Source organism: Biomphalaria glabrata, chromosome 17 (assembly GCF_947242115.1).
Source record: "Biomphalaria glabrata chromosome 17, xgBioGlab47.1, whole genome shotgun sequence".
Lineage (NCBI taxonomy): Eukaryota > Metazoa > Mollusca > Gastropoda > Planorbidae > Biomphalaria > Biomphalaria glabrata.
This window is the reverse complement of record NC_074727.1, coordinates 2698648-2829374: the sequence shown is the minus strand read 5'-3', so window position 1 is coordinate 2829374 and position 130727 is coordinate 2698648. Positions and strand designations below refer to the sequence as shown.

Genomic DNA, 130727 nt, shown 5'->3' with positions numbered 1-130727 from the left:
GCCTACGAGAAGAACAATACGATACGAATACAAAGTTAAAAGCTTCTTATGTCTGATAATGAGATGCATCTCGGGTAAACGCGAGTGCACCTTGTGCATATTTTCCACGTGTATTCTAAAGAGTTTAAGAGCTTTTGGCTTTGGGGTTAAGAGGTCAAGACAAATACCAAAGATATACTAAAGTCAGATAAGTTACTCATTCGCGGTGACTTCAATAGTCGGCTCTGGCACTCATAATAATAATACTAATTATATCTTTTTTTTTATGGCGCTACATTCATGCTTAAGACAGAGCGCTATGGTCCAATCTCATTTGTGGGCCAGTTGGGGAAGAGGGTGTATGCCTTTATTATATATTAGCCCCCCCCCTTTAGTCGTAGAACGACTATGGTTCATCTCGAACACGTTTTCATATGACTTACCTATATAGATCAAAGAGCTAGTAGAAAATAAAAAAAACAAGGCTAGACACGACTTAGAACTGGCTCAATACCTAATCCAAACTTCATCTAGTTATGAGCCCACCAACTATTTCGTTAGTATTTAATTTTAAATAGTGACGGTGGCCGAGTAAAATGCTGAATAATATTCACGAAAAATGTTCAACTTACTGCTTTTTTAATCTTCGAGTCCATATATTTCTTATCTTATCTTATCTCATTTAATAAGATTTAGGAAAAATGCAGCAATTCAATTGACTATGAGACCCTTCATATTTCTCCCCCCCCCCCTCCAACGCTGACCAAGTCATGTCCGCCGGTAGTTTTAGCCAGACTTTAGTCCCTTCAGCAAGGGCGTGTCTTTCTATTTCAAATGTGTGCTCAGCGCTGTATGTTACAGTCTGTCTGTCTGTCTGTCTGTTTTAGTCTCTGTTGTCGCCAGGCCTCCTGTAGAACAATAATAGGCTAAGTGATGCATGTAAAAAAAAAAAAAAAAAATGTAAAGTTCTCCTTTCAGACCACGCGATCTCTGGGGCAGACGATGTAAATGTCATCTGGTTCTGTGACCAACGTTAACGAGGATGCCATGTGGCCAGCACTACGAACAACCTTTCCCCCAACTTAACGTCAGGTACCCATTAGAGTTGGGTGGACTCAGAGGCGCCCTTAACATCCTGAAATCAATAATCTTCACCAGGATCTGAACCCGCGTCTTTCCGGGTTGGAAGCCAAGCGCTTAACCACTAAGCCACCGCGCTTCCCACTGAAGCATGAGTGCAACCGGAGGAGGCACCGTTGTTTCGCTGCCCCCCCCCCCCCCCCCCCGCCTTTTAATTTCGCAAAAGCTGGTCTTCGGTCATTTCACTTTTTCCCAATAAAAACTTAAAAACGAACTCGCATTTGTTGGAGTTTCATCGTTGACCCGGGGCGAATCGACCTGTCTGACCCTCTTAGTTTCTCTAAAATAAAACAAAAGGATGGATATCGCGTAATAGGATGCATGCTATCCATGGATATATGGTATCTATGATAGGAAAAAAAAAAGAAAACAAAAAGAAAAGTCTTTAAATGGTAAAAGCTTAATGCTGGTTTTCTTGTCAAATATTGATTTGAAACAAAAAATAAATCATAACTGCCTTGAGCAATGTTTCAGGGAAGGACATACAGTGCTGCTTCACTTTTCATGTTTCTCTTTCATATGTTAGGACATTGATGTCCAGGCTACGGCACGCGGGACATATCTGGCCCATGACCCGGTACTTTCCTGCCCATTTTGAATGCGTAATGAAGAGTCAGAGTTTGTTTTCTATTGGACTTGATGTTTCTTGAAGAAGCCCTTGACATGCGCATTAGAATTTCATTTGGTCCTCAGGACTTAGAAAAGTTGGTCAACATCGTCATCTCCAACATCACCCCCCCCCCCTCCTCATCATCCTGTTTCTCATGATCGTCAACATCCTCCTCCTCATCATCATCGTCATCATCCGCCTCCTAATTATAATCGTCATCCTCCTTCCCTTCCTCAGCATCATCATTATCATATTCATCATCAACTCCATCATCATCATCATCATCATTTGTCCTTTGACTTTCGTCGTAGAGGTGCTGTGACAGCGTAACCTAGTCCCTCCACTTGTCCCGGTCAGCAGGATATCAAGGAGAGGCCGGTCCATTCTTTTATGTTGTCCAGCTTTTCTTCGGACGACCTTTTCTTCGTGCTCCATCCACTGGACCTTGACGGATGACTTTTGACAGTGAGTCATGTGCTTACAATATGACCAAACCAGATCATCAGCTTTCGTCTCTTCACAGTGTTGAGGAGCTCCTCTTTTGTCAACCAGTGTGTTAACTTCATTTCAATACAGGTCATGGTAACTTGTTACAGACAGACAGACAGACAGACAGATAGACATACAGACAGAGTGAGTTGATATATGCTTTTAAAATTATTTTTTTTTAAATCACAAAGCTTATAATAAGTGTATCAATTAGTTTGGATCAGTATATTTGTAATAGATCTAGAGTCAATCTAGACTAACAATAATAAATATGTGCGCTTAGAAATATTTTTCTAAGAATTTTTTTTTGTTTTTAGCGTAATTTCATTCGTTTAGCTTTCTCAATACGCCATGATCATATCACTTGTCTGGACCAGTTTGAAATGGGTAGGGGGGAGAAATAACGGGGTTTCTGGATGATCGCTTTTTAAATGTATTTTTAAAAAATTCGAGCTGGTGGGCTAAAGCCGTCTGAGGCTTCTCAAAGTAACGCGGTAACCACTCTCCTAGCAAAGAGTCAATGAACATGGAAGATTGTATAGTTATCTACTGTTTCTATTTCATAGTTGTGTTCACTAAGCCTCAGACGACAACCTGTAAAGGGGATTAATTCAGCTTATACCACCGCTTTAGTCAAGTAGGCTACATTCTATTTTGTATTGATTCTTTTATTGACAGGTCAAAGAAATAATTTTGCAAAATTTCAGCTTGATCCGAGATTGTGCGTGGGAGAAATAACGTGTAGAAACTTTCTACCAGACAGATAAAGTGAGTTGGTATTGGGGCTTCACTCCTGATATTTCCTCGAGGTTGCCTCCTGAAGCCTTATTACCGCAAGGCATCTCCTAGATGAATTGCCTTACTAGGCTGACGAACTCCATCTGCCCTAGTTCCCGGTTTTGTGGCGCCAGGTATCCGCCTTCACCCCTACACCTGTTAGAAACAGCAGTTTCTCCGGGCTTAGTATCTAAGCCACACGGGCAGGCCGGGTGCTGGACTTAGCTGTCCGTGGCTATCTGAGACGCATGCCTTGAGGAGTATTTTATAGACAATGGGAGCTTATCCTCATTGACACCCCCTGGCCGTGACAACCTTTGAAACCAAGGGTTGATATAAGCTTTGTAAAAACAATTAACCAGTATGGGGATCGAACCAACGCTTTATGAGCGTGATACTTCGCTTCCAGCTTTGTGAAGTTCCAGACGTCCATCCACGATGATATCCAATCCAACATTTCCTATCCAACTTTTTTTTCGCACTCAAAAATATAAGAAAATAAAAAAAAATTTGGTTAAAATTTTCACCGACATGACCTTTTTTTTTTCGTGGTTCTGTACGGAGGCGCGGTGGCTAAGTGGTAAAGCGATTGGCTTCAGAATTAGGGGCCCTGGGTTCGAATCTCAGTGAAAACTTTGATTTTAAATTTCGTGATTTTGAGGGCGCCTCTAAGTCCACCCAGCTCTAATGGTACCTGACATTAGTTGGGTAAAGTAAAGGAGGTTGGTCGTAGTGCTGGCCACATGACACCCTCCTTAACCGTGGGCCACAGAAACAGATCTGAAAGGGGAACTTTTCTTACTTTTAGTCCAGTATTGAATATCTATATTAAGATAGGTGTTATCAGGGGCGTCACTAGGGTGGGTGTCACAGGTGCGCACCACAAACCCTCCGCATTCCTTAGTGACGCCACTGGGTGTTATAAAGCTCTCTTCATCAAAGCAGTGATGATTCGTCTGCCAGCTTCTGTGCAGGAGTTATCTGTTCTTGACCTGCTAGTTTACACGAACGGAAAAGATATTTTTTTTAGCGCGTTAAAGATACTACATAATTTATATAGACCAGTGCACTACGAGAAGAGAATGAGCGTGTTTCTATGGTAACAAAGGTGTGAGATATCACAGCTCTGCACAAACAAATGAATTTGATATGTCGACCACTTGACCAGAAGGAAATTCACTTCTGAGTGGACACACTTTGAAACTAGTTACAAGACATTCACTTCATTTCCTATCTCATTAGTCAAATATAATCTACTATTTAACTTACAGACTCTGTCTTTTAATTAGTACTTTATTGTGTTTGCAGCGGAGGCGGTAATAATCCTTGGGCACCTCTGAGTACACCCATCTCTAATGGGTACCTGATATTAGTTGGGGAAAAGTAAAGACGGTTGATCGTTGTGCTGGCCACATGACACCCTCGTTAACTTTGGCCACAAAAACAGATGATCTTTACATCATCTACCCTATAGATCGAGTGGTCTGAAAGGGGAACTTAACTTAACCTCGATAGCAGAGGTGGCGGACTCATTTTCATCATTATCCTCACCTGTCCCTAGAATTTCGTCGTAGGGGTGCTGTGACTGTTTGCGCAACCAAATCCCCCACTTTTCCCGGTCAGCAGCTGTTCTCAGTACCTTATAAAGAAAGAGGCCCGTCCATTGTTTTATGTTGTCCAGCCAGCTATTCTGTTCTTCGTGCTCCTTCCCCTGTACCTTGAAGAATGACTTTTGACAGTGAGTCGCGCCTCACACTATGACCTAACCGGCTCAACTTTCGTGTCGTCACAGTATTGAGGAGTTCCTCTTTTGCCAACAAGTGTGTTTTCTATTCGGGTCAAAGTAACGTACACACATCTGAGGCAGACCTTGGGATACACGATGTAAACTTAGATTTAATTGGATGGCTGCCTGGCTGTGTACTGCTGTCATGAGGAACCAATCTCTTTATCCGACACCCGCTACCCAACTCTCTCTTTCATCAACCTCTTTATCCGACACCCTACTTCCAACAACCTCTTTATTCGCCACCTAACTCTCTCTTCCACTAACCTCTTTACCTGTCATCCAACTCTCTCTTTCATCAACCTCTTTATCCGACACCCTACTTCCAACAACCTCTTTATTCGCCACCTAACTCTCTCATTCACCAACCTCTTTACCTGTCATCCAACTCTCTCTTCCAACAACCTCTTTATCCGACACCCTACTTCCAACAACCTCTTTATCCGCCACCCAACTCTCTCTTTCACCAACCTCTTTACCTGTCATCCAACTGTCATCCAACTCTCTCTTCCAACAACCTCTTTATCCGCCACCCTACTTCCAACAACCTCTTTATCCGCCACCCAACTCTCTCTTTCACCAACCTCTTTACCTGTCATACAACTGTCATCCAACTCTCTCTTCCAACAACCTCTTTATCCGACACCCTACTTCCAACAACCTCTTTATCCGCCACCCAACTTCCAACAACCTCTTTATCCGACACCCTACTTCCAACAACCTCTTTATCCGCCACCCAACTTCCAACAACCTCTTTATCCGACACACTACTTCCAACAACCTCTTTATCCGCCACCCAACTCTCTCTTCCACCAATCTCTTTACCAACCACCCAACCTCTTTTTCCTCCAAGATAACTCTCTCTTCTACAATATCTCTTTTCTCCTTTACATAACTTTACTTTCTCTTCCACTATCCTCTAAACACAACAATAAGAGTCATTAAAAAAACAGATTTAAGAGCAAAAATGTTAAAAAGTGTCACCATCCTAAAGGTTAAGTAGTAAATGAAACAAAAAGCTAATTAAATTGGACTCTATTTTCACTAATCAATGAAAGTATCATATTTTTACGAGGAGTCTCAAAATATTTGAATATATGGTCTCTCTCGTCTAGGAAGACATTCAATAATGATGTCTTAATCGACTCACTCTCGTTAGTTCTCTCACTCTCCATTATCGGATCAAGTTGATACTTAGCGCTAGTTTGCATTGTCAATCACATCACGATATTAATAAAATAAATTAGTTAATCAATTAGCCTTAGCTTAAATACATTATGCTTTGTATAGAAAATGTACTAGTCTTAAGAGAAGATGATACGTACAGAATTAGGTCACATGCTAAAAATTGTAAACTAACAATAGTCTATTAAATTGAAATCTTATATTTGTATAAGTACTTCAACAGCTCAGTAGCTAGCGTGTCGGCCTTTCACCATGGAAGTTCGAGAGCTCGAGTTCAATTTATACTGTAGGGACTATAGTAAAATAAAATGTAAAGAACCCCTTTCAGACCTTTCGATATATAGGGCAGATGATGATGACCTATCGATATATAGGGCAGATGATGTAGACCTTTCGATATAGAGGGCAGATGATGTAGACCTTTCGATATATAGGGCAGATGATGAAGACCTTTCGATACATAGGGAAGATGATGTAGACCTTTCGATATATAGGGCAGATGATGTAGACCTTTAGATATATAGGGCAGATGATGTAGACCTTTAGATACATGGGGCAGATGATGTAGACCTTTCGATACATAGGGCAGATGATGTAGACCTTTCGATATATATAGGGCAGATGATGTAGACCTTTCGATATATAGGGCAGATGATGTAGACCTTTCGATATATAGGGCAGATGATGTATACCTTTCGATAAATAGGGCAGATGATGTATACCTTTCGATAAATAGGGCAGATGATGTAGACCTTTAGATATATAGGGCAGATGATGTAGACATTTCGAGATATAGGGCAGATGATGTAGACCTTTAGATATATAGGGCGAATGATGTAGCATTAAGGGCATCTGTTTCTGTTACCCCTTTCAGACCTTTAGATATATAGGGCAGATGATGTAGCCTTAAGGGCATCTGTTTCTGTGACGCAAGGATAACGAGCTACCGACTCTCCATTTTCCAACTAATGTCAGGCACCCCATTACTGTTCTGTGGACTCAGGGGCGCCCTTAAAAATCCCGATATTCAAAGTACCACTCTACTAAAGGATTAGATCCCAAGACACCTTTGTTCAGAGGGTAAGCTTTACCACTCAGCCACCGCGCCATGGAGAGAATATGCTGACAGTAAAATACAGAACAAGTGAATTTGTCTTTTTTTATATATGATATCATAATGATATGGATGGCTTCAGACAGGAGTGGAGACCTTCGTTGCGCATGCCATCGACAACGCTCCCACATCAACACGACATAAAGCCAAGAATTTAATGCTTCTCTGGAATTTTACGTCTCGAGAGAAGATCTTTTCCCTTTGCAACTTTATTTGTGACTTGGCAGGCCTTGATACACAGCTGCGGTCATCTGTAATCACCAGGCGCCTGCATTTTCACCCTTCTTTCTACTACTGTTGTGTATGACATCTACAATCCAGGACCCTTCCTTTAAGCTCGCTCCCCATGTTGACCTATCAATTGACACTTTATCCCAATCGTTAGAGTCGATTTTGAAGAACTACATGTCGCCTTTGCATGCATCAGTATACATGTACATTAAAAGTGGACGACCAGCGGCTCTCCTTCCTTCTGTTAGATCAACACAGAGATTGAAAAAAAAAAAGGACTTCCGATGAATTACTGAAAGTAAACCAACAAAAAAAATACTTTTCTTAAAAAATAAAACTTATATTGAGTGAACGCATCAATTATTTTGATTCAATCATGTAATTAATTTTAAGTAGATCTAGTCTATCAGTAATAACTTTGTGCGATTAGAAATATTTTATTAATATTACTTTTGATTAACACTTATAGCCTACTTATAGCAGGGTCACTGAGCTAAGGTCCTAGTAGATCTAGTCTATCAATATTAACTTTGAGCGATTGGATATATTTTATTAGTATTACTTTTGATTAACGCTTATACTTATAGTATGGTCAGTGAGATAAGGTCCAATTATTTTAGTGGACCCGTGGAGGAAGGGGGTATCTGGTAGAAATGTAGGTGCTGCCTTTTCAAAATCAACAATAACAAAAATCTGAATTTGAAATCGAGCCTCCACAATAAAAGGCCGACTTGTTAGCCAATGAGCTATCTAAGTACTTACAGAAGTAAAAGGTTTACATTCCTAATTAATCTTAGGCTATATATAGTTTAAAAAATTGTAGCGAACGACCTGATTCTCTACTCAAGGCTTATCTGCACTTAACTTAGTAGGCTCTACTCTCTACTGTCTCTATAGAAAAAAAATAATGATTACTATTTGAATGTTTTTTTTTTCATTGACTCGTCTGTTGTTGACGTCAATGATTAATTGCGTAACTTTTCAACTTAATCCGAGGCTGGAAAGTGGGAGAAATAACGTGTACAAAGGTTCCACCCAGACAGACTGACAGACAGACAGAGTTGACCTATGCGTTACCGCCTGTTATTGGTGAAAGTAGATGAGCCGACAATAAAATCTATGTGTTCAATAATATGCACAATGCGCCAGTGATTCCTGAACCCTCACAACTGATTAGACTTGTGGAAAATGTGATTCGCAAACACTGTTACAGCCCAACGACTGTATCCCATGATGCCCGAGATACTCTCTAATTGGGTTAGTCTTTATTATTGGTTTCCCCAATTAATATGGTCTTGTATCCTCCCTCGGTCTGGTTGACTTCTATTGTGTATCTAGTAGAAACTCTCGAAACTTCAATAAGTTGCCCGCTACATTATGTTTTATCGTTTTTATTGATCACCAATAATGGAATCCATCGATATCTCCTCAGTCTTTGTTTTCAGGTGAGACGCAAGTAAAGTTTGGTCTGTTTGATTGGCCAATGTTTGTATATAAAAGTATAGACTAAAAAATGGCCGACTTTTTGTTTACTTTTCAAGGGGATATTGCCCTCGCTGTTTAGAATTCAAGGCAGAGGTAAAATTGTGTTTAGGAAAACATGCGCAGTGCTATGCTATTTATAGGAAGTAAATCACAGTGCTATGCTATTTATAGGAAGTAAATCCCAGTGCTATGCTATTTATAGGAAGTAAATCCCAGCGCTATGCTATTTATAGGAAGTAAATCGCAGTGCTATGCTATTTATAGGAAGTAAACCAATTAAGTAACACCATTACGAAACAGGAAAAAAAATACAAAGCTACTATGAACACACTCCTTATGCAAGTCTTGTCTGTCTGTTAGAAAGTGTGTACACGTTATTTCTCCCACACCCATTCTCACATCAAGTAGAAACTTCAGACAAGTATTCATTGACACAGACAAAACATGAATCAATAAAAAAAAAGTAACCAATTAGACAATTAATTACTAGTAATTAATTACTGTGTTTCATACCAACAAGGAAAACAAACACTTCAGTATGTCACAGATATGGTTAAATGTGTTTAGTTTCCACCCAGGCAGTGAACGACCACTCACACAAAAGTTGCAAGCTAACAAAAGAAAATGTTTCTAAAAAAAAAAAAAAAAAAAAAGCAAAATATTTTTTAAAAAACTTAAAAAAAAACAAAAAACAAAGCTTAGTATACACTTTTACCAGACAGACAGACAGAGTTATTAAAAGCTTTGTAAAAAAAAAGGCCACGGCTTTAAAAAACACATTTAACCGTTTAATCGCTTGGCTAAATTTTCTGAAATCTGCAATCGTATACTTCAACTAATCAACAAGAATCACCGTATTTTTTAAAAAAAAATTCTCCCACCTGAGCGCGCGTAGTTTAGAAACATTTCACGGAGATCTTCCTTTTGTTTACACCGTCGTGCTGAGATCATTGTCCTGAATTGTCCGGTGTTAATTAATCAATGTTGCATGTGAGAAAATTGTCCGTATGAGAAATGAGAAGAGAGCAATGTGTTTAGAAGGATTACAGCTATTACGAAAATGGAAAGGTTAATGGACTTAACCAGAAGGAATAGTTCAAAAACTTGACACTCAATGGTTTTAAATCTCGAATCCATCACTGAGTTATCGGCCGTGTTGCTTACAACAAAGGGAGATAAAAGACAAATTTTAAAACATTTCACGCACATCAATACCGGGGGAACCTTGCGATGTGTTTTCGCTCTGATAATTTTTAGGAACCATTTTGGAACCAAACTCTGTTGATTGACAGCAGAAGTGATGATTTAGAACTATCAGAAATTGATACTGTGTGTTAGCGTCATCATCGATGTGTACTAGCCGATTTTTTAAATTTCACAATTTCTTCTATTATCTTGCAAATTCTTAAAAAAAAACATGTGGTCTATAAGGCAGATGATGTTATGGTCACCTGTTTCTTTGGCCAACGGTTAAAGAGCAGGGTGTCATGTTGCAAGCACAACGACCAACAACCTTCACTTTCCCAGCTAAAGTCAGGTATCTGTAAGAGTTGGTTCGGTGCCCTAAACATCCCGAAATTCAAAATCCCAATCTTCACCGAGATTCAAACCCAGGATCCCTGGTTCGAAAGCCAAGAGCTTAACAACTCAGCCACCGCGCCACTGGACATAATAGCTGACGTGTTAAATCCATTTAAAAAAAAAAGAATTGATGTCTATAACTGACAGATGTTTGAAAGCATATGTTGTCCAATTGGGGCCCCTCCGTATCCCCCCTTCGTTGTGACGCCCATGTCTTAAGCCCAACAGAAAAACACGCACAAATACACAACGCACAAACACGCACTTGCTTAATTTCAGTAAAGATGAGCAATGCGACCTTTCCATTAGCGGCATTAACTGCTGATCTGTTCCCGGACAGAGGGGCGTGTTTCCGGAACCAGGCGTCAATTTTAAGACGTCAGGGTCTATCATCAGAGCAGCACTTCGATCAAATGATTTTTATTATTATTATTAGTATTATTATTTGAGAAACACTGCGCGTGAATTGTAAGGATTTTCATTGGTTGTCGTGAATGGGTCGTCGCACTGAAGGTTGACAAGACGCCCCATTGCGATTGATGGGATTACGTATTTTTCGCACCGATGTGTGAATTCAATATATGGCCATGATTTCAATCTAGTGAAGGGTCTCGGGAGATAAAGCAGTGGCGGCCTTAGCAGTGCGTGGAACCATAGGCTAGTGTCATTACATTGATATCAGAGTCAGGAATATCCACATTGGGCTGGTGGGGACAAAAGATTTTCTTTATCGTGGGTCATATTGAGGGTCATATTGAGGTCTACACCCAGATGTAGTTCATACATTGTGTTCCCAGTTGTAAGTCATATTGAAGTCTACAGTGTGTTCTCAGTTGTAAGTCATATTGAAGTCTACAGTGTGTTCCCAGTTGTAAGTCATATTGAAGTCTATAGTGTGTTCTCAGTTGTAAGTCATATTGAAGTCTATAGTGTGTTCCCAGTTGTAAGTCATATTGAAGTCTACAGTGTGTTCTCAGTTGTAAGTCATATTGAAGTCTACAGTGTGTTCCCAGTTGTAAGTCATATTGAAGTCTATAGTGTGTTCTCAGTTGTAAGTCATATTGAAGTCTATAGTGTGTTCTCAGTTGTAAGTCATATTGAAGTCTACAGTGTGTTCTCAGTTGTAAGTCATATTGAAGTCTACAGTGTGTTCTCAGTTGTAAGTCATATTGAAGTCTACAGTGTGTTCTCAGTTGTAAGTCATATTGAAGTCTACAGTGTGTTCTCAGTTGTAAGTCATATTGACGTCTACATGGTGTTCCCAGTTGTAAGTCATATTGAAGTCTACAGTATATTCTCAGTTGTAAGTCATATTGAAGTCTACATTGTGTTCCCAGTTGTAAGTCATATTGACGTCTACAGTGTGTTCTCATTTGTAAGTCATATTGAAGTCTACAGTGTGTTCTCAGTTGTGGGTCATATTGAAGTCTACAGTGTGTTCCCAGTTGTAAGTCATATTGAAGTCTACAGTGTGTTCCCAGTTGTAAGTCATATTGACGTCTACATGGTGTTCTTAGTTGTAAGTCATATTGAAGTCTACAGTGTGTTCCCAGTTGTAAGTCATATTGACGTCTACAGTGTGTTCTCAGTTGTAAGTCATATTGACGTCTACAGTGTGTTCTCAGTTGTAAGTCATATTGACGTCTACAGTGTGTTCTCAGTTGTAAGTCATATTGAAGTCTACAGTGTGTTCCCCGTTGTAAGTCATATTGAAGTCTACATTGTGTTCTCAGTTGTAAGTCATATTGACGTCTACAGTGTGTTCTCAGTTGTAAGTCATATTGAAGTCTACAGTGTGTTCTCAGTTGTAAGTCATATTGAAGTCTATAGTGTGTTCTCAGTTGTAAGTCATAATGACGTCTACAGTGTGTTCTCAGTTGTAAGTCATATTGAAGTATACGGTGTGTTCTCAGTTGTAAGTCATATTGAAGTTACAGTGTGTTCTCAGTTGTAAGTCATATTGAAGTCTACAGTGTGTTCTAAGTTGTAAGTCATATTGAAGTCTACAGTGTGTTCTCAGTTGTAAGTCATATTGAAGTCTACAGTGTGTTCCCAGTTGTAAGTCATATTGAAGTCTACAGTGTGATCTCAGTTGTTAGTCATATTGAAGTCTACATTGTGTTCCCAGTTGTAAGTCATATTGAAGTCTACAGTGTGTTCTCAGTTGTTGGTCATATTGAAGTCTACAGTGTGTTCTCAGTTGTAAGTCATATTGAAGTCTACAGTGTGTTCTAAGTTGTAAGTCATATTGAAGTCTACAGTGTGTTCTCAGTTGTAAGTCATATTGAAGTCTACAGTGTGTTCTAAGTTGTAAGTCATATTGAAGTCTACAGTGTGTTCTAAGTTGTAAGTCATATTGAAGTCTACACTGTGTTCTCAGTTGTAAGTCATATTGAAGTGTGTTCTCAGTTGTAAGTCATATTGAAGTCTACAAATACAATGTGTTCCCAGTTTTCGGTAATATTGACGTCTACACCCGGCAGTAAGTCATATTGAAGTCTACCGATGGAGTGTGTTCCCAGTTTTAAGTCATATTAAAGTCTAGAAATACAATGTGTTCCCAGTTGTATGTCATATTGAAGTCTACAAATACACTGTGTTCCTATTTTTAGGTAACACTGAAGTCTACATCTGGTTGGAGATGCAGAAGACGTATCCAGATGCAGTCTTTGTTTCTGTAGCTGGAGAGACTATTGAAATTGTGCAAACCTTTAAATACCTTGGTACTATCCTAGACAATAAACTAAATTTTACTGCAAATACTGATTATAGCAGCAAAAAATGGCAGCAAAGATTACGATTACTAAGAAAACTGTCCTCGTTTAATGTTAGCAAAAAGGCCTTGGCTATGTTTTATCACGCTCATATCTGCAATATTTTAAGTTTCAATATCACTGCCTGGTATGTCAATCTGAGCATTAAAAATAAGAATAAACTTTATAGAATCCTAAATGCTGCTGGTAAAATCATTGGCAAAAACAAACCCCATTTTGGCAGTTGTTTGAGACAAACATCTATAAAAAAAGCTAACAAGATCCTCGAAATAAAGAATCACCCTTTGTGTCAGGATTTTGTGATTTTACCATCACAAAAAAGATACAAGACACCGATAGCAAAGACAAACAGACACAAACACACTTTTGTTCCCCTAGCAATCAAATCATTAAATAAGAACAATCTGGTATAAACTTTGTCACATGTAAATTATGAATGTGTCTGGTGTGAATGTACATTTTGGTTTCTTATAGTTATAATGTTTTTATTTGGTGCACAAATTTTAAGACAAATTTCCATACGGACAATAAAGATTATTATTATTATTATTATTATTATTATTATTATCATGCCACTAGACTATCTGATAAAGCTGGCATCTCCACCAACCGACAAAACATTTAACGTTTTCATCCCCTTCCCCCTAGGTGTCGCCCAACGACCCCAGACATACGTCTGAAACTAGTAGACCCTAATGCCACTAAGCAAAGCCGTTCATCTAACGACCTTCAAATTCAAGCATTGGAGACAATTAATACCTTCAAGCTCAGTGCTATTTTGCATATACTGATGAATCGGCATCAATAGATTCTGGAAGAGCAGGCTATGGAGCCTACATCGACTTTCTTGGCTCTGACTCAGTCAAAATCTTTGTACCATGTGGTAGTGTTTGCTGTTTTGATGTGGAGGTCATGGCAGTCTGTGAAGCCTTAAAAATCATTGACTCTCATCTCGACGAGGGACATTTGAGGGCAACACAATTGTTGTGGTCACTGACTTAAACCCTGTACTACAGGCTTTGCAAAGCCCTGGACCATGGCCCCCAAATATCGACACTGTCATCATGGCTTCACACAATATAAGGCTGTAATTAAAAAAAAACAACAGAAAATGGAAAAGTGGTTTGAGTGCTAGGACAAGTCCCGAAAAGCCCGTGGAGTCATGAGGCGCCCATACCGCACTTCCCCGTGGTGGAGGCTGCCCAGGCCTGAGCAAGCTATTTATAGCACATTGGCAACAGATCACGTGTGGTGCTTCAACCGGCCCAGAAAACTAACGGACAGCACTGAACTCTTTTATATAGAAAGTAGCTTGACGCTTAAATTAGCAGATCTAGAATGTTTTTGAGACTTTGACCAGAAAATTCAAGGCGCTACGTATTTTTTGTGAGAGCCATTCTAACCCATTTACCCCCCCCCCCTTTCTAAAAACTTAATCCTTGCTACGTCATAACTTAAGAAACCACGTGACTAAACCATGTGGGAAGCGTGGTTACTAAGTACGCTTGAACTTGGCTTGTCTTGGCTACCTATGAAGGGGGCTTGAGGTTCGACACCCGACTCGAGCAGAGTTGTGTTTACTGAGCGCCTAAAGGCAGCACGGAAAACCTTCTGCAAGATACCCCCTCCCTCGCTTGTCATTAGATGAGATTGGGTCATAGTGCTCTAAGCATGCTATAAGCATGAAAGTAGCGCTGTATATCGCTTTGAATATATTTATTTATTTATGTCTTCAAAATCAAATAAAAATCAGTATTAACTCTTTGTCTCCTAGCTGATGATACCAACGTTGATTCCACCAGAATGTGGTAAATAATTACGGAGAGAAAGAGTTAACTAAGAGGTAGGCCTGTTATGAAAACAGTGAAGTTAGTAATTAATAATCTCCTTTTTATCCCCCTTCGTTCACCCACCTCTCATCTCTTCTGCAGCTGGAACATGAAAAATGGTAAAATAAAATTAGCAATACAGGGAAACTTTTTAATGTCTCGTTGGACAAGTTTTTTGTTGTTTTTTTTTTTTTTAAGTAAAAGAATAAGATGAAAATAATTATCAGGGGAAAGAATTGAGCCGCCGAGTTAAAAAAACAACAAAACAAATATTTGTAGAGTTGTTTCTCTTTAATTGAAAAAACATGGAAAAAACACGTTCACCCTAAAGAAATGGAGTTATTCTTCTCGTGAAAGAAAGTCCTACGTGTCAGTCTAGCCGTGCTTAAATTCTGCTACTTCGTTGGTTTTCATGGCTGATTCAGGCCACCCGTTCCGTATCGTCTTAGATCCAGACCCCCAACCCCCCACCGCGCAGTTTGGTCTATAGAGCGTGATCTGGTAACCAAATTCAGAGAAGTAAATAATAATAATAAAGCCTAGTTGAGGGATGTATTAATTTATTTTTTTAAATACCAAAGAAAATAAGTGGATCAGGCTTCAAACTAGAGTCCCCAGAGTTAAGTAGCCAAATACATCTAAGATGGTCAAGAATATGTTATTGGGCTGAGCATTGCATCTTAAAACCATATAAATATGATCTCTTGGCATACAAATGACTCTAATAGTCTACATTTGAGAACCAAAACACTCAGTAGTTCTATGAATCTGAATGACTTTCTTAACTATTAATTATTATTTTAGAACCACAATTTTTCAAACTGTATCCAACTATAAGATAATATAAGATAATTTGATGTGACATTAAATTTTATCTTTAATTTTTGCAGCTTTTTCATCTTGGTTTTTTATAGACAAGCTGTACTTTTGGAGGTCCTGAATTTTTCATTTGCTGTACATTACTGGACAGCATTGGATTTATTCTTGGTAGGACTCTTTGACCCCTGCTTTAGGGTGAGATTCGTTTCATATTGCATGGATTCGTTTGTATTAGTAGTTTTAAATTAGACGTTAGAATCTCTGTTATTTATTTCTATAGGGTTTCAGTGTTGCCGTTACATATTGATACTGTGGATTCTGGTATTACCCTGAACATTGTTGTCATCATTGGTCAGGCAGATTCTTGTATTGATGTTTATAGACAGTTTGAACAGTAGGCCTACCTGTTACAGAGATGAATCTTTGTCATGAGTTGGGAAACTGAAATGTTGTCAAGCAACATAATGCAAGGTGCCTATTTACTTAAAATACTATTTAAGTATTTACTTGGACTGAACTTATGATTTATTATCTTCATATGTATTTGTAATTATCTATTACTCACATTATTAATTGTTCATATCATTGTATTAAATTCATAATTTTAAATCATCTTGTTTATTAATTTATGCACAACTGGGTGTGTATGTTAGGCTGAACTTTGGGACTAGTATAATTATCAAGGAAAAAGAATACATAATTTTAACACACTTTACTATCCAGACCAGTAAATATCTATTAATAAATAGTCAAAGTCCCGAGGACTGATGTTTTTAAAAGTTTAATGAGAAACTGAATACAAACCAATTTTTAATCATGAACATTTTGTACAAATGTAGCCTAAATAAAAATAAAGATGGCATTGACTAATCCCACAACTTCTCTGTGAACGGAACAACTGAAACTATAAAATGATTAACATATAATCAATAGACATACATTGAATATACATAACCTAAAGAGGGCATTTATAAGCAGACGTGACATGCTAAAACACCTTCATCAAACTTACAAAGAAGTAGAGTACAAAATAAGTCCCATTACAGTGAGGCCCACTTGAGGGGCAGATAATTTCTTATATGTGCATCTCTGGCAGCATCACCTTAAAAAAGTAATTGTTGAGCCCCGACAGCACCCCCTCACAGGCCAGACATGGCCCACGGGCCATAGTTTGGACATCACTGGGCCATTACATTGAAGAGCTCAACCAGACAAGTGCCTGACAATACACAGGTAATCTGGGTATTGAGATGGCAAACACAATATACCTTTATCATTGGACAAAAAAGTTAGCTCCTAGTCATTCTATTAAGAAGCAATTTAAAAAGGATTTCAAATCAATTCAAATGCCTACAAGGTCACTTGACTTTAGTGCACTCTAAGAAATCCAATTTGTCAACTGTCAACTCATGAGTTCATAACAGTCAAGAAAAAGTCTTAACCTTAATTTAGTTGAATAATAATGCAAGGGAGACAATGCCCCTATCAAATCAGTAACTAAATTTGCAAGAACTAAGGAATGAAGACATTTTTAATTGATCAGATACAATAAACAGTTGAATAATAATTTATAATGACTGTTTAAAACATGACTATCTTAATAAAAGTATACAAGCAGTATCAAGTTGAAATGTAATCATTCAATGTCAATCCTAAGCTAATAGCATAGTTTATACTTTAATCTTATTTACTAATGTCTGGGTATATTGTGAAAAAACACAACCATTATAAAAAAAAAAAAACCAAGAAAGAGCAAAACAAAAAAACTTAAGAGTCCATTAAAACAGTTACATACACAGTTATGAACTGTCTATTATTTCAGTGCTCACACCAAAAGACTTTGATTATGGACTCAGAAACGGGTAAAACTAACACACATTGAAAACATATTCATCCATCTCTAAACAATAGCTAACTAACAAATGATCAACACAAGAAGCTGATCCAAACACTCATATACTTGGGTACAAGCTACACAACAGGTGCTCATCCTCTAGTCTATACATCTTTTAATTTCAGTTCTACACAACACATTGGCTAAAGTATTCTTTATTTTTTTCCAACACAGAAAAAGAGCAAGGGCTGCTTTGTAAATCTAAACATGTGTTAAGAGATTCCTTTATCTTAGAACAGCGGTTCTCAACCTTTTAAGCTCGGCGACTCCTTTTTATATTCCCCCACTCTGCCGCGACCCCCCCCCAACACACATACAGCAATAGAAGAGTGAACAATAACAATTCCTATTTTCGATGGTCTTAGGCGACCCTTGGCAAATCGTCAATCGACCCCCAAGGGGGTCGCGACCCACAGGTTGAGAACCCCTGTCTTAGAACAAAACTGTATTTAAAGTTTGTCTGGAAGAAATAAGCTCTAATAAATAAATAAATTATAGCCTTTATATAGCGCTACTCTCATGCTTTTAGCATGCTCAGAACGCTATGGTCCAATCTCATTTGTGGACCAGTGGGAGTAGGGAGTATCTGGGAGAAGGTTTTCTGTGCTGCCTTTAGGCGCTCAGTAAACACAATTCTGCTCGAGTCAGGTGTCAGACCTCATGTCCCTTTCATAGGTAGCCAAGCCAAGTTCAAGAGTACTTAGCCTCTCAACCATGCTTCCCATAATAAAGAAATTTATTTACATTACTGGGCTGGTAACAAAGCTGGTCTTTTTTCCCCCATATAAACTTGTGTTAGCTAAAAAACAGTTTTGAAATATTTATTTGGATAGCTTCGCACTAATATATATCAAAATCACACCACACACAAAGGGAACAATTTAAATAAAATGCAAAGAACATAAATGTGCGACAAACTGCAAAGACCATTATCAATTCTTTACAAATACTCATCTTTGGGGCATGTTTCAAAGACAGGAAATATCACAGACACAGAGACACAAAGAACAAGTAAGCTTGAAGTTGACCCCCCTTAAATTGAGGTCATGAAAGAATTTTGAACACCTCTGGGTAAATAAGTGTTACAGAATCAAATATTGCAGTGGACTAGCTATGTACACGCATGTCTATCTTCTATATACAGTAGCTCAGTATTTTACAGCGCAATGTTTTATAAATCACTATAAAACTCAACAACAAACTGTGACACTATCAAGCGACTGCAGTTTTGGTGGTAAAGAGAAACAGGTTTAACATAAGCCGTTCCATTAGAGACAAGGGTGAAAAAAGGATTGCAATTTTACAAATTTGTAATTATATATTCAACCTGACTTTCATATTTTTATAAGTGAGTTTATTTTGTAACAAAAAGTAGGTACCGGTATTAAAAGAAACAAAATAATTTAATATACTTTACCACTACATTTTATGGCCAAAACGTCCGAAGAGGAAAATTAGTAATCTGATTTCATTAGTCTGTTAGGTGCAGCATGTTTTATTGGACAGTTAGCATTTTCTAAATTTCTCTACACAATAAGAAATCAGAAAAAAAAAAAGGGTTAAAGTACTGTAGTGTCAGGGGATTGCAGATGCCCAGCCTGTGACTGCAGTGGTTGAGATGTAAAATGCCACAGAAGTAACCGCTATAATTATCTGCCTTTACATTAATTGATCGTTAAAGAACAAAGTTGTTCATTCACTACTGAATCAATTAAAACTTATTTGAATTGATAGACAAATTTTTTTCCGAATTTTTTGGTATACATTTCATTAATTCATCTAAATGAGGTGTACATCTTGATGATTTAAAAATTAAAAAATAAAAAAAAAATAAGCATAAAATAATGAAAAGAACAAAAACTAAAGCTAGGACTAATAAGACATTTAGATTTAAAAAAAACAAAAAAAAAAAGCCTAGTCTAAAAAAAAACAACAAACATACTATTTACAGTACACTTGTGATTTAACAAAAGTAGAAAATTAATTTAGTTTTAAAGTTGTAATTTGTAAGTACAAGCTTAGTTGCAAAGGAAAGAAGAGCACAATGGAACTCGTTCACCAAAAAAGAATGGTCATGTGATAATATTGATAAAACAACGAAAAAAAAACAACCTGTCACATGATAACCATTGTTGATTAAAATTAGATATTAATTTGTATAGAAGAAATAAAGAATCACGTGGCTAAATGTTGTTACGATTGGTGAAACTTTTAAAATCCCAAATAAACATATATTATCGATAGTTGTTTTAAGGATCTCTAAAAATATACAGATTACAGAACTAGTGGTGTACTATTATTTTTTTAAAGAATATTTAAAATACTAAGTACTGGTACCTACATTACTGTCAGCTTACATATAGCTCTGTTTAGAAGATTAGATTTTAATATTACTTTTTATTATTGAACATTGAGAAACAGTTTAGTTGTTCAAACCTAGAAATAAAAAAGATGGAATGATTTAAATCCAAAGCTCTTTTATCTTTCAATTATCATTTATATAAATTGGGACCTATAAAGAGACCAAAAATGATGTTTTTACAAGGCTTTTTATATAAAAACAGTTTTTGAATAAAAAAAAAGAAAATGTACTAATAGTAATCTAATAATTAACTTATTTAGCATAACAAATTTTCAAAGACTCATCATCATGACACTAAAAAACGGGAACAAAAATGAAATTCAAGAAAACACTGACACTCAAAACCCAAAAAATCTAACCTATATGAAAAAAAAAAAAAAAAAAAAAAGACATTTTATTAACCTAAACGCAATGCTAGTTTGTGTGTCTTCATCTCATGATTATACTGATGACTTTAAGTCCAGGAAAGAGGAGACTGTTTCAAAGAGAAGGACCATGCATAACATTGTGAACAAAGTCATCAAAGTACTAACTAGATTGCGCAAAAACTCATCAAAATTCATGATATGTATATTTACACTTGCCAAATTTTACACATGCTAGAGCCACATTTCTGTGAAGCATAAAAATGTATCAGTACCTTAGTTTCAGGTAAAGAAAATGACATGTCATGGTGTCTTACTTTGTGTTATACATTTCATCACATACAAAGTAATACAAATCTAATGTTGCAACAATTGTTAATTGAAAACAAAACAAACAAATATCTTTTATTCGAAGGCAACTAACAAGCCTAACTCCTTTAAGATGTCCAAAGCTCTTTAGACGAATATTATCATCAAGGTACCTGAGCATAGTGGCAAGCTGTAACCACAAAATGGCGGCAACTATTATCGATTAAAATTCCAAAATTGTACGAGATGAAATCTCTGGGAAGAATACTCAAGCTGCCAATGTATGTAATCCATGGGAAATGTGTGCATTTCAATGAAGCCAGGATAATGTTTCAAACTATCCAATTGACTATTTCAACAAGACAGTTAATACTTTTTATTGTCCATACTTCTTCCTTAGCAGGATACAACAGCTGAAAACAGATTTACATTACTCTCAAGTAAAAACCACTTAGGCTCATGCACAAGTAACTAGTCTTATTCTGAAGAATGATTATGAGCTAGATAAGAGCATACAATATGCTTAGTGTGGTGCGCTACAAGAAATGATGTTCAATCACAAATGTTCCAGACGGCAAGGAGTCCTCTTCAGGTTTTGTGATACGACCCCCTGGTTTATTTCCAGAGATCTTTGGGGCACTCAAGGATGACGGGAGAATGTTTTTTAGTGGGATGTTGTTACTGGAGTGCGATGTGTGCGGGCTGCTTTCTGTGGAATGAGTGTAGACGATAATTTTGCCTGACGACCCTCGAGTCAGAACAATAGAGGACGGACTATTCCCTGAAGGAATTGACAGAGGAATAGACAAAGTAGAAGACTGGGCTTTCCCTTTTGACATTTCTGTCTTACCAATCAGAGAAACTGGCCCTTTTTGAGCAGAGTTGGTCATTGAATTAGGTGTCACTTGAGTAGAGCTACTACTACTGCTACCTGAAGGGGCTGCTGAGGTGGTTGGTGTGGATTTTGGTGTGGCTGATGAGGTGCCCATAGAATCTCCTAGTTTCTTCAGTTTCATTAAGGACTTGGCCAGCTGCTCTGATACTGCAGGAGAGCTTTCTGTCGTATCTTTCATCTTGTGAATGACAGGATTAACTATGACATTCTGCGTCACTGGAGATTTGTCAACAATCCGAGATGACCCAGCTGTGGTTATGATATATTTCACAGACCCTTTTTGAGAAGAAGGGCTGGGTGTGATGTCCCCAGTGCCAGACTGACCCTTTATCACCACAGGCGTCACTGTTTTGGATGAAGTGCCGGAGTCAGTATCCAAGGAACTGTTTCCCTTAGCCACTTTGTCGTCATGAACATCCTCACTAGTTTTTCCTTTCCGAAGATAAATTTGTTTCACGGGTGTCACACTTTTCTTGTCAATAATTTGTCTAGCATCTGACGGGCTCAGAGTATCATCAAGCCTGGCTGGTCCAGATTTAGTTTCACCGACTCTTTTTATAGACGAGTTGGCAGACGAAGACTCGCTGGGAGGTAAAGATTTAGTTTCAGAGACTCTTCTCACTGAGGAGCTGGATGCTAGAGACTCTCTGGGAGGAACAGATTTAGTTTCAGAGACTCTTTTCACTGAGGAGCTGGTTGCTAAAGACTCTCTGGGAGGAACAGATTTAGTTTCAGAGACTCTTTTCACTGAGGAGCTGGTTGCTAAAGACTCACTGGGAGGAACAGATTTAGTTTCAGAGACTCTTTTCACTGAGGAGTTAGATGCTGGGGACTCACTGAGAGGTACAGATTTAGTTTCAGAGACTCTTTTCACTGAGGAGTTAGATGCTGGGGACTCACTGAGAGGTACAGATTTAGTTTCAGAGACTCTTTTCACTGAGGAGTTAGATGCTGGGGACTCACTGAGAGGTACAGATTTAGTTTCAGAGACTCTTTTCACTGAGGAGTTAGATGCTGGGGACTCACTGAGAGGTACAGATTTAGTTTCAGAGACTCTTTTCACTGAGGAGTTAGATGCTGGAGATCTATTTAGTTTAGTGTACTTTCCTTTCCTGGTTTGTAAAACTAACTCTTCACTTCTAGTGTTTTTAGCAATAAAACCTTGTTTGTACGGGCTGGTGTCAAAATTTCTTGGAGAGTTTCTTGTGGAAATGTTGAATGGCATTATTTTCTTTAGTTTTCCAGTTGGCGTAACTTTAAACCACATCTCCTTCTTTGTCCCAGGGGCGCTTGTGTCAGACTTCCTAGAAGTTCTGACAGATTTGCTCTCGGTGAACAGTTTTTTGGCATCTGCAGGTGGTGAGTTCTTTAAAGAAGCATCAGAAGAGTTGATGGGTGAATTTGAACTAGCTGATTTGTGAGATGATCTAGAATCCTCCTCCATCAAAGGAGTTTGTGGTTGGTTGTTCTTGCCATTGGATAAAGCTGTGACCGCAGCTCGTTCCGGCAATCGCGGTACCTTTCTCACATTAGGTCTAATATATATGTTGCCTTCTCTTTGAGACTCTTGTTGCTTTCCCTGAAGAGTTTTAGTTTTTTTCAGGCTTCTTGCTTGCAGCCCTTGCTTTACCAGATCAATAATCAAAGTGTTTAACGATCGTCTGCTAGTGAAGCTGCGAGACGCCATCTTGTTGTGGGTACGAAACAAATGGGTGGTACATTCTGATCGATCGTAACTTTCAAACTTGCACAGCTTACACTTGAACCTACTCCACTTCAAGTGCTGCCTGATGACATGTCTCCTCAGGTTGGAGATGCTTGCACATGACTCCCCACATTGCAAGCAACTCATTGTTTCAAGGTCGATGTACTTGCCAACTCTTGTCAGGTCATAACACTTCAGTTTCTGAACTTTTGATTTTCTCTCATTGAGAACATAGATTCTATTGGATACGACTCGACCTTTGCCTTTTACTGCATCCACTGAATCTTCATCTTCACTGTCACTACCAGATTTATCTTCCTTGCTTTTGTTTATGCTGGATGTTGAAGCTTTATCAGAAGGCGGCGCTTGCTTCATTTCAACAGATTTATCCCCCCTTGGCTTGGTTTCTGAGAGTCTGGCTCTTTTGCTGGGAATATCAGACTCTCTGTTGTGAATCTTTGCTAGCATCTCATGTGCATCTAAGTTTTTACTGGGAACTTTTCTTTTTCTCTTAGGTCTTTCAGACAATGCACTGATGGGCAATGCCGGAGAAGCTTTTGTCCCTCTGCCAGAGACTCTGTTGCCACTGCTCAAAGACAATGCCTCAAGCTCTTCTTTCTTTGCAGAACCGACGTCTGATATTTCTTTAAGCAATGGCTGCACATCACCACGGCTAGTTAGCGGTGTAACTGAGCTAGCAACCAAAGGAGGTGGTCCATGCGACTGTGCAGATTCCAATGGAGCATTATTTCTATTTCTTTTCTGTACAGAATTAACCGAAGATATTGACCGCCTCTTACCAGAACTCAAGTTGTTTCTTCTTCTAGTAGGTGATGAAATTCTCTGAATATGCAAATGTTTACTTGTTGACAGAGTGGGCGTGGTAAAGGGAGAAAGACCAGAGCCAATTGGAAATCTTGGAGAGAAATATGTTTTTTGTGGAAGCCCTTGCTTACGCTTCATCTCACTTTTGTAATCTTTTTTTTGTACTAGTAGCATTTCCTGCAGATCAAGTTTCGTAGTGAAATCAGTTGAAGAATCATTATCAGCATTTGTCTTAGTTTCTACTTCAGGACTATAACTATCCTCTAGGTTGTTCACTTCAGAGGCTGCAGAAGAATCCTCTCCATATGGCATTTTTAAAAGTTTTGGCAAGGGAACCTTAATAATTTGTTTAGCCTCAGAGTCATCAACATCTGGTCTCTTCTGAAGCTTTGGTAAAGGAAAAATGACCTGCTGAACGACTGTAATATTTTCATCTCTATTCTCAGGTCTTTTCTGAAGCTTAGGCAGCAATGGCATCAAATTGTCAGGGCTGCTCTTTGCACTGCCAACATCCTCACCTTTTTCTGATTCACTTTTTAGCGGTGACTTTGGCACTGAAGTTGGAATCACTGCATACTTCGAAGGCACAGTTCGCCTAGCCCGAGCAGGTCTGCCCTCATTGTTACTTTGGACGCTTTCTGCTGATGAGTCTCGTTTGCTTTTCTCTACGTCAGATTTTGGATTTCTTGACAATCGCGACACATCTCTTTCTGCACTGACAGATCTTTTAGTTCCATTATTTAAACTACAAGATTCTAAACTTTCATCAGAAAGGTCTCTGGCGTGGATTTTTTCTTCAAATGGGGCAGCTAAGAGCATTTCCTTTAAAATTTGAGAACCAGCCACATTAACAACCTGAGAAGATGCTGTATTTGAAGCGCCTATCCCTTTGCTTTTTGTGATGACACTTTGTGCATCCACTCTGGTGAGCCCAAATGTGGAATTCAAAAGTTTATTTTTCAGCGCTAACAATTTTGGATCAGCATCCTCTGCACTCTCTTTAACCTGATTCACTGCAGAAGTCACAGGTTTATCATTAGAATCACCGGAAGAGGATTTGTTATTTTGACAAAGTTTAATGTGTCTTTCATAGTTCCCTTGTCTTCTAAATGTCCGATTGCATTTGGAACAGCTCCTGGTGACTTTAGATTCATTAGATCCTTTGAGCAGAGATTCGTTTATGTTTGTCTGAGCACCTGAGGTTGAATCATCGTCAGAATCGCTTGAATCATTTAGCACAATAGTTTCCGCTCCAGGTTCCTTGTTATGGACTTTTGTTTTTTCATTTGCTTGCTGTTTCTCCAATGAGTTTATTTCTTCAGGTTTATTAGATTTGCCTCTTCTCCTTGAGGTTGGGTCTTCTCCATCTTCACCATCTATTTTCTGCTTAGCTAATCGTGTGCGAGAACTCTGTATCTCGAAGATATCTTTTTTAGTCTTTGGAGGAGGTGCTGGCATGACAACTGCCTTGTCTCTCAGCTGTGCCCGCATTGCATCAACCTCTTGAGCAGTTTTAGCATGGTTATTTAACAGGTGCCTAGTAATGCCAAAGAAATAGTAAAAATTGCTAGGGCAATATGGGCACTGATAAACTGTTCTTTTGGGAGAATGGTGAATCTTCATATGAAATCCTAAGCTCCTTGTGCTTGAGAATATTGAGCTACATTTGACACAGGTTAAAGAGTTCCCCCTTTTTCTATCTTTGGACGAATTTTTAACTAATAGTTTGGCAGCCTCAGTTGCTGATTGCTTTGAAACATCTTGCCAAACTTTTGTGTTTTTTCTGCGGGGTATAACAACACTTTGTTTGCCTTCGGCCTTTTCCTTTTCCACTCCGGCTTTTGTTTCTTCTTTAGCTAATAAAGAGAGAAAGTTTTGCCGTGCCAAAACACTTAAATCTTCATTATCTTTGGACTGCAACTTGTCTTTTACATTTGAAGAGCTCTCTGAGGTTTCCTTGCTGTTTTCATTTTCATCATTGCAGTTTGATGCTTTTGTTTTTTTCTTTGCAGCCGGCACAGAGTTTTCTTGTGATGTAATTTTAAGTTTGACAACTTTTTCTATGCTTTCTTGAGATTTCTGTTTCACTTTATGCTGAATTTCTTTCAACTGTTCCAATAAAAGTTTCTGGGGCTCAGTGGTGTGCTTCTGTTGTCTATTAGGCTTACGAAAGTGTTTTGGTGAGGACGCAGGTGAAGAACCAGTCATCCTTTTATTTCTGGCAGGCCCAAGTGCATCAGACTTCCCAGAATCATTTCCTGGAGTCACCGTAGTGAGGGCATTTTGCTGCTGTTGTCTTTCATGAATATTCACTGATGTGGTATTGACCTCAATAAATACAGCATTTTTATTGGTTGGAATTGGGGTGGTTCTTATGGTAGCAATCTTCATGGCTTCTTTCTGCTTTTGAAGCTTGTCAGCAGCTTCCGTATAGACTTTATATGCTTCAGATTTACCAAGTTCTCCCGACTGTATTCTTTGAATGGTATCATTCAATGAAGGTCTGGCATTTTTCTGTTTCCGGGCCAAAGGTTCAGACGGCTGATCTTCCTCCGGTGCCTGTGGTTGAATAACAACAACCTTTTCATCTGGAAGGTTGGCAATGGTAACATGTCTATCCTCAAGAGAGGACTTTGTGCAATAGACTCGCTTGTGGGAGATAAAGTTAGGCACATCTCTAAACAGAGCTCTGCAGACCTTGCACTCAAAGATAAGGTCACATTCATCCAGCAAGAGACATCTCAATTCAGGGCTTCCATAGTGAACACTTTTCAATACTTGCTCAATAGGCTTCCCACTAATCTGAATAGGACTTCGAAGCAATGAGATATCAGGCCCTGGTCCAGCTGTTGTAGTAGCTTCTTTACTTTTACTGGCCATATCTGTAAATGTTGAATGCACAAATAATTAGGCTATTGCAAAGATTAAAATGTGTATAAACATACAGTTTATGAAACTATCTTGTGGAACAAATGGTATCTTGGTGTCAAAATGAATCTTACGATAAATAACAAGCAGCACATAATGAAACAAACAACAACCAAAACACAGGAAAGGCTTCAGGAGTGAACCCTAGGAAAAATCAGGAACAGGTGACCCTTAGGCAGCTTGCAACAGACAGTGTTACACCCTGGCAATGCTTGTGATGCTGAAGATGTGAAATTTCATTTGATACCTGCTGTATCTTTGTATCTGAGTTGAACTTCGAAGGCTTTCTTCTCCTTTTCTGTGAGACGAACCATAGATCTAGATGTTCAATGACTGAAGGAGGCCAACTTAGTATTATTAAGTCTTTGATCTAGAAAGTGTTTAGTCCTAGAAAGATCTAGACTCTTATATAGACTCTAAATAATATTATTATTTATTAATATTAAACTAGATACTTTGATTCTAGATCTAGATTATAGACTCAAGATCTATAGTATTCTATATATCTAGTATCTCTCTAGATCTATTATCTCAATCTTTTCTCTAGATTTGTGAATTTGTCTAGCTAGATCTAGCAGCTAGTGTCTAGCAACCTTGAGTCTAGTATAATCTAGAAAATAATATTAATAGACTTAAGATCTAATCATCTAGATTAATTCTATCTAGACTACATCTAGATCTAGTCCCATATTTCTACTCTAAAATTAGAAGTAGTAGAAGAATACTCTTCGACTCTTGTCAAGATTAAGATTTAAATTATATTAATTTAATAGATTGACTAGATGAGGGACTAGATCTAGAACTAGATCTACATATTATAAGCTTGATAGTATAATATTATTCTAGACCTAGTGCTCCTCTTCTCAGTGATGTAATAATGACAAAATGTAGGAAAATGAAACTGTGACATAACCTTAAAAAGACGATAGAGTCAACTGACAGTACTGAATTAAATGACAATGACAACGGATGCTTAGTCTAAGACACAACTCTGCACAATATACAAGACCTAACATCTAAAGTTGTTAACGTAATTGGGCATAGATATAACCTAAACCAGCGATTTAATGACATCCAATGTACTTACTAGCTTTCTGTTTGCTTTAAACATATAAAACTTGCGACTTTTAAATAATGCTTTTATTTATACGCATGGTTCGATTTGGATGTCCATTCGCCTCCGCCAAAGTAGAGGATCATCCATGAAGAAAGAGAATTATGGGTACTGACAAAACATATCCGGGTAATTTAACTATGGCGATATTGCTAGCTATGTTTGGCGTCCCTCACAACCGAATTAAACTATAATTTTACATTTCAATTTTAATGCTTATTAAAATCGCCCAAAACTAATGCAATGGCAATGGTTTCTCAACACAGATCTCGATCTTTATTAACTCGGATTTCTAATCTAGATCTAACAGAAAGTAACTGTTCAAGTCACATTGGTCTTAAATTTATGAAACAGTTGAAGTTGAAACACACGCACAGCTCAAATGAATTTTCGCATAAAACGGTAAATAAAAATAAATAGATCTAGATTCTAGATATTCTAAGATATCTTGATCATTAGATCTATATTGATCTAGATCTAGATCCGTCTTGATAGTAGAATTCTTTTTTAAAAAAGTACTGTAGATAGAGCATATTATAAATATTGCATGGCATTATCATTATGCTATAATATGAATTATGATAAATTTATTTGAATTTAATTAGAGTTTAGAGTCTAAAAAGTTATAAGTATAATTATAATACTAGATCTAATAATAGTAAAATGTTAATAATTGTATTTATACTTATTTGAAACTTAATCTAGATTAGTTCTAGTCATTGTATATCTTAATACAGTCTATATCAAGTATTTGAAGTATAATTGAATCTTTGGCTGTCCATTTAGAGGTAAGCTTTGCCTTTTGTATAGATGTGATTATAAATCATAAATTTGATTAAATCAGATAAATATCTAATTATTTATTAACATATAGTTAGGTTGTAATTAGTATAGATGCAACTTACATGAATGCCAATTTTATACTTTGTTCTTTGGTGTGCCTTAATAAAAGATATTTGTTCTTTTTTGAGACAGCAGTATATATATAGGGCTAATATGTTAAGCTCATCTGTTTCTAGATCTTAAACCAACAGGTTGCTTTAACATCAAAAACTCTTCTGTTTCTAGCTCTTGAACCAACAGGTTGCTTTAACATCAAAAACTCTTCTGTTTCTAGCTCTTGAACCAACAGGTTGCTTTAACATCAAAAACTCTTCTGTTTCTAGCTCTTGAACCAACAGGTTGCTTTAACATCAAAAACTCTTCTGTTTCTAGCTCTTGAACCAACAGGCTGCCTTAACATCATATACATTAATGAAAAACTCTTCTGTTTCTAGATCTTATGGTGTAACTAATTTCTATAAATTTTCTTTGATGATGGGTAGATATCCAGACATTATATTGGTATAGACTAACAGTCTCATGTATCCATTCTTATAATTTTATAAGCTACAGATTTTAGTTTAAAAAAAATGATACAAATCTCTTTCTCAGTATAGTAATGTATGTTGATTAATGACTTAAATTCTGCCAAGTCATTGTTTTTTTCTGGCTGCATCAAGCAACCCATTCCATGCTCTAATAGCAAAGGAAAGAAGGAGCATTTTTATACAAATTTGTCCACATCATGTGAAATAAGAAATGTGCCTTTATCTTTGTGTTTTATTAGATTTTGTTTTTTGTATTTGAAGATTATGGTCCAGGGTTTTATATATTATTGCTACTTTACTTTTTAGTCTTCTATCCCGAAGGGTCTCTAATTTGATTTTACTAATAAAGGTGTTACTCTAATCATATTTGAATATTCGTTTGATATAAATCTCACATCTCTACTTTGTGTCTCTTCTAGTTTCTTAATGTTTTCTTGAGTTGAGGGGTCCCAAACAGAGGATGCATATTCTATTATTGGTCTAACAAGGTTAAATGACATTTTAGTTTTATGTTCATGTTTGATTTGTAGAAATTTCTTTAATATATGCTTTATTAGATTTTAAAAATAATTTCATCAATATGGGGATGTCATGATAATTTTTCATTTATTATAACACCTAGATATTTTGAGTTTTTAGTCTGTGTAAATGTGTACCATGAATAAGATAAGTGCTATTTATTTGTTTAAATTTTTATTGTTAACATTAACAAATGACATTTTTCTGGGTGGAAAGATATGCTCCAATTCGATTCCCATTTCTGTAATTCATCTAATTCTTTTCATAAAATTTCTATATTGTGTGTTGTTTTTATTGTTCTATATATTATGCAATCCTCTAAAAATAATCTGACTTTTGTTCCTGAGCTAATGGTAGATCATGTATGTAAATTAGAAATAGAAGTGGACCTAAGTCTGTACCTTGAGGTACAAATGAGTTTACTATTATTTGTGTTGTATTAGAGCCATTTATTATTGCAGTTTGTTCTCTCTCCCTATCAGGAAATCCTGAATCCATTAGTGCAATGAACCATCAATGCCAAAATATTTTAAGCAAGCTATGGTGGTTAACTTTGTCGAATGCCTTAGAAAAATCTAATAAAAATGGCATCTATAAGCTCATTATTATCTAATCCCTTTGAAAAATTATCAATTAGTCCTATTAATTGAGTTTCACATGACCTATATATCCCAAAGCCATGTTGGTATGGAAAAAGGACATAATGTTTGTCTAAGAGGTTTATAATGTTGCTACATATTATGTGTTATAGCATTTCACATGTGATGCTGCTGTGATATTTTACTGGTCTGTAGTTTCCTACAGATCAGATTTTTCAAGGATTTTGATATTAGCTACTTCAAATTTCCTCAGTCCTCTGCCTTAGTGATGCCTGAAAAAGTATTTTGAACACTGGTGCTAGCTCATTGCTTAGTTCTTTGAGTAATCAGGTCCAGATGCTTTATTCAGTTTAATCTTCTCTAATATGTATATATCTTCTCCTATGTTTTGACTTGGTTTTAATTAAGAAATATTTCTTTGTCTCATGGGTCTGAGAATGTTGATGCAAAGTATTTATTTTGAATGTTAGCTTTAGTTTAACTATCGTTCTGTGTTAATTGTGCTACTCCTGTGCTACTCCTGTTGTTTCCATTTTCTTAGATTTAATGTATGACCATAGGTTTTTATTGTTATCCTTAACTCATATTATATTGTTTATGTATTCTCTTCTGGTTCCTTTTTGGGTTAGGTGTTTAATTTAAATATACTTTTTATGTAGATTTTCCTTCTGTTTGCAAAGTTTCTTTAATTAGTTATTAAACCAGCATTTGTTTATTTTGTTGAAAGAGTATTTAGAGTAAATTCTTTCCTTTTGGTTTTATATTGATTACTGCTTTTATTTGATTATTTATTTTAACGATGTCATGGTCAGATATTCCATTGATAATTTCATAATTAGTTATGTGTATGTATTGTCTAGTCTAGCTGGTTTTTCAATAATTTGATCTAAACTTAAATTGTGTAATTTTGGGGAAAAAAAAGGTCTACAGTTTGATTTTTAGGTACAAATGCTTGAAAATTGCTAGTTTTTCTATTGTACGTATTACATTATGTAGCAGAGGCTATAGATCATGTGAAACACAACTAATAGGACTAATTGATGATTTTTCAAAAGGTTTAGATGATAGTGAACAAATAGATGCTATCTTACTACATTTTTCCAAGGCTTTTGACAAAGTTCACCACCATAGTTTGCTTAAAAAATTAAAATATTTTGGCATTGATGGTCCGTTGCATCAGTGGATTATAATAAATGAAAAACTGTCATGGAATCCCCATATTGATAATCAAACAAAGCATTAGGGTTTATTAAAAGAAATTTCTATAAATCAAATAATAACATAAAACTAAAATGTTATTTAACCTTGGTTAGGCCAATAATAGAATATGCATCCTCTGTTTTGGACCCCTCAACTCATGAAAACATAAAGAAACTGGAACAGACACAAAATAGAGCAGTGAGATTCATAACAAAGGAATATTCACATTTGACTAGAGTAACATCTTTAATAAAATCACAAAATTTAGAAAGCCTTCAGGATAGAAGACTTAAAAGTAAACTAGCAATTATACATAAAACACTGAACCATAATCTTAAAATACAAACACAAAGTTTAATAAAATACTCAGAAAGACACAAAGATGAAGGCACATTCCTCGTTCCATATGCTAGGACAAATTGGTACAAATGCTCCTTCTTCCCTAGCACCATAAGAGCATGGAATGGATTGCCTGAGCTAGCCAGGAAAACCAGTGACTTGGCAGAATTTAGATCATTGGTTAATATGCATGACTATATGCATAACGAGCAGGACATAATCCTCTTCTTTTTTGAACTAACGTCTGTATTATATAAGATAAGATAAGGCTAAAATAAATTAATTTTGTTTTTCTTGTAAAAATAAAATTTATAAAACAAAAAGACCTAGTCCAAATAAAAAATCTGGCAGGCAAGACTAAATCCTAAATTAAGCCACACAAATTAATTACCAAAAAAAAATTCTGATTAGAAATAGTTAATAGGTCTATTATTAATATTTTAAAAATAATTTAATCATAAATAATAATAATTTTATATTTTATTTTTATATACAGAAAGCGTCCTATGCAAATTAAGAGTACCTTTTTTTAATAAGCTGTATTTTAATAATATACAGTTACAGTAAATAACTGTAATAAACGGGGCAGACGAAACCACTAATTTGTCATATATTCTAAGGTCTATTGCTAATCCTGTTTCAATAATTTTTTTATTTTTTTATACAGAGAGTTTGTGCTAGAAGTAAAAGCTTAGTGCTACAGAGAAATTGTTCAATGTCAAAGCCAGTGATGACTGTAACATGGGAGCCTGTGGCACCATTAGGCCCCAATGCTGCTTTTCATGCTTGTGCTTTGGTAGGAAAAACACTGTACTTCCATGGCGGCATCCAAGATGCGTCTTCATCCAGCGTTCCGTCCAAACAGTTCTTTAAGCTCAATTTAGATACATTGCTATGGGAAAAGGTAGCAGCACCAGGTAGCCCTGCCCTTAGTCACCATGCAGCTGTTGTCTTGGAAAACAGGTATTTTACCCTCATCGGGGGATGGAACGGTAAGAAAAGACTCGCCAGCATTTACGTTTATGACACGGTTGAAAACAAGTGGATGGAAATGACCCACCAAGGGTTCCCCTCTGGAGCAGGCCTCAGCTCCCACACAGCTACCCTAACCACTAATGGGAAAGTGTTGGTGATTGGCCGAGAAGGGAGCCTCCGAACCCAGCGCAAGCATGGTAACATGTACATATTAAGTGGGAGCGTGGCAAGCAATCAGTTTATTTACACGTCTTACACGAATAATATCATATCCAGGTCAGGGCATACAGTGAATCTCATAGGGAACAATCTTTACATCCTAGGCGGACGCAGTGACATGCTGTTTGAAAAGTTTGTAGGTATCGACTACAAGAAAAACTCAAGCTGTATGCTGCTTGATAGTATCGGAAAAGAAATCAACTCTAGCCACCAGCAACACTTGGAGAAGCTCCCTTGCGGAAGGAAACATCACATCTCGGCTGCCACCAACGACTTCATCCTGATGCACGGAGGAGAAACCTTTGACGGCAAGGCACACGCCCCCGTGGGGGATTTGTTTTTAATAACACTGAAACCCATCACAAAGTTCTACCAGCTACACAGCTCCCAGCTGTGCAGGTCAGGGCATGCATGCATTGTTCTGCCAAACAGAATCTTTATCCATGGTGGCCGAAGTGGAAAAAATGTTATTAACTCTGGTCTCTATGAGCTGAAAATCACTACCAGCTAGCCTCAGCGTCAGTACTTTGAATCCCCCCTCCAGCTAATTAACTTTTATTACTTATTAGAATTTATTTTTCAAATCTTAATGCTGGGATTTTAATTGGCTTTTGAACAATTGTCATAAAAAAAAATATTTCTTTTACCTACCCCCCCCCCCCCTTTTCCAAATTAACTCTAGCTGGGGCGCCATGACTTTTTATTTTTACACCTGCCTAGTGTAAAGATAGGCCCATTCTTCAATGTTCATTTTTTTTTTCTTCTCCTTTTATTTTTAACCTCCTTTTTTTTTTAAAAAAATTTCTCAGTGCCTGAAAAAACTTTTTTAGAGCTGCTTTGGAAACTGGATAGATACTTAAACTTACTCCCCCCCCCAACTTTTTTTTTTTTTGGTTTCCTTCCCCCAGAGGTCCATTCTCTCTAAATCTGCACTGGGGACACACCTCCCCCCCCCCGCTCTTTTGGCTTTCCTTCTACCAGAGATCAGGTCCTCTTTAGAACTCCACTGACCTAGAAACATCCTTAAATCAAATGAGCTCAGCACAGTGGGCTCTACCGCACTTTGCGTTCAGAATACTTAGCTACATTTTAACATCGCCTTTGAGTTGTAATAGTCCCTTTGTCTTTCTTTCTTCTGGTGCTAGTCTGGACTCAAAATATGTCCCTAGTTTTCTTATTGTAAGGGAAGAGCTCTAACTAAAGTGATACCTTTTTTTTTCCCCTATTATTTATTATCTTTTTTTGTTCAAACTAAAGCAGAACCCATGGCATAGTGTACTTATAACATTTGGTTCCAAAGAATTAACAATTCCTATGGCACACACTTTTGTACTGCTGGAATAGAATTACTTTTCCCGGTATCCACCCAGAGACTCTCTCTATTTTTTTACCAAAATACCATATAAGCTATTCTCTGTATATATTTACAAGCATTGTCTAGCATTACTGAAATTTCACAAGTACCATTTCTGTATATTTATTTTTTACCAAAGCTATTCTCTGTGCATATTTACAAGTATTATTTGTCATTACTGAAATTTATAAAGTTCCATTTCTCTGCTGAGTACCCCAAATGGTTATATTGGTATTGATGAATATTATTTTTAATCCAAGAAAGGTTAGTAACTTTCTGAGCATAATGTGCAGTTCTTCCCAACATATGTGTATACATGTAATAAGGCTTTTTTTCAAGTCCAAGTCTAGCTATGGTCTACATATTTTGCCATATGTAACCCAGACAAAACTATGCAGTATTTTACATGGCTGCTTAGTCCTAGCTGTGGTCTACATATTTTGCCATATGTAACCCAGACAAAACTATGCAGTATTTTACATGGCTGCATAGTCCTAGCTATGGTCTACATATTTTGCCATATCCAAAGCCTTATGCATATACAATTAATAATAGCAGCATGTTCACTGTATTTTCTGCCAAACTCTAAACTCAACTCCAAAACTAACCCTTACCCCAAAAAGCAGCTGTTAAAACCTGCTACTGAGCAGTAAGCATGATGTTTATTCAAACTAAAGTGATGGTTGTAAAGCTTGAAGCTTCACTAATCCTGTAAACCTGGTTGTTTTAATAGATTAAAAAAACAAAAAGAAGACATAGTTGAGAATACAAGATCATATGCAAATATCTTTATTAGTTTGTGTTTGTTTTATATGACAATGACTTCTCAAGCTTGTATGCATTTAGTTTGTTGTGTGTGTGGCATACATAGGATGAGAGAGGATGGACAGTACAAGAACACACCGTTTGATGAGCAACACACCGTTTGATGAATCACACACCGTTTGATGGACAACACACCGTTTGATGGACAACACATTGTTTGATGAACAACACAGTTTGATGAACAACACACAGTTTGATGAGCAACACACCGTTTGATGGACAACACATTGTTTGATGGAAAACACACCATTTGATGAACAACACACCGTTTGATGAACAAAACACCATTTGCTAAACAACAAAATACTAGTTCTTGGAGGAGAGGTTAAAATGGAAAACAAAAGGGAGGGGGGAGGGAGAGACACAAACTGAAATAGCCAAGAAATCTTATTTCTCACTGCCGGTCGGTAGAACGACCCAGCGGAAGAATGGCTCGCACCAATCTGTGAAAAAGACGTGGGCGCCATTATAGATCCTCTAAGCCTGTCCAATCAACAAATATTAAACCTTTATTTCCTGACATTGACAGTGTCGAAAGATATATATTGTAGAGACTAGACTGAAAACTTGCCTCCAAGGATGGGGGCTCTGCACTAGCTAGGCACATCTGTCTAAACACTTAGCCATTGGTCCACACTTTAACCCAGAGAAATGAAAAACAGTCTCTCTGAATTCCAGGGGATTTACATTTCAGTTATCTAGCATATATAGGTTGGGAAGAACACTAACAAACAAGTGGAAAAAACAACAACACATTTTTTACCTCACAGAATAAAGAGGTTATCCTTTAAAATAATTTCATAAAAACTAAATAACAACTGCCCGTCTTAATTGGGACTACACTATTACATTAAGTTTCTAATATGACCTGTTCAATGTACAAAACTAGGAATCAAGATTTTTAAAATGGTTTGATATTAAAGAAAAAAATTATCCTCAAGTTTTTTTGAAAAAAGTTGATTTTAACAACATTGACAAATGGTACTATTTAAGAAGCTCATCTTACGGCATTAAAAAAAAAAATGCACAATAAAAAAAAAAGAGACTCAGTCAAGAAAAAATTAAAAAGCTTACATTTTGACATGACGAGTGAAAGGTGCAAGTTACTGATTGGATCACATTGTCTTGTACACACACAGTCTATGATCATGTGTACCGTACAGATTAATCAGTGTCCATACAGGGTAAGACTACAGCACTGCTAGATCCTTACAGTCCATTGAGATAATTTCACTACATATTAACACCCTGCCATATAGATAGAGTCATGCAGGCCTATAAGTAAAACACTAAGGTAAGACAATTTCATTGATATCCTGATATCATAAGGGGGAATTAAGCTGGAAGAAAACTGTTTGCCAACGTGAAATTAACTCAGGCTCAAAATAAAATTTGTGGGGCATGTAACTTTTAATATTTACTACTCGGCTGGTTAAATGTTCAGCGATGTGCCCAACGGCAATATTGCTTTTTTTTATGCATTTGCTATTAGACTTTTCTAATTGTTTTGAATGAAGCTACTATAACTTTTATAAGCAAAGTTAAACTTTCAATAGCTAGATACATCAGAGTAAAATAAACAAATTAAAACAAAAACTCACAAAAAACAAAACAAAAACAACAGTGTAATTATAACATTCACAGCGCTACACCACATTAACACACACAAAAGAAAATTAATCCTCGACTATTATCAGTGCCAAAAAAAAAAATTTGACATTTTGGCGAGGGAATGAATTAAACAGGGAAATCTCAGAAACAAAAAAAAAAAAAAACAAAGACTGCTGATGAGTGAAACTAAAATGTGTGTGTGTGTATGTACATTATCAACACATCCTAGAGGGAAAACAGCGAAAAAAAACAAAAAAAAAACTGGAATGAACATTCAACATAGTTAAACAGATATGCCATCAACTAAACTAAATATACCGCAAGTGGTGAATGCAATGAAGAAGAAATCTGTATAAAATAGTATTAGTTATAACAATAACACAGTGCAAATGCTAACATGGTGAACATACTTCTAGCTAACAATCTGAATAAACTCAATCAAAAAAATCTTAGTAAATTAAAACATCACTTCTGGAATGGACTCATCCATAATGTTTAGCACACAAACTATTTTTTTGGATATTATAAACTTTTCAGATTGTCACAAATTTGACTAAGCATATTGAATAAATATTACCAGTTATTTCAATCTGTGAGTTTCTTAGTGATAGTTCTTTGGTCTTGTAAGTATTGTATTACAAAAGATACAGTGGCTCAGGTACATCATTGATACAGACTGGGAACAATAGATTTGTGTCCCAGAAACTTTGGGCAGATAACTCTCAATGGGTAATAGAAGCAAGAAAACAATTAACTATACAATTAATAGTCAAGATGAAAAAAATTACAAAATTGGTTACTTCTTACATACAAATACAAACCAAACATTTTTTCGTTTTAAATTTCAACTGCAGCATGAAAAATGTGACATTCGAATGTAAATCAGAAAATGAGCACCAGAAAAACAAAAAGTTGAAACCAAAATAAAAATGAACAAAAATAACATTTATTTATATGGAACATGAACAATTAAGCACTGCGTATCTGTGCTTGACCAATTTCAATAAGTAAAGTTAAGGTCAGTATAAAGCAACTTGTACTATTATAGTTTACATGATCAAAGTTAGCTCTCCCTAATACAATTAGCAAGCAAGATATACAGTTTGAGCAAATGGGACTTGTATGAATGAATAAAACATACATTCTTCTTTATTTTTTTTACAACAAAAAAACATGTTAAACAAATTTAACAGCAATGACTCGAAAGGCAAGTTGATCTTTCAGCCGATATGGAATTGAATCATGGGAAATAGTGGAGTGGTTTGGAGCTGAGGCCAAAAAAAAAAGGGGGGTTGGGGGCCCACAATTTGGAAATGTAACAAAAATGATCAACTCAAACATTTGTTCTCCAATAAGAAATCAACAAAATTGTTTTCAGGTTTGACAGTAATATAGCACTACATCAACAGAGTGCTATCAAATAGATTATGATAATTATAAGTTTATTTCAGGAAAGGTGAGAAAAAAAAAAAAACAATGTTCTTTTGTATATTTTTGTTCAATAAAATTGTGGTTTACTTGTTTATGAATATTTTAACTTCCGAGTTTTAAAAAATCCTTACAACACTGTGGCAGTTGATGACATTTTTTACAGTCTATATGCTAAGGATTTTTATTTACCTGATTGTGGCATAGTTTGTTATAGATAAAGCAAGTTATTATGTCAATGTAACACAGGCATTCTGATGATTTAGAACCTTTAGATATGTAAGATTGAGTTTTAGAAGAAACTATATCTTTGTTTCATACGTGAGAGACATTTTATTTCAAATCTAAGTATCCTATCGTGTTCACGACGTGTTTGCTCTTAATCTTTGTGTCCTTATGGCATCATGAAGTCTTAAAGGCACATTCAAAATGTACTAAGGCCAGCTCAATGACCAGGTGAAAATGCATTAATTAGCAGAAACGAAGAATTGAATTGTCGCCGCCAGTGCAAAGATGGGAACAGGGACAACTGAAGAGCTGACGCCAGCAACTGAGTCCTAAACGGTTCTTCCACTTCCCCTATTACAAAACACCAAGGAGGTGACTGCCACAGAAAAGTAGAAATTTATTGCTGAACAGAGTGAGGAAGAAACGAGATTTCAACAATTCTCAAGCGTTTGATCTACATTTCTTTTTCCCGTTTCAGAAACCACAAAAAAAAAGTCTATACATAGTGAGGTCATTCATGTTACCTTTTTGCACAAGCCATGTGGATTTTTAAAAAAAAACATGATGAGAAATATCTATTGCACAAAAGGAAAATACTGGACAGGGTATTCAGTCATATTCAATGATATAGATTTACTTGCAAAACAGAACAAAAAAACAACAACGACAGAATCTCCTAGTGAGTGTTGTGGTTTTGAAATAAAAAAAAATTAAAAAAATAGAATACAGGAAAATACCTTTAGAACATTCATGCCATGGCAAAGCCAGAATAAAAAATGAACATTAAAATATTTGCAGAACTATGGAATACAAAAATAAATGTAAACAAAGCAGAAGAAAAATTATACATGTATATATATATATATATTTGTATATTATAATTATTTTCTGTTGTAACAACAAATTGTGGTGGGGGGGGGGGGAACAAAAATAAAACCTAGAAATGACGACAAAAAAAAAACATTGGATGAAGATGACAAGGTATAAGTGTTCATTACTGGCAAAGAACTTTTTTTTTTTTTGAACATAGATTTAAAAAAAATAAAAAATCAAGCATTAGAATTCTTTTAATAAAAGTATAACAATGTTGATGTCAATAAATTCTTGAGCAGTTTGAAGCTAAACAAAAAAATCTGGCCTGCATAAAACAAAAACTTAAACGTACGTATGCGTTGATTTTAAAGAAAACAAAAAAGTGTCTTGGTTGATTTGTTGAAGGAAACAAAAGCATTGCTCTTGAAGCAATGAAATCTAAGGATAAACCAAGGAAGTGTTTCAATAAAATCTAAGTATAAACCAAGAAAGTATTTCAATGAAGCAATACATACCACTAGCAAAGTTCCTGAATCAAATCCGAGTATCAATTAAGGAAGAGCTGTTCATTCAGCAAGATACATTGACTTCAAATGAATTTTTTTAAGGAATGCCCTTTGAATTGGAGGATTTAGCTTCTTGACAAGACATATAAATGAGCTGACTATTTAGCACGTTTTAATAAAAAGCCAACAGGTAAACATTATTTCAAAAAAATCCTTCATAATGTGACATTTTGGTTTAGAGGGGAAAAAAAAAAGCTTTTCAAGCATTTGCATTTTTAATTGTCTTAAAACAAATCAAAGTTCTAGAATGTATATTATCTAGTGCACCCATTAAAACATTTCAAACACAGATTCTTCCATGCTTATGATCAAAGCTGTTCAAAAAAAAAAAAAAAAAAAAAAGGGACACCTATTTAGTGAAAAAGAAAAAAAAAAAAAAAAAAAAAACAAGATACAAACCAAATGCTTGGAAAATTGTGTTCAATACATCTGTGATTATCAAACTAACGTATTATTCTGTACATGATTAGCTGATGTCTATTTACACAATGTTTTGTACAATGCACTGGTAACAGCTGGGAATGTGGGGCTGTCACAATACTGACTATTACAATCAAGTGACATACAGTTTGCATGACACATGGAAACACCCTCCAGTGGGACACACACACACACATGATCCACGCAATTCTTTTGAGATAATGCCAATGGTAATACATCTGACAAAACTAAACAAATGCAAAAGAGACTATATAAGATACTATTAAAATATTAGTAGTGTTTGAACCCAATGATGCAGGATATATGATGATCAAAGCTAGATTATGGTCTTCTATGTAGATATCATGAAAATGATCAAAGATTGTCTATTTACTAGTTATATAAATCCAATATAGAATAAATATTTTTATTATTTTATTTCATCATACTGAATGATGATACATCAGAGGACCTTTAAATAACTTGTCTGATTAACAAGAAGGAGCTCAACTATAACAAGTGATTCTGTATCTAACAGAAACAAAAATAAAATGGTTACATATAACATTGTGACATTTCTCTATGCAAGGTGGAAGGCAACAGAAACAATTGATTCACTCATTTCCTTTGAACAATAAAAATATTGATGAGTATTAAAATAGTTCCTAAGCCAAATGTTTTGATTCAAGTTACAGATATTCTTTCTAGGAAAAGAAGTAGTACATTCCTTACAGCAAATCACTTGCAAGACAGCAAGAGGAATGGGAATTTCAGATTACTGTATAACCAATAAGAAGCATGTTGTATATATATATCCATATAAATAAACATGGTTTTTATATAGCGCTACTTTAAGGCTTAAAGCATGCTCAGAGCGCTTTGGTCCAATCTCATTTGTGGACCTGTGGGGGGAGGGGGTATCTGGGAGAAGGTTTTTCCGTGCTGCCTTTAGGCGCTCAACAAACACAACTCTGCACGAGCCGGGTGTCGAGCCTCGAGCCCCCCCTTCATAGGTAGCCAAGCCAGGCTAAAATTGAAGCGTACTTAGCCTCTCGACCACGCTTCCCATAAAAAATAAGTCTAATTCAATTCACTCTATCCTTTTTTGTTCTATAATGTCATCCAAAGTATAATTTAAAAAGAAACAAAATCATGCACTAAACTAATCTAAGAACACTCCACAATTTATTCCCTTCCTTTTTAAACCAAGTTATTTTTGTGTGTAAAAAAAAAACCTGACATGTCTGTTCCAAGAACTCACAGCCCTAAATGCAGGCAACCAAGACTAGCCACAACATGACCTGGTACGACAGAACCAGTCCATAGCTTATCACTAATGCCAGCTACATATTAGAATAATGCAAATGATTAGGTCAGCTTTCTTTTAATAAAGTGCAAGGGCTGACCTTAATCTACCTTGACCTGCATTCCGCATGACTCAACAAATGAAACAATAAATACAATGATAAAATACATATATATATATATCTAAAAAAAACAACAACATATGTACACCATGTGATAAGGATTGTGTCCACAACAGAAGCAATGATAACAGTGCAGCAATGACAGGTGTTTGGTGTTTAGGTACAGACCTATTTAAACACAATTAATGTATCTATACACTTTCCTAAAAAAAACACAAAAAAAAAAGAGAAGCAGTGACACAAAGCTTTGTATAATTTGGTGAATGACGAATACAACAGAAAAAAAAGTAATTTCGACTAACATTGATAATTTGCTGATTTGGTACTAGATATTGCTCGGAGATAAATGCAGTATTCTGGCCAAACATGTACACCAATACAAACACACCAAAGTTGCAACTTCTCGTACACATGTGATCAAACAATATCATTGTTTCCCCTAATCTAATTCAGCATTCACAGCAAAATGCTAGGGAGCATTAGCACAAGGGTGCCTGCCTTTATAACTTGACTAGTCTCCAAGTAACAGGTCATCCATGTATAGTCTCAGCACTCTTTCTTACGCTACAAGTCATACCTAAACACCACGATTTGTCAGTCCTCTGCTGTGGTCACAAAACTCAACGGGAACAATCCACGCCTGTGTGGCTGGCCTTCCACCATTCCCTCCTGGAAAAATAAAGGCTTTCGTTACACAAATCAATTTTGAGAGCAGTGTGTATTCGATTGTTAGGGACACAAATGACAGGACCATACAGATCTGAGATTGTAGCTATAAAAAAACTATAAACTAGGAATAAAACAAAGCTACAGTCAAATCTGGTTAATCCGACTCCACAATGTGGCCCTAATAACCAGATTGTTCGAAGAACCAGGTTAAATTATATAACAGGATTTTTTTCGGTACTTAAAAAAAGATTTGGTCTGAATAAGCGGCTGGTCCCACTAACCCAAGGTCCAAAGAACCAGCTTCAACAGTATCTAAAAAAACAGAACAGAAAACAAGGACATCAATGGACTAGTGACTAGAATGGACTAGTGACTAGAATGGACTAGTGACTAGAATGGACTAGTGACTAGAATGGACTAGTGTATAAGTATTTAGTCAAATTTCCTATTCAGAACTTGCAATCCATGGGGCAGATAATGTCAAGAAAATCTAATCTAATCTGGTTCTATGGTCAATAGTTAATGCTATCATGTGGCCAGCACAAGAAACAACTTTCTTTTACTTTCTACAACAATTATTTAATAAAGGTGCTGGGATTCAGTGGTCCACAAACAAAATATCATTGAAAGTCCCTCACTAGGAGTCAAACAGAAAAGAACTCTTCAACTGAGAAGCCAGGCACTTCAACACCCTCTTGACTAAAGTATTAGACATTTTAAAACTGAGAAGTCTAATGCAACTCACACCCTCAGGATTCTAATAAGAATTCAGAAGGTCAGACAGTGTTGTGAGAGCTGAATGCTGAAATGAGCCTTTGAATACCGGTACATTTAAGACATTCACAGATTACAAGGAAACATAGCAATATCCATGCAGCAGTTACATTGAATCCTTCTAGCTCAAGATTTAGAACTCTTGTCTCAAGGATGGTAAAAGGTGGACAAAAACATGTGAGAAATATAAACCCAGATCAACTTAAAAAGATAAAACAGTACTTCTCATTAGATTCCTTCAGAAGTATTCAACAAAGACTCAAATGATATTCTCTCTGAAAAAAGATTTGTTGTTTTTTTCACATAGCCACCCAAACTCAGTTGTGACCTGCATATTTTACCACAGCTAATGCAGACAAAGCCCTTGTCCGCTGTGTTCTACTTAAGTTTATGTTTCATTGCCTGCCCTTGTCTTGAAGTGCTGGGGGGGGGGGGAATAGCTGCCAGATGCTATGTTATTGTGGGAGGGACGAAATTTAACATATACTGCAGTCTCCACAATCATGTTAGTAGCATTTATGGCAAGTTTCAAGATTGGTTAAACAGTTTTGGTTAAACAGTTTTGACTTATATTAACTCTTTCTCTCCTAACTGACGATACCAGCATTGATTCCAACAGAATGTGGTAAATAATTACGGAGAGAAAGAATTAAAAGACATCCATGCACTTTACATTCTACTTTATAAATAACATCCCCCCAAATAATTTTGGTCCCACGTACACCTTGGAAAGACCATTTACAAAAAGGGATACTTACCCACCACTCTTCTTCCTCTTCAGATATAGCAACAATGATCTCCCCTTCCATAAAGGTCAACTCATCCTCATTATCTGCATCACAGTCATACAGAGCCCTGTAGCGACGCTTGGCCTGAAACTAGCAGAAAACAGTCGAGTTGGCAGCACTCTTCAACAAGAAAATTAATCCATGCAATCAACAATATTGACCATTGAATTCTTTAAAACAAATTGTACACATTTTAAATTTTTTTTTTAACTAGAATACCAGCTATTTAGATGGCATCTATCCCGACAAGACCAACATCTAATCTTTCGACTCAGGACCGGACACAACAGAATGCGACAACACATGTACCGGAAGCTCAAAATTGGAACCAGTGAAATCTGCCCACGTGGAGTATCACCAGAGAATGCCGACCATGTCCTCCAAAACTGCTCTCTTTATCAAGAGGCCCGTATAAGACATTGGCCCCAAATCACCCCAATAGAAAGAAAACTATATGGAGAGCTCCCTGATTTGGAAACCACTGCGCAGTTCATCTCGTGTATTGGTCTAGTCATATGAACACTCCAACATAACAATGAGAACGATGAAGAAGAAGAAGAAGAAGAAGATGGCATCAATTTTTGACAACAATAAGTTCGAAGAATAAACTTCTTCATCATGGAATAAAAGAATTAACTAATCGGATGCTTCTAAAAAGAAACAACAGAATGCTGCTTCTTAGCTCTGTGGCAGTCATATTTATTTTACGTTGCCTAAAAACAATTGAGAAGGTCAAACTTACTTGAGGTTTAGGCTGCTGCGTATTTAACGCAGGGTCTGTAACTCTTCTTTCATCTGAGATTAAAAAGAAGGTCAAAATAATTTTTCTATAAAATAAAACAACAAAAGTAGATATTAGACTAAGAGTATGGTAACAACTGAAGCTTTAACCATAAATACTGCTAAAAGGGCAAATAAAGTCTGTCAATTTCTGATTCGTGGAGAAATAAAGTGGTGCGAAGTTCATCTTTGTTCAGCTAATTCTAAGTACACATTAAGTTTGGTGGACCCAGATGCAAATCTTAATGAGCGTAATCAGCCAATAACTATTAGCTATTAATAAAGTTAATGTCCCCTTTCATACCTTGCGATCTATAAGGCAGATAATGCTAAAGTCATCTGTTTCTTTAGCCAACGGTTAACGAGAAGGGTGTTATGTGGCCAGCACTACGACCAACCGCCTTTACTTTCCTAAGTCAGGTACCCATTATGGTTGGGCAGACTCAGGGTCGCCCTAAAAATCCCGAAATTCAAAATCCCTGTCTTCACCAAGATTCAAACCCAGGACTGCAGGAACGGGCGCCAAGCACTTAACCACTCAGCCACCGCACCTATTTGCTATTAAGGACATCATATTTAGTCCACTGACAACTAGACCTAGTAACTACAACCTTCTCATAGACTGAGTGAAAGTTTCCACTTCTACAGTGCTGATCTAGAGTTAAAGGTTGTATATGCCAACATTTTAATCTCTTGGACCAACTTGTTTCGTTAGTTACAATGTCAAGGTAACATAAAGTTACAATTGCAATGCACAAATAGAGGTAATCATAAAAAGATTTTGAGCTCATTTTGTTCACTTTGTAAACTTCCTCCCCCGCAAAGAGTAATCTACAATCTTTCGACTAAGAACAGGACACACACCTCTTGTTAAATTACCATCTGAACAAATTAAATTCCACACAACTCCCCCTTTTTAGACACTGCGCCCACCCTTATTAAACAGTAAACCACATTCTTTTTGAATGCCTCTTCCTAATCAACCTTAGGCAGACCCTACTTCCACTCCAGCCCAACATAACCAACACTCTGTACGGCAGTGCTGAACAACTGAAGAAAACAGCACACTATTTTTCCTTGGCACAATCTGCAAAAGAGATGACAGCTCAGCAGGAATAAAGCTGGCTAGGAGAAGAAGAAGTAGTTCACTTTGTGAACTGAAAAGTTCTTGCTCTAAAGGGAAGATTGGTCGTAAGAAACACACTGTAAATTTCCACTAGCTGGAGAAAGTTCTCCTCGTACCTAAAAAGTCTGGCCAGGTTCAATCAAAAACTAAATGAAACAATAATCTCACCTCGACTTGTACTGTATCGTCGAGCTTGAACATTTTCACTGAAACAAAAAAAAAAGATGGAAATTTGAATTAAAAACAAAGATAAATGCAGGGTGGAAGGAAATTAAAAATCTGTTTCCAGATCCTGTGTAAAGGTTAGGGTAGAAAATTGAAAGAATCGATTAATAGGACACTTCCACAAAATAATTTCCCAGTAAAAAGTGGCAAGTGTGGCAGAGTGGTATTAACCATTTGGCTGCCTACTAAGCGGACTAAGTTCAAATCCCTATCTCCGACTGTGTCCGACAAACATCGAAAGGCACATCAGGTTCACAAGAAGTAAAATGCTCCACAGGTCAAAGCTCAACTATCAATATTTTAAAGCATTACAATTAAAACACTTCCTGATCACTAACAATTTAATATCCTCAACTTGAGATCAAACTTTTGGAGATGGTGGGGGGAGAGGGGGGGGGGAAGCCTCAGGCAAACATTATTTCACTTCACAAGCTGACCATAAATTAGCTTATAGAAATGGTAGACTATACAGGCTTTGATACTTAAGAATAGATAACCCATCTACAACTGTACCCTATTTAGTAACATGTATCTTTTTGATGAATAGCTCTCAAAGCCCAGTAAAAAAAAAAAAAACTAGCATAGCAAAAGTTAAATAGCTTACTCTGTTGTAGGCGAAGGTCAACAGATTCTAAGAATTTAAAACATATTAGGATCTATGAGGGGATGCCTTTGATCGAAATTAAAAATAAATGATCAAATTTCAAACAGTTTATATTTTATTCAAAACTTTAACTCTTTCTCTCCGAATTGACGATACCAACGTTGATTTGACCCCATTTAATTAAATTACTGTTTAATTTCATGAACTTGACTTTGTGTTATATAATAAAGAGCATGCATTCCCCTATAATTCTATAAAAAATAAAACATTTTTCTAAGAACAAACGACAAAGCTATTGAAGCTTTATTTGAACAGCGTAGTGAACTAGTAATGGGCAAAATGAAGAATTCCTTCAAAACTTGGGAAAATAGTTACGGAGAGAAAGAGTTCAGTATCAAAACTTTGAGTCTTTTTTGTTTCCCTGTTGGAGAGCTCTCCAAAACTAAATATAAACACTGTTTTAAGTAACTCACCTTTTCTCTGGCACACTAGTGGTAGCAGGCAGCTTGGATCCTAAAAAAAGTAAACAATTGACAAAAAAACATGAAAGTTAATCTAATGAACTAAATATTAGTGTTCATTTCTGGAGCTAATAAAAGATGAACAATGAAACAAGCAGATAAAAAAAACAACAAAAAAAAACTTAAAGTAGGAAAATGTAAACATTGTCTTGTTTTTTATAGATGTTTTCTAGATTGGTGGGGAAAAAAATAAGATTGAGTAATTTTGTAAATATTTTTGTAAGCTTATAACTTGTAACTGTTTGTAAATTATAAAACTGTTTGTAAATTATAAAACTGTTTGTAAATTATAAAACTGTAAATTATAAAACTGTTTGTAAATTATAAAACTGTTTGTAAATTATAAAACTGTTTGTAAATTATAAAACTGTTTGTAAATTATAAAACTGTTTGTAAATTATAAAACTGTAAATTATAAAACTGTTTGTAAATTATAAAACTGTTTGTAAATTATAAAACTGTTTGTAAATTATAAAACTGTTTGTAAATTATAAAACTGTTTGTAAATTATAAAACTGTTTGTAAATTATAAAACTGTTTGTAAATTATAAAACTGTTTGTAAATTATAAAACTGTTTGTAAATTATAAAACTGTTTGTAAATTATAAAAACTGTTTGTAAAGTTATAAGATTTCAATTTGGCTTCCAACTGAGAATCCCGATTCATTCCATCAAATTTTTAATTGTATTTTTTCAATGTATTTTATTTTTAATTTTTTTCAAGTTTTCTTTTGAATTCTGGAAATGATTTTGGTCCAAAATTAAATATCCCCCCCCTATCCAAGACATACCTGCGTTGATACTGGCTACCACAGACTTACTGATGTCTGGAGGCAGAGTGGGTCTCGGAGGAGGTTCGGATATTGTCCTCTTATGGGAAAGCAGAGCAATGTCTGACTCTGACCTTGACATTTCAGAATGAGATCACAGTGTTAGTAAGTTTACATATTTATTCCAAGTTTAGTTACAGCAAGTACACTAGTACACACTCTTGTGCAGCAGTACCATCAAAAAATATAAAACATACTAGAGTCCAAGTGATACCATAAAAATCAAATATTAACACTAGAATGACAATTTTTTCACCAAAATTATTAGAGAATTAGAGAACGTCATTAAAAATAATTCCCCATTAAGATAAGACAATATAATACTAGGATTAAGTCATACAAAGAGAAATGTTCTTTAAATTCTAACTTTATATTAAAACCAATTTATCTGGCCCAAGCAGTAAATTACAAGAAAGATAGTTGTCTTGTATTGTTATATATATGTATATAGAGAGAGAGATGCAATTTCCCAACTATTAAGATAAGACAATATAATACTAGGATTAAATGATACATAGAGAAATGTTCTTTAAATTTTAACTTTATATTAAAACTAATTTATGTGGCCTATGCAGTAAATTACAAGAAAGATAGTCGTCTTGTATTGTTATATAGAGAGAGATGCAATTTCAATTAGGGTCTTTAGATGTCTTTGGAAGAAGCCCCGGGTTCCAATATGTGTTGACCCTATATATAGAACAGTTTGTCAGGATGATAATGCCGAGAGCTGAGGAGGGATTCGGGAGGAGTGCATCAATTGTCACCCTGGGTGGTGATGTGAGACCAGATAACAAAAATGACTTGAAAACTATTTGTTTGGAGAGCTGGATTGTCAAAGTAGATGTCAGACCGGTGCCTGGTCACTGCTAAGTGATTGTGCTGATTTGCGGGTCCGTGGTTCAAGTCTTCCTCAGGGGCTTATCACCATAGTCACAGTCTTCTCTAAATAATCTTGGCACCTTAGTGCTACTATTATTCTATGTTACATGTCATCTTATTCATAATTCGTTTCAGCACTAAAAAGCTTCAACTCCAATGTCTATAAATAATTATATAGTTAATATCAAAATGCTTAAGTCAGGACAGTGATTCTTAATGAGTGAAGTCAACAAATGCAAAGTAGGGCTCTAAAAGTTGGATTTGTTACAGATATATATATATATATATATATATATATATAGTTCGTCCATCTAGTTCGATAATGACAACAGATATTACAGATATATATATATATATATAGTTCGTCCATCTAGTTCGATAATGACAACAGATATTACAGATATATATATATATATATATATATAGTTCGTCCATCTAGTTCGATAATGACAACAGATATTACAGATATATATATATATATATAGTTCGTCCATCTAGTTCGATAATGACAACAGATATTACAGATATATATAGTTCGTCCATCTAGTTCGATAATGACAACAGATATTACAGATACAGATATATTACATATCTAGTCTATGAAACTCAACAAATACAGACATTTATAAAAGATCAACAGACAAAAAACAACTTGGCAGAAGAGAGTTTGCAATGTAAGGTAGCAGAATAAATAGCACTCAGTCAGATGAAGGATGAAAGACGTTATAGTTAGCCAAGCTGAAAGGGATACTTACTTGTTTCTGTTGTGCCCCTGCACCGAGGGCGGCGGAGGAGGCGGCGGCCTCTTGTTTCGAGGTGGTAGCGGAGGCAAGGTTATTCCTGAATGCCTCTTTTCTGATTCTGCAGATGAGTGTGGGTGTGTCAATACAGGACTTGTCCTTCCATTGCCTCCAGAAGGAACTTAAAAAAAACAAAAACTCATGAAAATAAATAATCTACTTTCACTATTACATGTAAAAAAAAAAAAAAATATATATACATATATATATATATATATATATATATATATAGAGAGAGAGAGAGAGAGAGAGAGAATGTTCTATGAGATCTCAAGTTTGTTTTGTCTTGAAAAAAAAAATTGTTGAGTCTTAATTTCATATGAGAATATTTGTACATGGTTCAACATGGTTCATGATCTGTAACAATTTCTGCTCTGAACTCAAGTTTACGTGATCAACAATCTTCTATGTTAATGTATGGCCAGTTCAAAGACCAGCCTTGCTAAATTCTCATAAAATCACTACTATGGCTTACACCCAAAACCTAAAGACTGTAAGCCCTACCTCTTTATTCCTTTACCAATTGTAATGTTCAAAATTACAAAAAGTCCTGATATATGGATGAACAGAAAAAATAAAATCAAAACGTCTTCTTTCCCTCTATCAAAAGAAAAAGAAAAGTTCTCCCTTCAGATCTTGCAATCTATTAATTTAATTCCAAACCTAAATATGCCTATGACCGTGCACCAAAATAAAACCAAGTTAGTACTGATATAAAAGAAAGACGAACATTGAAAACAACAAAAGAGTGAAGGGGACATTTTGTCACAATAGAAATCTGTATATTTTAATAATAAGATAAGAGATAAGATAATTTTTATTGGTCCAATCGAATGGAAATTCAGTTTGACTACAGTTGACCTGCTAAGCGTAACTCCTGTAACAATAACAATATAGATGGAAATATGAACAACATTCATACATGAAACACATACACACTCACAACCAGCATTTTATGAATTAGACTTCTATGAACTTTTTGATGGTGACATTTTGTAAAACTCTGACCGAAAGTGGGATAAAGGAGTTTTTAAATCTTTCTGTTTTAGTCCTAATGGAAAGGAGACGACCACTTCGTTCAGATCTGATGCAACAGTGGTTTAATGGGTGCAGGTTGTCTTTAAGAATTATGTGTGTTTCAGAAAGGCATCTTTCATGAAAAATTTCTTCAAGGGTTAATAATACAAAACTAGCCGAAGGATTTTTCATTGGTTAAACTATCTCAAAGATGAGAAGATACAAGGACTGAAGTCGCATACAATCAGTTCTGAAGACAACTTCCTAAAGAGAACTTTTTCAATACTGATAGTAATAAAGACAAACATAAATTTATTTAAAAAAATATAGAAACCATTTCAAAATTGATACATTTGTGATTTAAATATGTCTAGTAACACAGCACATCATTCTGCTATTGGACCTACAAGCTGCATTTTCAGATTATAATTTTGTTTTCTTCTGGGAAGTGTGGCTAAGACTCCTGGCTAAATATCCAGAGGGCTCAGGTTCAGATCCCAACTTGAGCTGAGTTGTATTTGATGAGGCAGCAAAGAAACCTTCTTTCATATTCTTCCTCACCCTCCCATGTCAACAAAAGAAATTGGACCAGAACAGTATGTGTGGCTGTGTGGCTAAGACTTCTGGCTAAATATCCGGAGGGCTCAAGTTCGAATCTTAACTGAAAGGACAGCTTTAACCCCCTATGGTTCAAAATTATCTTTTTTTTTATAACTGAATATTATACAGCATTCATTTCTGAACAATTTGGTGTATAAAACATGTCCAAATTCAAAGTGGAAGTATTTTAAATATTTTTTTTATATTTTGTATACTAACTTAGTTTTTACCACAGAGTTTTTTGTTTTTTGCTGTTTTCTCCTATTAACAATTTTCAAATTTTTTTGTTCAGAGATGGCGTGATAAAAAATTTATTTATGAATATTTTGCCTTGAAATCTGGTACAAATAATGTTGTTTATACAAGTATGAAAGTGAAGCAGAAGAAATACAAAAGGTTGAAAACTTTTAGAGTAATTAATTTTTTTCTATGCCTACCCCCTATAAAAACTTGAAATAATGGGCCACAACAATGGTTATAGCTGTAACTTTTTTCTATTCAATGAATATGGTTAATTCTACTTCACAATCTTCTACAGCTGAACTATCTTTAGTAGTTTTCAAGAAATCTTGACATGAAAATTAACTATTTTTTTATCATTTTAGCTAAAATTAGCCCCCCCCCCCCCCCCCCAAAAAAAAAAATTTTTTCTCAAAAAGTTGATAAGATATAAAGAAAAATTATTTATTTTCTTCTTATTTGCATGCCTACACATAAAAACATGTAATTTCTATTTGGGGGGTTTAAGCAGAGTTATGTTTGATGAAGCAGCAGCGAAACCTTCTTTCAGATACTTCAGATACTCACCCCCCCCCCTTTCCCATGCCCACAAAAAAGACTGGACCCGATCGTACTGAGCTGCTATAAACATGGCCTTTGTGCTATACAAAGGCCTTTTTTTTTAAAAGCAAAGGTGCGTGGTCAAGTAACAAAGAAAAAAAACATATAAATGAAAACAATATTAACCCAACAGTCATATTTAATGAACCCAAAAAAAAAAAACGTTGTGAAAATATACAGCAAGTTGACAATACAGATAGAAGTAGATATTAGTGCAGGTTTGTCTTAACAAGTATCCTATTCATACATCTACACACACAACACAACAGTTGGTACTGTTCATCTTTGTCAGAGATTATTAACTCTACAATGTAACATTGAGACATATAGAAATTTAAGTCAGTCTGAAACATTTTGGATTTGAAAAACTGGTAGATTCTCGATGTATGTATGTCGGCTACTCCATTGAAAACTGTTCATTGTATGCTTTCATGTTGTTGTCGTTTTTTTTAAAATATAGTTCAATATTATATTTCATAATTGAACAAAAAAAACAAAACATTTTTTATAATGATTGGCAAATTTTGTTATGCTCTATTATAAACAAAAACAGGGGAAAAAAAAACTGAAGTAATCTCAGGTTAGGATTAATTTTTGTTTGTTTTGTCATGATTTATTTATTGTAAAGGTAATCCTCAAAAGTAACATGACTTGTGGTGCAATCAATGCAATAAAATAACAAACAATAATAATAACAAACAATAAGGTTACAGAGTAGTACAGATCAGGATTATTTTTATAACAACCAACAAATTCTATCTACAGCAAACTTCAAGATATAGAGGAAAAACTAGAGAAAAAAAAATAAACATTTTGAAAAATTGAAATTTAAAAAAAAAAAAAAAAAAAAAAAAAAAAAGGAAAGAAGAATGTAAAATAAAAAATTACTTATTGCTTTACCCTAAAAAAAACAAAAAAAAAACACCTTTTGCTAAAAGAAGTTTAATCAATTATTTCATGCAGCACAATATGAAATAAAAAAAGGCCCAATGGTCAACTTACCAGACAAAAACTGGCCTTTGTTCAGTTTAAAGAAAGTTTTATCAATATAAAAAAAATGAGTAATTTATAGTAAGTGCACACTAATACAATATCAAACAAAGTCATAGCAACTCAAAACAAACACAAAGTCATACTGATAAATAACAGCATTCAAAGGCTTCACTTCACTTGTAAATAAAAAAAACAACTCAACACCTGTATGACATAAAGTTTTTTTTTTTATTAATGGTCACCATTATAGAGCCAGTAAGTAATCCTTCTAGAGCAACACTTTTTTTCTCACTAGCTTAATGAGTTTAATGTGCTGGCCCTACCAGGAACAAGATTGCCCAATTTCTTCAACCTAGGGAAGCTATTCATCTTAAACTGAAAATAAGGAGGGCATTGGGAAAGCCCCTTTGATATTATTAGTATAGCTTTTATATAGCGCTACTTTCATGCTTATAGCATGCTCAGAGCGCTTTGGTCCAATCTCATTTGTGGACCAGTGGGGGGGAGGGGCTATCTAGGAGTTGGTTTTCCGTGCTGCCTTTAGGCGCTCAGTAAACGCAACTCTGCCCGAGTCGGGTGTCGAACCTCGAGCCGCCTTCTAGGTAGCCAAGACAAGCCAAGTTCAAGCGCACTTAGCCTCTTGACCACGCTTCCCACAATATTAGGACTACAAACAATTGTTATCTTTCCCTGAGCTCCTGCAACAGAATAATCCCATGATCCTTTTATCTAATTCCCTGGAAAGCATTCTGGGAAGGAATCATGCACACACTTTCTTTGTTCTCAGAGACGGAAGGAGACTTTGATTAGAGTATTACTTGTTGTCCTGCATCTCAGCTTTTTGAGCCCTCATTTAAGTCCAGTTCTTGTTGTAATGCAAGAGCCTTGGACAAACAGTTTCATGTACTACAACTACGACCATGGACAGGGTGTGAGAAAATGAAACATGACCCACATAAGTCGGCTATAGCATGAGAGGAAGTTAAAAAAGTGGAATACGGAATAATGATTGGAACAATGTATTCATGCTGTTGTTATGAATGAAAAGTAAACAAAGCACAGGCAAGTTACTGAGAAACTTTGCATTCCTACAGTTGGCCATAAGTGACCACTGGTCAAGCATTCTAAGTAGACACACAAATTAGAACGAAACCCACAGCATAACACAAATTAAATAAGCATGTAAAATACAAAACAAAGACATCCTCAAAAAAAAAAAAAGAAGAAAAAAAGCGTAGAATTATTTACACACAGATCATTTTCTTTCCTAGGGACAAACAAAGTTTGAACCAAAAACTTAAAAAAAAAAAACAACTGAAATTAAAACATTCCACCGAAATAGAAAAGAAATGTTTTGAAATGAAGCAAATGCCAGGCAAACAAGATTCCTTCATGCTGATATTGTCTCCAAGGTATCAGAACAAAATAAAATTATAAACATGCATTCAGCATAAAACTTGTTTTAAACACTTACTATCAAACATAAAAGCAAAGTGTCCGTAGGCACAGAGTTCATGCTCTAAAATGGACTGATATGAAAATTCCTCTCAATAATCACATTTTATATTCAATCTATTCTAACAGTAAGAATTGACTTAAATTTATGCCTGTATTCATTTCTCAAACCAATAAAATTTGTATCATGTTATTAACGATTTCGTTTTGAAATTGATAAAAGCAGCAAAGGGACTGCTGCCAAATACCAGTGAGCTTTATAAAAACATTGACTTCTTATTTTAGTGAATCAAAAAATGTTTCAGTTTAGTGGAAACATGAATTCTATTTGAGAGAGGATAAAAAAAATAAACGATTGTTTCAAACAAGAACTAACAAAGAAAAGAAGAAAAAAAAAAAAGTTACTCTATAACGCAGGATAAGTCAATCCCCTAACACAGAGTTTCCCAAACATTTTCCTTAAAGGAACACATCGCACATTCTTAGTATTCAGCGGAACACAAAGCTTATTTCTTTAGAGAGCTTAATTCAAGTGGTGCTAGTCAATTATTCCAGTAGCTAATGAACATTTATTAAGAACTCTGGAATTCAAGTGTTCCGCAGAACACATTTTGGGAAACACTGCCCTAGCAGCAAAATTATCCAGTGGAAAACAGTTTGGGAAACACTGCCTTAGCCGCAAAATGCAGACACTAACAAAACAATTACAGTTCAAATAATGCTTCAAGCCAACTGAGATAAGAAAATGTCTTGATTCAGGCAAAATGCATTCAACAAAATAAACTAGGAACAAAATGAAGAGATTTAATGACATTTAGATAAAACACAATTGCAAAAAAAAAAAAAAGGGGTTGGGGGAAAAAAAGAACAGGCCTATGCTTCCTCTACTCCTGCCTTGGAACTCACCCGACTTGATGGAAGCAGTATCGCTATCAACCGAGGAGTTGCAGTAGTCAGCACTCCCCCCATGGTTGATGTGAGACAGTCGCAGCTTACTGTTTAAACTTTCTGGAGAGAAGTTGGTCGAGAGTATTGTGTTTTTAGAAACAGGATAACGAAAGGGTGACCCCCCAAGGGGCTTAACTCTAATGTAACATCCAACAGCTCTAACCAGGAGAAAACGTTCATATCATTTCAGTTAAATACAAAAACAAAACGAATGATTTCACAAATCTACTTCTTGTCCACAATATTACTACTTCCAAGAACAAAACATAAAGCAATGAGTTAGGATATTTGTTTTCTTCATTTAGAAGCAAAAGTTTAAAATTTGATAGAGAAAAAAAAAAGCAAATTATGTATAGAAAAAAAAAACCCACTTAAACTTGCACATTAAAATATATTGCACTTTAAGAGAACTTAAAACTAGGAAAGAAAACATACTAAGGAATAATTTTTGTAGCTAGACTGAAAACATTTTTTCTAGCACAAAATCCTACTTTTATCAATAATCAAGTTAAAACACTCAAGGCAAAGAAAAAAAATGTCCTGATACAATTTATAACCTAAGTTTCAAACAACAAAGCTATAAAACTGACTAATATTTCTTTCAAAAGATGACACAAAAGCCTCAGACTTTAACCTTTTTTTTTTCAGTTGCAACTAACATGCAAATAAGATTAAGAAAAAAAGACATTGTTATGTAGTTTACTTTAGGTGTGATTTGTGAACACCATTATTGAGTGCGGCATATCATATATGTAATTGTATTTTTTTGTTCTTTACAGACCTTCCTATTAAAAACAAGATTCTAATGTCCTATTACGTTTGTGTGTTGATACATGTTAATGTCATTTTCTAAACAGACGACCAACCCCATGTTTTTATGGAAAGTCAACTTTTTAATGTAGATTGTATGTTGGGTTAGTATCAACTTCTAGATTTCTCTACACACCAAACTAAAAAACATACTAAAGTAAAAACTATTCAAAGAGGCTACTCATGATGCCATTATTGTACAGTCTTGGCAAGTGAAGAGCAGAGATAAGAAAGCAAAAAACCTAACAGCAGGGCAAACAAACATTGTCCTTCTAATTATAGTGAAAACTAAAACACAGTGAGAAACTAACATTTTAAAGTAAGGCCAAAATGTATATAACTTAATGTCTTATTTTATCTGTATCTATCAAGAAAAAACAACAACAATGAAACAAATAGGTAGTGTGAGAATAATCCTTTTGTTTTTTTTTTCTCATGGCTTTTCTAAGGGGGAAAACCTGGCAAACTTAACATTGCCAGAGTGGATGTTGCCAAGCCAAAAGTATTTCTAATACTACTCAGATGAATGGTAGTTGGCTAAACATTTTATTAATCACAAAGCAAAGTTGGTGCAGTACATTCAAGTCAACAAGAACAATGCCTTCAGACTTGAATTTATCTAAGTAGATCAATAACGTGAAGAGAAACAGCAGGAATTTAATATAATGGTATAAGTCTAACAACTCACTTGTGGCTTTGGGTTTGGCTGCAGAGGCTGCATCATTCTTTTCCTTCTCCTTCATGGCTAGAGATAAAGCCTCAGGGATGACTATCAAACTTGAAGGACGAGATCTAGTCTTTGGGGGTTTATCAAAAGTGTTCTGGAACAAATAGAGTTGGAAAGAGCTCGCATAAAAGCAGAACAGAACAAAAAAGCAATGTAAAAATAAAAATAAAAAAATAGGGAAAAACTCTAACAGTCTAAGCCGACTGGAAATATGGTGTAGGCCTCAGAATGAGAAACAATGGTCCAGAAATTTTATACAGAGCACAGAAAATGTTCTTGACCATTCTCTGTTGAGAGAAGGTATGTAATTTAAAAAAAAAATAACACAGCTTGTAAGTCCATATTTCAAACATGTGGACTCTTTTATCTAACCTCTACATTCTATGGGAGGAAAGCCTGGATGTTATTGAGAAAAAATAATGTTACTAAATATAGGTGTTGTAAGCATTGGAAGAAACAAACAAAACTTTATTTAAAACATGGACAAAATCAACTAGTGATCAAATGAAATAAATGTAGAAGACTTTAGTAATATTTTTTTAACAAAATCGAACTCGCTACAATAACACAACCTTTCAGTCTCACGTTCTTGAGTCGTCTGTCCTAAGACCAAATGACAACAATGCCATCTATTTTGCATCATTCACAACCAATCGCCGACCTCTTTCCACCGTCACCATAGACACACACACACACACTCCATAACATGCACAACACAAAACATACTAGCTTACATAAAGTTGATTCAACCAAGCGTAAACTTACATCCAAATCATCGTCACTGAATTCCATGTCATAGTTTCGGTCATCCTGAAAAGTAACAAGAACATATTAGCATCAAGACATATAGCTTGTTCAGTAAAGAATTCAAATAAATGGCCATGGGAACAACAACTATGAGAAAGATGACAATAATTTGTGTAGAGAAAAAGTGGGACTGGAAATGAGCCAGTATTCCATCTACTGCTGCAACTCACCCCATTCAGGTCCCAGTCAATGTTGATGTGCAAGAAGAGATCAATTTTGTTCGTCATAGCTCCTGTTAACTAGATAACAAAAAGAAAACTAAACTTGATGAGAGATATACAAGTGAAAAATAAAACAAACTACAATAAATGAAACATTTTCATATAAAATTTTAGATGAAAATTTGGAATTTAGTTTTTAGCCATCATAATTAAACATCAAATCTTCCTATTCAAAGGTGTACTTAATTAAATTAAAAATAATAATTGAACAAAAAGTTAGATCTAGTTAATGTTTTCATTAGTTTATTTTTGGTTATTTTTTTGCTAAATAAATGTTTGCCCTCATTAAGAGCTTTCAATGTTCAGATCTTGTCAGTTGTTTGAACCTTTGACCTACCAGCTCGACACAAGTCTGGAAGTTTCTCATCCTGGCCACGTCCAGGGCTGTCTGACCAGCATTGTTTTCAATTTTCGCAAGGTCTGGCCTGGTGCGCAACAAAAGTTTCATACACTCAGTGCTATTGAGGTCAGAGCACAGATGTAGCGCAGTGTCCCCTGAGTTTGTCTTTTTGTCTAAACTACCTCTGTGAAGACAAACAATAACAACTGTTATAAATGTAAATGACAACTGTTATAAATGTAAATAACAACTGTTATAAATATACAAACATGTAATGTGAGTGAAACTAAGCAAAGTCTAAGACAAAAATAACAACTGTTATAAATATACAAACATGTAATGTGAGTGAAACTAAGCAAAGTCTAAGACAAAAATAACAACTGTTATAAATATACAAACATGTAATGTGAGTGAAACTAAGCAAAGTCTAAGACAAAAATAACAACTGTTATAAATATACAAACATGTAATGTGAGTGAAACTAAGCAAAGTCTAAAGCAACTAGTCTCTCTATAATTGTATATTTATATTTTATGAAATATGTTTACAAAAAAATAACAGATGCGTTTGAGTTGTTTTAAGGCCAAATGAAGCAGAGAGTTACAGACTGGCACGGTGGCTGAGCAGTACAGCGCTTGGTTTCCCAACCAAGGTCCCGGGATCAAATCCTGGTGAAGACCGGGGTTTTTAATTCTGGAACCTTCGGGCGCCTCTGAGTCCATGCTATTTTAATATGGGTACTTGACATTAGTTGGGGAAAGTAAAGGCGGTTGGTCATTGTGCTTGTCATATGACACCCTCGTTAACCGTGGACCACAAAAACAGAGGACTTTTACATCATCTGCCCCTATAGTTTGCAAGGTCTGAAAGGGGAACTTTACTGATATGAGACAGTAGGAGTTTTGTTACTTGTACAGAGGGAGGGGACATGGTGGCTGATTGGTAAAGCACTTGGTTTCTAACCATTACAGCACATGATCTGAAAGAGTTACTTTACTTCAAAATTTCAGAAAAAAAATTGTTTTCCAGAAATTGTCACTTGAATTTTAAAAAAATTATTATGTAAGATCAATAATACCTAAAACCATGACACTATTGCTAAATAAACTTACATTGGAGTATTCTGTATAAGAAAATCTATAAATGGAAGGGATGTCCCTTTGTCTTCCTGTATGGCTAGGTGAAGAGCTGTCTCTCCATTTTTCTAAAGACAAGAGAGATGTGAAAAATAGGTAAAACAGCTGAGCATGTCTTAATCTAGTCATGCTAGTGACAACATTTTACTAAGGTATCAGTGTATATACACCGATGAAAGGCACCTTACAGAAAAGATTTTTCTGCAACCTCTTGGAAGCCTATGCACAAAACATAGACATGAAACTATTTCGCACTGAGTTCAAACTGTGCCCATGATTCATCATCCCTTTCAAGAGGAAAATAAGACCCAATGGTTAATAAGTAACAACCTTGATTAAGTCACAGGGATTTTTGTTCCTTTGGTGCCAATTCATAAGATAATTTTAGTAGTCCAAACAAATGGAAATTCACTTTGACTAATATCGTCCACATACAGATCTGATAACTAATGTTAGTCCTGTTTTATATCACAAAAGTTGTCTGTGTAGAATTGTTTCCCTTTGAAACTTGGAAAGGTCAATCCTTGATGCAGATCCAGGTTAGCAGACACATTTTTAACCTTTTTCCTACTTCAGGTATGTTCACCATTTGTGAATCATGACCCCTCCTTTAAGCTTGCCCTCTCTATGTAAGCCTAAGTATCTTAAGATGACAGTAGGTTTAGTAACAGCAGCATGTATATTTCATTTTTTTTTAAATGTATAAATATTCTATTACAAGTGGAAACTTTACACCAGAAATCACAAAACAGTAATCTAAGGATTGAATGATACTAGTTGACCAGAAGCCATAAAGACAAAACTATTTGTACAACACAAACTCAGTCCAAGAAGAAACATGTGTTCACATACTTACTGCCTAGTTCTCTATTATAAACAGCCAAGATGCTCACCATATCAGGCAACGGAGTGGAGAGATCCAGGCCCTCTGCATACACCTGTAACAGAGCTGGCAGGTCTGCGTAGAGGATGGCTTGCTTGAGGTCCTGCTTCAGGTCTTCCTTGTCGGAGCATGTTATAATGGCAAACTTATGTTGCTCGTACTTGGCTTTGATAAAATCTCTTCTGTCATTCCTGAGGGTGAGGAAGCGGAAAGCATTCAAATCAAGCACTAAACTACAGAGATACATTAAGTAGTGAGACATTGTACTTGTGATGATGGTACTTGTTAGATCTAAGTATTTAGCTAGAAGGAGTTTTTTTGGTTGTTTTTTTTAAATCAATAAACTTATGCTGCTCATACTTGGCTTTGATAAAATCTCTTTTGTCATTCCTGAGGGGAGGGGGAGGAATCGGAAAGCATTCAAATCAAACACTAAACTACAGAAATACATAAGTAGTGAGACATTCTACTTGTGATGATGGTACTTGTTAGATCTAAGTATTTAGCAAGAGGGAATGTTTTTTTTTTTTTAAATTGTCAATACATTGATTAGTTTTGTTTAGCAGTGGAGTTAAGACCCTTAATCAGTGTTGATAGATGCTTGAACTTAAAGGAGCTTTAGCAGTTGCTGCGTTTTTGTTAATATTCTAAAATAAATAAATAATGGCTTTTATATAGCGCTACTTTCATGCTTATAGCACGCTCAGAGCACTTTAATCCAATCACAGTTGTGGACCAGTGGGGGGAGGGGGTATCTAGGAGAAGGTTTTTTCGTGCTGCCTTTAGGCGCTCAGCAAACACAACTCTGCCTGAGTCGGGTGTCGAACCTCGAGCCCCCTTCATAGGTAGCCAAGCCAAGCTAAGTTCAAGCGCACTTAGCCTCTTGACCACGCTTCTAGTAATAATCTAGTATTTGTTTTGACTGTATTGAAATTTATATCTTCATTATGTAATTAAATATAATTTTTGTTCTTTTCCTACATAGTTCCTAGTGCCTTCAAATCTCTAATGGACCTAGATAACAGTACTGTCATTAACAGAATGGAGTGCATTTTACTTACATGTGACTATTTGGTCGTGGCTTAATGCTATGTGATACATCATTTGGATCTAGCGTGGCTTCCATAATTTCATTAAATGTGCCGTTACCTATTACTCTTGCCAACTGTAAAAAAAAAAAAAAAAATCCATGTTAATTCCAAACTTTTAATTTTTGAAACGTTTTTATTGTTGTTTTTTTTACATTTTTACATCTCAATTAATAAAAAAAAAAAGATAGTAAACATTAGATTTACCAGCAGCTGGGACGTGCCTAGTTCATCTATCACAGTGCTTTGCGTGCGAGATATATGGACTCCCATCTCTCTGTGGATGCCACAACATTCCAAGCAGACCATGACACCTAGATTGACGGATAACCATTCTGGATCTGGTGGAGAGAATTATAAGTTTAGTGCCTACATGATAAATAAGTAAAAGTTGTAAGCTAAGTTCCCCTTTCAGACCTTGTGATCTATAGGGCAGATGATGTTAAGGTCATCTGTTTCTTTGGCTTACATCTTACAAGCAGGGAGTCATGTGCCAGCACAACCACCAACCGCCTTTACTTTCCCCAACTAAAGTCTAGTACCCACTGGAGCTAGGTGGACTCAGAGGCGCCCTAAAAATCCCAAAATTCAAAATCCCAGTCTTCACCAAGATTTGAACCCAGGCACCCCGGTTCAGAAGCTAAGCGCTTAACAACTCAGCCATCGCGCCCCCCCCCCCCATCCCAACGATAAATGGAATTGGTTAATTTACTATGGAGGTCTTTGAGTCTTTCTGTGTAGTTTTAAAGAATTCCATATATTGGTATATACTATGTCATACAAACAAATATTGATTTGAAACAAAAATTTTTAAACAACTCAATAGAAGGAGGCAGACTGCAGAGAAAAGGTAAGAGCAAACAGGATCATGATGTTTAAAAAATTACAGCCATGTAGTAATACAGCCATGTAGTAATACAGATCCCTGTATTCCATCTTAAAAGATGCATTGTTCAGGATAGAGATCCAGCTAAGACAAAGAAGTCAGTCTTGAAATAAATCATATGAATCATAACTTTTTGAGATGCCTTGAAAGTTTCCCCAATTTTTGTTAGTACTTCTGGACTGATTTACTATCTTTCAAACACTGATCCACCATAAAAAAAAAAAATCCAGGTGTTTATCAATACCTGCTTGGGGAAGACTTATGATCCATTGGTCAAACAAGAATACTAATAAGAAACTGTGGTTAAGAACAAAGCAGCAGCCCATTGAAGTAGATATCTTTCAGATATAATGGAGATGGATAGAACACACCCTTTGCAAGCCTGCATCCAACATCATAAGATAAACCTGCATACAATATCACAAGACAAGCCTGCATCCAACATCACAAGACAAGCCTGCATCCAACATCACAAGACAAGCCTGCATACAACATCACAAGACAAGCCCTCACTTAGGAAAGAGGAAGAATGACGGCCCAGAAATACAAAGCACCAAGAATTGGATGCAGATGCCAAGCAGATGGGAAAGTCGTGAGGACAGTTGGAGAGACTCATCCAGAACTGAGATACTTGGAGGAAGCTTGTTGAACATTGTTCAGGAAGACTGAAGACTGACCACAGGCAGATATGATGAGATAAGAGTAGAGCAGCCAAACCCCATGAAGTTAACATAAAAAAAAAAAAAATAGACGAATGAAATGACCTGGTGCACCGCAGTCACAGCACTCCTTGTTGCCTGGCAACCTCCGGATGCGATCCATAATACTGGAGGTGAGCTCCCTAACACTTTGATTCAAACTTGGGGAGTTGGTGTTGTTCTTGAGGAAGTTCATGAAGATACCTTCTTTAGCATTGTTCAGGATGGAGATCCACCTGAGACAAACAAGTCAACACAAAAGTTCATAGGCAAGCAAAACAAACTGATGACTTTTCAGTTACTTAATCAAATAGAAAGAAAAATAAATGTTAACCACTACATCTAAATGGATTGTTAATACTAGGATCCTGTCTAAGGCCTAGCCTGATCACTAAATCCCACATATGGAAGAACCCCTTTTCAACCCAGCATTGGAGGAAGGCATTTCTAGATTTTCATGCATCGGATAAACCCCGGGCTTCTGGATCTGCACCTGAAGTTAGTTCCCGGTTTCCCATAATTTCGTGGATCCCTTATCTGCTACCACTTTGTCCTGTTACAAGGCGATATTTTCTCCTGCTACTGTTGCTCTCTTTAAGGGCGTTTAGCTACTAACAGAAGTTCAGCTATCAAAACTATTTACATATTGCTGAATGAGTTTAGGGCCTAATCACATTCACTAACATGACTGACAAGCCTACAGCATCTAAAGCAGAAGAAAATGCCACTGAGAGAGCAACACTTTAAAAGAGTATAATTTCATTTTTCTCAATTAATTAAAACATTTGCCAATTTCAGATATAATTACCATCAGGCTGAAAACATTCAAATCCCAAGAAAATAACAAGGGCATGAGCTGGGAGATGAGCCTACTATCTCAGATCTAATATTGATGACATCTCCTTTTTAAGCACTATTTTCATTCCAACATATTATTATTATTCAGAAAAAAAAAAAAGTAGCAGTTGCATCAGAACTTTGAATGGTCTAAAATATTGTGATGTCGGATTTTCAATATCTTTTCTAGTTTACGAGATCTAAACAGGATGGACGGACGGACAGATATTTCACAAAAAACTAATAGCGTCTTTTCCCCTTTCGGGGGCCGCTAAAAAAAAAAAGCATGATTAAATTATTTTAAAGTGCTATCAGTAAAGAGTCCAAAGAGCTCTGATCAGGGTGTCCAATCTGCCCCTTAAATCTCACAAATTTGATCTCTCTGTGCCTTAGCTGTACAAGTGGAAGTTACGCTATGCTTAAGTGCTCTCTAAATATTAAATAATTTTGAAATGAAATGATTAGGAAAAAAACTAAAATTAAACTGCAACAGAAAAAGAAAAGTTCCAGCACTTCAGCACTTCCCAAGTACTCTTAACACTGTTAGGTATCTACCATGTCAAAGTAGATCATGTGAACACCAAGTAATCAAAACAAATGACTCACTCTTCCATCTCTTTGGTGTCTTCTGCTTGAAAATGGTAGGTTCGATTATCTGGAGAGAAAAATAAAAGACCACTTTTAAGACCTTGCGACCTATAGGGCAAATTATAAAAGGTCATCTGTTTCTATGGCAGGCGATTAAAGAGGATGATGTGGCCAGCACAACGGCCAACTGCTTTTACTTTCCCCAACTAAAGTTTTAAAAATTCCTGTCTTCAGATTCTAACCCGGGACCTTTCAGTTTGGAGGCAAAGCAGTTAACCACTCGGCCCACCTTTATGAATGAAAAATTTTTTAATAGAAAATATTTGTAAAGCCAGTCAGTTACCCAAATGAATCATCAAGAACATGAACTTGAAAAAAAAAAAAAAATCCCAAATGGTCAATCTAAGTGCTACCTCTATGACATGACAGAACTAAAATATCTTACTGTATTAAATTATAATTTTAAAACTATACAAACGTTACAGCAAATCAATAAGGGATGAGAGAGATTTCAATACTAAGAACATACCTGATGAGGAAACAACATCAAAACATTTCTTGCCAGGGTCATCAGGAACAAGCTGAAAAACAACAGAAGACACATACTTCAAATACTGCAACAACAATATCAAGCAAAGTAAAAGGTAAAAAAATTAATTTTGTGGTGAAATATGATGTGAAAATTAATTTGGATTACAAGTAGTCACTGGCCTTGCAAGTGGTTTATGCTAATTTCTACCTTCTCTTAAACATTTATCTTTTCCTATATATAACACACGTTACTTCAAAATAGAAGATAATTACGTCCTACGCATTTCATGTGTCAATCTGGTCATTCGTGTTAATCAATGTCTTAAAATCTGCTAAGTCTTTAGTTTTCCTGGCTGATTCAGACACTAGGGAGGAAGGAGCACTTGTATGAATTTGCTCTAGCGTATGGAATAAGAAATGTGCCTCTATCTTTGTGTCTTTCTGAGTATTTCATTAGTGTTTTATGTATTATAGCTACTTTACTTTATATTTTTCTATCCTGAAGTGTCTTTAAGTTTAGTGATTTTACTAATGGTGTTACTCATCAAATTTGAATATTCGTTTCTTATAAACCTCACTGTTCTATCTCGTATTTGTTATAGTTTCTTTATGTCTTGTGGAGTTGAGGGATCCCAGACAATAATGTGTACGCGTGAGTGTTGGTCACTAAGATGTAGAATCATCCATTACTATCAATGTGTCGCGAATGCTGTAGAATGCTGGGTTTGTGAGTCCTGGTGCTACACTTCTTAACAAATATAGATAGAATAGATCGACTTCAATTCCATTTTTGGAAGACAAAGATAAAGTTTATTCAATAACAATATACTGCAACTTCTTGGTAGTTACATAAAGATAATCCAATTTGAAATATAATTACATCCGCATAACAAGTTGGCCTCCTTCAGTCGTAGAACAAATATGGTTCCTCTCGCACACTTCCTCATGTGGCTGTAGAGCCCTATTTTGGAGAGACACTCCCGTCCACAGATAGCGCAAAGTAAGGTGGCTTTAGCTTTTGTGGTAGAGGAGCTGGCTATTTAGTCCTCTAAGTACAAATAACGTCCTCATCACAGCGGGTAACAGACTTATCTTCTTATCTTATATAATACAGACGTTACTTCAAAAAAGATGATTACGTCCTACGCGTCATGCATTTAGTCATGCATATTAACCAATGACTTAAATTCTGCCAAGTCACTGGTTTTCCTGGCTAGCTCAGGCAACCCATTCCATGCTCTAATAGCACTAGGGAAGAAGGAGTATTTGTACAAATTTGTCCTAGCATATGGGACGAGGAATGTGCCTTTATCTTTGTGTCTTTCAGAGTATTTTATTAAATTTTGTTTTTGTATTTGAAGATTATGGTTCAGTGTTTTATGTATTATTGCTACTTTACTTTTGAGCCTTCTGTCCTGAAGGCTTTCTAAATTTAGTGATTTTACTAAAGGTGTTACTCTAGTCAAATGTGAATATTCGTTTGTTATGAATCGCACTGCTCTATTTTGTGTCTGTTCTAGTTTCTTAATGTTTTCTTGAGTTGAGGGGTCCCAAACAGAGGATGCATATTCTATTATTGGCTAACTTCAATAATACGTATCCAACTCTTAAGTACAGAAAACAACTACTAGAAATATGTGCACCATCTCTACTGACTTAAAGTGACTACTCTCTACTGAACTTAAGTTACTCCTGACTAAAAGTCAATTTAGTACATTCTCTTTCTACATCAGATGATTCACGTGCCTTTTCACCCTCTTCACCAATGGTGAACATATAACAGGCAATGTCAAGCGAGACTGTGACACAAACAGAGGATCCATATTCTAACATTGGCCAAGCTAAAGTTAAATAGCATTTAAGAGTTATGTTTTTGTTTGATTTGTAAACATTTCAGCAAATGTTGGTGTTCTTTGGTTAACTTAAAGTGACATTAAATAAAAAAAAAAAAGCAAATGTTGCTCTTTTGATAACTTTGATGACATTAAATAATCTTCCTACCTTGACCTGACAAGTAAGTAAACACAGTTTCACCGGGTCTTTGTTCTCCTGAAACAATACAATAAAAGTTGGCAACTACATGGTCTAAAGAAAAATACAAAATAGTTAAACCGACTAGTTCTAGAAAATGATCTCTGATGAAAGAGTCAATACCATCTTCATATAACCTTTATAATGACATCTTATATATAATATAATACAGACCTTAGTTCAAAAAAGAAGATGATTACGTCCTACGCGTCATGCATTCAGTCATGCATATTAACCAATGACTTAAATTCTGCCAAGTCACTGGTTTTCCTGGCTAGCTCAGGCAACCCATTCCATGCTCTAATAGCACTAGGGAAGAAGGAGTATTTGTACAAATTGGTCCTAGCATATGGGACGAGGAATGTGCCTTTATCTTTGTGTCTTTCAGAGTATTTTATTAAATTTTGTTTTTGTATTTGAAGATTATGGTTCAGTGTTTTATGTATAATTGCTACTTTACTTTTGAGTCTTCTGTCCCGAAGGCTTTCTAAATTTAATGATTTTACTAAAGGTGTTACTCTAGTCAAATGTGAAGATTCATTTATTTGTTATGATTCTCACTGTTCTACTTTGTGTATGTTCCAGTTTCTTCATGTTTTCTTGAGTTGAGGGATATTTTAATGTATGCCAAAGGAAATGAACTTCAACAACTGAGGGAATCGGGACCAACATGATTAAACTTAATGACATTTCACAATGTTAATAAAGGTCATGGAAAACGTCATGGTACTAAGGAAAATAAGACTAATGAGTTATGCATTTTTGCCATTAAATAATTTATATAAATACAATATTCTATAATGAAAAGTTTTGCTATTTTAGATTAGATAAAGAATAAAATTTGTTATTGAGATAAGCCGTAATGAAACATGAAATAAAGTTAATGTGCCACACGCAAAAAAAACAACAAAATATTCTATAATGAAAAGTTTTGCTATTTTAGATTAGGTAACGAATAAAATTTGTTATTGAGATAAGCCGTAATGAAACATGAAACAAAGTTAATGTACCGCACACAAAAACTACGCCTTTGAATTTCACAGGCATAATTTAGTAATAAAAAAAGAAAAACAAATATATACTTTTAAAAACAAAAAGACACTTGACCTATTTCTCATTTTAATTTTCACATCTTTGTCACCTTCAATGTACATCAGTTACTAATTAGAACCGGAAATACTCAGATTTTTTATTAAGCCAGGAACTACAAATCTAAAAATTGCATAATGTAATAAGACCAATTAGTGTATAGCAATTTTAATTATTTTCCAAAAGCTGAAGCTTACATCATGGTGACTAATCTCCAAATGTCCATCACGAATGATGCACTTCCGCTTGAGCCACATCTTGCGCACTCTTCCCTCTGACTTTTTCAAAAGGTGTCCTTTCTTTTCACACCCTAGGGACTTGTCCCCTGTAGGCTGGTGAAGATTGTAGCCGGCTGGGGAGGAGTTTACCGGCGGAGGCTGAAAAAAAAAAATAGGTTACATGGCATCGTAATATCTCAAATTGTTAAAGCAACATCTATTTTAGTATTTCTGTACCCAATAGCATTCAAAACTTGTGATAATAAAATTGAAGATCCTAAAGGGAAAGAACTAGTAGCTTAATGTTTTTTTTTAAATTTCTATTAGAAATGGAAGTTACGAAATAAGATATTATTAGTCACAGTTCATGGAACAGATGAAAGATCAATTCAAAAATGTTTTCAAATGTCAATAAAAGCTTATGGGCCTTCATGTTCCCGTTGCAAACCAGGCACTTGTCACATATTCCCCAAGAAATATTTTTCTTTAAAAACACAAAAAACTAACAAAAAAAGAATTAAGAAGTAAAATTAAGCTAGTATATTTCACACATTTCTTTTAAAGAAATATATTTTTTTTTTAAATATCAAAAGTTTCCAGAACTCTTGCTCCACATGTAAAAAAATGAAAACAGATAACACTGAAGCTTCAGAACCTCTGATGAATAGCAAATAAATCCAAATTTGTCAAAATGGGAGAAAATATCTGTCTTAAGAAAAAGACAACATAATAATTGCTATGTGTATACATAACTGACTATATTTTATAGTTATACTTTAATCGGCGTTATACAAAAATAAACAATGACTTTGGCAAACTGAGACATTTAACTTTTTAATTTCTTGTTGGTAATACTCTATCTTTTTGAACAAAAGAGTTACGTCAAAGAGAGAGAAGAGATAATCAGCACAGCACTTTCCTAATCTTTAACCCTTAAAGTGCTAAGCTGTTTTTCGATGAGTGCATACATAATGGAATTACAAATCTGATGTTTAGAGGCTAAACTACCACACGCGTTTTAAGGGTTAACAGGCAACGCTGTACAACTTGGGGCGCGGTGGCTGAGCGGTAAAGACTGGGATTTTTAATTTCCGGAGATTCTGAGTCCACCCAGCTCTAATGGGTACCTGACGTAAGTTGGGTAAAACTAAAGGCGGTTGGTCGTTGTGCTGGCCACATGAAACCCTCGTTAACCGTAAGCCACAAAAACAGATGACCTTTACATCATCTGCCCTGTAGACCACAAGGTCTGAAAGGGGAACTTTACTTTTTTTTTTTACAGCGCAACTTGTCAAGTGTTGAACACATGTTAAAAAGAAAAACACCAACAGAGAAAAGAGAAAGAAAGAAAAAAAGTCCATGCATAAGAATTGACATAAAGTATATCGACACCAAACAACAAATAATAAGAAGATGGGTATTATAAATACAGTTTCACCTTTCATCCTGTCTTTAGATTTACAACAGCCACAGACTGGAAGCAGCTGGAGTTAGCTGCACTAGCAATGGAACGCAAAACTATGTTGTTCTAATCAAACGACAATATTATAAACTAATATCAACAAAGTTTTGATTTTTATCAAGCATCAAGTGTTATATGATAAACAGTTCAAGTACATGATGTGTTAGCAATATTATATTTTGTATAATTGATATTTATATATACTTATTATTATTAACTTTTTATATACTGTATTAGCAATATTGGTAATGTTAAGATTACAGACAATGTAGGACAATAAGCCAAATAATACCCATTCTAAAGTTTGAGCTAACTACGATTTAAAATAAAATTATAACAATCACTTGAACTGACTACTAGAACAAGAGTAGTTTGAGATCAGTATCACTAAGTTACGAATTTGTTATATTCGATACATTGAAAGTGCAGCCATAACTCAGCATATTTATTACAAGTTATAAAACACAAAATAGGTATGTATATGTATGAATATGTTGAGGTACAGCCACTGAGTGAAATAATACTGAATGAAACTGAAAAGCAGAAACAGCCAATCAAAACAGTTGTAACATTTTCAAAACAAAAAGGACAAAGCATTTATTGTGCATGCTTGAAGATTGGTACTGCTCCAGAATCACTATATGTAAATTAAATTCTAACTAGAAATAGAGAAAGACAGGTAACTTAAAGAGCACAGTTGCATGTAGCCAGCAAACTTGAGAGGGAAAATATTCAATTTGAAATGATCACTATTATAACTAAGTATACCACTGATCAAAACTGATGCTACCAAGAAGAAATCCAGCTAGTGGATAAACATCTGTTCACACTTATATACATACAAAAAATAAATTTTGAGATGGTACAAAATGTTAGTGTACAAGTTGTCCGAGTTGTACTAAGTAAAGACTAATCTGTCAGATTATATCAAAGTTTCCTAAAAAATATATTCAAAAATGATCCATTTTATCTGCAAGCTTTTTATTTAAACTTATAAGTATCTTTAGTTAAAGATGAAAATAAAGTAATTTGTACATTTGTTTAGTTCAAAAAAGAAGAAGCAGCAAGATGAAAAGAGAATGTCCCTTGAGATTTGAGTGTTTCAGTAATAGCATACTTCAAGCTTACAAAAAAGGAAACTTCAAAAGAGTTGATGAAGGGCTGGCTTCAAGACTAGAAGAGTAGCAAGGGCAAGGCCCTAAGCTGGCATATTGTGAGAATTAATTTGACAAGAACCAAAAGATTTAGACGATGATAATTCTTTAGCAATTCAATAGATTATAAAAAATGCCATGACACTGCCACGGGTAGAAAGTAGAAACTAATACAATGTAACAATCAAAAGCCCTTAAAAATAATCCTTAGTGAGAATTTCCATCTCATTGGCAAAACAAGATAAATTAAAAATCAAATCAAATAAAATATAAAATCAAGCACAAACATATAAAAAAAATGAATGACAAGCCACAAGTAATGAAATACAGCAGACGACACAAATCTGAGTCAGGGGTGCCATTGGCATGTTTTTGTGGTGCCCTTAATATGAAGGTGATTAATGCATTCTTTCAAAGTCCACAGCAACAAAGCAACAAGCACCCTTGACTGTGATTTAGGTCGGCTTAACATTTCACAACACTTAATAAAAAGTCAAAAAGGTTTAAGTACCCATCCAGATCCTGAGAAACGGTTGGTCTGTAAATTAACATGAGTGAAGGGATTTAATTAAAGCTATTGTCTTCATTGGTATGTAAATTGATATGAATTGATTTAATTAAAACTATTCTCTTTCAAATCTCACACAGTAAAAAAAAACAACACTTTGGTTCACTACAGTGATAAGAATTAAAATAACACTGCAAAGAAACCTAAAACAAGACTTTATTAAGTTAGAAGGACACACAAACTGACGAAAGACACTCAGACTATAACACACTAAATCAATGTTGTGAACACATTCCTATAGCGTTACCCAAACATAAAGAAGTATTAACAATTTCACCATAACTATTAAAAAATGTTGTTATCACACTTTTATTATAGCCATTTTAAAACCTATTCAGTTGGGAAATGGAATTCTGAAAAGCAATACAAGAAAACACTCACTTCTTTATAGGCAGTCATTGAGCTTTTCAAAGCCTCCCTAAGATCAACTAGCTGCCTCTTCTCTGCGTCATGCCTCTGTCTGATTTTTTGTAGCTGCTTTAACAGTTCTTCCACAAAGTCATGAAAGTGTTGAATCGTCCTTAAGCCATCTTTGAAGAAACTGAGCAGACGACAAAGGGATGTAACACATTTAAACAAATTCATTACTTTTACATAAGTTTTGAAATTATGCTAATAGACTGAAAATGTGTAGTTTTTTTTATTACGTATAGTATATCTGATGACAGGGCCGGCCTTAGGCTAATTCTAGGTCTAAATTATTGAATTAAACTATTATAACTTATATATAATAACAGTGTTTCTGAGGCCTCCTGATTTTCCAGGGCATCCTGGAAAGCTCCCGAAATAGCAAAATACATGAAAAAGTATTGGAAATCTCATGAAATTATTAAAAGCTCCTGAAAACTCATAAAAAATCTGAAAAATAGACAAAATTGTCATTTTGGTGTGCAATCATATGTGCAATAAAAAAAAAAGGTTTTGTCAGCTTTCATGTAATAAAAATTTATTGCAAAGACGAAGGTACTTTCTAATAAAAATTTCTTAATTTTGACATTATGCTCATTCCTATCCAGACTGGGTGCATAGGGCCCCGCAATTGTTAGGGCCAGCCCTGTCTGATGACTAACATAATCAGTGTCTAAATAACTCTATTAACTAAGATAAAATAAGAAATAAGTTTATGATGATCAAATAACAACAAAGGTGAGAAAAATATGTGAAAGGACAAAATTGTGCATGTTGGTTGGTGTGCAACTTACTTAGCTTGAACCTGATAATATTCTGCTAGTGACTGCAACAAGTCAGACCCCTTTTTGGTCCTAATTTCATTGACTTTGATGAGATACTGAGGAAAAATATGTATTAGAATTATTGAAGAAAAGTTATACAATTTCTGGATACCCAGTTACTGAAGACATGAGATAGTCTTTTGGGGTTTAACCAAAAAGTAGATAAATCATTTCAGGCACTAGCATTTGATATATTTGATATATATATAACCAAAAAGTAGTTAAATCATTTCAGGCACTTGTATTTGGTAAGTAAAAAAACAATGCATGATTACTTTTGGATTCCAAACTAACAGAGATTTTATTTTCAATGCTCTACCTAACCAATATATATATTACAATACCAATAAAATGGTTTTCTCTATTACTCATATAAAGCAACACAGAATCAATGTTAGACAATACAGTGGAAATATTTCAAACCAGCAGCTCCATTTAAGATTATTATCTTATCTTATATAATACAGACGTTACTTCAAAAAAGAAGATGATTACGTCCTACGCGTCATGCATTTAGTCATGCATATTAACCAATGACTTAAATTCTGCCAAGTCACTGGTTTTCCTGGCTAGCTCAGGCAACCCATTCCATGCTCTAATAGCACTAGGGAAGAAGGAGTATTTGTACAAATTTGTCCTAGCATATGGGACGAGGAATGTGCCTTTATCTTTGTGTCTTTCAGAGTATTTTATTAAATTTTGTTTTTGTATTTGAAGATTATGGTTCAGTGTTTTATGTATGATTGCTACTTTACTTTTGAGCCTTCTGTCCTGAAGGCTTTCTAAATTTAGTGATTTTACTAAAGGTGTTACTCTAGTCAAATGTGAATATTCGTTTGTTATGAATCTCACTGCTCTATTTTGTGTCTGTTCCAGTTTCTTAATGTTTTCTTGAGTTGAGGGGTCCCAAACGGAGGATGCATATTCTATTATTGGCCTAACCAAGGTTAAGTAACATTTTAGTTTTATGTTCTTATTTGATTTATAGAAATTTCTTTTAATAAATCCTAATGCTTTGTTTGATTTTTTTGTAGTTTCATCAATATGTGGATTCCATGATAGTTTTTCATTTATTATAACACCTAGGTATTTTGCGTTTTTAGTGTGTGATACTGGTTTGCCATGAATAAGATAAGTGGAATTAATTTGTTTTAGTTTTTTTGTTACTCTTAACAACTGACATTTTTCTGGGTGGAAAGACATGCTCCAATTTGATTCCCATTTCTGTAATTCATCTAATTCTCTTTGTAAAATATCTGTGTCTTGTGTTGTTTTTATTGTTCTATATATTATGCAATCGTCTGCAAATAATCTGACTTTTGTTCCTGAACTAATGCAATTTGGTAAATCATTTATGTAAATTAAAAATAGTAGTGGACCCAAGACTGTACCTTGAGGTACACCTGAGTTTACTGTTATCGGTGTTGATTTAGAGCCATTTATTATTACAGTTTGTTCTCTCCCTATCAGAAAGTCTTTAATCCACTGATGCAGTGGACCATTAATGCCGAAATATTTTAATTTTTTAAGCAAACTATGGTGGTGAACTTTGTCAAAAGCCTTAGAAAAATCTAGTAAGATAGCATCTATTTGTTCACTATTATCTAAACCTTTTGAAAAATCATCAATTAGTCCTATTAGTTGTGTTTCACATGATCTATATTTCCTAAAGCCATGTTGGTATGGTGTGAGGACATTATGTTTGTCTAAGTGGTTTATGATGTTGCTACATATTATGTGTTCTAGGATTTTACATGTGATGCTGGTAAGTGATACTGGTCTGTAGTTCCCTAGGTCAGATTTTTCTCCTTTTTTAAATAGTTAGTTCAAGGTAAATTGTTAAAAGAACTTACTTCACACATCTGAAGCTGGAAAATTTTTCTTTCTTTCTCCATTTCTTCAGCAAGCTGAAAGATAAAACAAAAGCCACCACTTGGTCATCATGTTCTTTAAATGTCTTGTTGCTGTCAACAATACTAGACAATAACAGTTGCCACTTGGTCATTATTGTCTTCTCTAAATGCCTTGTTGTCAACAATACTAGACAATAACAGTCACTAAATGATTTTCTTATAAAACGAGACATTGTCAGATATTTCACGAACCTCTGCACCAGAAATTTCTCCCCTCACCATGCCAGCATTTTCAGCTTGTTTCTTCTTTTCTTTCTCTGTTTTGGCGCTGGTAATAAGATGTTGAGATAAAACATCTTCAATTAAACTGGTATCACAAGTGTTTAGTTTCTGAGCTTAATGTTAATGAGCTAAGTTAATGCAAATAAAACTTATTTATCATTGTAATTTTTTCTGGCCACTTGTATAAGCTAAATAGTTAACTATTTTATCATTATTGAATATAGCCCAACTCAGCTGCAACCAATACTGTAGCCTGACATTTAATAACTGTTATTTGTAATCAAACTCAACATTTAACAATGTTACAATAAGCAAGCAGTGGTGTCTTAGTAGATTGTGATGCTACAGAGCATCTCATTTACTTATCTTATGAAATACAGACATTACTTAAAGAAAGAAGATGATTACATCCTACACGTGTTCCTAGGTCAACCTAGTCATTGTGATGATCAGATTTTCCGGGGATTATATTATCAAACTTGACAATTCAATGAAATGAACAAAGAAACATCTCTCTGTATTTTCTTAAAACTTCTTTAATAATACTTCTTCAACTTTCACATAAAATGACTTCTCAATTCAATAAGAACTTGACTTGATACTTCTTAAATAAAACTTAAAGATACATGAAACTTCACTTAGATTTTCAACTTCAACTAATAAAACTTTAATTAATGGACCCGCTAATATCACAAAACTTATAATCATTACTAATCGAGGACTAAGCGAGGACCATCGCTCTACAAGAAACTACTACTACCCCGTCTAACTGACTTTCCCTTAATTTATACCTTTCTTAATCGTACATTCCAGAATCATGGAAACTTCTCCTTTAATTATTTTAGTAACTTTGACCTTCTAGAAGCTGACGCGTGCTATTTTTTTCCCTTAACCTCTTTCTTTGATTGGATACCTAAAATTAACTTGTTTACGCTGGACACTTGCACTGGTTTGAACTCGCTTCTAGAAACTGGTCGAAATAGGTCACAGACTCGACTCGTGACAGTCATGCATACTAACCCAATGACTGCCAAGTCATTGGTTTTTTCCGGCTGACTTAGGCAACCCATTCCATGCTCTTATGCTTACTTGTCTCTCAAACAAAGTAAAAGGGAGAAGATGCAATGATCTAACAATGAGTGACTGACAATGTAAATCTGATCCTCAATGCCACTTACAACTTTGTCTCATAATCCTTCCAGGCTTTATCAAATGGTTTCTTGAGATCTCCTTTAGCACCTTTGAACTCTCCTTTCATGAAGGAGTCCAGAGGGAAGAGAACCATGTTGTTGAGCCCATCCATCTAGGAGAAGTCAAGGGTTAGAAAACAAGTTAGTGTCTTTATTCATTTCTTAGCATCTAACCATCCTTTTCACGCATGTTCTTTTCACATTCCAACTATTATAGCTAGCACCCTCTTCATGCGTGGATGGAAGGACAGAAATTCTTGCATACACATATATACTAGCATTACTGCTTCCCCTTTTTTCTGCCTTATAACCATAAAGGGCCAAAAAGTCAACGCTTCCCCATACATTTGATTGGCCAGTGAGTTCTCATATCTTACATGCTGAATAGGACAGGGACGTAAATTCGAGTTTTACTTCTCAACCCCTCTCCCTGCAACTCTCTGCCTAGATAAATATTCCTATTTACACTAACTATTCTTCTGCTTTTCATTTCTTTGAAATATTTGATAGGCTATATGCTATTTTTTTTTAAACAGGCCTCCTTTTTTTTTTTATTATACCCTGCAAATGGTAATGTTCACATAGTTTTGGCCGTAGCCCCCATTTTGTTTTTTGGCTCTGCCAGCATTTCAACAGCCCCCCATTTGTCCCATGAATTCTAGTATCTGTTATTTCTTACTGGCAAGGCCCTCTTTATAATGCTTCTGAGTCAAACATATACATTTAGCAAATGAATTTCATTACCAGTATCATATCACCCCCTCCCATTTCTACGAAAATAGTCATACAGACATATTTTTCGTTTTTTTTTAGGTCTTTATCGAAATGCTGATATATTTTAGCCGAGGCTCCCACACTTCCCTACCATAATTTTGGCCCGTGAATAACAGAATGTAATGTTGAATTTTCTTCCTACATCTAAGACTTTGAAAGCAAAAGCAATTGAAATGTTGACTGACCATATTTTTCATCATGGAAGACAAGTCTTTGGTCACATGGGAGAACTTCATAAATGCCTCACCTGGAATAAAAACAATTGAAGTCAAAAAGATCATACAAACATATGGCATATCAAGCATTCATTTTCAAGACTTAATTAAATTTAGAACCATTCTTTAACATAACTCTATTGCCTCAAGTCTATTTAATAACACAAGCACACAATTACATGAATATAGGCAATGTCGAATGACAATGCAAAACCCAGCTGCGACCAGCTTATTTTGCCACAGGTCTACTTAACTTGTCTATTAATTATCTGCACCTGTCTTCAGCAAGGGCCCTTCTACAAGCCTGAAATGTGTGTCCTGCAACCTTCAGGAGAGCTCTCCAGCTGTATAACACAGCATCACCTCCAGCCTGCACTAAGTATTAAAAGTTCCCCCTTTCAGACCTTGTGGTCTATAGGGCAGATGATGCAAAGGTCATCTGATTCTGTGGCCAGCACACCTTTACTTTTCCCCAACTAATGTCAGGTAACTATTAGAGCTGGGTGTACTCTGAGGCGCCCAAAGATCTAGAAATTAAAAATCCGTCTTCACCAGGATTTGAACACGGGACCCCTGGTTCAGAAGCCAAGTGCTTTACCGCTTGGCCGCTGCGCCTCCGCACTAAGTCTTTTTAATGTGATAATTAGCTTGCGCAGGCCAATACCAATCTTTACACTAAATTTACAGAGGGCACGAATCCATGCAATTTAACTTGATAGATTAAGTTGAAGAATTAAATTTTAGCCCATTACAAAAATTTGTAAGAGCTTAAACCAACAAAAAAACTTGTCAAAAAAAAAAAAAAAAAAAGTCAGATACCTATCAGAGCTAGGTAAACCTATCAGAGCTAGGCAAACCTATCAGAGCTAGGCAAACCTATCAGAGCTAGGTAAACCTATCAGAGCAAGGTAAACCTATCAGAGCAAGGTAAACCTATCAGAGCTAGGCAAACCTATCAGAGCTAGGCAAACCTATCAGAGCTAGGTAAACCTATCAGAGCTAGGCAAACCTATCAGAGCTAGGCAAACCTATCAGAGCTAGGTAAACCTATCAGAGCTAGGCAAACCTATCAGAGCTAGGTAAACCTATCAGAGCTAGGTAAGATTCGAGAGCATCCTAACGTCCAGATAGATACCAAGTTTCAAACGCCAACATCTACCTACCAATCTCCTGTTCTTGATCTCTGGCCTTGGCAATATTTCCAAGTCTCTCTAGATTCTCAGCCACTATGGCATCATTGGCGACATGGGCTGAAACAAACAAAAAGTATGAAAAGCCACTTAGCATATACATGAAAGAAAACAAAACAAGACAGGCCAGGTCAGCAGAAATATTTTAACATTTTTTTTATAGACCTAATTGACTTCAAAACATTTCAAGACTTGATTTGTCAAACAAAGAAAAAAAAAAGGCAGCACAGAAAACCAACTCCTAGATACCACAAATGAGATTGGACCAAAGCGTTCTGAGCATGCTATAAGCATGAAAGTAGCGCTATATAAAAGCTATAAATATATATATATATATATCCAAAAATTCTACTGGGTTTTAACAACAACAAAGTAACAAAATCTTAGTATTTTATAGCCGAAAAAAAAAAAAATTAATTTTCATCATTCTTATATCTTTAATGTCTCTGTCTTTTGCAGTAATGAGTCTTGCTTAAAACAACATGTCTACTTATTTTTGGCATCAACATGTTATCTATGCATAACCAAGAAATCTTGTATCTTGTTACAAAAAAATATATCAACAGGAGTAGGAAGTACTTGCAAACACTATTGAACAATTTAATTTGAAAGATAGCATTTCTCACTTATGAGTATAATAGTGTAGTATGAAAGTATCCAGGAGATTAACAAAAATCTGTAATACAACAAAAAAAATTACATTTACAAATCTTAATAGTGTAAAGGCAGTGGCCTGTTTGAGAAATATGAGAAATGCACTTTTCTTAATGTACCATTCTCCGCTATAAAAAAATCAAATTTAACCTAATTTTTATACTTTTATGTTATGAATGTTTCAGAAGTTTTCTGAAAATTGAATATTATCACATCCTAGCCAAAACCTTCATGCATTACAGCGAGGAATGGAGGCAAGCAGGGTTCGAACCTGGGACCATCAAGATGACAGACCAAATCCTATTTGCATCTCATTCCTCTTTGTTCCGAAGACTCAATTTTTTTGTTAAAAAGAAATTTAAAAAAAAATGATGGTTTGGGTAGGCTACTTTATAAAATGTCCAAGTCTAGGAACTGCCAATCTACTGAATCCCCCAAATTCCCTAGTGCCATCTCATCAAAAGAAAAACACTTCTGGGTATGTGCATGTTTAAAAACACTGCCCTATATATGATACTTGTTATTTTGTTTCTCCTCAGTGGCCACGCCCACCAAGGCTAGGACACTCCTCTCTAGCACACACACGAGATCCACTTCAGTTAAAAGGTAATTAAAAAAGTCTGAAGTGTGCCAGGATAGACTTAGCTGAATCCTATCTTCCCCATGTGCTGCAGAGATAAGTGGGACAATGAGGTCAATAAGTCACTTCCCTTAGACTTCACACCGCTACTGATGATTTAGAAGTGAACATGTTTTAAGAAGCTATTCAATTTACTGTCTTACTTGGCTATGTGCCGATGAGTCATGAATTAGTAGAGTTAAAGTCTCTAATTAACATGCAGTCAGAGGCGTAGTGAGGGGGGCAAGATGCCCTCAGCCTATATTTCTATGTGATGTTCATTATGGAAAATGGGGAGGGGGGGGTGCGCCAATAATGTACTTTGCCCAGGGCACACAATTTGTTCACTTGGCCTCTCCATACAGGACAAGATAAACACAAAGATACCCATAAGACATAATTATTTTTCTCTTCGGAACGAACGTCAGTAATTTATAAGATAAGATAAAAAGCAAACTTTTAAGTAAACTTAGCAATGTCCAACTGCCTTTTCTATACCAACAAGATTCTAGTAACTAATTGGTCTAAAACTTAGAAATGTTTTCATGTCCTTGTCTCCCTCAGGAATGATACTCTTCTGCCAAGCTTTTGAACTATAAATACATATATACATACAAGAAGTATAGAGTAAAGCCAAAATATTCATTTTCAATATTTATTGTCATTAATTTGTTCTAGAAAAAAAGAGAAATATCAAAATGACTTAACAACTAAACCAACTTTACAACATACATTTTTTTAATGTTCTCTTAGTAATTTAAAACGGTTAAACCTCTTATAGAATAATTTTGTGTGTTAATTCGATAGAATGTATCTTGGAAAGGACAGAAATGCCTTAGATGAAATGAATATGTGTAGGACACAATACCATTATCTTTTGTTAAGAAAGAACAACAGTAATTTATTATAAGATAAGATACAATAAGAATGACAGTACAACCACTAGATTTACTTGTTACAAACTTGCTATTAGTCTACATAAAAAAAAAAGGATCCTTTGAATTAAAAAAAATAATTTTGGCTATTTTTTTTTTTAAATTATAACTTCAATGACTAATAGCAGCTAATGCCAAGCCTGATGAAGACTCCCAACAAACATTGATAAACATAGCTTACCACATATAATATATTTTTTAAATCTTATGTTCTTATTTTGTTCAAAATTTTACATTTAAGTTGGCATTAGATCTCACAACAAATCATGAAAAAAATGAATCTATACACTGCATTATTGAACAAAAGTGAGACCAATAAGGAGCTAACTGTTGAAAATCGAATGGACAAAAAGTGCACAGCAGTGGTCAAATATTAGACAAGGATTAATAAGAAAAAGCAAAGGTAATATACTTCATAAATGTAGGTGTAAAAAAATATTGAGTCTCCACTATACACATCAACAATTACATCTTTCCCTGTACCAAGAACCAGTCCAGAGTGAATGAGATAACTTACTGTTGCCTGTGTTGTAGAGAGCCTTGACAGACTTCTTCATTTTAGTCAGGCTGCTTCGGTCTAAATCTAGAGTCTAGGAGAAAAAGAAAGGAACATAAATTAAAAACAAAGCCAACAAATAAAAAAAAAACAAGTAGCTTTATGGGGGCATGATGGCTGAGTAGTAAAGGGATTTGATTCAGAACCAGGAGGGAGGTCTCTGATTCAAATCCTAGGATTTTGAATTCAGTTGTTTTTATGGGGGCGTGGTGGCTGAGAGGTAAAGCGATTAGCTTCAGGGGAAGTCTCTGGTTCAAATCCTGGAATCTTGAATTTAGCTGTTTTTTTTTTTTTTGAAAACTCTAATCTGACATTAGTTGGGGGAAAAGTAAAGGCGGTTGGTCAATGTGCTGGCCACACGACACCCTTATTAACAGTAGGCCACAGAAACCAATGACTTTTACATCATCTGCCCTGTAGATCACAAGGTCTGAAGAGGGCACTTTACTTACTAATAATCTTCTCAAGATATATCCAAACTTTTCATCACAATGTGCAAATGATTAACATTGCAAGTAGATTGATATATTTTTAAAATTATTTTTAAACAGTGACTACTTGTTGGTGCTACTTTTGTAATGGCAAGTTCCACTAGTGTTGTGTGGTTATACAACAGGCGGCAAGTCAGATGTAAATTTAATGACACAACATTCAATGATAGTTATAGAGATTCATTTTACAGAGCAAACAAACATGAATTGTAAAATAAATAAGCAAGCAGAATACTTCAGAGAAAATGACAATATAAATGAATTGAATTATAATAAATCTACTGTGAAAGTATTGAAGCACAATATATTGCCCCAAACATTTAGTACCCTATTTATACTTTTTAAAGTTTAGGTCTAGCAAATGTATGAATTATTCAGAAACTATAGTAAAATAAAATGTTTATTCTTAATTATCTGCCCTGAGTGTATTGTTGTTTTTTTGTTTTGTTGTTTTTTTTGGGGGGAGGGGGGGCACACTGAAAAACTTGTGTTGTTAATAGTAATAAGCATAATCCAGATACAATCTGAAAACAGCATTTTAAAAACTTTTTTCGATGCTGAAAAAGTCTTCTCCGTGCTGTCATTAGAAGCAATCAGAGATTTTATTAAGACACAATGTTGTTATTGTTTCAATTTCAATTACAAGTAAGAGTGGCTGTGGGTTTTAGCACCAAAGGATATTTAAGGACAAAGATTACAAAGAATAAAAACAGAAATTTAAAGTGTAAGGGTTAATTGTTGTTTCTTTTTTTTTTTTAATGGCAACCAGGCATTTAAGTATTTAAGAGTTTTTTTGTTGTTTTTTTCTGAGGAGGATATATATATTTATATTTATAGCTTTTATATAGCGCTACTTTCATGCTTATAGCACGCTCAGAGCTTTGGTCCAATCTCATTCGTGGACCAGTGGGGGGAGGGGAGGGGGTATCTAAGAGTTGGTTTTTCGTGCTGCCTTTAGGCGCTCAGTAAACACAACTCTGCCCGAGTCGGGTGTCGAACCTCGAGCCCCCTTCTAGGTAGCCAAGCCAAGCCCTTGGCTTCTCGACCACGTTTCCCACAGGATTATAAACAATATCTCTTCAATTTTTCAGGGTGGATGGAAATTAACTGTTTAAACTAAAAATTAAAGGGGAAAGTATTTATTTTATTTTTAGAATAGGTTTCTTTCTATGTTACATGAAAGCTTATAAATATTAAGATTAGAATAAAAAAATCTGGATAAATGTAACTTAAATAAATTTGAATATTGATTAACTGTAATAAGAATGTAAAGATAACACAACAGAGAAACCTGTTACATAGCTTTACTAAGCTAGAATGAACACATTCCAATGACATTACACAAACATAAACAAGTATCATCCATTAATAATAATAATAATTTAATTTATAAAGCACTGTTAACAAAAAAAAATTTAGGCTAAAGGCACTGTGATAACATTACAAACATAATCACGAGAGCTAAAATGACAAACTAATCTCTAAAAAGGTTTTAAACAGATAGGTCTTAATGTTCTTCATGAATGTAGTGTAGCATGTTGTCTGTCTGAGATCAATGGGGAGTGAGATTTTACCACTTAAACTTTCAAATATGTATAAAATATATTATTTATATATATGTAATCTAAATTTAAAGCATTTCATTATTAATTTGTTTATAAACATGATTTATGGTGTCATGTATTGAAGCATCTTTATCTTCATCGACATTAAAATATTGTTGCAATAGGCATATTATTTTATACAGATTGATAATTGATTATATCATTGTATGTATATATATATATATATAGAGAGAGAGAGATATTCTAGTAGGCAAAATTTTTATGAGGGTTGGTGAGTTAGTGTTTAGTATTTATATATTATTATATAAATCTCAACCACAATAAAGAATGTATCTAGATTATAATAGATCTAGCTATATAATCTAGAACTATAATATATCATATATATCAGTCTAGATCTAGAATCTAGAGCATTCTAGAGTAGATTTTTCCATAAAACAATAACCACAGTGGCTGAGTGAATAGTAGATCTACATTAACTACATGTATTCTATCTCAAAATCTGGATATTTCTAGATTCTAGGCTAGAAGTAGAACTAGAAGAATGTAGATCTAGATATCTAGATACATCTCTCAGTAGTCTCAGTCTCTGACATTATCTGATCACTGGTTTGATTGATGATCTCATTAATTAATAGATTTTAATTTTAGGGAGTCTAGGTCTAGACTAGATTTGTCTAGTCTTAGATTCTAATTCTATAGTAGAGACAGTACAGTAGAGATTATTCTCATTCTAGATATATAATATATATTATAGACTCTATATAATATTATAATATGGATCTCTAGAATCTAATCTAGATATAGTCTGTATAATATAGATCTAGGACTTGACAGAGTATAGAGTGATAGACTAGATGTAAAATCTAGATTCTATATTATAAATATCTAACTATTGATAGCATAGAGATCCTGATGTAGGTATACCAATAATACTGTCCGTATAGCCAGTATAGGATAGGTATAGGCAGTATAGCAATAGTGCCAATACTACTGGCACTGCCAATAGCATATAGATTTATCATTTAGATAGAATCTACTAGATAGTAATAGTACTAATAAGTAATAGACCTAGATCCTAGATTCTAGGGAGTACAGTAACTGAGTAAGTAGATCTAACTTAAACTTAGTAAGACACAGACTTGATTTTGATAGCGAAAGAGAATCAGTGACAGAGTGTCACAGAGTCTACAATACTGATACTCTAGTAACAATACAATATGAATAGAATAGAAGAGAATAGTTATAGTTATTATGAATAGAATAGAGAATAGTTATAGTTATACTTAGTTATAGATTCTAGATAATCATAATAGAGGGGTGGGCCAACAGTTTTATTTTCATGTTTTCATGTTTTAACTTTTATGAATTATGGGCTACTTACTTCTTCCAAAATAGACACCGTTTGACGGCACTGAAGCATTTTGCTGGCGAATGTGGATGTGGTTGGTGACTTGAAATCCTCCCATGTTTCTCTAACGAAATCTTGCACTCCTATCATGTCAATATCATATGGAATTGTATTCTAGTTTTCGCTTCCTTTTACTATGAAGGATGCAAATTCTCTGCTAAGAGGAAGCAACCTAAGCTCTTTCGCGCATTTGTTTTGTATTCAATATGGTGGAAGTTATTTTAAGTTACCTCCCCTAGTTGGCCGGAAATGTATGATTGTCAAAGAAATAAAATTAGCCTACGCCAGTTCATTATAATAATGTCCCGCTTTAAAAGTATTGTACATTAGATTCTATATAGATCCAGATCTAAAGATCTAAATTTAGATATCAGCATAAAAATGTATATAAGCTTTAATTAAAGGAACAGTTTTGTAGAATCATGCTTAGTTGTTATACAGATAACAAAATATTTGAAATATTATAGCTAATATTGATTATTAAATATGCATCGGCAGAAGAGTTATAGCCCCTGGGAAAATATTAATTTTATTCGTGTGTATTATTAATTTCCAAAATGATGATAAAATTATTAGTGAATGCAACCTATTGGCTTTTTCACAGACCAAATTTGTTGAAAGTGTTTATAAGTCAATTCTTCATAAAATGCAATACTCCTTTCGAGACTTAAAATGCCACAGGAAGAGAGATATATTTAGGCCTACTTTGGAAAAAGTCAAATGGCTTTCCCATAGATGGGCTTTCCCTTTTCATATTTATGGGCATTGAGAGTACAGGCGCCGCGCAATCATAAATACAGTATTTCCTGTTGTCCTCTACACTATATCATCAGAACAAATTTTGTCGTCTGTTAAGTTTCTTTCTATATATGCATGCTATAAGCATGAAAGTAGCGCTATAATAAAAGCTATAATAATAATTATTATTATTATATTTCTCTATTCATAAACACCATTTAGCATACTTTGTGGCCATCTGGCAACAGAAATCTGTGAAACCCCTGCAAGGTTGAGCAACCGGATGGTTGATAGTTGGCTTAAAACTCAAGATTAATATGAAGATAAGACAGAAGTAGGCCTAATTCCAATTGGCACCTAAACAATACCACAAAAGTTTAGAGTTTAGAGAGTACAGATTCACTATTCACCACGAAGTGCCAGGTTTCTTTTCTCCATGTAGGCTAATTCGCCATCTTGGAGTTTTCTTGGACTCAGCTGTATCTTTTGACCCACACATTAGTCAGCTCTGCAAGGGTCTTTATCTGCAGTTGCGCAGATTAACACAGATCCGGCAATATTTGACAACCGAGTCCACAAAAAAGCTAACTGTGGCATTCATACCCGACCATCATTGACTAGGCCCTACTGCAATGCCGTGCTAGCAGGTATACCCGATGACAAAATCGCCAAGCTGCAACGAATTCATAATAATAATTTAATTTATAGAGCGCTGTTAACAAACAAAATGTAAGCTCAAGGCGCTGTGACAACATTATAAAAATAAACAGGAGAGCCAAAATGGCAAACTAATCTAAAAAGTTTTTAAACAGATAGGTCTTCATATGTTCTTCTTGAATGTAGTGAAGCATGTCGTCTGAGATCTTTTTCAGTGCATAGGCCAAAGGTTTGGAACACACTCCCCATTGTTAGCGGCGCTCTTTAAATTAAATTAGTATTATTATTAAGTGGTAAAAGTTATACAAAAGTGGATTTGAAATGACAGGTGCCTCTGAAACGAAACAATTAGATACACGTATACTGTTAACCTGTGCTTTTTTTCGTAAAAAAAAAAAAAGGTGCCGGTACTCAGTAGTTGATTACCTAACTTTAAACTACTAAAAATTAATAATATACGTTAAAATATAAGAAAAGGAATATTTTTTTTCAAAAAGGTGCCGGTACGCCGTGCCGGTGCGTACCGTCACAAAAAAAAAAAAAAAAAAGCCCTGCTGTTAACATAGAAATGATTATCCTATTCCAAATACAGAGGGAACGCACTATGGTCATTACCCGCAAAGGCCTTCAGAGGAAATGTTCCTAACTGCATAAGGCATAATTTCACAAATCGTTATTTTTTCCTAGACCATTATTGTCAAGACAGTTGATGCAATTATTCGAATTTGTTAAACGTGTCTGCAAAGCTGGCGTTCAGCAATGCACATTGGCTAATTCCATCGTATACATTGAAGGGGTGGAAATCCTGGGAGGATCCGACAAAGCCAATGGAGTCTGACAGCACATGCGTCACCCGCACTGTGAGGGTTAATGGTGACGGCTAGGAAGAGCAGAGCAAACGTTTACTGCGTAGTGCATGACGGGAGACTGTCATATCGGTCGATACTTTGCCTGGTTTGTCTCATAAATGACTCCCGTTGCCTCACTGTGGAGAGTCTTGCATAAGTGTTCCCAGCTCTGAGAGCTAACGGAGACGCCTCTGCAAGGTCACTCGATCTGGATGGGAGCTATGAAGGCATCATGTCGGGCTGGATGGGAGCTATGAAGGCATCATGTCAATCTGTATGGGAGCTATGAAGGCATCATGTCGATCTGTATGGGAGCTATGAAGGCATCATGTCAATCTGTATAGGAGCTATGAAGGCATCATGTCGATCTGTATGGGAGCTATGAAGGCATCATGTCGATCTGGATGGGAGCTATGAAGGCATCATGTCGATCTGTATGGGAGCTATGAAGGCATCATGTCGGGCTGGATGGCAGCTATGAAGGCATCATGTCGGGCTGTATGGGAGTTATGAAGGCATCATGTCGGGCTGGATGGGAGCTATGAAGGCATCATGTCGATCTGTATGGGAGCTATGAAGGCATCATGTCGATCTGTATGGGAGCTATAAAGGCATCATGTCGGGCTGGATGGCAGCTATGAAGGCATCATGTCGGGCTGGATGGGAGCTATGAAGGCATCATGTCGATCTGTATGGGAGATATGAAGGCATCATGTCGGGCTGGATGTGAGCTATGAAGGCATCATGTCGATCTGTATGGGAGCTATGAAGGCATCATGTCGGTTTCCTGCGAGAGCACCACGTGAGGAGTAATCCTTCCTGCATTGGGGTCAACCGGGGTTCATTTCAGGTACACTGCTACAGTATACATTCAGCAAAATTGCAAAGATATGAATACGACAGTTAAAACGACAAACTAATCTTAAAAAAAGGGTTTAAACAGATGGATCTACATGTTCTTCTTGAATATAGTGAAGCCAGTTTATCTGAGATCAATGGGTAAGAGTTCCAAGCCTTTGCATTCTTTGACCTTGACATTTACTAAATCTATTATACCTTCGACTTCTGCTATCTTATACAGTCCATTTTTTTAAAATTTATAAACGAAAGTTTCAAGCGAACCAAAAGAAAGTAGTGGTCTAAGCCTACTTCTTTTTGACATCAAGGGGCTGCAATATTTATATAGTTCAGGTCCATTATGCATGTGAGACATGGAAGTCATCTGTCAAAATTGAGAAAAGACTAAATGTGGCTCAACAAAAATGGCTGAGACGGATTTTGGGAGTCAGTTACACGGATCGGGTCTCAAACAAGGAAATCCTATGCCGAAATGGGAGTCGAACACTTAGTGAGGTTGTGAAAGAGCGTCTCATGAGGTTTGCGGGACATGTTCTACGACAAAATGAATTACGCACACCAAGAGTTGCGATAACATGGAGGCCAAAACGAGGAAAGCGCAAACAGGGACGTCCTCGTATTACTTGGCGCCACACCTTCATGGAGGACCTCAGAACAGTGGACACCAGGTGGGAGGAGGCTTCAGACATTGCTAATGACAAATCTTTATGGAGACAGCTTGCTGCCCAATGCGCCGAACGGCGCGGGAGGACCTAAGCAAGTCTAAGTAAAGGTCCATTATACTCCGCGTCTTTGTTTATCTCTGTTGATTAGATTCGAAAAACCGAACATGGGATTTTGTTTTCATCATTATCCCCCCTTTCTGTTTATTGTCCAATGTTCTATGAAAGTAGGCCCTCTTATATTATCATTAATCTTATATATTACAGACGTTACTTTAAAAAAAAATAATGACATCCAACACATTTCATGTATCAATCTAGTCATGGAATAAACAATGTGCCTTTATCTTTATGAGACACATAGCGAAACTTTTTAAAAATAGTTTTTATACAGTTTTTGTCTAGCCATAGATGTTTAAGCGGTAAATTTGCGAGTGCTGGGCTGCCCAAACGTCAGCACACGCCTCTCTTCCATACTGACCGGGTCCAGAGGGATGGCGAGCCATCACAATTTGGGGACAGGTGGCTGCAGGAGTTTGCCAGAGAGCAGTAGTCTTACTACTGTCCCCCCGCCTACGGGGCTCCAGGACCGGATTTTCTGTTAGGGTTTACTCCCTTAGCCTTAGACCTTACAGGGACACACACACAAGGCAGTGCGGCTATTGACCTATAGCTAGGGGTTTGGTTTGTGGGCAACAGGGCGTGTCCGCACGCCGACGGGCCAAACCTCCTCCGAGATCCTTGCAGTTTAGCCTGAGGCTTCGCAGCCTCAGTTTCCATCTGCCAACACGAGGAGCTACTGCATAGGACTTGCTGTGGAGAGGCTATGTACTGGCAAGAGAGACTTACAAAATTGCTCCCCTTTCACAAATGCTAGCTAGCGGTGGCCACAAGTCAAGCTACCACACTAGATGCTTCACACAGCCTTTAAGACCACAAGTCAAGCTACCACACTAGATGCTTCACACAGCCTTTAAGACATGCCTTCAGATCTGAAGATTATTACACCCTTGCCCAAACCTAACTCAAGACACCAGGGGATGGTGGTGAGGAGGGCTTGATCCCAAGACAATCGAGGAGACAACCCAGACTACATACCACATGACCAGTCAAACACCCTTTAGTCATATTAAAATATCAATCTTTAAAAGAATAAGTCAAGTGCGGGCTTTGTTATTGTTAGTCTAGACCTATTGCAAATTTAATTACATGACTGATCCAAACTAACTGATACAGACACATTAAATACCGATATAAGCTTTGTTTTTTTTTTTTAAATATTTTTTTTTCAGTTCTTGCTTTGTAAATTCTCATCAAAGTGGAAGATGAAGTTAAACAGCATACAGAGGTTCTCTACTCTTTTCATCTTTGCCCAGATCAAATGCCAATCATAAACACATTCTCAAAAATTGTAACAATGTAAGACCACTTATTAAGCAACAAGGAAACTTCAAGCTGACCAAAATCTTTATTACATACACATCAAAGGTCAAAGAATAAATCCAGTCTTATATACAAACATAGCAATGGGACAAAATTGAAGACACAAAACAATGAATGTGGGAGACGTATCATTCCAGAGTTATCTCTCTTTCTGTTCAATTCAACGATTTGCTATTCCATTGGGAGTCTAGAATTTCTTACATCTTTCTCTCCGTAATTATTTTCCTCGTTCCGATAGTGTTATTCCTTTTCCTCATTTGTATTTCACTATCCTGTTCTGATTAAGCTTTGATAACTTTTTTTTGTTTGCTATCAGATAATGCTTTTTATGGTATCGAATTATAGGAGAATGCATGTTCTTTTTACACAACACAAAATAAAATGTATAAATCCAAAAAATCAATTTAGTGTAATGGAATCAAACCAACGCTAACATCCTCAATTAAGAGAGAAAGAGTTAAGATGTCCCAATGTCTAAACAGCCCATGGAACGCATAAACGTTTGACATACGAGTTATTGCAATAAGTTGAACATGTACATTTTGATGTTAAGTTCTTCATGAACTTTCATGTAAATAGTTTACTTATAAACAAATCTTTTCAATTGATACAATGTTTATATGGACTATGGCAATGTTTATATGGACTATGCTGAATAAGGAACACTTACTAGACTTCTTTGATTTCATGGATTTGTCTTAGAAACTATAACTATGATATAACCACAAATGAAAAGTTCATTTATTTTTTTTTTTTACATTGCTACACTTAGATTAAATATCACATTTAATGAGGTAAATGACAATCATCTCAAGAAAAAGACAAATGAATGTCCCATTTTTTCTAGCTTCAGTACATTCAAGAGCCATAACTCACAACATTTTTTAGCCATGTTTACTTTATAAAAGAATCTAAATATATAAGCATACAAAGCACTGATTTCACTAAGTGGTGCCTTACTAAATACAGCGTTAATAACATTTTTGCAAGTGTACAACATGGGAACTAATGAGTTCGTTCATAAATTAGACAACAACAAAACCATGTTAGCAATGTTGGTCATTGAGAGAGAAAAAAAAACAACAACTAAAACCTTTCAGACATTTTTGTGGTTCCATACCGTCTCAATCTTTTTTTTTTTAACTTGGGCCATAAGTTTTCAAGAGAAAAATCATGAGACTTATAGAACTAAGCCTATGCAACTTCATTGCACACTGTGGGTCATAGTTTCAAGGCACAGGAAAGCACTTTAACACGGGCCAGATGTGAGGGCTGGAGTTTTAGTATCATTGCATTCGTTACTATGAACAGCAATATTTCATAGGAATTCAGAGTTTCAGGATGGTAAAAGGGTGCAGTCTGGGATAGCTTACCACCACAAGATTAGGGTCTGGTAATTTTACAAAATTTATACTAGGACCAGCAGGTGGTTTAAATTGCTTAACTTGTGACTGCACATGTGTATCAAGGATTGGACTTAAGTGAGACATGGCAAGGTGAAAATATTATCTTTCCAGAAATAAAATGTTACAGGTAGCTAGAATATTACAAATCAGTGCACGCTAGTAGAAGCGTACTGCACAACTAGGCATAGTTGTACGAACTTCTAAGCATAAACTGCAAAACATTTTTTTTTTGCTAAGACACAGAACTGCAATGAGGAAAACAAAAGTAGATAATAAAATTCATTGAACTAAAAAAAAAAAAAAGTTTTCAACACATGAGGCACTGTCAGCCAACAAAAAGGGCTTTAAATATTATTTTTTTTTTGTGCTCAAAACTTGAACATTATCTGGCAACTGAAATGAAGCAGGTTGATTGGTTCTTCTGACTAAACAAAATTGCAAACATTACTTCTGCAAAGAGTCTCATGTTATCCTATTCATTTACAGTCTACAATAATAGCTAGCTTGCAGAACTATGTCAACTCAAAATGAAAACTTTTTTTTGTGAGTAGCTAATAAGCAAACAAAAAAAAAAAAAAATGGTATGACAAAGAAATAATCTCAGCAAATATTCAAAGGCAATTTTTAGCAAAAGAATTAAAGCTTCTTTAGGACAAAATTTTACATAATTGATAATATTTTTATCCGAGTTACACACCACACAAACTAAAATCTCCACATTTAGTCCGAATCACACATCACACAAACTGAAATCTAATATTTGCATATTTTGTCATATAAACGAGTTTCTAAAATTTGTATTTACCTTCCTCAAAAAAAAATATCTTCAATAAAAAGTTTACATCTAGATTATTTTCTTCTTCAACAAGAAATATCTCCATAACAAATGAAAGCTAAGAAATACCGTAACTGGTATATTTCTTGGAGACATTCTGTGCAATCAAAACTTTGTCTTTTTTATCTTTTAAACTCGATCAAATTTAAACGAAAAAGTCTGTGAACAAGGGAGAAAATACAAGAGAGAAAAGTGATGATATTGTAAAAGTACAACACTGTGTTGGTGAAGAATTAAAAAAAAAAAGAGAAAGTCATTCAAGAAAATATCGTAACCTCTGTCAAGATTTTATGAATAGTATCTGAATTATATTACTTCAAGGGGGACATAGTGAAGATAAAAATTACAGAATACAAAGATAAGAAGATCCACATATATTTTTTTCATTGAAATATATTTAAAAAATATAAATTTAATGATTAAAACAAATACATCTAGATCAATACAAAAAAGGCCAAAAAAAAAAATGTGAACTGGTAATATGTCAAGGTTGTGACTCCAAATCACATTTCAGGATTTATGAAAGCACTGACAATTCAATAAATACACATATGCATGATCAGCCATGTTAACTATCTGAAAGTATAAATCTATCAACACGTACATTTCAAAATGATTGAAATTTTGGAGTTTCAAAAGTTTCATGAAATGTTATGTGCAATTAAAAAAACGTTAAATCAAAATCTAGAATGACAGCAAATGATACTTAAATAAGTACCTCACATAAATGGTCCAATATGTAACCGCTGGTTGTGAGTAGGTGATAACTAACTCATTACACAATAATAATCTAATGATTAAGCAGACCTCTATTCAAACCACTCCTACTGCTATGTTCAATAGGTTGAGGTTCAAGTCCTCATCTATCCCGGGTGAACCAGCCCAACAGTTTCCATAGAAAGTAGCCCAGTATCAGAGGGTACATGACCAGCTCACGGCTGGCTCTCCGCTGGTTGTCCTGCTCAATCACCTGAACACGCCTGGTTAGTTTTGCTACCTGGTAAACAGAAATATTTGACACAGTCCAATGATTATATTATTACTTAAAGACTTTCTATTTAATAGGGAATATTCTTGCTAAATGTGCATTTCCATCGGTGCAATGGAATGAATAGTTTCAAGAGAACCAAATCTAGCTAACATAAATTTCTTGATTTAAATGTCTCTGAGGTCAATTTACCTGAGTCCTAAGTAACGTAGCTTCATTCTCTTCATTTAGTAGCACAGAATCATTCAAATTGACACCAGGATCGTATGGTATAGGCCCAACTCTGAAATAGATTTATAGATACAAAAATTGTGTTATTGTAAATTTATTTCCTTTAAAATCAATTTCCAAAACCTGTATTTTAAAAAATAATGTTGTCCTTCAGTTTTCATTAATGAATGAAAGTCATAGCTGTGAGATGAAAAATGGGTGGCACTACGACTTTCTTGTAGGCTACCCCCATCAATGCTGCTAAATGACATGTCTGCTGTCAGAGTAAAGTTCTTTCCGTTAATTTAAAAAAGTAAGTTACATATGAAACTCACATTTTTTTAAATCTTTTTTTTTTTTTTTTTAGAAAGAATAAGAATTGACTGTATCATCTTATCTTATCTTATATAATACAGACGTTACTTCAAAAAAGAAGATGATTACGTCCTACGCGTCATGCATTTAGTCATGCATATTAACCAATGACTTAAATTCTGATGCCAAGTCACTGGTTTTCCTGGCTAGCTCAGGCAACCCGTTTCATGCTCTAATAGCACTAGGGAAGAAGGAGTATTTGTACAAATTTGTCCTAGAATATGGGACGAGGAATGTGCCTTTATCTTTGTGTCTTTCAGAGTATTTTATTAAATCATTTTATTATCATTTTTAATAAGAACAGAACAAAGAGAATTGCTCAACGATAAGCAAGGAGATGTTATGATTTCTTTCATCGAAAATATTACATGCAAATATGCTTGACATACTCATCTGCCTTAAACTAAATGTGTGACAGTAACTTCACTTGACGGGACATCTAATGGTGTACAGAAAACAAGAAATGTAAATCAACATTTTCTTCATATGCTTTCCATACTGACCACAAACTAAAGCAAAGAAATCTATTGAAAATCTCTTGAAATATGCATCATTCTTAATATTTAAGAACTTGCAAGAGAATTCTAATTAGCAATAACTTATAATATAACAATTAAAGACAACTATATATAAATATATATATATATATATATTATTAATAACAGTAAGTGCCCAATTCATTTTTTTTTCATTGACAGATTTATAGTATAAATTCAAAGCATCCTTATAACTAAATGCTAACTACCACGTGTTGATGATGATTGCTTTGTGTGGACAAGTATTCATTGACTTTGAAAAGGGATGAGATTAACAGAAGTAGATGGTCTCAAATCACTGTTGCTAAATAATATAAAAAAAAAAAAACATACACATGCCCATTTGCAACGAAGTTGTGTTTAGTGGGTCCTCCTTGGGCATCCAGGACTTTCTGCTCATCAGTCACATCAACTACCGGAAACCTCTCCTCTAGTGTCAATATCCGTGGAGGTGTTATAAGGCCAACGTAGGACATGTCAGTTGTTGTATGGGCATTGGCTGGCAGTTCCAGCTCCAGATCCTGCCGTAGACCGATATGCTGGTTATCCCCTGAATTAAATTTAAATAAATATGAAAAAAAAAAACTTCACAAAATGAAAGTGAACCACGGAAACAAAATATATAACAAAAATACTGACACAATTATAATCAATAATCTAACATTCATTAGTAACGCTGTACCAATAAAGATTCAAACATCAATCTAGATTTTTACTTCCTTATGACTAACACATATAGATCTAGACATATTAAAAGCAATAGTTCAAGGTAACAATGTTGCATAGTATGAGGTAAATATTTGTTTCTGCTTTAACAAACAATCAATCAGTTTAATACTGAATATAAATTAAAAAAACTAGAACATAAAATTTAACTCTCTCCCACCAAAGAGAAAAAAATATAAAATACTTAATAACTGAATAATGTATTTTGTTTTTGTGAACCTATGCATTGTATGTGTTTGATAAATACATCAACATGATTTACATACATAATTAAAACTAACAGATAAGTGTTGAATCATTGTTGAACTTCAGGATCAAATTACAGAAAATATCAAAAAATAAATATTAAGAAATGTAACATGCTGACATCTTTAATTCTTTTTTCAACTACTGGATTATTATTTTCCTTAACTCTTTCTCTCCTAATTGACGATACCATCGTTGATTTGACCTCGTTAAATTAAAGTTTGATTGTATAAACTTTACCTTGTGTTACATAAAAAGAGCCTGCATTCCCCCTTAATTCTATACCAAATAAAACACTTTCTGATGGCAAGCAAGAAAGTTATTCAAGCTTTATCATAACAGGGTAAACAAATACTAATGGGGAAAGGAAGAATTCCATCGGAACGTGGAAAATAATTATGGAGAGAAAGAGTTAATGCATGCATAGGCTTGGCTTTGAGTAGTTAAATCAACATTAAACAAGACACAAACTTTTTGATGCTCTCTCTTGACCACCGACCACAATTGTGTACGGTACTTCCATTACAGTGTAACTATTTGGAGTAGAGGCACTCCAGGTACTGCTGTTTTGTGTCAATGTGTCTTTATGGCTATCATCTTCCTCCACTGGATAGATCAGCCAAAGAAAAAGTTATGTATAGCTAACGTAAGCAAATTAGTTTTTGAAAAGGTTCCAAAGTAGTGAATTAACAGTACAAAGATGATTGACCAATGCAGCTATTTAGAACTGATTGAATAATAAACAAGTCTGAAACACTAATTTGACAAGTGTTTGTACATGTGTTCACAGGTCCAACTTAAGACCTAGAGATCCATTAACCATTTCACAACTACAGTTGCAGGAAATCGCCTCTACTGGTCGACAACTGGACCCACCAGCTATCACAGATTTTGGATTGTTTCATTTACACATGCACTGCTAGTTTTTAAATAACTATTTATACCTTTACAAACTCTGACTTATGAGAGTGTTAGTGACGCTACTTATAAGTGTTTCTTTGGTATCTGCAGCATGTTGAAATGGATTTTTATGACTGCTTGATAACTTAAGTTTGTTTTTTTGCTAGCCTACAAAAATGGAACATATTTAGGCCAATGAAGTTTGTTTTTTTTGCTAGCCTACAAAAATGGAACATATTTAGGCCAATGTGTAGGCTTTAATTGAACAAGATTTTAATGGGAATATTAATGTTTCAGCTGTAGAGCAAGAAAATAATGATTGGGGTAAGTGATTGATTTAGAGCCATTGGATCAAGTAATATTATGTTAGATCTAGTCAAACGGGAGATCGGAAGGCAACTAAATCTGATGTGATATTTTAATGTTTTTGAGCTCTGTAGGCCTAGTTATGACATGAAACGTGATTCTAATCCTTAGGTCTATTTTTCTCTATTATAAAAAGAAGATTTTTGTTAAGTTTTATCAGTTTTTTTTCTGTGAATTTAGTAATTTAGTAAAAATAAAATTGATATTTTTAAATAACTGAAATGAAGTTATATCCCTTCTCTTAGAGATGGGGGAGTTTCTGACAACTGCTTAGTGGCTGATTGGTTAAAAGGATAAAATAAAAGGTAGCCTGTTTCAGCTGCCAATGTATTAGGACAGCAAAGCCATCACACACTATTCACCCAGAAGGGTTCAGATATACTCTGTCCTTAAATTCTCAATAAAAAAAGCCTAGTCTCCAAAAGGACAATAAACTATCTGACTAATGTTTTGCAGCCATCTTGCCCAATATTCTGATTAATTCCCGCATAATATGTAGTGGTATGTATAAATATCTTGACATCATTCTGTTAATTATTAATGATGACACATGTGACATATAACAAAACCAAAAATAATTTAAAAAAAAAACACATTTACCTGCCAAAACTATTCTATCTGGCACAGTCATCCTTACAAAGCTGGACATGTCAGCAAAGTCTGACCGTTTAGTTTCTCTGGCTTCAAAATCAGAGCCCACGGATATCCTAAAACAAAATATTTAATAGACAATATATATGTAATGTATAAAGTCAATTTTTTGTGTGGTATTTAAAAGACTTAATAAAACTTTGCATAAAAAAAATGTTATTGTTTTGATACTGTTAAACATACATATAATTTTTAAAGTATACCAGGGCGGAATGACATGTTTATTAATTTATAAATAAAATAGCATAAAAAAGTCGGCCTTTAGTCACAAAGCTGAACAATAAGTTTCATATTAAAAAAAAGTTGTAATTATATTTTTACATCCCACTATTGATATAACTTGCCTGTCTGGAACTTGCATTTTGCTACTTATCTGGGATATAAACTCAGGATCATAGGACTTGGGCTGTACATCACTGTAATCTGATGGCTGGGTGTGGTCTGGAAGCTTGATTGACTCCTAAATGGAGAGAGAAGCATTTGAGGATTATATTGTCAATACTGAAATACTATAATAAGCTAGAGATGATGGCAGACAAAACAAATCATATCTACTAATTGCAAAAATCTCTTCTTCCAGATTCTACCTCTGGGCTCTTTATTTATTCTTCAGTTCCTAAAGAACAATCATTAAGCAATTAGGACCACAATATTTATGTCCTTAGGAAAGATGAAATAAACTCAGAATCTGAAAAGTTAGTTTGTTTTACATGTTTCTGATGTTCCTTCAGAGTTGAAGATAATTTACTTCCAAGTCCAAACCTGCTGCAGGATGACAGGGGATGGGAGCGTGCAGCGTTTGAACACGGAACCATCAATAAGTCCGAAATGACAGTTCAGCACGCAAACCGCATAACCAGACAACCATCCAATATGATTTCTTTTATGTTCTAGACATCAAAAGTAGTTTTAGCTTGTGGCAGTCTAAAAAAAAAATCCAGGATGGGCTAACAATTGTTAGATGCAGAGTAACATTTTGAATTTTAACTGGAGATCTGAGGATTTAAACTTTACACTAAAACAAATAACCTCACTTGAGACATCCAATGCCAAAAATTAGTGGATTTTTTTAGGTAATAATGATCATAATGGTAATATGGTGTCACAGTGGTAAAGTGCTTGGCTTCCAAACTGAGGAGTCTCAACTTTGAATCCTGGTCAAGACTGTACTACCTAATACTAGTAAATATATATAGGCACTGTCTTTGATTCCAAAGATTAAGGATGAGTGCAAACCCAGTTGCGGCCTGCATATTTTGCCACCTCTAACGCAGACAAAGCCATTGTCATTATGTGATTATAACATAGTTATAGATCTAGAGAATATAATTTAACATTTTAGACATTTATAATTATAATCTAGAGATTCTAGTCTAGATCTATAATAGATTACTTAATTATTGTTAATAGATTTATATAGAGAGAGATTATAGATCTATCAAGCTAGTACTATAATAACTAGTATTATAAGTATCTTATAATCTATTATAGATCTAGATCTAATCTAGTCTATATAGATTTAGATTTTTTTAGTATATCTATTTTAGAATAGATTATAGATTTATATATCAGAAAGATCTCAGAGTAGAGTCTAGCATCTTATCTTATCTTATATAATACAGACGTTACTTCAAAAAAGGAGATGACTACGTCCTACGCTGATTACGTCAATTACGTCCTATCTAGAATCATACTACTAGATTCTAGATCCAGATGAGAACAGAATGAGTCAGGCAGATTTCTAATAAATCATAATAATTGACTTTGTGGGTTTGAAATTCAAATCAAAATTTTAAAATGAAATCATAACAAGAGAAATGGCAAATTATAAATATTCAAATGAAAATGAGTTTAATGATCATAAATGAGTCTGACTGAGTCAGTCTAACAGTCTAACTCAGTCTACTGAAGTCTGAAAAAAACTCGTCTGAGTCTCTGAGAGAGTTACACTAGTTACAGTTTCAGTTACACAGAGTTACGAGTACTCCGAGCATCATTGAGACATTGAGCATGATCTCTAGAAATCTACGAGTCTTACGAGTCTAATTTCTAAACTAACCGTCTGTAAATCACTCATTTTGTGTAGATTCTTAAGTAGCTAAATGGCTCGAAAAATAGAACAATATAATAGGTTCTAGCATTAAATAGATATGATACAAGATCTATAATTTGCTTAAATCGTTCTATGTATAGTTCTTCTGTCATTGTTCGCTGCCATTTTTGTTTGGATTTGTCAAGGGACTGAACTCTCAATTCAAGTACACTTCCATTTGTTTTGAAGATGGGATCATCCATTGTTTAAACATCATAAATCACAGACGTTCCTTTAAAAGAAACGATAAATAGATAACGCTCTATCCGTATTAACAATCCATAAGTTAATCTAATCGTGCATGCCAATTAATGACTTAAAATCTGCAGCCATTGGTTTTGTTGCTGATTCAGGCAACTCCGTAGCATTTTAAGTCTCGAGGGGCGATCTTTTTTCTTAGCAACTTCTTGTGTGACCTAAGATTCTATAAATATGTTAACGGCAAAGTGCGAAATGCAGGCATTCAATAGATCACCATGCAATAGGTCTTGTGGGAGTGGACCTTGTGGCATTCTGTGAACATGTCCAAGCCAGCCTAGGTGTCTATCGCCGATAACAGCGCTGTCTTGCATTCCCTCCCCTTCCCAATTCTTTCTTGTATGTTGTTTTAATTCACCACCTTATTTTAAGAATCCGTCTTTAGAAGATATTCAGCTTTTTCCCCCTGCCAAGAGTAGGTGGACCATTTTTTTGCTACCATATAGCAGAGTGCTCAACATAATGGTATGGTGGACTGAGGCTTTGGTACTATATACCAGTAAGAGACAATACTTTGCTGACTATTTATATCCTAGCAAAGTATTCTGCAGCCTTGAAATGGTGCCCATGTGATGTCATGTAAGGTTCCATGCTTGTATTTCGGACTAGTATTTTACTTTTGCTCTAGCTAACAGCAGACGGTCAGACAGGGTCTGTCATGCAAAATTGTCTAAGGGGACAAGTCCCCAAATATTTAGCCATATCTTTGATTACTTAAGAATGAAAGTCCTTTGTGGTATCAAAGAAAATTATTAACTACCAGTAATTAATTGACTAATTGTTTAAATTTTTAATTATCTTTGCCAATGGATAATTATGAAAAAGTTTCAACTTGATACGGGAATGGGTGAGTGAGAAATAACATGTTCAGATTTTTTAACAGACACACAGAGTGAGTTGATATAACTTTGTAAAAATAAAAAAAAAAAAGTCTTTAATAATTTTTTTTTTTCTATTCTACTAGAAACAGTGTAATATTGTAAATAAGTAAAAAACATTGTAATAAATTATCAGAAAAAAAACTAACATTAGTTTTGGAGAGGAATGTATAAGTAAAATAAAATTAAACATGAGCCTTCCCCTCAAAAAAAAAATTATGAGATTTTTGTAAAATTGTTAATACAAGAATGTAAAGTAATAAGGCTATTTCACAATTTAAAAAAAAAAAGACATTTTAATAAGAATCTTATATGTTTGTATAACTTGCCAATATTTGTTAAAATGTAGATGTAATAGGTGGTTATTATAGTCATAGTTTTATAGTTTTAGAGAATGGAACATCAGCTAGCAACCAAGTTTTTTTTACAATTTTTTAAAATTTGATACAAAAGTAATTATTCAAAAAGAAGAATATTATTGTTGATAAAAAAGTGACTGATTAAGAAAAAAAAATTAGTTTAATCACCTTGTGTTCATGAAAGGATTTAAAGATTGTTATATTTAAAGATTGTTATATTCTATCCTATATTTAGTTTTAAAAAGTTACTTTAACATTTATAAACAGAAATCAACAACATTTTTTTTTTACAAAAAATTATTATTGCTAGCATAATAAAAAAATACATTAAAAATACAACAATATATATATACAAGTAGTTTGAAAAAAAGTCTCGTGTGGAGTTTTTGATCTCCCATCGAGCGCCTCCCCAGGTGGCGGATAGGGGAATGCCCGCCAGATATGGTGGGTACCGGGGAAATAAAATACCCGGGGTGGACCAAAATCAAACCTGCTGCCTTGCAGGAAGTGGAGGGATCCACAAAGGCTAGGGCACCTTACCCGAAAATAAAGGCAGCTATCCAGAGAGCTGAAAGGGGCAGCCCCCCAGATGGTTATGCACAGGGCTAACAACTCTGTCATATAAAAAATACTGTTACGAAAGCTAATACACACAAGAAAACCCGGACAGATCTCAACGGAAAACGACCTAGGCCTGGAAAAGGACATGATTTTTGTTTTGCGACATGGAACGTGCTAAGCCTTTATAGAGCAGGTGCGCTAGCCCAACTTACTGAAGTGTTAAAGACCTTGAAAGAATGTCAGACAACAGAGGGGCGAAAATCGTATACAGGCAAAAACCAAAAGGCAGGCGACCCAAAGGCAGACCCCGAATGCGATGGATAGATGACCTGGAAGCAGATCTGAAGCAGCTTGGGGTTAGGGCGTGGAGACGAAAGGCCCAGGAGAGATCTGAATGGAAGGATGTGTTAAAGCAGGCCAGAGCCCTCCATGGGCTGTAGCGCCACTGGGATGGATGGATTGAAAAAAAGTAACATTATATACCTTTTGAACATAAAAAGCTTCACACACACTCATATCTAGGCATGGCCTTACAGACATTCAATTAAAAATTGTTAAAAACAAATAAGAACTGTTTATTACCTCCTTCACTTGTAAAATGACTATGGCAGAATTTAAGTCATTGGTTAATATGCATGACTAAATGCATGACGCGTAGGACGTAATCATCTTCTTTTTTGAAGTAACGTCTGTATTATATAAGATAAGATAAGATAAAAACCGCTTCCATTTTAAAAAATAGATTTGCTAATTTGCTTCCTTGGTTTGTATGACATATGACATGAAAGTTTTTCTTATAATAAAAAAACTGCAAGTAACTTTCTATCACCTTGTACCACAAATTAAAATAACTGTAAACATGGCATTCTATTCTCACAATGGGGATTAAAGTGTTAAATATGAGAGCTGCCAGTTTCCTGCATTAAATGAACAAGAGAAATAAAAAAAACCTGTTCACATAGCCTTAAAAACAGAATTATATTGATCAGCGTTTGTAATACATGAAAAAAGTGCAAGATACAGAGTTGCAATTCTAGTAGCCGTACAAAAAGTGAAAACTAAGACTACGGCCATATCATGAGATCCTAAGGGCACACAGGGAACAAAGTGCAAGATACAGAGTTTCAGTTCTATCAGTACAGAAAGTCCAACTAAGACTACGGCTATATCATGAGATCCTAAGGGCACACAGGGAACAAAGTGCAAGATACAGAGTTGCAATTCTATTAGCCGTACAAAAAGTCCAAACTAAGAGACTACGGCCATATCTTGAGATCCTAAGGGCACACAGGGAACAAAGTGCAAGATACAGAGTTTTAGTTCTATCAGTACAGAAAGTCCAAACTAAGACTCTACTGCCGTATTACGAGATCCTCAGGGCATGCAGGGAACAGTGCCAGGAAAAGAAGGAGAGGCAGACAAGCTATGAGATGACAACATCAAGGAATGGACGGACCTGTCGATGAGAAACAGGAATGGAAAGAAGGTCAACAGATCATGTGTGGTACCCGAATGGTCCAACAGACAAAAGAGACAGGTGAAGGTGTGATATGAAGTCAATTTTGCACTGTGCATATTATAAATACTGTACTCGCCAATAATCTTTGAAACGCCTTACATTGTATAATAAATTAATCAAATATATAATTGAAAAATGTTCAATCATTCTAAGTTTTTCTCTCTACATAAACATCACCAATATAGTAGAATGATATATAGAAACAGGAGTAAAAAACAGATATGTAAATGTATATCGATGTGGCTTTGATATAAGTGAAAATATTATATAAAATTTCATTTTGCTAAATTCACTAAAATAAATAATATAGAATATTGTCACTATATGTACACATAGATATATGTATGCAATAAAATATCACAGTAAGCAAATAAACAAAAAAAGTCAAATTTCTTATTTCAAAATGTCTTCATTTAAATTATATTTAAAATTTAAAGCCTCATTGGCATCTTGTATCTGTCTGCCTGTCTATCCATTTTTCCTTATAAAGAAATGAAAGAACAAAAAAACAAAAACAACTTTTTTTCCGTTGCCACACTAAACAATCCCCCCCCCCCCCTCCCCTGTAGTTATTGTTTCTGAAAGGGTTTACTGAAATAGTTCTAATATTTTGTTTGGTGTTATGCACAAAATTGTAAGACAAATTTCGTTATGGATAATAAAGATTATTATTATTATTATGATTATACCAGAATCAGTCTCAACAACAGCAACAAAATACCATATTATTTAACATTCTTATCGCCACAAATGACTATTAGATTTTTTTGCACCTCATATAGCATAAAACACCTGGAAATTATGAGAAGGTCAATGACTAGGCTGCTGAAAAGTCCGTCATTCAAGTATAATTTTTTCCTTATTCCTCACTTTAACTAAAAAAAAAAAAAAAATTTATACCAAAGAGTCTACTTGAAAAAAATAGTGTCTCACTTTTTACTAGTGATTTTTTTTTTTAACCTGCCCTGTAATGACCTGTGATGTGGCAACACGCTCTATTGGTTGAACTGCCCACAGGATGTGACATCGCAGGTCAGTGTTCAGGCTCTCTGTAACAATTGTTTTTTTCTGCAACATTTAATCAACCGGTATGCCCCATCTTCATGATAGGATCAACATCTCAATTTTTAACGGATCACATAAACAAAGAACCAGAATATAATCTATATCAATTTAAAAAAAAACTAAATAAATACAAATTAATACCTATTGTGAAAAAATACAAGTTAATTAAAAGTATAAACTTGGAAGAAAAATATAATTGTAAGATTAATATAAATTACATTTGTACTGGTATAATGTAAAGTAAGTTTCCCTTTCAGAACGTGTGATCTATGGGGCAGATGATGTAAAGGTCATCTAGTTCTGTAGCCCATTGTTAATGAGGGTGTCAGGTGGCCAGCAGAAAGACCAACCACCTTTACTTTTCCACAACTCTTGTCAGGTACACATTAGACCCAGGTGGACTCAGAGGCACCCTAAAGATCCTGAAATTAAAAAATCCCAGGATTTGGACCTGGGACCCTAGTTCCGTACCAAAGAGCTTTACCACTTGGCCATCACACCTTGCTGGTATAATCAGTTGAACATAAATAATATTCACTTTCATATTAAAAAAAATGACTGGTACAAACTTAAGCTATTGCTTAAATAAAAATACGTTGATAATATCATCAGATATCAATTGAGCAAAGTCAACAAATTGTACCAAACTGTTATCACATTTTATGCAGGAATGAAAGACAAGAACAGCCAGCAAAAAAATAGAGAGGTTCTCAAATGGTCATGTCTTCGAATGCCTGAGCAGCTTTGGCCAGATCTTGCAGTGTGACCAGGTTAAGCTTAGTCTCAAGACAATGGTAGAAAAATTCGGCAGCCTTTGAAAATTGGAAAAATAAATTATCTAACAGGTGCATAAATTAAAACTAATATAATTACTAGAAGTGGCATTAGACATGGTAGCTGTAATTGAAGTTGGAATATTGCTTTAAGCTGGGGTCTAGACACTGCAAATATGTGTGATATTTAAAATGATTGGCTGGAAAAGATGGCTGCCTGGTCATTTGGTATGTGGTATGCGCTGATGATAGTCTAAGGTTCAAATCCTGCCCACCAAAATCCTGCGTGAGGTTTTGGGCTAGGATGTAATACTCTTCAATTCTGAAGAAACATCTGACATGTAAAACAAAGAAAACAAGTGAAGATAGTAGATCATTAGGTACATATATGTGTGAGGGAAAGTTAAGGTAGTTGACTGAAAATGACTGAAAAATAATGATAACATTAAAACAAAAATAAAATTTGCTCTATTCATATTTTACAATATCTAATGTATTTCTTTCAAAATGACTGAAATATATTTTTTTCTGCGCTATTTTGTCAGGGTACCCTACATTAGATCAACCATTATGATTATAGCCATTTGTAAGGAACAAGATATGCTTTTGAGAAAAAAAAGTTTTCAAAATAATAATAATAAGGCTTGTCTTTGAGTCCAAAGATTAATGAGGAATGCACTATTTCCCATAGCTACACAGCCCAGATGCGACCCACATATTTAGCCACATCCAGCGCAGGCATAATGATTGTTCGCCAGTGGTAAATTTAGATTTTCTTTTCACCATCTATGCCTGTCCTGGTCAGCTGATTTTCTTTGTGTTAAGAAATAAGAAAGTAATGATCAAGCTAAATGTCTAAGACTTGTACATTTTCAGACCTTCATAACATTGCAGCCAAAATGCTTTTAGGAGGGCAGGGTATACGGTGGCAGGAAAGACTCAAAACAGGAACTATCCTGATGACAGTCTGAAGTACATACCTCATAACCAGGCAGCCATATTAGTAAGTGGAAACATATTTTTTACTTCGTAACAGCTTGAAGATGCCTAACATTAGTTTTAAAAAGTGAAAACTAAGAAGAGGAGTTATTACCTCTTGCTTTAAGTTGTATAAGAAAATAATTTCCTGTTGACTCAAGTTCTGTAACTCTGTCCTGCAATCAGTAAATTACATTATTGGGTAGTAGCACCAAAACTATATGATATAGTATAATATTATAACATTTTTTTTTGAGAGGGATGACAAGTGACTTGCGCTGGAATTGGGATTTAAGTGAGGAGGATTCGCGCAACACGTAAACCTCACTCTCTCGCCCATTGTTTTCCAGAAGCAAGATTTGGTCAAGACGTCCGGGGACAAGTTTGGGTGCAGTGGATGACCAGAGACTTTCTGTGTGTCTTGTCCTGCTCTTAAGTGCTCCACAGCACTGTGCTGGTACTTGCCATTCTGTCAGATTAGTCTAGTTTTGTGACATTACGCACAGGCCGCCAAGTCCAAACTTCACATGCTAGTTTTGACAGAACCTCAGTGTACTGAGTGCCATGGACAGGTCAGATACCCTCTACCTGGTTTAGCCGGCCAGTCAAAGCCGTTTCCGGGGTGTGGCCGCTGCGCATGCTACAGCTTCTGGGAGCCACAGGTGAGAGGTACAGAGTGGGGACCAAGAGTGAGCCAAGCTACCCTCAAAAAGAGGGTATGACTGCCTGTCCACTAGAGGTGCTACCCCTCCTAGATACCCCATACACCCCAGTAGCTGTTACAGAAACCGTTATGGTACAAACTTCTTAAAATTTTCAGAATTTACAAAAACAATATAATTTCATTTTTGAGCTTTGGTTCCATCTTCAGAGATCCACAGTGTAAAGGCTTCGCTCTATCCTTGAGGATAGTGGAGAACTAAGCAAAAAAAATTATGAAAAACGTTACACTAGCACAAAGTTGTGATAGACTCAGCTGTGTTGCCTCAACAATACTTACATGTGCAGATTGTGTTTGGTCAGCCATTTTGTGATATCTGAACTGGTCCAAGTTTTTAATTGATCCACCAAATCAACTGAAGCAGCAGGTGGTTTTTGTGGTTGTGTATCCAGGGCAATATTATGAGTTGGTTTCAACAACTGTTACAAAAAAAATGTTGACTAGAATTATATATATATCGATGAGGGTTAAACTATATAGTGGTAATCTATTTTATGCATGAATATAAAAATATAGCCAGGGAAATGTTATTCACTTGATAAAACTTCTTGAAAAAAAAATTTAAATTAATATAAATGTAACAAAAAGTTACTGCACAAAATAATTCCTCAATTATTTAGAAAAGGCAACGAAGCCTCCAATGTTAAGCTTTAATTAGTAATCACATATAGTCTTCTTAAGCATTGACTGTGTGTATTCATCCCTTTCTTAGCAAAATGATGATAGAATTGTAAAATTGTTGTAGTATAATTAACTTTTTTTTTCCATAGGATTTGAATGTTTCTGTAAAATACGAAGATTAATACACACTAGCCCAAATCTCCCACATGAAAACAGAGGGTGGTAGTGAGCAGAGTTGGAATTTAGGACCATCGTGGCTGCATATATCACATGACCAGACAGCCATTTAAGAAGATCTCTATTGATAGATCCATTGAGACAGAAAATTGATGACCAAAACAAAATAAGAAATACCAGTTTAAAAAATCATAGAATCTTAATTATATTTATTATGGTTTATTGTAGTGTCTCAAAGCTTGACTGTCCCTGATTTCTCAAGAAAACACATTTTTATGAAGCAGGTAAATATTCATATTTATTTCTTTATTAAAAATTAATAACTTGACAACAAAGATTCAGAGCACTCACAAAAGACCATCTAAAAAAATACTTAATTCTTCATTTGATTTCAATACCATTTATGTCATTTTAACTTTTAAGAAAATGTTTGGTTCAATAATGTTCTATCTTACAAATTTCATGAAAAGATTGGGATATCCTCAAGTCTGATGACTAAGATATTAATTTAAGGAGCTGCAAATACACTGTTTATCTATCACTACATTGCTATCCACCAGACATGCTAAGAATTATACAGAAATATATGCAGGAACTCTCTGACTAATATTAAAATGTTATGTTAACTCTTAACTAACGTGAATACAGATATAAGGTTCTCACAGGCTGGCTGTCCACATCATCATTATAGGCAGGTTCTAGTACAGCTTTCAGCAACTTTTTCATGGAAACGTCAAATGGATACTTCCCACTGAAGTCATAGTATAGCTTGGAGCCAAGAACAAAACCTAACCAGCCATCTGGCTTGTAGTTTCTTTGCATGATCAGTGGAACAATTTTCTTGCGCAGCTGAAATGCATACTCTGCTTCTGGAAACAAACAAAAAAATATTTAAGAATTATTTTCCCTTTTGATAAATGTCTTTATGAAATGCAGCTTATATTTCTAGTGAAACATCAACCCATATTGAAATGATTTTATTTTTCCTGCCAAGAAATGTAATGACATAAAGAAGTGCTTCGACACAACCCACAAAAAGAAAAACATTTATTACTAGTTTGAAATTGAGCTAACATCTTATTTCATATTTTTGTTTATCAAGGGAAATGTCAAATGTGTAGATTATGAATGGAAAATCCTCAGGAAAATCTATGGTGCCATACAGGATGAAACAGGGTGGAGGACACGCACTAACCATGAGATATATCAATTGTATGACTCACCAATAGTGAACGAAATAAAAAAGAACAGACTACGTTGGGCAGGTCACCTTGAAAGAATGTCAGATTACAGAGGGGCGAAAATCGTATACAGGCAAAAACCAAAAGGCAGGCGACCCAAAGGCAGACCTCGAATGCGATGGATTGATGATGTGGAAGCAGATCTGCATCAGCTTGGGGTTAGGGCATGGAGACGAAAGGCCCAGGAGAGTTCTGAATGGAAGGATGAGTTGAAGCAGGCCAGAGCCCTCCATGGGCTGTAGCGCCACTGGGATGGATGGATGTGTAGGTTATGTTCTTGCTCTTTGGCATCTTTGTTGGAGACTAAGTTGAAGTTCACACGTTTTAAAAGCAAACAAATAACGCTCACCAGCTCTGGCATTAGGACTATCTTTGTACAGCTGAGACATTGCTAAAATGACAAGGTTAGCATCCTCCACTGCCTCCGCCATGGCCTGCAGGAAGATATACACAGAAATACTTGTTTAAAAATCCCTCTTGCGAGAAAGACAACAAAAAATGGTAATAATCGTAAAAAAACAAACATAAGAACTATAAATATAGTATGACAGACATACAGGCATGGCAGTTGGCAAACCTTTTTTTTTTAGCTAATAATGAAAATGGCATAATGTGGTTACTGGTCTTTCAATTTCGCCATTTATCATTTAGTAACCTAAGCTGCATTTTATAGCTTACTCTACTGCAAAGAGACACTCTAGCAATTACAAAGTCACATCCTCTCACTATTACAAGGCCACACCCTCTAATAATTACAAGGTCACATCCTCTAGCAATTACAGGGCCACACCCTCTAGAACTTACATGGTCACACCCTATAATAATTACAAGGCCACACCCTCTAGCAATTACAGGGCCACACCCTCTAGCAATTACAGGGCCACACCCTCTAGCAATTACAGGGCCACACCCTCTAGAACTTATAAGGCCACACCCTCTAGCACTTACAAGATGATTTACCTGAATGATGGAGCCTCCCATGTTATCAATGTCGATCCAGACTTGAACCCCATTGGCTTTCAGCTCACTACATATTTTCTTGATTGTATCTTGATTGGCCCACTGGTAGCTTATCATAACATGGCCTAAAAAAAGACAACACATATTAGAAAAAAAATCCCTGTAACTATGCAAGATTTTTTGTCTAGGGCTATTGAAATAGAACAATGGAGCCTCTCAAGCCTTCTCTCACATGCATTTTGAGGAGGATGACGACTGACGATTAAGGCTAAACCACTTTATTGATCCTACTTGGAAAAGTGCTATGATTACATAGAAAAGAAAACAGAACATCACAAAAAGAATAAAAATTCCAAATAAAAAAAAAACTAAACAGAAGACGTGAAATAGAGCCAAGAAATTTATAACGAACAAATATTCCCATTTGAGTCCTCCCAATGTCATGTGTGTTCTTACTTTGCACGACTCTGGACAAACTTCCAACAGAAATTGAGTCTCATTTTTTGTTTTACCACTTACAGTCCTTTAAAGATGGACAAAGTGGCAACGTATGTAAACAGATAATGAAGAGGCATGTCAGATAGCAAATTTTCCAGTGATACTAAAACAACATTGGAAAACAAAAAGGAAGACAAATGGACAAAATCGCAAGTACAGTGAAAAGCATTAGCAAATGGGATTTTTTATTACATTCAAAGCTACACTCTTTGACAGCAAGCATGCCTTATCAGGTATTGTCAAACTAAGCAGCATTTTAAAAACTAAGCCCAAAGATCATATAAGACAGTCGTTGTCATTTGTATCAAGAGAAAGATAAATTCTGGAAGAGGAAGGTTGTGTTCAGAAAAACAAAATATTGTGTATGACAGGTATTTGCTGACTGCTGAAATGTCAAAAGCTAAGGCTATTAGGGCCCTGAACTAGGGATCTAGACATAAATATAAATATGATCAGGGGTAAATGAAAATTTGAAAAAAAAAATGAAAAAATTAAAAGCACATTTCTTATTCCATAAGCTAAGACTCATTCCTATAAGTTCTCTTTCTTCCCTTGTGCCACTGGAGTATATATTAGGTTACCTGAATCAGTCAGGAAAAGCAATGATTTAGCAGAGTTTAAGTCTTTAACTAATATGCATGCCTAGAGGGCTACCTAGCCATGTGTTATGTGCTCTGGACTGTCAAATATGTCCCTAGTATCTAACCTTGCACACCATCATACCTAGTTGATGTTCTGTGTGAGGGTTAGGGTTAGGATGTAGATACTAATAATCTTCAAATCGGAAGGAACTTCCAAAACATGTAATTTGTAAAACAAAAGACATGGATATATGAAGGATGTAATCATCCTCTTTTCTGAAGGAAGTAATCATCCTCTTTTCCAAAGGATTTAATCATCCTCTTTTCTGAAGGATGTAATCATTCTCTTTTCTGAAGGATGTAATCATCCTCTTTTCTTAAGGATGTACTCATCCTCTTTTCTGAAAGATGTAATCATCCTCTTTTCTGAAGGATGTAATCATCCTCTTTTCTGAAGGATATAATCATCCTCTTTTCTGAAGGATGTACTCATCCTTTTTTCTGAAGGATGTACTCATCCTCTTTTCTGAAAGATGTAATCATCCTCATTTCTGAAGGATGTAATCATCCTCTTTTCCGAAGGATGTAATCATCCTCTTTTCTGAAGGATATAATCATCCTCTTTTCAAAACGATGTAATCATCCTCTTTTCTGAAGGATGTAATCATTCTCTTTTCTGAAGGATGTAATCATCCTCTTTTCTGAAGGATGTAATAATTCTCTTTTCTGAAGGATATAATCATCCTCTTTTCTGAAAGATGTAATCATCCTCATTTCTGAAGGATTGTCTGTAATATATATGATACTATAAGACAAAATTTTAAAGTCAAAAGCTGTTCAAATTTATGTTATGGAATAGATCAGCATTGTTGTAAAATACCTTTCATAATGTCACTGGGGCCTTTAAATGTTTGCTCCCTTTGTTCGGCATTGGATGTAACTTTATTTTGTAAATGACCAATCTCAGCTCCTGAAAAAATATTTAATTTTGTTAGTTGATTCTATATATCCATTACAACCAATTTATCAGTACTAGTAAAGATCATGATGATGATCATGATGATGATATTGAGGATGATGATGATAATGATGATGAAGATAATAATGATGATGATAATGATGATGATAATGATGATGATAATTATGATTATGATGATGATAATGATAATGATGATGATGATAATGACGATGATGATGATGATGAGAACATTGAAATCTATAAGTAAGGGTAATCATGAGACAGGTCTTATTGAGTTCTCTTTCGAAGGCTAATGGTGTCCAGTGGACAGCTAAACAACATCTCCCTTTAGCTTTCACAGAATGTATTAGTTATAACTATAAGAAACCAAAGTGTACATTCACACCAGACTCACTCATAATTTACATGTGACAAAGTTTATACCAGATTGTTCTTATTTAATGATTTGATTGCCAGGGGAACAAAAGAGTGTTTGTGTCTGTTTGTCTTTGCTATCGGTGTCTTGTATCTCTTTTGTGATGCCAATGTTTTTTCGTCTCTTGTAGCAAGATTATTTTTAATTTTGACTTGTGCTCCTGCCATTTTGTTCATGATTTTTAAATTACAAGGGAAACATTCTAGCCGCTACCAGACTATCATACAAGACACTAGCGGCCTCTATGATCACTATGGAACTTGCCCTAATACGTTATTCATTATTGTCCCATTTAGAAACACAAGAGTTGATGTTAAGATTTGTGTGTCTCTTTGGGAATAAAGTTAGGGGGCGCAGTGGCTGAGTGGTTAAGTGCTTGGCTTCCAAACCTGGGGTCCTGGGTTTGATTCTTAGTGAAGACTGGGATTTTGAATTTTGGGATTTTTAGGGTTTCCCCTGAGTCCACCCAATTCAAATGGGTACCTGACTTTAGTTGGGCAAAGTAAAGGCATTTAGTGGTTGTGCTGGCTACATGACACCCGCTCATTAACAGTTGGCCAAAGAAACAGCTGACATTAACATCATCTGCACCGTAGATCACAAGGTCTGAAAGGGAAACTTTACTTTTTTATTTTAACATTAATCAGTAACTTTCTCTAACCCACACCTGGCAGAGAAAGGAGAAAGGTTGGGTGTAGGGGTAGCTACCCTACTCTGTAGAAAAACCACTAGCTACAGAAACACCATATCAATAGAAGTCATGGACCTGGGAGAAGATGGAGCAGCAGCTGGAATGCTTATGATGCATTTTAGTAAAAGCCAGAGTAATCTAAAAGTCAACAGGCCAAAGACCCTCATCTCAACCAGGACAACCAACTCATCGATGAGGCCACACATCCCATCTTTATCCCATAAAGAAATAATTTTACAAAATAAGTAAATAAATAAATATATTTGTAAAAATGTTCCCCTCAAGTTCTAAAAACCACCTGGCAAGGAATGACTCGACCAATTTCTCTCTCCCTCTCTCTTGATATTGTTATAACCCTGCCATGCACACCACCATCCAAGATAGTGCAGAAGGTGCGCACTATTAGTGACTAGACTAGAAAGGATGTTGACATTAGGAAGAAGGGAATGATTTACGCCCAAGTCTAGAGCTAATGAAGCTGCTGCGTCAAGGCATACGTTACTATGTGTTTGTGATGTCCTCATGTAAATAAACACCTATATCTCGTTGAGTTTTTACAATATATATATACATCCAAACACAATTCATACAAATAATGTGACCAACCAATAGCTTGAAACTGGCTTGATTTGACCAACTACAAATAATGTGACCAACCAATAGCTTGAAACTGGCTTGATTTGACCAACTACAAATAATGTAACCAACCAATAGCTTGAAACTGGCTTGATTTGACCAACTCCTCTCTCAGTGACCAGAGAACCCCTTGGAAAGCTTGCCTCAATGAGCCGTTGTCTGCAGTTTGATAACCCTTGTAAACTTTGTCCACAAGCTCTGGCTCCTCCATCATTCTCTTCTTGTTCTTTAAATTGAATGACAGAGCCCACAGACAGTGAATGGCTTCTGTTAATAGACAAACAGAAAATATAATTTAAACAAAAAAAAAAGGCCACAATGTTTAACACTCAATCAATATTGAGATAAGTTAAGAGATGCGGTGGCTGAGTGGTAAAGTTCAAATTCTGGTAAAGACTGGGATTTTTAACTTCGGGATCTTTGGGCGCCTCGAGTCCACCCAGCTCTAATTGGTATCTCACATTAGTTGGGAAAAGAAAAGACAGTTGGTCATTGTTCTGGCCACACGACACCCTCGTTAATCATGGGCCACAGAAACAAATGACCTATAGATGGCAAGCCCTGAAAGGGTTACTTTACTGTACTAATGAGCTAAGTCAGCTAGAACATAAAACAGAGCTTTGTGTTCTATTCTGAAGATTACAGATGAGTGTAGTATTTCATGTAACAAAATATTTTGACATATCTGATGCTGACAAAGCTATTGTTGGTCGGTGGTCTAACTTTTGTCTTTTTTTGACACATGCGCATGTCCTCAACAAGGGTTTTTTATTTAGGTCTCACATGTGTGTCCTACAGCCTTTGTAAAAGTTCTCCAGTTGCCTCTTCTGCCAGCTGCTTTTATCGAAACCATCAGTGCCAAATGGCGTCTGAGTTGATCATTAAAGTGCTCAACATTTTAAAATCAGCTTTAACATTTGGTGTGCATAGACTACAAAGAAATCTGTGAAAATAATTTGATTTATAATGAAGAAGAAGCTACGATGAAGGATAATTACCATGAAGCTCTACCTCTGTCCCAATGTCCAGTAGTTTCACAAGAATAGGCAAGCAACCTTCATGGACCAGAATTTCCTTATTGGCATCATTTCGAGCCAGTTGTTTGACAGCTAGAGAAAATACAGTGAAAGGCTGACAATTATAATATACAGACTACCTGTATATACAGACTATATACAGATTATATACAGACTATATACAGACTATTAACAGACTATATGCAGAGTACATGCAGACTATATACAGACTATAGTTGTTCACATGAACATTTATATCTTAAATATACAGTAAGAATATATAACACTTTTTTGTTACATACACTTCCTGACTAAGAAAATTGAGGTCTTTTTTAAGGATCTGATACACAATAACTTATCTTTTCATATCAAATACAGACATTACTTCAAAAAAGAAGATGATTGCATCTACATGTGTCCCAAAGTCAATCTAGTCATGTATGTTAATCATTGACTTAAACTCAGCTAAGTCATTGGTTTTCCACACTCGAATAGCACTAGAGAAGAAGGAGTATTTGTATAATTTGTCCGAACAAGGAATGTGCCTTTACCTTTATGTCTTTTTGAGTATTTTATTAGGCTTTGAATTAGTATTTGAAGATTATGGTTCAATATTTTATGTATAATTGCTACTTTACTTTTAAGTCTTCTATCCTGAAGGGTCTCTAAATTTAATGATTTTACTCATTTAAAGGTGTTACTGTCATTATAGGGAACATATAAAGCATAACAACTATCATTACAAGAAAAATGAATAAATAACTGTCATTATAAAGGAATGAACATAACTATTATTACAAGGAAAATAAAAGAATAGCTGTTAATATAGGGCAAGAATAAAGATTAATAACTAACTTTATGAAGTATGATCAAAGATAACATAAGTGTCTTTCATTTAAAAAACCAGCAAAATTGAAACAGTTTTAATAGACACATGAAATGCGTAGGACATAAGTATCTTATTTTTTTAAGTAACGTCTGTAATATATAAGATAAGATAAAGAAGATTAGAAAATAAAAATTTCTAACTTACATGAACAGATATAGATTTCAGTGATTTATTTTGTTAAATTAAAAAAAAAAATTAAATAAAAAAAAAAAACAAGTAGCCAAAACAGAATGTGAGAACTGAATTTCATTTAAGAAATACATATTGATAAAGTAATTCAATGTCAACATACCCCTGGTCAGTTCTTGCGCTGACCAGCCCAGGTTCTTGTGACTCTCTGTGGACAGAGCCTTGTCCAATGACTTGAGGATGAACTGAAAGAGTGTGACATCAGCACAAAGCAGCTCGGCTTCCTCTTCATTGATCAGATCAGCAAGGATGGCTAACACAGTCAGCCTATGGCTTTCATGTTGAGAATCCAGGTAAGGTAGTACTGTCTGTCACAAGACAATAAAAAGGAGATCTATCTTTATTGTATTGACCTTAACATCATCTGCCCTATAGATCACAAGGTCTGAAAGGGGAACTTTACTTTTGTGAAGCGTGGTGGCTGAGCAGTTAGGTGCTAACTTCCAAACCTGGGGTCCCTGGATTGAATTCTGGTGAAGACTGGGATTTTTTATTTTGGCATCTTTGGGCACCTGTGTCCACCCAGCTCTAAAGGGTACCTGACATCAGTTGGGGAAAAGTAAATGTGGTTGGTCGTTCTGCTGTCCACAGGACACCCTAATTAACCATGGGCCACAGAAACAGATGACCTTTACATCATCTGCCCTATAGATTGCAAGGTCTGTAAGGGGTACTTTACTTCAAGCAATATTAAAATTCTTTTTGGAAAAAAAAAGATGTATAGTCATTATTGAGAAACTGGGAATATTGAGAGCAAGGTCAAATCCTAAATCATTGTGTTGACAAGAACCAACCAGAAATATCATGAAAAAAATATAATTTTGTTCTCAATTCAGATGAATTGTTACTTGTTTGAAAAAACCTTTTCCTAAGCATTCCAACAATACCAATTGTACCTTAGCGAACTGATTAGTCCATATGTCCCACAGAGAGCCCTGCGCTCAAAGGACTCAACGCTTTTAGTGGTGCCACGTTTCACCCTCAAAAGCTACGGTCTGCGGATTTTTTCAGTGCACGGACCAAAAGTATGGAACTCACTCCCCATTGGTCTCAGACAGACAATATTCTACACCGCTTTTAAGAAGAACATTAAGACTTATCTGTTTAAATTTTTTTTAGATTAGTTTGTCATTTTAGCTGTCGTGTTTGTGTTTGTAATGTTATTACAGCACCTTGAGCCTACATTTTGTTTGTTAACAGCGCTGTATAAATAAAATTATTATTATTATTATTAAGTAAACAAAGAAATAGTTTAAAAGTTCCCTATCTATTCTGGGGCTCTAAAGTTTACCAAAACTTTACATACAACAGCAATACCTGAATGACGTTAAGCTCTCGTAACCTCTGGAGGTTTTCTTTCAAGGCTCCACAATTGTGAACAATGGACAAAAACCATTTACACATTTTTTCAAAGTCTTCCTAAAAAGAAACAACTTTAGTTAAAAATCTGCTTTAAATTTGATAAAACATTACTATCTCTTATATTTTATTTATTAGGAAAACTATTTTTTTTCTACTATAAACACAAACTTAATTATACAACAAGTGCTATTAGAGCATGTAATGGGTCGCCTGAGTCAGCCAGGAAAACCAATGACTTGACAGAATTTAAGTCATTGGTTAACATGCATGACTAGATTGATCTAGGAACATGTGTAGGACGTAATCATCTTCTTTTTTTGAAGTAACATCTGTATTTAATAAGATAAGATAAGAAGCAAGTCTTCTTACGAAAAAAACTTTTTTGTCTGCTTAGATTTAACCTAATTGGATCTGGCCAGCTTAGAACAGCATGCACTAGCATAGTTACTGCCCAACAATGTAGAGGTCAAACCATCTCTAGCATACATGTCTCAGAAAAACAGAGAAAGGGAGAGAGGTAGTCACCAGTTATACACTTCTAGCTGATTGGATGGAGGACTATTATAAAAGTCGGGGGATCGCAGATGGTGAATACACCAGAAGTAGAGAAGAGGCTGTAAATGCTACAGAGCATAAATGCCTAGCCTGTGATCAGGGATGTGTATCAAGGATTTGCCTCTTTAGTCACATGAGCACTCACAAAGAGAAAAGATTGCCTCTCAAGACATAAAATGCCACAGATGCCAGAGCATTATGTCAGGGTTTTGTTTAATATATTTGATAATAAATTGCTAAAACTTTTTTTTTTTTAAATGAAACATTCTAAATTTCATTGTAATTAAAATAACAAATTTGTGATTACTTGTGGGAGTATAACAATAATTCTTATCAAAAGTCGCAAGTAACAAAAAAAATCAAATGAGAAAAAAATTCTTACTGTCAATTCACTGTTCAGGTATCTTTGCAGTTTATCACTGAGAAATTTGAGAATCAGTGACAAAACTTGGCTATGCTCTGTTATAATTTTTTTGACCTGATCATTACAATCGCTGTAGTTTAACAAAGTCAGAATGATATTCTTCATGGGAAACCAGTTATTGACGATCATTTTCCCCTCAGAGGTTGAGTAGTCATCTCGCACTAACACTTCTGACAGAGTGTCACACAAAAGATGCACAATATTATGCTCCACCAATGCTCTAGCAATTGTTTCCCTATGTTCCTGGATGACAGAGTAAGGCACTTCTCCCTCCTTGAATCCAAAGTAGGCTTTAGCCACATGGAGGACGCTTTTACGAAATTTATGAGTGAACGGTGCATTGTCCACGTCGGCTTCCCTGGCAGAAGACTTTGTAATAGAGCGCAGTGTTTCGACACAATTTTCCAACAGCAATCTTTTTTTCTCTTCTATCTCCAAAGGTTTCAGCGCAGTGATTGTCTTGGTGACCTTGCTAGGACTGTTTCCATTTTCTGTAAGAGTTGGCATCAGTTGAAAGAAAGTAAATTAGATGAACACATTAATGTAATTAATTTATCATGCAATACATGGAGTTAAAACAAAATAATCAACCACCCTGATGATCAACCAGCCTAATGAACAGCCACCTATTGATCAACCAACCTAAAGAACTGCAACCACCCTGATGATCAACCACCTAATGAACAACCAACTTGAAGATAAACCACCTAATGATAACAAAAAGATAAACCCACCAATAATCAACCAGTCTAATGATTAACTAACAATATTGTCAACGAAACCCAATGAGTGATTAATCAATCAAAAAAGATGATTACATCCTATGCCTGTTCCTAAGCCAATTATGTTAATCAATGTCTTAAATTCTGCCAAGTCTTTGGTCTTCCTGGCTGATTTAGGCAACCCCTTCCCTGCTTTAAAAGCATTAGGGAAGAAGGATCAAGTGCACAAAATTTTTACTAGCACATGGAACGAGGAATGTGCCATAGTTTTAGCTTGCTGATAGAGAATCTTTTCTAAGTCTTTTTTCCACTTTTACTGGAGCACTTTTGGTCTCTGCAAAGGTTATACATGTACACACAGATCAATTGCACACATTTTTCCTAGCACATGGAAAAAGGAATGTGCCATAGTTTTAGCTTGCTGATAGAGAATCTTTTCTAAGTCTTTTCCCACTTTTACTGGAGCACTTTTGGTATCTGCAAAGGTTATACATGTACACACAGTCTGGGTAACATCGTTTGATGAAATCATATAGATGTCAATGGAATCAAGTACCAAAGATGTTTCCACAGTATAGTAATTGGCCATGTCTAAAAGCATACTTGAAATCCATTGTTTTTCATCAAATACTGACTAAAAATGCATGTTATGACAATCAGATGCCTCTGAACAAAGTAAAATAAACATGTCTGTACCAGTAACTAGTATTAACTTCCTCCCCCGCAAAGAACAATCTACAATCTTCCAACTAAGAACAGGACACACACCACTATTAAATTACCACCTGAACAAAATAAACTCCTGTTATGACATGATTAGGAATTAGTTATTTGTTTCAGGAATAGGGTAAAGTTTTATTTAGCGACGATGACGTAAAGCTGGTTAAAAAACAAGAACGCTCTAAGTGACGCTAAAAAGAAGACGCTTCTTGTAGAGCAGTAGAATAGATACAGATTTACGGACATAGCTGACATCGGATGATTCCCTTCTTGATTATTAAATATATTTGTAGAACAACATCAGCGTCGACTACATATTTGATTGTTTCGGCCTTTCGCCGATGTTACTGAAGTAGTTTGAGTTACGCCTTACTTCCAGTCAGACGTAGATCTACACTAGATATATTTCCAAGAATCAACACCGCACGGAAGCCTTAACACTCCACACAACTACCCATTGGCAGACACTGCGCCCACCTCTTTGAAACAGTAAACCATATCCTCTTTGAATGCACCTCCCTAATCCACCTTAGGCAGACCCTACTTCCACTACAGCCCAACATAACCAACACCCTGTACGGCAGTGCTGAACAACTGAAGAAAGCAGCACACTTTTTTTCCTTGGCACAGTCTGCAAAAGAGCTCACAGCTCAGCAGCAATAAAGCTGGCTAGAAGAAGAAGAAAGAAGAAGAAGAAGTAGTACCAGTAACTATAGTCTTATTTGAACCCAGAAATATAAAAACTGTAGAGTACCTTTACCTGTGTCTGCTTTGTCTCCATCTCCAGCTGATATCGGCTCTGTTACCACACTGGCAAGGAGATTATCGACATTGTTGCAGTTATGATTTTCATTTTTTTTCTCTTCTGTCTCCTGAGTTTTGTGAATTGAATGAACCTGGCTTTGCATTTTTTAGCGTTGTTTTAAAAGATGAATTGATGGAAATTTAAGAGTCATTTATTTGATAGTTTTATGAGCTAATCATTCGTTTGCACTAACATCTTCTAAAAACTGAAGAGAAAAAAAAAGTCATTCAGAATGCATGTTTCTTTAATATTTTAGCGGTTTCATTCATTCATTGGATGTTGGAAATATATTTTTTAAATTCAGATTGTTATTTATATTTTAGATCCTGATTTCTAATTATTATTTTTTTTAAATTAGCACCTCACACTTTGTAGATTTTTAGAACACACTAATTGTATATTGTAGCCACAATTTGCATTGTTCTATTTTAGTTGCTGTATTTTATACTTTAATAATCTAAGTGGATATTAAAAATCTATTATAACTAAACAGAGATGTTTCTAGTCTATGGGTATATAGATCTAGATATAGAGCTAGATTTGAACCCTAATTAATACTGATTAGAGTATATAATTATATCTTATATATCGCTTTTATTATAGACTATAGACCATCTAGAAATATATCGATCTATGTACTCAATTAGTTATGCCACAGGGATCTAGATCTAGAATAGAGTCTAGATAGTAAACTTTGATAGATTTTAAATCTATTAACTATTACCTTATCTTATATAATACAGACGTTACTTCAAAAAAAAGATGATTACGTCCTACGCGTCATACATTCAGTATGTATATTAACCAATGACTTAAATTCTGCCAAGTCACTGGTTTTCCTGGCTAGCTCAGGCAACCCATTCCATGCTCTAATAGCACTAGGGAAGAAGGAGCATTTGTACAATTTTGTCCTAGCATATGGGACGAGGAAAGTGCGTTTATCTTTGTGTCTTTCTGAGTATTTTATTAAATTTTGTTTTCGTATTTGAAAGTATTATTATATTATATTATATACTTTTTACTAGATAATATAGTATTATAGTTACTATAGTAATTAGCTAGATCTGTAATTTATAATTATACTCTATAGTACAGTAGGGCCTATTATTATAGACTACTACATGATCTATAATTCTATAAATAATATATAGACTATATCTATATTAACTATATACTTAATAATACCATGTCTTATCTTATATATAATCTTATATAATACAGACGTTACTTCAAAAAAGAAGATGATTACGTCCTACGCGTCATGCATTTAGTCATGCATATTAACCAATGACTTAAATTCAGCCAAGTCACTGGTTTTCCTTGCTAGCTCAGGCAACCCATTCCATGCTCTAATAGCACTAGGGAAGAAACTACACTGTTAGTGTTACACACGTCTATAGTGACTATACTGTCACTATACTGACTATACTTCTACTATAGACAGAGAGTGACAGAGTATAATTTATACTATAACACTATAATAATAATAATAGATCTAGAATAAGTAAAATAATTCTAGATTATTAGTAAATCCCTCTAGCTAGTCTAGAGTCTAGATCAATACCGTAGATTTGATCTAGAATCTAGACTCTACTATATAGATCTTGACGTCTAGAAGTATTATAGAATCTAGTCAATCTAGAATATTTGCATGTTCTCTAATCAGTTGGGTGTTATTTCCCCTTATTAATTGTATATATAATGTAATGAAATGAGTCAACAGAACTGGATAGATCTATTTTTTTGTTCTTATCTCACACGATGACAATACTTTTTAAAAATTACATTTAATAACATCTGTCAAAAATACTTTAAAAATGTAGATCTACATCTAATGAATAAGCGTTCCCATGAAATATTCCAATTATATTTAGAAATAATTTAGATGAACAAATAAACATTCGTATTTATTATAATAAAAAACTGCGAAATCTATTTAGTCTGTATATTTACTTTTTGTGAGGATATTTACCTGTTGTCATGGTGAAGATGCTATATAAACAGATCTGTGTGAAGTATGCGATTTAGAAGTAGATCGAGACTCTAGAATGTAGTAGACTCTAAATATATACAAATACATGTAGTCTAATCTAGATTCTAATTCATTAAATATCAAGCTCGAGTTGAATAAAAAGCTAGATCTAGAACGAACGCTCCAATCAATCAGATCAATAGAAGTAAGAGTAATACTTTGGCGTCACTTACGAAGGTTATTTATTAGTGCTAAAAATAATTGTGCTTGCAGTAGTTAGATCTATGCTTGACATGTGGCAATGTGCTGTACAATATCTAAAACTATAAAACAGTTTTACTACTACTAGACTTAGTAACTATGATATATATAGGCAGGCTATAGGCCTATATCTCGTCTATCAATAATTCGTTGCCAAACCAATACATTAATTATTCATGCAACCTGCCATACTTTCAATTAAGCTAATTAAGTGAACTTTTTGAATCGATAAACACATCTAATTTAAGTAGACACAACCAAGCTCAGTATATTTATAAATATCATCCATTAATTATCAGAGACTAGCATACATTTAATAAGTGATCTTTATATATATATATATATTTTAAATTAAATATGGCTTTCTTTTTAATTTTTATTTATAGTTTAAAAAACATTTATCTAGAACTAACAAGATAAGAAGACCTAGCTATAGATTTAAGCTAAGCAATGTACAAATATGATAGACTCCATGCATTAATAATATTTTATAAAATATTTATCTTATCTTAGAACTTACAACAGGAACAATATCTTAGTAGAAATATTTATATATAGTATCTATCATGAATTTCTTACATTTGTACCAAAAATACCTTCTTAACTTGTAACTTCATAAAAACATTTTATAGACTTTTTCTTTCATCTACACAAAAATGTATGCTTTTATCCACTATTTTTCAGACTTTCCAAACAAGCATTTTTAATATAATATAAGTTGTAAGATAAGATTCTTTTTGAAGTAACTTTTGTAATACATAAGTTAAGATAAGAAGATAATGAATAACAATAAGTATTTCTTTCTATATCTTGAAAGAAATTAATAATAATAATATAATAATAATAATATTTATTGTCCATATATAATAATTATAGAATCCTAAATGCTGCTGGTAAAGTCGTTTGCAAAAGACAAACCTCATTTGGGCAGCTGTTTGAGGCAAACATCCATAAAAAAGCTAAAAAGATTCTAGAAATAAAAAATCACCTTTTGGGTTAGGATTTTGCGATTTTACCATCACAAAAGAGATACAAGACACTGATAGCAAAGACAAACAGACACAAAAACTCTTTTTTTTTCTCCTGGCAATCAAATTATTAAATAGAAACAATCTTATATAAACTTTTCACATGTAAATTATAAGTGAGTCTGGTGTGAATGTACATTTTTTTTATAGTTATAATGTTTTGTTTGGTGTAAAGCACACATTGTAAGAAAAGATTATTATTATTATTATTATTATTATTATTATTATTATGTCATTAAATTAACATTTTTATATGTTTTTAATATGTCATTCATAGAAAAGAAGAAAAACCTACATAGTAGGCCTATTAGAAATGTTTGACAGAGAATATGAAGATGATAATATGTTGGAAACTCCTGAGGCCATTGAAATGGAGAGAACAGAGACGATGCCAAAGCAAACAGTTAATAAGCTTGACAGTTTGCACAGCAAATTGCTGAGTCACTACAATAAAGGCATTAGAAAACCAAAATTGAACATTCTGAGCTCTCCAATGACACCAGAGACTGTAAACAAGTAATTAAATCAAAATCATTTTTACTAACTACAATCTTTTGTTAAATATTGATATCACTAAATTAGTCCACTTGGCCGCTACTGATTTCCAATTCTAGGTTCTGAGTTAAAAACCTAAATAGGGCTTTTTCTAAGAATGTATGTGTGGTGTAGTCTGTTCAGCTTAAAAGAGTGACTGCTGTAAATCTAGTTTCAGACCTTGTGATCTATAGGGCAGATGATGTAAAGGTTATCTGTTTCTGTGGCCCACGGTTAACGAGGATGTCATGTGGCCAGCACAATGACCAACCACCTTTACCTTTCCCCAACCAATGTCAGGTACCCATTAGAGCTGAGTGCACTCAGAGGCACCCAAAGCTCCAAAAATTAAAAATTCCAGTCTTCACCAGGATTCGAACCCCGTACCCCGGCACGGAAGCCAAGCGCTTTACCGCTGAGCCACCACGCCTCTTACACTCAGAGGCACCCAAAGATCCAAAAATTAAAAATTCCAGTCTTCACCAGAATTCAAATCTGGGACCCTGGTTCGGAAGCCAAGTGCTTTATTGCTCAGCCGATATACATCAGCTGAGGGTATAAAATGGGTAATATTTAACACACAGCGAACTAAGCTCAAACGATGGGTTAACTCTAGTTTACCTGCATATTACTATAGACATCATTCATTTAGATAAATCAAGATATTTTTTTTACTTGTTCTCTCGATTAATGTTCATTCAAGGATGTTGCTTTCTAATATTACACTTACAAAGACATTGTGCAACATAAAATTGTATTTATTTCCAGGATAGCTGTTCCTTTGTATCTGTTCACCATGCTGGCCACCTTTGAGATCGGTTTGTTCCACGTTATGCCTCTGATGTACCAGGGCAGAGATGACCTCGTCTTTACCCAGCAGGCAGTTGTGGTGTTTCTCTTTGCTGAGATCATGATGAATTGGCTTGGCATAAGATATGTGGACTCCTCCTATAAACGCTTTATTCAGAAACATGGGGACCCTCGGACGAAGACCCTTTCAAATGGCAACTTGGTAGATAAACAGGTAATTTAATAGCAATAAAGAACAACAAAGATAAATTGAATTTCCGTTATTTCACGCTGTCCTGATGGAATTTCGGTCTAAGACATAGATCTAGTAATCATTCATGTCTGTAGAACAATTAAGTCTAACAATTTAGAATTCATTGTTCAGTAAAAGTAAAACATTCAAACTAAAGAAATAAAACTTTGTCTTTTCTATCAAAATCACATTTGAATTTTTTTTTTCTATTCTTCAGGCACATTCAAATTGCAGCTCTGAAGCGACTCTAATGACGCTGATAACTGAAGACGCTGAGCCTGTAAGGTCAACAAGGAAGTCTTCAAGCTCAACAACTTTCACTCTAGCCTCAAACAACAGCAGTGACCCAGCCCTGGAAGCAGCCAAAGCCAATGCCGAAATGAAAAGGATTGATGATCAAATCAACAGCAAATCTATTAATGACCTGATTGGTAATTCCCAAGACGGTGTCGGGATGACAGGCTTGTCGAACTCTTCTGACACCATAGATGAGCAGGCTCAGGATAGTGGTGACAGCTACAGATGTCCAAAACCGACTATCACCACAGACGGAAATACAGTGGTCAAGTCTTATCCCTACTGGTCATGGGTGCCCTGCTATGACTGCGGTCGCGCCCGCCCGCCCAGGTGTCACCACTGCCCCGTCTGTCGTACTTGTGTACTGAAGCGTGACCACCACTGTTTTTTTGCGGGCAGCTGCGTCGGCTACAGGAACCACAGATTCTTCTTTGTTTTCTTGATCTACGCTTTTATCGGCTGCGCCTATGCGACCCTTCATGGTTTCCCGTACATCGCATTTTACTTATGGCAGGACATGTCATTTCTTGACATCTGCTTTCCAATATCTGTTGTCAGGTTTCTGCTTGGGTATGTGTCATTCCACGTAACACTATCCGTGACGACCTTGACATTGCTTATATACTTTGACTTCCTGACATTGACCTTCATCGGCGCCCACAGCTACCTCATCTACAAGGGCACCACATCCTTCGAGAAGGCTTTCTTAAAAAGCTCGCTGGAGATCAAGGACACAAGGACCCTGAAGCAGAAGATACGAGCCGTCCTGGGGCCGTACTGGGCGCTGACTTTTATCGCCCCGACACATTTTGTATTCGAGCCGGAGGAGAACCCAATCACGTGGCCTTCAATCGTAGTTTCAAAACATTAGGGTGACATGTAAATGAATTAATTAATGTGTTGTTGTTAACATTAAGATATTAAGTGAAGACTTTGGTGAAGGTGTTCACAAAAAAACGTAACATATGTTTTCTTTAAGCAGATATGGCTGCTGCGATATTCAGTAACGTAACAAGGTACCCGTGGGCCCGGATTAATGAATACGATAGAGGGGCTCCTCCCGTAGATAGAGTGTAATGTAAATAAGTCTTCCTGTGTGTATCGGTTCATCTACAAAAAGTATTAGTGTCATTACACTCAATTCACTTACTTCTAACAAAGTACTCACCCTTCACCTGGCCTTCATCTAGCCCTTAGCCTGTTGAACCGTTGGGGTACCACATATAAATGATATATCTGTCGACATTATTTCTCCATTCCTCTCTGTCTTTTGCCTTGGATAGAATCTCTTTCAATGCCAGGCCTGTCAATTCTTTGATGTTTTCTTTTCATCGCTTGCTCGCACCTTCTTCCTTTCCTAGTTCTGTTCCCGTTTGCCCCCTTTTTTTTTGACAATGGTCAACAGGTCGAATGTCCTCATTTGTGATGCGGTCTTTGTAGGTGATACCTGGGATCCTCCACTAATATCTTAATTACATTGATAGGGTCCTCCTCCTTTCTAGTTCTGCAATTAGCGTCTAAGATTTGCAAGCATATAAGAATATTGCCATAATCAAGGAGCGGACCATTCTGATTTTGGTGTCGAGAGTATGCCTTTGTCTTCACAGATTGTTTTGAGTTTTGCAAGTGCTGCTGTGGACTGCGCAATTCTGACCAGTAGCTTAGGTTTAGGTATTTAAAATTTCTGACACTTGACAGCTAGTTGGAGCTTTAGACAACAAAGAACCGGAAGCAGACGACACTTTACTAAACATGCGCTGTACATACATTGTTCAGTAACAATACGAGGAGTACGTTGTATAGTTCTAAGCACACGTTCTTATAAAACTATTTGTTTGTTAGTTTTACAAGTTTCGTATGTTTTTTACTAGGAATTGAGGATTATTATGCCCAAATAATGTAGTACTTTCAACCATATCACTAGAAATAGTTTCACATTTCAGCGAAGGAAAATGACAAAACATGTTATCACTTGCTTGCCCGGAGAAACGGGAAAGCTTTGTTTGAAAAGATTTCACATGTACATTCATTTCATGTAATAAACATGAACTCTGTCTTCAACTCTTCGTTAGAAATATTAGTAACAAAGTCAGTCAATTTCTTTTAAAGGAACATAACAATTTCTTCTTTGAGATTCCATCTACTATTCAAAACCGTGTCCATGCTAGGCCAACGGATACTACTGTGAATGTTCTGTTTCCAAATCTTCTCGGAACTGCCTTTGGTTAAGTCCCCTAGCTCTGAGAAGTTTGATCACTGAGATAATTGGGCTAATAATATGTTTGGTATTTACTGCAGCTTTGCTCAAACTTTCCCTTTTATATTTTATGGTTGAGATATTGTTCTTTAACTTAAAAGAAAAACAAAAATGTTGTTTTTTCTCAGTCAAAGCACGGACTCCATCAGCTGTTACGCTTGCCATCTTGTTCTTAAACTCGTTTCGTAATTTGCCCAACCCTGTCCTAGCTCAATCCTCTTGCAAGACCTTAAGAGATGAGCTGGAAGTTAAGATCATACCGACATCATTCCGAAATACATACAACTTTACCAGGCTGCTAGCATATAAGATAAACTTATGTTGAAAAATATTAAAGCTCTGAAGGGGTGAAGCAGTTTGTGGTATTTAGTCAATCACAGCAGAGGTTCTCAAACTTTTTTGACTCGGGGATCCCTTTATATCGTCTAAACTTGCCCATGGACTCCTAAGTGAAAACAAAACACTATATAACTGACATAGTAAGTAGTACATAGGCTAGACACGCAAATAACAACAACAAATACAGTTTCATTAAAGGGAGTGTTTATTGAGATTATAACTTTGGTTTAAAATAAAATTAAAAAAATTAATGACTCAGACAAGGTTGATGAGATTCTATGAGTGTGTTTATGTGCTGCACAATGTTTGTAAGAGGCAACCGCAAATCTCAACGAGCACACATTTATCGTCTGGTCCTTTTTTTCGCTGTTCCTATTGGTCTTAAATATGTCACGTGACTTAGTCGGTCTCTCTTATTGGTGAATGCATTCATTACTGCAATAAATCCACGTTTTACCAAAATGAAAAGACGCAATAGCCATAAACAACTTCTGTACCCATATCATCATCATCATCATCACTCCTTTGAGTTCCTCATGGAACATAGGGCCTCGACAAAAAAACGCCACTCTTGCTAGCTTTTTTATGCATGGTTTCCCAGCTCTTCCTGGTCTTCTCTGCTTCTTCAAGTACACTCCGTCGCCATGTTCTTTTTGGTCTTCCTCGGCGTCTTGTTCCCTGGGGGTTCCACTCTAAGGCCTGCCTACCTCTGTTGCTGGTATCCATAATGCTGATTAGTATTCAGATTATCCGATCGGATAAACTGGCATTTAGCAAAGAAGTTATTTTATACATTTTTCTTCTTTCTGCGGACCTTCTACGGTCGTCTCGGGGACCCTGGGGGGTCTGTGGACCACAGTTTGAGAACCTCTGAATGACATTATAATAGACATCCTTATGTTAGTGAAATTGTCTAAATCAGGGGTATATTTCATATTGAACTGTCTTTTTTTAAATATTGATTATTGGGATTCTTTCGTTTTACAGTTTATGATTTCATTAATATTTAAAACAGACATATAGTATACATCTATCTACATATGTCTTAAGTAAAGTTCCCCTTTCAAACCTTGAGGTCTATAGGACAGATGATGTAAAGGTCATCTGTTTCTGTGGCCTACGGTTAACAAGGGTGTCATGTGGCCAGCACAACGACCAACCGCCTTTACTTTTCCCTAAATAATATCAGGTACCCATTAGAACTGGGTGGACTCAGAGACGCCCGAAGATCCCGAAATTAAAATTCCCAGTCTTCACCAGGATTCGAACCCCGAGCGCTTTACCGCTCAGCCACCGCGCCTCTTACATGTGTCTGAGTCTATGATTAATGTTTGTTTTTTTTTATTTTGACATTTTGACAAGTTCGTAGCTTGTATGACATTTTCTCTCAAAACTTAAGCCTCTAATTATTTTTATGCTTGTATTCATCATGACTCAATGTTTGTGTTTACATTTTATACCAAACGGTAGTAGACTAAGTTATTCACGTGGCTTGACAGCTGTTAAAATGCCAACAACAAGTCTATAGATCACAGGAAGTGGTCATTAGTGTTTATAGGACAAGGATCGGTTACTGTTCACATTGTTACACAGCTAAAACCTTGATGTTGGACACAACTTGTGACACAAGTTAAGAGAAGAGAGCAGTGTTTTTCGTGGCCAAATAGACCCAGTAGCGACCTATATATTCCGCCATACCTGACGCAGACAAAGCTATTATTTGGTTCTCGTTTCGTAGTTCGTTTCGGTCTTAAATGTCACGTGACTGATGTAAGGGAACTCCAGCTGTCCTGCCATTTTTTTTTTAAAACCTTCTAAAAAGATTGATTTGATTTAATGAGGAGCTTGAATAATTTTAAAAGCTAATATTTTTAACATGGCAAAATATTTGATAAATATTCGATACCATATGATATGATGCAATATGATATAACGTCAAATGATGCGATAAATGATAAATGTATACATATCAAAATGCATGAATCGTACATATTTGATACATATGATATACGATATTATTCGATATGATAAAATATAATGTAATATAATATCATTCATTAATAATATTCAAACCAAACAATATGATATGTCATGATATGATACAATATTAAATGATATTTAATGATGCTATATATATCATGATATGTTATTATACGATATGATATGATACGATACGCATGATTTAATTAGGCTACAATAAAGTGCTTGATCACTACTGATAGACCTACTCTTTTTTTTTTTTACAGATTTTTAAAGAATCATATGTCATATCATATCATAAAATATAGTATTACATATGTCATATCATATCATAAAATATTGTATTACATATGTCATATCATATCATAAAATATTGTATTACATATGTCATATCCTATCATAAAATATTGTATTACATATGTCATATCCTATCATAAAATATTGTATTACATATGTCATATCCTATCATAAAATATTGTATTACATATGTCATATCATATCATAAAATATTGTATTACATATGTCATATCATATCATAAAATATCGTATTACATATGTCATATCATATCATAAAATATCGTATTACATATGTCATATCATATCATAAAATATTGTATTACATATGTCATATCATATCATAAAATATTGTATTACATATGTCATATCATATCATAAAAATATTGTATCATATGGAAACAAAGTATCAAATATGATTATTCTCATTCACATGCTACGATGATGTTTTGTTTATTTTCAAGCACTCTATTTACAATACATTGTTTACAAAAGCACACTGATATATATATAATGTTGATATTTACATGCTAACATATGAACTGCCTGCTATATGACATTATCAAATTTTACTTGGTAGCATCAGAATCTCAGTTATGTTGTTAAAATTGTGT

General features: G+C 35.3%; 5 protein-coding genes across 14 annotated transcripts; 2 read left to right on the top strand and 3 right to left on the bottom strand.

The window, feature by feature from the left end:
• Positions 1 to 16561: 16561 nt before the first annotated feature.
• LOC106055897 (uncharacterized) lies at positions 16562 to 28336 on the bottom strand. The gene is made up of 2 exons (XM_013212390.2): positions 28170 to 28336; positions 16562 to 27036 (listed from the first exon to the last, which is right to left on the bottom strand). Exon 2 carries the CDS (start codon positions 27032 to 27034, stop codon positions 21266 to 21268), a length of 5769 nt encoding a protein of 1922 aa, XP_013067844.2. The 5' UTR covers positions 27035 to 27036; positions 28170 to 28336; the 3' UTR covers positions 16562 to 21265.
• LOC106055898 (kelch domain-containing protein 9-like) lies at positions 28318 to 35559 on the top strand. Of its 3 annotated transcripts, none has more exons than XM_013212392.2 (3): positions 28459 to 28598; positions 28934 to 28984; positions 32891 to 35559. In XM_013212392.2, exon 3 carries the CDS (start codon positions 32939 to 32941, stop codon positions 33926 to 33928), a length of 990 nt encoding a protein of 329 aa, XP_013067846.2. In that variant the 5' UTR covers positions 28459 to 28598; positions 28934 to 28984; positions 32891 to 32938; the 3' UTR covers positions 33929 to 35559. The 3 variants fall into 3 exon arrangements, with proteins under 3 accessions (XP_013067845.2, XP_013067846.2, XP_055871200.1); XM_056015225.1 differs by having other exon boundaries at positions 28902 to 28984; XM_013212391.2 differs by lacking the exon at positions 28934 to 28984 and having other exon boundaries at positions 28318 to 28598.
• Positions 35531 to 85224, bottom strand: LOC106055886 (arf-GAP with SH3 domain, ANK repeat and PH domain-containing protein 2-like). Of its 3 annotated transcripts, XM_056015222.1 has the most exons (31): positions 84953 to 85224; positions 81474 to 81546; positions 78722 to 78808; positions 77529 to 77590; positions 76558 to 76682; positions 75350 to 75425; positions 75098 to 75151; positions 73215 to 73300; positions 72394 to 72553; positions 71956 to 71982; positions 68808 to 68987; positions 67492 to 67539; positions 65489 to 65540; positions 64978 to 65026; positions 63601 to 63770; positions 62158 to 62291; positions 61924 to 62027; positions 60873 to 61053; positions 59956 to 60047; positions 58841 to 59027; positions 58453 to 58521; positions 58241 to 58285; positions 57437 to 57569; positions 55897 to 55998; positions 50041 to 50206; positions 48368 to 48480; positions 47529 to 47568; positions 46395 to 46432; positions 45063 to 45115; positions 44291 to 44410; positions 35531 to 42758 (listed from the first exon to the last, which is right to left on the bottom strand). In XM_056015222.1, the coding sequence occupies exons 1-31, from the start codon at positions 85067 to 85069 to the stop codon at positions 42684 to 42686; spliced, it is 3018 nt and encodes a 1005-aa protein (XP_055871197.1). In that variant the 5' UTR covers positions 85070 to 85224; the 3' UTR covers positions 35531 to 42683. The 3 variants fall into 3 exon arrangements, with proteins under 3 accessions (XP_055871197.1, XP_055871198.1, XP_055871199.1); XM_056015223.1 differs by lacking the exon at positions 71956 to 71982 and having other exon boundaries at positions 84953 to 85223; XM_056015224.1 differs by lacking the exon at positions 55897 to 55998 and having other exon boundaries at positions 84953 to 85222.
• A 4967-nt stretch (positions 85225 to 90191) lies between these two features.
• LOC106064206 (uncharacterized) lies at positions 90192 to 122211 on the bottom strand. Of its 5 annotated transcripts, none has more exons than XM_056015335.1 (18): positions 122082 to 122211; positions 120059 to 120314; positions 117821 to 118353; positions 116839 to 116940; positions 115625 to 115829; positions 114426 to 114536; positions 113500 to 113694; positions 111587 to 111676; positions 109628 to 109752; positions 109017 to 109101; positions 108090 to 108295; positions 106908 to 107047; positions 106023 to 106083; positions 97769 to 97884; positions 97374 to 97480; positions 94869 to 95085; positions 93607 to 93697; positions 90192 to 93423 (listed from the first exon to the last, which is right to left on the bottom strand). In XM_056015335.1, exons 2-18 carry the CDS (start codon positions 120210 to 120212, stop codon positions 93286 to 93288), a joined length of 2676 nt encoding a protein of 891 aa, XP_055871310.1. In that variant the 5' UTR covers positions 120213 to 120314; positions 122082 to 122211; the 3' UTR covers positions 90192 to 93285. The 5 variants fall into 5 exon arrangements, with proteins under 5 accessions (XP_055871310.1, XP_055871315.1, XP_055871314.1 ...); XM_056015340.1 differs by having other exon boundaries at positions 120065 to 120314; XM_056015339.1 differs by lacking the exon at positions 122082 to 122211 and adding an exon at positions 121920 to 121940.
• On the top strand, positions 122152 to 130267 carry LOC106073867 (uncharacterized). Of its 2 annotated transcripts, none has more exons than XM_056015341.1 (4): positions 122152 to 122286; positions 123648 to 123886; positions 124673 to 124928; positions 125164 to 130267. In XM_056015341.1, the coding sequence occupies exons 2-4, from the start codon at positions 123684 to 123686 to the stop codon at positions 126112 to 126114; spliced, it is 1410 nt and encodes a 469-aa protein (XP_055871316.1). In that variant the 5' UTR covers positions 122152 to 122286; positions 123648 to 123683; the 3' UTR covers positions 126115 to 130267. The 2 variants fall into 2 exon arrangements, with proteins under 2 accessions (XP_055871316.1, XP_013089977.2); XM_013234523.2 differs by having other exon boundaries at positions 122182 to 122318.
• The last annotated feature ends 460 nt before the right edge of the window (positions 130268 to 130727 follow it).

Excerpts from the sequence above, each read along its gene's own strand:
- LOC106055897 (XM_013212390.2), bottom strand. The coding sequence starts at position 27,034 with ATGGCCAGTAAAAGTAAAGAAGCTACTACAACAGCTGGACCAGGGCCT.
- LOC106055898 (XM_013212391.2), top strand. The coding sequence starts at position 28,440 with ATGGCAATGGTTTCTCAACACAGATCTCGATCTTTATTAACTCGGATT. Across the intron at positions 28,599-32,890 it reads ATGAATTTTCGCATAAAACG|AGAGTTTGTGCTAGAAGTAA; the intron begins GTAAATAAAAAT and ends TTTTTTATACAG.
- LOC106055886 (XM_056015222.1), bottom strand. The coding sequence starts at position 85,069 with ATGATAGGAGTGCAAGATTTCGTTAGAGAAACATGGGAGGATTTCAAG. Across the intron at positions 72,554-73,214 it reads TATTATCAGGTTCAAGCTAA|TTTCTTCAAAGATGGCTTAA; the intron begins GTAAGTTGCACA and ends TCGTCTGCTCAG. Across the intron at positions 65,541-67,491 it reads TACTTACTTGTCAGGTCAAG|CTTGTTCCTGATGACCCTGG; the intron begins GTAGGAAGATTA and ends GTTGTTTTTCAG.
- LOC106064206 (XM_056015335.1), bottom strand. The coding sequence starts at position 120,212 with ATGCAAAGCCAGGTTCATTCAATTCACAAAACTCAGGAGACAGAAGAG. Across the intron at positions 115,830-116,838 it reads GAGAGCTTAACGTCATTCAG|ACAGTACTACCTTACCTGGA; the intron begins GTATTGCTGTTG and ends GTCTTGTGACAG. Across the intron at positions 109,102-109,627 it reads TGGGAGGCTCCATCATTCAG|GCCATGGCGGAGGCAGTGGA; the intron begins GTAAATCATCTT and ends ATCTTCCTGCAG.
- LOC106073867 (XM_056015341.1), top strand. The coding sequence starts at position 123,684 with ATGTTTGACAGAGAATATGAAGATGATAATATGTTGGAAACTCCTGAG. Across the intron at positions 123,887-124,672 it reads ACACCAGAGACTGTAAACAA|GATAGCTGTTCCTTTGTATC; the intron begins GTAATTAAATCA and ends ATTTATTTCCAG. Across the intron at positions 124,929-125,163 it reads GCAACTTGGTAGATAAACAG|GCACATTCAAATTGCAGCTC; the intron begins GTAATTTAATAG and ends TCTATTCTTCAG.